This window comes from Panulirus ornatus, chromosome 36, assembly GCF_036320965.1.
Source record: "Panulirus ornatus isolate Po-2019 chromosome 36, ASM3632096v1, whole genome shotgun sequence".
Taxonomy (NCBI): Eukaryota; Metazoa; Arthropoda; class Malacostraca; order Decapoda; family Palinuridae; genus Panulirus; species Panulirus ornatus.
The window spans coordinates 10,156,279-10,262,183 of record NC_092259.1 but is presented as its reverse complement, the minus strand read 5'-3'; the positions used below and the strand labels follow the sequence as shown (position 1 = coordinate 10,262,183).

Genomic DNA, 105,905 nt, shown 5'->3' with positions numbered 1-105,905 from the left:
GCGGTTCTCGCCTTCTTGGCTACCCGAGTCACTCGCTTTCCGGTAGATTCGTCGCGTCCAACGAAATCCGGTAGCGGCTGTGAAGGCACTGTGGTGTATGACTTCCAATTGGACCAGCAACGCCCATCACGATCATCAATCCCTTACGTATCATGTGCTTCAATACCTTTTTTTCCCAGCTTTACAGAGCTCTGAAGGTCAGTATATGGAGCTAGCTCGTGAGTTTACTTATGTACGAAAAGACTCGAGGGATCCGGCCAAATATCACTCTCTCTATATATATACAAGTTGTCCACTCCCCCTCCTACGTCCAGACCCTGCCACCCCACACCATCAGTTATGGCCCTTCCAGAGGGACAAAAATATCAGCTTTCACATACTCCCCATGAAAAAAAAAAAAAAATTACACTCGTTTCTCAAGTTTGAAGACAACCCTAAACAAATTAGTTGTCCCGGATGAAATATATCGCCTCTAATTAACGACGACGGTTACTACAAGCCATTTTATATCTATCCTAAAGAACTATATGTTCCTTAAAAGCCTTCACTAATTAAGGCGGCACTGAGAATATTTTTCCAAGTTATATTTCTGAGCATCCTTAATAACGTCTCGCTCCTGTATGGCGCGGCGGCAAGGGGGGAGAGCGAGAGAGAGCCATAGGAGCTAATCTTCATGACATAATTAATAGAATAGTCGCCCTAATTGACCCGACTACGGTCAAATTAGATCCAAGCCGAGACGTAAGTAGCTGCAGCCAGAGCATCGCCATAATGTTCATATTGCTTCGTTTTCAGTCAAATATTTCGTCCTTTGGGATTTCTGATATTTTTTTCTTTCTCGTTCCTCTTGGCCAATTACACGTAGAATTGGCAGTCTTTTTTTTTATTTTCCTCTTAATCCTTTTCCAATCTATTAATAATGACTACCGAGGCTCATGTGAGCACGAAACAAAACGTATAAAACCATATTTTAGGGAAATATGTCGAGAAGAAAAATGTGGCAAATGCTCTCTCGTTCTCTCTATCTCGCTCTCTCTCTCCCTACGTGGTTCTCTTCTCTGGTCTCCAGGAACGAGTGCGGAATGACAATTTGGCCCAGACTCGCGCACAGGATATGAAAACGCTGATTGGCTGGTAATGAGATGAAGGAGGGATTTGATTGGTGGGTAATGACGTATTGAAAGCATCTGATTGGCGGGTAATTGATTTTGGTGACATGTGATTGGTCGGTAATTGAGTTTAGCGGAGGTGCATTATGGGATGATACTCGCCGGCGCGCGGGTGAGGGCGCGTCTTTATGGCGGGAACACCCGCCAAGCCCCACCTTACTTTCCTTCACAATAATTTACTCCATTACCGCCAAGGTTGCCGCAAGAGCGCCCCCCGCTCTTTGCAGCAAGTTGTTAATTCTTATTAGTAAGGCCTTAAGGACGCTCTGTTGCACTGGTAATGGCTATTTCATATAAATAATTCTCCCTCTTTCTCTATACATATATATTAGAAGTGTTTAGCAATTGAATCAGCGTATGTGCTACCGGACTCCGCCTGCCTGAGGTTACAACAAGAGAGGAAAAGTCACCATAGCATGTTCACAAGAAATCGAGTCTCACGAAAGAATGCTGCAACCACCATTTCCCTGCTACTGTAAGTAGCGCAACAGTTCCTGGAAAAGGGGGATCCTGGTGTTATTCCAGGACCCATTCACGAAAGATGGGAATATAAATACATCTCCCACTCCAGGCGTTACACCTATAAACTGTTTACCACTCTAACCCTTGAATCGAACCCTGGACCATCCGTGTGACAGCCAGGTAGCCAGCCTATAACCCACCAGGCCAAGATGAGCTTAATACAACATCCCTGTAAACCACTGGCTGATCCCTCACACATCCTTCACGAGGTGGAAATACTGCCGCTCAGTGACACTCAGGACAAGGAAGGAAGGAAGGATTTTCCATCGACGCCCACGGCACTACGGTAAGGTATATGTATACCATGTAATATACATGATATCAGACGTAAATACCTTCCATCAATCATGTGTATATTATACATGTGCGTGTGTGTATATATATATATATATATATATATATATATATATATATATATATATATATATATAGTGTACGTATGTCGACATATCTAACAGTGATTACTAAACTAACTGAAAATCTAAGCGTTTAATAAACACACGAGGCCAACCAAAGCAACGGTAAGCATCACGGTGTGATGGGGCGAGTGTGACGGTAATTGAATCCAGTATATATTGGGATCAACAGGGATAGTTCAATGTGGTTAGTGACTGCAGAGTTAATTAGATCCCCCACCCCTCACCCCCCCGAAACCTCATCTCGGCGAGGATGGAACTTTGGGGGGTTAAGGGTGAGGGGAGGCAGCGGATGAGGGAGAGACGCCTGAGTGTGAGCGAAGGACTGGATAAAAGGAGGGAGAGGTAAAGCGGAGGAGGGCAGCGCTAACATATTCTGCCTCTCGTCTTATCAACACGATTCACCCTCACATAGCGACACGTTTGTACGGAGGTCTCGCATGCATCGTCTGCTATCACAATAAGGTAACAGAATCCTTTACTCGACAATAAAAACATCAGAAGGTCTGGAGACAGGAAGCTATCGCGGCTTTTTACCTCAGTATCCCAGAAGCAGAAGGTAAGTCCTAATTATGTAGGGTGAATTGAATGAAGCTCTTGAAAAACTGGCGTGCACGTAAAGTTACCCACCTTACATGCCGGTACAGGAGGTTTCTCAGGGGGTACAGTAACGTCTGCAGCATCAAGGGGTGGGGTGTGGTTCTGAGGGTAAAGTGATTCTGGGGACGCTAAGGGGTAGTACGCCCTCTTTATCACCATGTGTAAAAACTGTCACGTCCATTAGGAGGGAAAATAATCCATGAATTAAGGTGAGGGTTATTTTAGACTGGTGGCTTGGGGGGGGGGGGGTCTAACCCCCTATGCTGCTTAGGGGTGGGGGTAGTTCGGGTGGTTCCTGAAGAGCAAACTAATCAAGGGGTTGTTGAGGGTGAACTTTGAACCTGTCATTCATTACCACAAACGTGCAACCCCTCAATAGCACAATGGGTCAAAGAAACCTTCGTAACTAATACGCAATCTCCCCAGTTCTCTGAAAACAATGTATCAATCGGTAACAATGAACTCAAAGTCCGTTTAACAGCTTCCTACGCGTTACAAGGAGCCTAACCCGTTACTAGGAACCTGTCATCCTTTACCGTCACCACGGGCGCAGCTGCCACCCGTCACTACGAACCAGTCTCGCGCCGTCGAAGCAGGCGTCACCAGACACTGTGAAGGATTTTAACGCCGCTTAAGACTTCCTAATTCATCAAACGACGAGGATTACAGACGGTCTTCGGGGAGCCGCCGCCGGTTTAAAAATGTAATTGGACGGCGAAGCAACTCAACGTTGGTAACTAAGCGACGGATTCTCTTGGCGGGAAGACTGTACGGGGGAGCAGGTGCTGAGGAGACTAGCGCGCGAACCGTTCTCTCTCCCCTCTCCTCTCCATGCCTCCTCACTTCTGTTTATATTTTTCATTGGCACTAATCTCAATGACCCTAGATGGTAAGAAAAATCTTAAAATGCCACACCGTACGTTTAGAACGGGGAAGTTTCGAGCCAGTCCGACCCTTGAACAGGATGGTGCAATCAATAAACCAAGTTCCTCATAAACTTTTAGAGTTCATTGTAATCTTCCAAGCTCCTTATAATCATCCACGTGCCTTATTTACTTTTATAATCATAATTCAAAATTTTCTGCTACGTTTAACTTTCAGCACCTTCCTTAAGTTGCTCTCAAGCTCTCTATACTATAAGTTGAACTTAAGTTCCAGATCTAGTCTGGTTGTCAGCAAAGTTCAAGACACTCTTCAGGTCTGTAGTATCTTCTACGCTCGTGAAGTTCCATTCTCTCTGGGTGACAGGAAGTTCCTAAGGACAGTGATAAGTTCCTCTGAAGCCTCTTTGGTGAGCAATAAGTTCCTCAACACATTTAGCAAGTTCGTTGTTAACAAGTTCCATTGTCTTTGCTTGACAGCAGGTTTCCTTTAAAGCTGTTAAGTTCCTTAAAAGTTTCATGCCAATATTTAAGACACTGTAAGTTCCTTGACATCATCTTTGGTTGTGAGTTCCTTAAGATTCTGTGAGCCTCAACAGATCCTCTTACATCTTCAATAAGATTTCCCGAAGTTGCATCAAGTTCCTCTGAGGTCCTTTTAGGTTATCGTATGTCTAGTGTTCCTTCAGTTACTAACAGAAACAACTCGCGTCCTTTAACAGGCTCCAAGTCCCTTGCGATCCTCGGAGATCTACAACAGTTTAGGTTCTTACATATGTATCCTTTGGAATCTCCGCATCACTCACGTTCCTTACAGATCCTTTTGGGTCTACATCATTTTTTTTTTGTTTCTTAAGTTACTCTTCAATTCTCGTACCTGTTCCTTGAAGCCTTCCGCAGCATGATGGCCGTGAGTACATATGAAGCCTGGATGTTTCCATTCACACAAAACATCACAATAACAAATTAATTTTCTTCTTACTAAAACCAAGTAAACAATAATTAAAAACATGATATTCGAAGAATCAAACATCGATCTCTGAACTAATATGATGATAGCAATACTTCTCAGGCTCACATTCTTTAAGAACAGATGCTTACTACCTTTTAAAAGTACTGTAAGCACCTGCAGCCTATTTAGAAACCCAGAGCACCAACATGAGACACAAAGCGAGCCACAATACGAACTTTCTAGACCCGAGCTCTAAGTCAAACACATTTCCTATTCGTCTACTCCATCAAAACTCATTCAAACCGAAACCCTACAAATTTAGGTTCAGAAGAAAAACAAGTTTTAGAACGCACTTCATTCTGAGCTTTAAGTCCTGACAAACAGGCCTGAGCGCACGTCATACCAACAAGCAACGGCTGCATAAATATTAGCGAGCCGGGGACTCAGCTCACTGCGGGACCGGCGGCCAATCCGATCAGCAGCCTTGTTAGGAAGTTAGGAGGTATTGCGACCCTTGTCTAAGACCCAATTATATTCGACAATGCCGGGTGACCTCGCTGTGTACGTGTACATATACGTACATGTGTGCGTGTCCAAGGAAGGAGAGAGTGTCACAAACACACACACACACACACACACACAATATATATATATATATATATATATATATATATATATATATATATATATATATATATATATATATATGAAGGGTAATCACACTTCAGAAGCAGTTCACATAATTTCGTTCACTGAAACTTTACACGTTTCAAAGAGGAAAATGTCTTCATCAGGCGAAAACAATTACAAAAGTTTTAAAGTTCCAACACAAGTACACACAGGCTTGTACAACCTCTTTATCACCATATCAGTGTAAAAACTGTCACGTCCATTAGGTGGGAAAATAATCCATGAATTAAGGTGATGTACTGTTTGTCCAAGCAGCAGGTTAAGGTACTGCACGGGAGCGGAGAATTAGATTTTTGGAGTCTTTATGTGAAGCTGCATCTAGATGTTGAAGAGATGCGTGGTGTTAGAAACACACATGTACACGTGTGGCCTGTATTTTTGGCCGAGTACTGTAGGTTCTTATGGGCGTAAGTTTGGTGGGATGAAGTTCAAGTTTAGGTTGAGAAGGGGGGTGGAGTTTCATTGGTCATTTGTTTATAAATATATTTGGCAAAGGTGACATGTGCTGCGGGTGGGAGTATCTGACGAGGTGACAGGAGTGTAAGCTGGAGAGCTTTTCAAGTATATGTGAAGGTTGGAGGGGGGGATGAAAGTGATTTTAGTGTCAGGTGCTTGTGCTGATACATAGAACTAGCTGTCAAGCACACTGGAGTGGGATTGTATTGGATGTATTTGTCTCGTTACGGCGAGGAATGCTTGTAGCGACTGTTCTACTTTGAGTAATTCGCACTTTTTCAAGCTTGCTTTTGATAAAAGTTGGAGATCAAGCTAGTAATATACACATGTATATTCTCCAGTACGGGAGAATGTTTTATGCCTATGGACTAAAAGGGGAGGGAGCGAGGGTGGAAATCCTCCCCTCTCGTTTTTTTCTTTTTTTAATTTCCCAAAAGAAGGAAGAGAGAAGGGGACAGTGAGGATATGCTCTCATAGCTTCAGTCCTCTGTTTTAAACGCTACCTCGCTAACGTGAGATGGCGAATAGTATGATATACATATATATATATATATATATATATATATATATATATATATATATATATATATACACATGGAACCATGGAAGCGGAAGTGGATCATAGGGTGGAAGAGCGGGCGAAAATCCTGGGAGCCTTGAAGAATGTGTGGAAGTCGAGAACATTATCTCGGAAAGCAAAAATGGGTATGTTTGAAGGAATAGTGGTTCCAACAATGTTGTATGGTTGCGAGGCGTGGGCTATGGATAGAGATGTGCGCAGGAGGATGGATGTGCTGGAAATGAGATGTTTGAGGACAATGTGTGGTGTGAGGTGGTTTGATCGAGTAAGTAACGTAAGTGTAAGAGAGATGTGTGGAAATAAAAAGAGCGTGGTTGAGAGAGCAGAAGAGGGTGTTTTGAAATGGTTTGGGCACATGGAGAGAATGAGGGAGGAAAGATTGACCAAAAGGATATATGTGTCGGAGGTGGAGGGGACGAGGAGAAGTGGGAGACCAAATTGGAGGTGGAAAGATGGAGTGAAAAAGATTTTGTGTGATCGGGGCCTGAACATGCAGGAGGGTGAAAGGAGGGCAAGGAATTGAGTGAATTGGAGCGATGTGGTATACCGGGGTTGACGTGCTGTCAGTGGATTGAATCAAGGCATGTGAAGCGTCTGGGGTAAACCATGGAAAGCTGTGTAGGTATGTATATTTGCGTGTGTGGACGTACGTATATACATGTGTATGGGGGTGGGTTGGGCCATTTCTTTCGTCTGTTTCCTTGCGCTACCTCGCAAACGCGGGGACAGCGGCAAAAAAAAAAAAAAAAAAAAAAAAAAAAAAAAAAAAAAGTCTCATGGTGAGGTGCCTGAAGATTGGCGGAATGCTTGCATAGTGCCATTGTACAAAGGCAAAGGGGATAAAAGTGAGTGCTCAAATTACAGAGGTATAAGTTTGTTAAGGTAATTAGGTACAGTAGGGTTGAGGGTCAAGTCAATTGGGAGGTAAGTTTGAGTGAAGAAAAACTGGAGGAAGTAAAGTGTTTTAGATATCTGTGAGTGGATCTGGCAGCGGATGGAACCATGGAAGCGGAAGTGGATCATAGGGTGGGGGAGGGGGCGAAAATCCTGGGTGCCTTGAAGAATGTGTGGAAGTCGAGAACATTATCTCGGAAAGCAAAAATGGGTATGTTTGAAGGAATAGTGGTTCCAACAATGATGTATGGTTGTGAGGCGTGGGCTATGGATAGAGTTGTGCGCAGGAGGATGGATGTGCTGGAAATGAGATGTTTGAGGACAATGTGTGGTGTGAGGTGGTTTGATCGAGTAAGTAACGTAAGGGTAAGAGAGATGTGTGGAAATAAAAAGAGCATGGTTGAGAGAGCAGAAGAGGGTGTTTTGAAATGGTTTTGGCACATGGAGAGAATGAGTGAGGAAAGATTGACCAAGAGGATATATGTGTCGGAGGTGGAGGGAACGAGGAGAAGTGGGAGACAAAACTGGAGGTGGAAAGATGGAGTGAAAAAGATTTTGTGTGATCGGGGCCTGAACATGCAGGAGGGTGAAAGGAGGGCAAGGAATAGAGTGAATTGGATCGATGTGGTATACCGGGGTTGACGTGCTGTCAGTGGATTGAATCAGGGCATGTGAAGCGTCTGGGGTAAACCATGAAAAGCTGTGTAGGTATGTATATTTGCGTGTGTGGACGTGTATGTATATACAAGTGTATGTGGGTGGGTTGGGCCATTCTTTTGTCCGTTTCCTTGTGCTACCTCGCTAACGTGGGAGACAGCGACAAAGTAAAATAAATAAATAAATAAATAAAAAATATATATATATCCTGCTTAGCTCAACAAATAACCTGGATCCCTGAGTGGAGATGCTCATAAACCAACTGTATTCCTTCAACACCCCCAGCCTACACGAACAGCTCATCAGACTTCTAACACAGCACCTCAAGGTGCTAACCTCATCAGACGTTAACTTTTGCCACACAATGACCACTTAGAGCATACCACTTGAACTCTCTTCTAACCATATACCCATTATGAAAACATTTCAACTAACCCATCCAACTTGCACAGACACTTAAATAACTTACACAAATGATAAAGAAACAGATTGGCCAACATTCATACATGCACTGAATCCAAACTTCATCCTAAATAATTTCCCATTCCCATATTATGCCATCTCACATTTCAACACCATAAACCAAGACAGCAAGAAGCACATACCACAAGAACAGAAGAAGCAATATAACCCAAACTTCTCCCCACGCGCAAAAATATGTGCTTGCACAAAATCACTCACCATCAATATAAACCATAGCACAATTTCAAATTCAAAACATCATCACTAAAACTTCTCAACACTATGAACCAAAAAACCAACAGGAAACTACTCTAGCAAACAATCTATCCTCAGCTACATTAAAAAATCTCTAGTGTTGAATAATTCATTATTCATACACACTCGTAGATAACTATATTTGATGATATATACTAGGTTGTTTTTAAATCTTACCAACACATCTTGTAAGATTTAGTGGAGAAGGCCAAATCCTATTTCCATCAACACATCTTGTACGACTTAGTGCATAAGGCCAAATCCTATTTCCACCAACACATCTAATAAGATTTGGTAGAGAAGGCCAAATCCTATTTCCGAAATTAAGATTTCCTCAAAAAGACACTGAATAGAATCAGTTACTTGTACCAAATATAGATTAGTTTACTGTTTGATGAGTTACAAAACTAGATATCAAATCTAAACGTCTAACAGAAAGAGGCAGAAGCACGTGAAATGGTGTACCGGCTTTGTTCTTAAAGACCAAGCAAATCACTTAACATATCATTTGGTAGTTTATCCACATCAAATATATCCCTTTAACTACCGTAGTAGTTCTACTGCATCTGGTATTGTTGGCTAACAAGCCATCAACTAAAATAACTATTGAAATTCCTCATCACATTTTCACTTAACCCACATTTAGCCAATAACTGTGACATTAGATCAAAAATACAATTCTTCAATAAACAGCTTTGCATGAGCATCCTATTAAAACACAAAGCCATGGAAATATCACACTTATACAAAGAATATCTTATCAACAAATATCCATCAGCATAATACTTAGTCCCTCTGCAGTAGAACTACATTTGTAATTGCCAGATTAATAATGTCTATATTCAATCTTAAATCCTCCTTTAAAAGAAATACATCATCAACATCCTACCAATACATTCAATTACATTTCATAACCATACAGATCAACATATCATGATAAGTACACATCATGAATCACATGTTAAGCACTTTCTGCAATTCTATCTCTCCTTTTTATCTTATTATTACTTTCAGCCACAGTTTTTCATATATTTGCTTTGATACTGAGAAATGCTCACAAGACTTGAGTAATCAAATGCACATCATCCCGCTGTGGATAACTAGATTTATAGGATAGTTTATATGTACATTATGCTACAAGTATGCTACGATCCCGCTGTGGATAACTATATTTATAGGATAGTTTATATGTACATTATGCTACAAGTATGCTATGATCATTCTACACAAAAAATTTAGTATAGTGCTAATGCTCTACACAAATATAACTATCTTGAGGCCTTATATACACTGAATTAAACTGACTATCAAAAGCTGCATCATCTTGTATTTGTAAATATGGCTGGTAAATGTAACTAATTTTGGGATATATAATGTGGAACTGAAAGATCCTTCTAGAGTCCACTGACTCAAAAAGAACCAGGCCAATGTACTGTATAACTTGTAGGTAGACAAACTTTTAATATGAATTTGATGGGGAGAAAGTATGATACTACTACTACAACTACTAATACTACTTTGGAAACATTAGAGGATTATAAATATGCAAGCTAATCCTATGTCATCAATTAAAAATTCCTAATACTTTTAGATACTAGTATAGGTAGAATCTGGCATGATAAACAACTATTGTACACATAATACAATTAACTCTCTGGGGAGTATTTTGAACTGTAATTAAGTATATCCCTGAAGAGTTCTATAAGATGGGTTAGCCTGTTTTTTGAAAGAAAAGCAGCCAAGTAGAGTCCTAACATTTATGTTATTGGACTTGGTGGATGTATGAAAAACTGTCACTTACATAACTTTATCAGTACGAGAGGATATCATGTGAAGATAATCTACCCACACAGAGGACAAACCTTATAATACTGGCCTCGGTAAAAAGTGTAACAGGATCGTATCATAAGAAATGGGCCTTGGTAAAAAGTGTAGCTGCACTGTATCATAATAAAATTTGTCTAAAATGATATTCTGGAAAGTATAACTGAGGTTGAAAGATTACTCCATAAATATTCCAATCTACTGTAAAAAAAAAAAGTAAATATAAATCACAGAAATATTGTAAATGATAATTCTCTCATTCATTTTTAGATTAATACTACTTGTATTATTACCATTCATCCAATCCGAGTTACAATCTTAGTTAAAAACAAACATGGAATATCAATTAAGTCTGTACTGACGAAAATGTATAGTTCCCATATATGGCTCAGGTTGATGTCTTTCTCTCATATACATGTAGGTTACTGGCACTCATTTCATACAAAATACTTCCCTCAATCTCTCACATAACACCTACCTATACTCTACATAATTAACAAGACTCTTCATCCTGAGTATAATTAATAAAACTCTTCAAATCAAATACTTTCTTTAGCACTGGGGATGAATGATTAAGAAAACTATCCATGTATCTCCTACTTGCCATAAGAGTAGTAAGAATAGCAGGAGTAAGGAGAGGGAAACCCATACATAGATGAATTATCACCTTTTAGAACCCGGAACAGAAGAAAGACCTTAATGTGGAATTTCTCAAAAAATCAGGCTGGGCTATCAAACTGTGTAGAGGTGACCAGAATAAGAAGGGAGATATAGGAGCTATGTTCAAGGAGAAAAATCTAAATGTTTTGGCTTCGAGTGAGCATAAACTGAAAATAATCAGAGTAGAATGGCTTGGAAATGTTCATGAGGTAAAGTTTGGGGTTTGAGGGAGGGTAAGAATGAAAGTGGGAGTGTTACTTTAGATGAAGGAGATGTTGGACTGTGTTTAGGAGTGTAAAGAAATGAGTTTATGACTGAAGTGGATTAAAATGTGAAAGAAAAAAATTAATATGAGCTGCACAGCTGTAAGTGCTCATGGACTTGATAAAGAAAGAAGTAGAGAAGAAAAGGTAGCTTTAAGCACGCTCATCAGTGACTGCTGCAGCAATTTTGATGAGAGAGATCATATCTTGATGTTAGAAGACCTGAGATAGTGATGTGGCAGTTGCTTGCTAAATTGGGGTGCACGTGGTACCCAATATAATAGAAATGTGGAAAAGCTTTTTGAGCCATGTGCCAAAAGGATTGGTGATGAAATAATTGGTCTAAAAAAAAAAAAAAAAAAATGCAGCATAAGCATACAAGGGTGAGTGGGGTTTGGGGACCAAAAGAATTACTGGATTATGGTGTTCAGGTGCTTAGCATAGCAGAAGGTGGGATGTTATATCATTTCTTAGTGGAGGCTAGTGTGACAGTTTGTAGTGGATTTACGAAAAGGGAAAATGACAACTTTGCGAAAGAAGTGGTGAAAAAGAGTGAGTATGTAAAAGATGTTTGTTGCAGAGATACTATGAAAAATTGAGTGAAGAACAGCACAGGGTGAGAGTATTTGAAACAAGAGTAGTGAGGGATGATATAGATACATTTGATAGCAAAGTCTAATACATGGTGCTACCACTTACAAATAAAGTCCCTTGACACCTAAATAAATATATATAAGTTGTTAGAAGCAGTGAAAAGTTTTTATCGAGGATGTAAGGCATGTGTACGTGTAGGAAGAGAGGAAAGTGACTGGTTCTCAGTAAATGTTGGTTTACTTATACTGTTCCAGCTCACGACACAAATAAGTAAATAACATGGTCCAGTGAAACAAGTTGATTATCAAATCCAGCTTATATTTCAAGTCTAGTCCTTACAAATTGTCAACTTGATCATCAGAAGCACCTGACGCATTCATGATGGATTCATGCTGAGCTGTATCTTCTTCATCATCATCCTCATCATCTTCGTCCACCTCCATTTCAAACAATCTAACGCGTCTCCGATTCTCTGACAATAAAAGTGCCACTTTACGAGATCCAGATACAGCCAAAGCAGAGAGCGGGCCACCCTCGAGACGACGATATCCACTGGCATCAACTAGAACACCAGCATCTCGAGGGGTAATGCCACCCTCAGCTAAACGGCGTCCTCCAAACACTGCTGAGGGCCTTAATTCTCCACATGCTGCTAACATCCAAAACTGTATAAAGAATGAAGTTTTTGGGTCAGCAGGATCTTGCGCCAACACAGATAATGTGTCCTCTGTGTAAAACTGTGCCCCAATCAACTGTAGTAAAGGTGATGGTGGGCCAGGCTGCTCCAAGGAACATCCTTGTGTTCCTTCTAATCGTGAAAACACAAAGGGCGCTGCTTCCACATGATGAGCTGGACCTGGTGATGTACCAATCTGTGCAAGGCGTTCAGCATTCGTTGGCCAACGTGCTAGATAAAGAATTGATTGTTTAGGACCTGGAAGTAGAACAGTATACATAGCACTGTCACGTGGGCAGCTGATTTGGCTCACACTAACTGGACCAGTTGGTGCTACAGCCATAAACGGAACCCAAGCAACAATGTTTATTGCTCCACTTATAACTTTTGCTGGTTGCCCAGCCATGTCATCCAAAACACAGGCAAGACTTCTGTGCTCTTGCAAGAGAGAACGTTCATGATGGTGTGGGAAAATAAGAGAGTGCTCAGCAAGTGAAGGATGCTCAGCAAGAAAGAGTGCCCAAGGGTTACGGTCAGACTCGGGTGGACAAGAAAGTGGCGCATCTTTCAGATACTGACCCACACGTTCTAATCGAAATCTTGTGCGCTTCTCACCATCAGGTCCTGTTTCTGTGTCTTCAAGACTATCATGGAGAAACTCAGTAATGTAAGTAAGATCTTGTTGAGTCATGCGGCTCATCTCATCTGGTACATTTTCACCACGAACACGCTGCACAACCACATAAAGCCAGCGAAGAAATGCTTTAAAGGTGCTCATAGCACCGTCAATTACTTGTTGTAATTCTACAGCCTTAAGTACAAATGCTCCAGCCTCCCTCACAGCATTTGTTACAACATCTTCCTCAACGCCTAACATTCCAAAACGATCATGATGTCGGGCTAACCCAACAAGTGCACTTAGCTGGTATACAAGTGCCTGTCCTACAGCTTGTACATTACGTAAAACTAATTTTTGAATATTAGAATAACTAAGTTCTATGGAATGACCTAATTTCTTCAGCCCTTTTTCAGTAAGCTGGTTTGAGAGAAACACATCAAACTCTGGTGAAGACAAGCCAAACACCAGGAGATCAAGGAAGTCAGCAGATACACCACCTTCAGGGACAGTGCTAGCATATGTAGCTAGTTTAAGATCTAACTCAAGTAAAATGCTTTCCCATGCTTCAGCTAATAAAGTGAGTGTGTGTGAGGCATAAGTCATGAGTCCATATATCTGACCATAACGATAAGCAAGAGCACGGAGTTCTTGATGGCGACACGACAAGATCATTGTCTCTACTGTTACATGCACAACTTCTTTTTCTCCTCCAAGGTCTCGTTCCAGCAAACAACTCAGCAGGTGAAGATCATGAGAAGGTGTGGCATCTAGAACTTGCTCAGCACCGGGTACGGACTCTCCTAAATTGACTGTAGCACAATGAAAGAGCCCAAATGCATAAATGTACACAGCAGCTGCAGATGTAGCAACTGTAAGAAGGGTTAGTGAAGCCTGATCCCGAAGAAGGCGTCCTTCATGCCAACCTTCCTCACGTTCCTCTCCACTGCTTCCTGTATACGCTTTGGAGAGTGAGGGAAGTGGAGGAAGATAAGTCTCTGATGAATCCTAAAAACAAAAGCAAGAAAGTCACACAATATTGAAAAAAATCACTTACATATCTGCACTATTCCTTTAAATTGCAGTTTCAGTAAAATCCCTGAATGAAACCTTAAGTTGTCTCAGATGGTGTCATTACTATATCAGACATTACTGATATCTTATCTCTAATTTACATTCCTTGTTCTATCCTTTAAAACACACTTTTTACTTATTTCATACTTTTCTTTAAATACTTTAAGCCAGCACTTTTCTACCCGTACATCAGCCAATCTTACTGAAAGTAGTCATTCCAACAAATCCTATGAAACACCATTTGTTTATCATTCCAATTCAAGCATTTTCTCTTTTCTAACCTTTTATTCTTTAACAACCATTTCAACTATTACTCTTTGTTATACCTTTTCCTGACCAACATGGAGAAAGCCTTTGAAGAGCCTCCTTATAGGCTGTCACTGCTTAACTTTCCACACTTAATAAAATATCCCTTTGCTTACCTAATCTGGATGAATCAGTGCTAGACTTTCCAAAAAGTTACTGAGCTTTAAGTTCTATGACACTCGGTTACCGCTGCATCAAAAAGTCATGATACTAAGTCCCATCCTTAATCAAACTATAGTTGACCCAAAAGTCATACTTTTTTATTACATATCAAAACAATACTATATACAACATTCTCATACACTTTTCTTAAAATGTCACTTTTAAAAACTTTAGAACATTCTATGCACTAACAACATGAAGTACAATGAATTCTTTATCCTTCATTAAAACAAAGAAACACTTTGCACACCATATAACAACTATAAGATTCTAATTTCTTTCTATAGCCTAACAGCATCCTTGACATCACAGACAATCCAGTAGACTCTTATGCAAAGCAACTAACACTTGTGTGATACAGCTCTTTCAAAATATGAGACACCATCAGACAGGTCAGTGTTCTATTTTGCAATTTCAGACTAACTAGGAATTTCAGCAGAGGTTAACTTTCCCTTTATCATATGCTAATTTCTTTTTAATTTTCATTTGTCATATGCCCATTTGTCATAAAGTGCTATGGATTCTTTTTAAATGTGTGCAATAAACTTTCCCCATGAATTATAGCTTCCTATGAATATGGATGACCTAGTCTGTGCATCATCTAGATCTGAGAAAACCTTCCAGTTGGAGTCAGAGTTTGTTGAGGTTAAGAACGTACCAACTTATGCTTATTCTCATACATCCTAGCATAAAACTGGAAACCTACAAGCTTGTGCAATGTGGGAGTCCCAACAGTTAACAAGCACACACATACAGTCTGTCCTTCACCTTCCTTATGGCTTTCCTTATACCCACAGCTACCTTCCCATAGTATATCTATTTATCATCATTCACTCAACTCCAATTAACATGGGATCAACCAAGCACATGCAGCATCTCAGGTCACTCACAAACATATCAAATCCATTTCATGTGCTTCCATGTTCACAGAAAACTTACATTTTCATTTGGCAAGCTAAGCTTATTTTCAATTAAAATTAAAGCCTACATTCACACAAAGAAATATGAAGCACGGGGATTAAAAAAAAAGTCTGCAAACTTCGCATGGGTATAATAAGTTGGACAATATGTGGCAGCCTAGGAAACAATACTGCAGCAAATATGCAAGCAAAAGGTAAATCATCATTGGGAAGGATGGTCAGGGAAGGAATTTAACAGTCTTTTTTAAACAACTTTTTACCTTAACTGAAAGTTTTCCATGTAAAATCATGCCAAACTATATCTAAGGAAACTGAATAGGAATAGCATCCCCATTAAAAATCAATAGTTCACAACCACATTGATAAAGTGGCAAGTTACGAGCAGACCACAGCCAGCAAGATACAAGGCAAGAAAGCGTGCAGCAAGGCAAACATAACTACTTCAATCATATTGTGAAAACTCTGAGCTACTGTGTTTCCTTCAATACCTACAGTCTGGAAACTCTATGCCCTGTCAAGTTAAAGGTACACTGTATTACTATTTAGAGTATCTTTTGTTAAAACTTAAGATTATGACCTTAAGTTATAACACACTCAAAGTTAAGACTACGAGTAATTACATGCATTACTGCCTTTAGCATCAACAGTTTCATGCTACAGTGTACAAACCTCAAATACTGTTTCCTTTTTGGGGGTCTCCTCAGGAACATGGAGAGCCCAATTGAGAGCTGTAATACTACCATTTACACTGAGCTTGTGAACAGGGCTGCTGTCTTCTATGTCCACTAAAACCACTTCACCTATTAATATGAAAATTTAAAAAAAATTTAGTTTATAGAATGTATCATAATTATTAACTTGAGATGCAACACAATATTCATCTGAGGCAATTAGTTTTAAAGATTCCCTCCTACCAAGCACTCAACAATCATAAACCAGACCCACAACACATTAGATTAGTCTAGTAACTCCATCCCAAGGGAGCGTTACATTCAGCAGTAGGCCACAACCCATATGAGTTCTTAGAATTCTTTCTCCAATGGACAACGAACTAACAATATAGGTGGATTAGTGAGCAAAAGTTACATCTTGGCATAACTAACAATCAACTTTTTGCACTAAGAAGCATGAAAATATTGCACGTCAAAGCTGGGAAGAGAAAGGTAATGTGTGTAACTATTACCACTGTATTTCTGCTTGGAGATGGAATCCAACTATAGTATCATACAAAATCAAGTATAAACTACCCTAGGAATGTTATTAGGGGTCTATCTTCCATACAAACTTGGGTGGACATGCAGCAATGCAGCTGGTGTTGTCTTTAAGGATCAATGCGGTGACTAAGATAAAAACAATACTTGTAGTAAACAGGAAAACTTATGCAAAAGTACAAATGCCAAATCTCTAAAGGGGAGTTAGAATCTTCAAATGTAAGGCAGACTACCAAATGACCCTGCTCTATGAATATGGTGAAAGAAAAGACTCATCACTGGGAGAGACTACAAGGCCTCTGCTTCTCACATGATAATAAGTACCCACAGTAAACTTATTAACAACAGTACCAAATAGTCTCAAACTATTCTATAAGTCCACCCCCTTCTATCTCACCAACATTATTAATCTGACAACATTCTCAATAAACATTTTCTTATCCTTCTGAATACTCTCAAGATAAACAAATTACATCCCTCTGAACAGTCTCCAGAATAGCACTACCAAAGTAATAAATTTTACTTTCACCTCAATGCCTATGCCAAACCACTTCCTAAAAAATATCATCATAGCTTATATTCTATAATGCACAGGAAACAAACCTGAAGAGTATCCAACTGCCAGAACTTTACTGTCAGGTCGCCATGCTAGCCCTGTGACCTTTACACTTTCTCCTGGTGAGCTAATTACCCATACACGTTGCCAAGATAGTCGATGCATTGCAACTTGACCTGGAGAAATTATGTTTTATTAACACATTTTCTTTACCCATAAGTAAATAGAAATGGTGAACAGCTTGTGAGCTTTGTGCTGAAGGACGGGTTTAAAAAAGGGACATACTTATATAAGTATACTTGGGTAAATAAGAAAGATGGCAAGAGGTTAATACTGGATAACATACTAATTGACAGGCATGCAAATGAGAGACTCTTGGAAGTGACTGTGTTGAGAGACAGCTGGAGGGATGTCTGATCATTGCCTAGTGGAGGCAAAGGTGGTCTTATAGAAGTTTTTATTAAAGATGAAATGATGAAATGATATGAGTGAAAAGAGGGTGATGAAATTAAGTGAGCCTGGAAGAGATGTGTGTGAAGAAACACCAAAAGACTGGATGCAGAATGATAAAAGGTGTGCGTAAACAAAGAAAATGGAGTGGATGAGGAAAATATCATCACATATCTTAACATTGTGAATGTACTATGTTTTAATCATATGTATACACACCCAAGCCTATGCCTGGTTGGGTGGTAAACAGAGAAAGTAAAAATAACGGAATGGTCTGAAATAAAGTTTGGCACGTTTGCAACTGCAGTTGGAAGGTGATGGAGGATCCAGGCAATATGGATGTGATGAGAAACATGAAAGCCTCATTCCACCATTTCTCAAAATAAACAATAGAAAGCATGAAGGGCAACACATGCAGCATACATGAAGGTATTATCAATAAAACCAGAGTGAGAGTGAAAGCCTGAGTAATATGGTACATAGTAAGGCAAAATGAACGGACTGGTCAGATATTTGCAAAAATCCTGAAATGTGAAAGGTGTACAACTATCCCAAGTACATTAAGAAACACAGGAAAAAATGGTGAAAGACCAGGATTACATTTGATTAAATATATAAGCAAATACATGATACGGTGGCTGTCACACCATAATCATCTATACAATAATTGAGACTGTACTTCTACATTGTAAAAATTGAGAAAGAAGGGGATCCACTATAGCAAATAGCACATAGAGGAAATTACTGCTCTAGACAACCTTTATTCTTTTTTTATACAATATCTGTTATCCAAAAATTACCTTGAACATTTGCTATGGCAACTAAATCCATCTTTGGTGACCACACGCACTTTGTAATTTCTGTTGCAACATGCCTCTCCTCTACTTGCTTTATAATACACGTTGCACCCATACTGCTTAAACAAGAGGTTTCTTTCTCAAAGTCCTAGATTAAACTTTGCTTTCAACAAAGTGAATTTCAAACTTTGTTGATACTTCGACTTTTCACATATCACAAGACCTCCATCTTCAAGGTTTAATTTGTGAATCTGAAAAAAAAAAAAAAGAATCATGAAGTCTACAATACAAAAACACATACATACCACGTTATTTTGGTATAGATTGAAAATATGTTGATCAACAAAATGTTCCATTTCCCTCAAGGTAATATCTACTAGTAAGGGTATCTGCATCAAATATAAAGAATGATATAAATTATTGAAGTATAGATCAAGTATACAGCCACTTAGATTGATGAGGAAAGGGTTAAAAATAAATACAACAGATAAATCATGTAAATTACTGCATTTTTCTTACTCATACTACACTCTGAATTAATGGTTTGCCTGCCTATAATTTCCATGTTAAAACTTCCTTCTCCCTTATGTTCTTCTGTCATACATTGACTGCATAATCATATAATAAAAAAACAAATAAAGAAATGAAATACACTGAAATAAAAGCAAGAATTAAGTATTTTTTAACAGTGACCAACAAGACATGGGGAATGCCCCAGTCGTGACCTCAAGTGAAGAGAAAATAAAGGATGAGAAAAAGAACGCAAAATACAATCAGACCTCCTCGATGTTCTTAGACCTGACTCAAAGGTGTTCATGCTTCAGGAACAGAGAAATATAAAAGAGAATTTTACGTTTTAGGAATAAGTCATTCATTATATAAAAGTTAACACTTCTATGACAGGCCTATATATATATATATATATATATATATATATATATATATATATATATAAAAGAAGAGGGAAGCAATTGCCAGAATCATGCCATGGGTGCAAGCCTTGGTGATAAGGAGATTGCTGTAAGTGAAACAGAGTTCTTAATAACTTTAAGGATTCCAGACATGATTTTCTGCAATACTGATAAGTTGCTTCAACAATAACCATGCACATGTACCATAATTATGTGTGGTAGGATAATGCAGTCTTTAATTTTACACTATGAGCCACATTATAGAGAATTGCAAGTCTTCATGACCATGCAGTTTAATGGCGCCACGTAAGTCACTGTGTACTTTGTGGAGAATACAGTGAGGCTGGAGAAGTATGATTTGATGTTAGGACTTTGAAGATCAAGGAAAATATAGGGTTACTTACTGTAAAAGCTGATGAAACATTTTCAAAAATCAAAACCTTTGAAACCCTTACCTAACTCCCCCTAGCAAATATCAATTCATTATGCAATTATCATATATTATTAATCATGTGTACACCATTACTGTATGCATTCATGTGCAAACAAACATGTCCTATCACAAAAGAAACTTCTAAAGATTATTTCATACCATGTACTATGACACAACAAATAATAATGTTGGTGCATTACAACTGTATTACTGAAAATGATGGAGAATTTCCATTGCGTGGGGACTTACGGTGAGGTTTTCATATATTCTATTCAAATCTAGAAATGTTTCACCTGCTAAAATACTGACACTAACTCCATCACTATTTAATCTATCATCGCATGATAAGAAGTATACTCATTGTCAAGCTTTCCCATTTTCACTTTACAGTATAGTACCATGTGAAAATTAGTCAATTATATCCTCTTACAAGACATGACTGAAGTGGTGCCCTTAAACTATATATCAACCTCAACCCCTACACAGTTTAACTTCTAGACACATGAAGACATAACATGTTTAGTACAAATTAGAGTGAACAGCAGAATGTTACTTTTGTTGCCACAAAAACTGAAAATACTTCTCATAGCCTGCAATATGAAGCACAGGAGCAGCCCTATAAATGACCTCCTTAGGGACACTTTAATGATCAAACAGGAAATTACAAAATACCTTAAAAGCTTATCAACCAACAGGGGACGAAATGGTACACTTCCTTAACAAGAACAACGGAGCATTATCGTTCTTAACACAGCGAATCTTAAGTTTGGTTTGGCTGAAATTGTATTTCCGATGGTTTTTTATCTCGTTTGAACCACTGACCTTCATTTTTATAACAACACCAACATACCTTTCAATGATCAGTCACATTCACTCACCTCATGCAGATTATTTCATGATACGACTTACATTCTTGCACTTGGAATCTTAAATAAACCTCTCCAACATGTTGGTTGACAAACCTGACAATAACATGCTGTGCCAAACGTCCGATTCCTCTCATGCCAGACTATGGCACCAATTTTAATTTTCAATACCAATCATGAGTTACTTTATACATTTTCAAAAGCCGTTACGTTGATGTTATATTCTTTGCAGTACTCTCTTGCCTAGTAACATTATATAACATTCATCTTTATGGTATATATATATATAATAAAAGCTCGTACATTCGGAAGCATTTAAAGATGCTAAATGTACAACAATCATTTGATTGTCAATTGTGGTCAATCCTTTCCAGTAATATAGCACTTCATTTGAAACTTCACGACAACATAGCAACGTGAACCTTCCTTTATGCAAACGTATGGCCTTAATTCATACATACATACATACACACACACACATATATATATATATATATATATATATATATATATATATATATATATATATATATTTTTTTTTTTATACTTTGTCGCTGTCTCCCGCGTTTGCGAGGTAGCGCAAGGAAACAGACGAAAGAAATGGCCCAACCCCCCCCATACACATGTATATACATACGTCCACACACGCAAATATACATACCTACACAGCTTTCCATGGTTTACCCCAGACGCTTCACATGCCTTGATTCAATCCACTGACAGCACGTCAACCCCGGTATACCACATCGCTCCAATTCACTCTATTCCTTGCCCTCCTTTCACCCTCCTGCATGTTCAGGCCCCGATCACACAAAATCTTTTTCACTCCATCTTTCCACCTCCAATTTGGTCTCCCTCTTCTCCTTGCTCCCTCCACCTCCGACACATATATCCTCTTGGTCAATCTTTCCTCACTCATCCTCTCCATGTGCCCAAACCACTTCAAAACACCCTCTTCTGCTCTCTCAACCACGCTCTTTTTATTTCCACACATCTCTCTTACCCTTACGTTACTCACTCGATCAAACCACCTCACACCACATTGTCCTCAAACATCTATATATGGTTTACCCCAGACGCTTCACATGCCCTGGTTCAATCCATTGACAGCATGTCCACCCCGGTATACCACATCGTTCCAATTCACTCTATTCCTTGCACGCCTTTCACCCTTCTGCATGTTTAGGCCCTGATCACTCAAAATCTTTTTCACTCCATCTTTCCACCTCCAATTTGGTCTCCCACGTCTCCTCGTTCCTTCCACCTCTGACACATATATCCTCTTGGTCAATCTTTCCTCACTCATTCTCTCCATGTGACCAAACCATTTCAAAACACCCTCTTCTGCTCTCTCAACCACACTCTTTTTATTACCACACATCTCTCTTACCCTATTATTACTTACTCGATAAAACCCCCTCACACCACATACTGTCCTCAAACATCTCATTTCCAGCACATCCACCCTCCTGCACACAACTCTATCCATAGCCCACGCCTCACAACCATACAACATTGTTGGAACCACTACTCCTTCAAACATACCCATTTTTGCTTTCCGAGATAATGTTCTCGACTTCCACACATTCTTCAAGGCTCCCAGAATTTTCACCGCTTCCATGGTTCCATCTGCTGCCAAATCCACTCCCAGATATCTAAAACACTTCACTTCCTCCAGTTTTTCTCCATTCAAACTTACCTCCCAATTGACTTGACCCTCAACCCTACTGTACCTAATAACCTTGCTCTTATTCACATTCACTCTCAACTTTCTTCTTTCACACACTTTACCAAACTCAGTCACCAGCTTCTGCAGTTTCTCACCTAAATCAGAATTTGAAAAAGGTAAAATAAGATCATCCAAGGCATCCACCAAATATTCTAATTGGTCATCAACTGGAACTTTTGTGACCAAGGATGACACATCAAAACTTACAACTTAGAAATCAAAACTGAACTGGACATTAAAGAGCTTGTTAAAATCTACATTGTCCATGATATTACACTTTGATACATTACCAACTAGTGGCCTTAATAAAGAAAACTAACCACTGTGATAATCTATACATGACTTAGCTCACTGAACTCACTATAGGTCTTGCTGGAAAATTTGGCTTACATGTTTTGATAAATCTGTTCATATGTGGCAATGAAGGGTACATTACTTTTCAACAAAAAATTCAGTTGTTTATTACATGGAGAATTATCAGCGCCTACGGGATTTCTACTAAGTTTAAAGTATGTTGTATCATCACATAAAAGTTCATTAATTTTTGACAAATAATAAATTTTGACCATAATCAAAATGTAATAGCCTTCTTTGCTTTAGTTTAGTTATATGTACTCCTCCCATTCAGTGATAATTCTATGCAAGTCCCCAACTTGCTTAAAACCTTTGATGTGAATATAACCTTCAGCAATAACAATACTATTCTGAGGGTTGTGTACAAAGAACAACTTGTAAAAGCTGTAATTTGTTCTATACTAGGCACACTGGTAAGTCTCTGTTAGACATCAATTAAGCAACACAAATATAGTATAAGAACAGGACAAGAAACAAATGCTTTGTTTGATCAGGTTAACAATTAAGAACACTACTGATTGGAGTTGTGCTAATTCAATTATAAATTGTAACTCTTGACCACAAGAAATATCACTAAATTTTCTCTTACTAAATACACAAAGAATCGTAACATGAATTTCAGTGAAGGTCTATACAGATAGGGAAATACTTTGTGAAAAACAAAATCTTATACAGTTCCCTGACTTGTCCAAACAATAAAATTTCTAGCACAAGCATGGTGCCAGACCTGAGGACCAAACACTGGAAGCACTTGTGTACCAATGGCGTTTAAGGTCTGCCTCACCAGTATATATATATACTGACTGTTCTAAGTCTTCTATCTCATTATTATATCTTCCCTGATGATGCGATTATACATGAAAGTGTATGCGCAATTATACATGAAAGTGTATGCTCAATTATACATGACAGTGCATGTGGGACTTCTCTTAATTTAGTTTCCTCGTGGTTATCAGCATACACACATGTACATACTTCCTAGTGCTACGCCGCTGACGCAGGAAATAACAATCAGGTAAAAAAAAGTATATATACTTTATTGCCATTTCATGCATTAGCAAGATAGCATTAGGAAAAGACAACAAAAGACCAATTCCACTCGCATCCATTTTCTAGCTTGTCAAATGCAATGCATCAAAACAAAGCCACTGCTCACTATCCACAATCATGCCCCCCTGACCATTCCATGGTTTACCCTAGATGCTGCATATGCTCTGGTTCAGTCCACTGACAGCATGTTCAACCCTGTATACCACAATGTTCCAATTCACTCTACACCATGCAAGTCTTTCACCCTCCTGCATCTTCAGGTCCCGATCACCCAAAATCTTTTCACTCTCAGTACAGTATCATCAGTCAACAACTGACTCACTTCCCAGACCCTTTCATCCCAAACAAACTGCATACTTGCCCCTCTCTCCAAAACTCCTGCATTTACCTCACTAACCACCCCACCCGTAAACAAATTAAACAATCATGGGGACATCACACACCCCTGCCACAGACTGACCTTCACTGAGAACCAATCACTCTCCTCTCTCTCTACTCGTACAAATGCCTTACATCTTTGATAAAAGAAATTTCACTGCTTCTAGCAGCTTACCTTCCACACCATATACTCTTAAGACCTTCCAAAAATAATCTCTACCAATCCTATCAAATGCCTTCTCCAGATCCATAAATGCTACATACAAATCCGTTTTTCTAAATATTTCTCACACACATTCTTCAAAGCAAACACCTGATCCACACATCCTCTACCACTTCTGAGACCACACTGCTCCTCCCCAATCTGATGCTCTGGATATGCCTTCACCCTCTCAATCAATACCCTCCCATACAATTTTTCACTTTTATCCCCTTTGCCTTTGTCTAATTTGTGAAAGGAGAGAACATTATCTCGGACAGCAAAAATGGGTATGTTATATGGTTGAAAGACATGGGCTACAGATATGGTTGTATGGAGGAGGGTGGATGTGCTGGAAATGAAATGTTTGAGGACAATATGTGGAGTGAGGTGGTTGGATCAAGTAAGTAATGTAAGGGTATGAGATATGTGTGGAAACAATAAGAGTATGGTTGAGAGAGCAGAAAAGGGTGTGATGAAGTGGTTTGGACATATGGAGAGAATGAGTGAGGAAAGATAGACAAAGAGGATATATGTGTCAGGGGTGGAGGGAACAAGGAGAAGCAGGAGACCAAATTGGAGGTAGAAGGATGGAGTGAAAAAATTTTGAGCGATCAGGGCCTGAACATACAGGAGGGTGAGAGGCGTGCAAGGAATAAGAGTGAACTGGAACAATGTTGTACACCAGGGTCAACGTGCTGTTAATGGACTGAACCAGGGCATGTGAAGCTTCTGGGGTAAACCATGGAAAGGTATGTGGGGCCTGGATGTGGGTAGGGAGCTATGGTTCTGGTGCATTACACATGACAGCTAGAGATTGAATGTGAACAAATCCTGGCACGACCTTGAAGCAGGGGATAGTGATGCTGTTTTCCTGTGAGGTGGGGTAGCGACAGGAATGGGTGAAGGTAAGAAGTATGAATGTTCATGTGTATGCATGTAATGTCTGTGTATGTATATCTGTGTACTACATGTTGATATGTATATGTATGTGTATGTGCATATGTGGGCATTTATGTGCACATATGTGTATATGAGTGGATGGGCCATTCTTCATCTGTTTCCTTGCACTACCTCGCTGATAAGGGAAACAGTGACTAAGTACATATATAAAGAAATTACATATATATATTATACATAACTACTACACAATTTGTGCAAAGTATAATACATTTAAAAACTGAAAATGTGGAGGCTTAAATACCTCATCCCACCATGGAGTACATGTGGATAGATCTCCAGTAACCTAATGGGAATTCTTGATATGTACATTATCATCTTTGTAATATTTGTTGATCTTTCTTTGTTTCAAAGCTAAAGACCTGTTCCACTTGCGCCAAAGACTGCCTGCATGTTAAGTCTGGACTCGCAACTGAAGTTGCCTACATGCTGCATCTAGATGCACATCTGAGGTTGCCAGCACGTTGAGTTTGAACTTTCACATGAGATTGATTGCATGTTGAGTCTGGACTTACATCTGAGGTTGCCTAAATGTTGAGTCTTGACTCACACCTGAGGTTGCCTGTATGTTGGTGTCTTGACTCAAATCTGAGGTTGCCTGCATGTTGGTGTCTTGACTCAAACCTGAGGTTCCTTGCATGCTGAGTGTGAAGTGCCAGAACTAGTTTATATCTTTCTGACAATGCCATTATTTCTTAGTGTATCTTATCATTTGATCATCTAATGATGTCAAATAATTAATATGTATATCTATATCCATATTTTAAAAGCATATCACTATATTGCCTTTTTCATAACAACAAAAACTGTATCACTAAAAGACTTAATATCAGAAAAATTATGACAATTGTGGGAGGGTCTTACACTCGTTTCCCTATTTCTCAAACTCTTCCGATTGTGCCATGTCTCCAGTCTCATGTAAACACACGAATCACCCCAAGCCATGAGGTTATTTTTTTTTTTTTTTTTAGTTATGTGAGGGAGTGTTTACACTTGTGGGGCCCCATACCTCTTAATGAATCTCGTGCTTGTGTGTGTTTTAGCATGAGCAGCACATTTAAACAGTGCCCCCCAGCTGGTTAATATCCTAATGGGATTACTACATTTCTTAAGCCATGAGGTTACCTGTAAGGCAAAATCAGCTGTTCTGAGTAGCTCCAGAGGCAACCCATCCACTTGTGATATTGTTTGACCTTTCTGATATATGAAATACAGAATGTTAACCTGTGGCATCAGGTGTATCATACAAAGAAATTAAGAGCAAAGACTTACAACAACAATGGCTTTACAGTGACATGCCAAGAACTTAAATATAGTTTCACAGACCATCTAGTTGTTACCAGATATCAATATGGGAACTATACTGACAAGCTTGGTGAGTGTCGGTGACCTGTCTCATCAGTGAGAACAAACTTCAACTTCTAGTTGCCACCTCACGAGGATGCCATCAGTGTAAAGAGGCAAAGTTGCAGGTAAGATGGATGAAGTCCACTTCTCCTTTCTTTGCTCTCTTTATCTCTCTCACTTGGAAGCCTTTAGGCCTAAAGAGGTAAGGATGTGGAGACATTTAACCTTCTACGATATGGGAAAGATATCTGTACTTGTATGACGGTGAGTGGCTACTGATGTGCAGGTGTATAGCTGTGCCTGACATTGGTTCACTGCCACATTGTCAACCACATAAGATTCCTTGCTCCTTCCTTTGAATACATGAGGAAAATACAACTGATCATAAAACGAGATGCATCGCAGATTTTGACATATACATGGCTTTGCCTCCACAGAAAATGACAAATTTCACCCATCACCTGCAGTATCACAGTCTTATTTTCTAAATGAGCATGATCACACTGATAGCTCCTGGCACGTTCCTCCTTCACACGCTACTTATAGTAACACAGAGCTTCCTTACACTGAGTCACATTTCCAAATAATCCTACCTTGATTTTGGATTGACTTACACTGATGATGGTAACTGTAGATGAACGACATACCACAAGTGTAGGAAGACCCAAACACGGATTACACAAAAACTTCAAACTGAACAGAGATCTATCCTAAACAGGCCTTCTTCAGGAAAACTTTCATAAGGATCATGTCAATATTCAGTTGTCAAAGTGCTTGTAAGAGAAATGTCATCACCCTATCTGACACAGCTTTTCCTTAAAATTCTTAAACAATTATCCCTTGTTCAGTGTTGATTTTTGTTTACAAAGGTCCTATCTTGTTTCTATCATCAGAGTTCCATTACAAATGTTGTTACAAAAGCCCTCTTCTCTATACAAACAAACATGTACGTAAATGTGACCATAAGTACATTGAGAACTTAGTTGAACTAGTCTGTTTCTGTGTGAAACGTCTATTTGGACTAAGCTATTGTTACTCAAAGTAAGAATGCCTCCTCTTGAGGAAGTAGATATATCTGGAAATCATACAGATTAATAACTATTGTACTGTGTCATTCTTAGAGTTTCATTTAATAAACAGAAATTCAAAGGTCTTTCTAAAAATCCACTAGCAGGGTCAAGTTGTGATTGAAGAGCAAATGTCCCTTTGAGAGTCCACTTATTCACAGGGTCAAGCTGCTGTATTACACCAAAAGTTCCTCCAGGATTTCAATGATTCAGGAAGTCAAGCTGCTGAACCACACCAAACATTCCTTGTGAAAAGCCACTGATTCATATAACCAAGATGTTTGTACAAAAACATTTCTATATATCCTTGATGGTCTGTAAAACATCATCGCTTTTATGATCATCATCATGTGGTGGGTTGTCAATGATGGCATTTGGGTTAGGTTTCTGGGTCAACTGAAACCAAAGAAGCCTCTTGCTTTCCCCTGAAGCCAGTGAAGGTGGGGCAGAAAGGCAGGTACCGCATCCACTTCACTCTGCAAGGTAACCAAACAACATGAATGATTTTCTCAGTCTTTACATGTGGTCACCAACAACTACTTAAGGTGACTACATATGCTTATTGAAAGGCCTTTCATTCTTTTATAGTACAATTTACCCAATATACATGATCAGTATTCAGTCCCTGCTGTTCCTATTACTGTACTGTATTGTTATTTCGTAAAAGGTGAGTCTACTAGGAGACTGCTGTACCCACCTGCTGATGATGCCCATGCCACAAGGGAACTCATAGCAGTTCGAAGCATGGTATGGAAATACTGGCTGTTCAAACTGTTTGTTCCACTTCAGAAGTCCACGTTCCTCAGGCGAGCCTGTGGATCACATCCAAACTGGCTAAGGGTTCCTGTAATACCTACTGCAGTGGAAGGAAGCCTAATGTGATATGCAATAATGTGTGTTTTTATTGTGAGCATGATGATATCTAGAATACGCTGCAACATTTTCTATCTAGTTAAGATCATAAGCATTTGTAATTTCTCAACCTTCTTGAAGTTAAAGATAAAACATTATAATGCAACACAGATGTCTGCATTAAATGAGTGGGACTTTCTGCAATCCTATTTAATGACAACATTTGGTGGTGTACTGAGGGTGATTCTCACATGTCCTTACTAACAGCAGAGGAGATGGGAGAGGACTTATGGCAGGACTGACCTGGGATGGTGTTGTCCAAGAAGAAACCAAGGATGCCGCCCACAAACATAGGTATCTGCAGGAGCACTGTCAGCACCTGATCCACCATGGGTGCCCCTGTCTGGATGATGCCAGGGTTGCTTTCTATCCACTGGGAAAATGTTCATACCACACTGGTGGTCAACTTTCAAAGAAACAATCTTGTTTACAATAAAATGCTATACATGTGATCAACTTTCAAAGAAATAATCTTGTCTATAACAGAAACTAAGAATCAACAAGCTTTTGATGTGTTAATATTAAATACCTTTTTGTTCATGTCGGAAAGTCCCAGTTCATCTGATTTCTATGAACATAATCTCTTATTTAATCAACTGTTAAAATTTTGTCAAACCATCAGTGTCAGTACTATATGGAAAACTTTACTGAAGTCCCTTTATTTGAAGTTTTGATACGTATGAAGTGAAAAATATCATACTTTAAGAAAATATAAAAGAAAAATCAGATTTTCTTACTTTTGGAAGCGTGAGTCCACAGAAGAGTGAGTTCCCAAGAACAAAGAGGTTCCTAGAGGAGGAAAGATCGACATACTGAAGGGGAGACAGACCAACGGCAGTGATCATTGAGAACATAATGATGAACACCCCAGCCACCACAGGCTCAGGGATGGTCACAAACAATGCCCCAAACTTGCCGAATACCCCTGACAGGATGAGGATGATGGCACTGTACTGCACAACCCGTCGACTGCCCACCTGCCACGTGCAAGGCAAGAGTCAGCATGTGGGGCCTCCGGGAAAAATCAATCTCATCAAATGTTTTTCACAAGAAGTGTAATGAAATAAATGTCATACTAGCCTGACACGAAGCCAAGCGTAAGGTCAATCAGTTCTCATGTGCACTTATTGCCAGTGTTCAGCCACAAGACCAAGACATAACAAGATAAGTACACACTTTATGCACTGAAGACCTTTATCAAATGTGTTGTCACATTAGGAAAATTGCATAATTAAGTAAATGAAACCCTCCAGTAACAGTGTCATGAGCCTGACTTATATTCATGAACTTGGCCCAGTCAACAGTAAGATGGAAATAACCTCTACAAACCCTACACAATCTTTGTGTTTCAATACAGGGCTTTAAACAATAGTCTCATATGTCCAACATGCATAAAATGTACATGATACCAGTGGGCACATAGGGAAGAGATCAGCACCTTAGTGACACCGATGACCCCGATATTCTGTGAGCAGGAGGTGGTACCGTTGCCAGTGCCCAGAAGGCCGGCCATCATGCACACTAAACCTTCGATCCCCACGCCCCTATTGATGGCACTCACAGGTGGTGGCGGCGCCCCTGGGGAACATGACATACATGTAATACATACTAAATTCTTAAGTCACACCCTCGATAGCATATCCCCTGAGAAGTCAGTAAAGTACCTTGGTAACAAGATAACCTCATTCTGTAAATATTCAACATGATATTCACATTAACAGTATTGTGCCGACAAGATGTCTTTATGTATATGATAAAAGTTATCAAACTGAGAAGAACTGGACTGCCCCCGAGATATCAATATGTGCGTCAAAGGAGAACAGGAAGAAGAGGACATATGATATCTGGTAGCAGAGACCCCCATCTAATATCTTAGCACAGACCTAATACAACCCACCTGATATCTTAGCACAGACATAGTAGTCGCCGATGCTCTCGATAATGGAAGCCACAGCACCCCCGAGCATGCCCACAACCCCGGCCACTGGCACTGTCGGTCTCCCCCACTGACCTGTGGAGCAGTGCTGACTACAGTCACACACACAAACTGCCTAAGGAGAGAGATCCATTATCTCTACCTAAGGTGAGGTGATGCTTCCGGCAGGGTTATAGCAGAATACTGAAAAAATGAACTTACTTTCAAAACTATATCATAAGTTATTTCTGACCAATTAATGACAAATTCATGGGTCTAAAACTCACCACATAGGATTTCAGTTTCTCACAAGAACAGGTAAGTCAGATGCTTTAGTTACTTATGAAAACATGGTTTCATTGAGGACAGGTTTTAACAGTCTATATTAACATCTCCAGAGCAGAAGGGACACCACCTACCAGGATACGGCAACATGAACCATGGTGCCTTCTGTAGTAGGTCTCCGGCAGCATCGGTGCGTGCTGGCGAAGCATTAGGGAGGACGTCGTACGATGTCAGGATGGCACATAGGGACCACGAAACAAAGACAGCTGTCAGTACCTGGTGTATACAACATATATAAGCCAAAAGGGGGAAAATGGAAACAGCAACAGATCACTGGGCTACTTCAAGGTTCTTTCAAGACAAGAGAACCTTGGGTAAAGTAGAAAAATAGAAATGAGTCTTTTGATAATTTTCCAAATCGCTTTAAATCAACTACAGACCCTTCAGTGAGTCTATTATAAGTGCAGGAATATGGACAATACTCATAGGCAACTTTTGGGAAGAGTCCCCCAAGCTTTAGTGGTTATTCTGAGACCAGAAGACATTTATCTATATAATGACCAATACCCTAACACTGTTCACAGACTGTAGGTAAACTACAAGCTACAGTTTGCCGATAGCTCTCGTGCTACCACAATCATCATCATCTCAAGGATCGTCATTGGAAGTATAACAATTTGATGAAGACATGGGTGATGTATTACAGATCCTTTACCAGAAAACGAGAGGAGAGGGTGGTATGCAGCAGCAGGAACTCTGGCAACTTTAACTTCTTTCTCAGGACAGTAGGACCCTGGAGCAGAAAGGTAAGACCTTTGCACAAGGTATTTCAACTCCTGAACAAGACGGTGCGACCACTTAATCAGGATGGTATGACTCCGTGAACTGGACGTTACGACACCTTGAATGGGGTGGCATGATCCCGTAAGCACGATGGTGCGACTCCTTGAACAAAAAGTTACAACGCTCGGGTATGATATGGTCTGACATTTGACCTAACCCTTCAGGTTAAAACCAAAGGGCAAACCATTACAACCTAGACGCACCATTGAGCTTGAAGGTTGTGCCTCATGTTCCAGGTTTTTATTTATGTTTATTTATTATACTTTGTCGCTGTCTCCTGCGTTAGCGAGGTAGCGCAAGGAAACAGACAAAATAATGGCCCAACCCACCCACATACATGTATATACATACACGTCCACACACGAATATATAAATACCTATACATTCAATGTATACATATATATAAATACACAGACATATACCTATATACACATGTACTTAATTCATACTTGCTGCCTTTATTAACACCTGTCGCCACCCCGCTACACAAGAAATGACAACCCCCTCCCACTGCATGCGCGCGAGGTAGCACTAGGAAACGACAACAAAGGCCACATTCGTTCACACTCAGTCTCTAGCTGTCATGTATAATGCACCGAAACCACAGCTCCCTTTCCACATCCAGGCCCCACAAAACTTTCTGTGGTTTACCCAAGACGCTTCACATGCCCTGGTTCAATCCAATGACAGCACGTTGTCCCTAGTATACCACATCGCTCCAATTCACTCTATTCCTTGCACGCCTTTCACCCTCCTGCATGTTCAGGCCCCGATCACTCAAAATCTTTTTCACTTCATCTTTCCACCTCCATTTTGGTCTCCCACTTCTCCTCGTTCCTTCCACCTCTGACACATATATCCTCTTGGTCAATCTTTCCTCACTCATTCTCTCCATGTGACCAAACCATTTCAAAACACCCTCTTCTGCTCTCTCAACCACACTCTTTTTATCACCACACATATCTCTTACCCTTTCATTACTTACTCGATCAATCCACTTCACACCACATACTGTCCTCAAACATCTCATTTCCAGCACATCCACCCTCCTACGCACAACTCTATTTATAGCCCACGCCTCGCAACCATATAACATTGTTGGAACCACTATTCCTTAAAGCATACCCATATTTGCTTTCCAAGATAACGTTCTCGACTTCCACACATTTTTCAACGCTCCCAGAACTTTCGCCCCCTCCCCCACCCTATGATTCACTTCCGCTTCCATGGTTCCATCCGCTGCCAAATCCACTCCCAGATATCTAAAACACTTCACTTCCTCCAGTTTTTCTCCATTCAAGCTTACCTCCCAATTAACTTGCCCCTCAACCCTACTGTACCTAATAACCTTGCTCTTATTCACATTTACTCTCAGCTTTCTTCTTTCACACACTTACCAAACTCAGTCACCAGCTTCTGCAGTTTCTCACCCGAATCAGCCACCAAGACCCCGATCGTTCAAATTCTTTTTCACTCCATCCTTCCACCTCCAATTTGGTCTCCTGCTTCTCCTTCTTCTCTTAACACATATCCTCTTGGTCAATGTTCCTCACTCATTCTCTCCATATGTCCAAACAATTTCAACACACCCTCTTCTGCTCTCTCAGCCATACTCTTTTAATTTTCACACATCTCTCTTACCCTTTCATTACTGACTCAATCAAACCATCTTACACCACATATTTTCCTTAAGTATTTCATTTCCAACACATTCACCATCCTCCATACAACCCTATCTATAGTCTATGCCTTGCAACCATATAACATACCCATTTTGGCTCTCCGAGATAACATTCTCTCCTTCCACACATTCTTCATTGCTCCCAAAACCTTTGCCCCCTCCCCAACCTGTAACCCATTTCCACTTCCATGGTTCCATCTGCTGTAAAGTCCACTCTTAGATATCTAAAACACTTCACTTTCTTCAATTTTTCTCCATTCAAACTTACATCCCAAGTAACTTGTCCCTCAACCCTGCTGAACATAATAACCTTGCTCTTATTCACATTTACTCTCAACTTTCTCCCTTCACACACTTTTCCAAACTCACTCACCAACCTCTGCTGTTTCTCACATGAATCAGCCACTAGAGCTGTATCATCAGCGAGCAACAACTGACTTATTTGCCAGGCCCCTCTCATCCACAACAGACTGCATACTTGCCTCTGTTTACAAAACTATTGTATTAATCTCCCTAACTACTCCATCCAAAACAAATCAAACAACCATGGGGACATCACACACCTCTGCCGCAAACCAACATTCACAGGGTACCATTACTCTCCTCTCTTCTACTCCTACACATGCCTTACATTTTGGTAAAAACTTTTCACTGCTTCTAGCAACTTATCTCCCACACCATATGCTCTTAAAACCTTCCACAAAGCATCTCTCAACCCTATCATATGCCTTCTCCAGATCTATAAATGCTACATACAAATCCATCTGTTTTTCTAAGTATTTCTGACATACAATCTCCAAAGCAAAGACTCTGATCCAAACATCCTCTACCACTTCTGAAACCACACTGCTCTTCCCTAATCTGATGCTCTGTACATGCCTTCACCCTCTCAATCATATTTACTTATAATTATTCTCCTATATGTTTAGAAAGCACTTAGAGGATCATATGTTTAGGTAGTACTTATAGGATCATTTTGTACGGACTTTATGGTAAAAAATAAAAAAGGGTTGCAGGCCAAATGACTTACCTCATAGGTCGCTCGCCGTTAATCCAACAAAATTAATAAATCAATCTATCGAGTCATCTAAAGTCTCCAAATCTTGCATTGTCACGAGCAGCCCATATTTTGCATTGTCACGAGCCACCGTGCTCACATCTGCCTATAAGGAAAGTTTTGCGTAGTCCTCGAAGGCTTTGAGACCGACATTAAGCCTTGAGACGAGTCCAAAGCTATGGCGCGACAACAAGCCTCGAGAAGAGTCTTAAACTGTGACGTGTCAGATGCAGCTAAGTCGGCGGTATTCTCTCAGTAATCTGGTTATGAGGGTAGCGCTGGCCCTGACTGACAGCCGAAGGTTGGGAGGAGGCGGTCTCTCCTGTGAACCAACCTCGACTCTGCTGAGGCATGTGTCACAATCCTCCTCACTCGCAACCTTTCATCTCATAATATTAAAATCAGTAAAAATCCTCTATGTGACACTATTCAAGTTTATGTGATTTCCATCGACAAATGCCTTGATACCTTCAAGTTCTTTAGATCATTAATTATTTGGCCAGTGTTCCTCAAGCAAATTCATTGTTCAAAACGTGACCTGACATCGTCATGTATCATTATCGACGAAGTAATTCACAAACTTCTGCTTAACATGTGATTTCGCACCTTTCTACCGGATAATGATTTTAACCTGTTAGTGAAAAATCATTCGCTTTTTCTTTTTTACATATACTTGCCTCTTCCTAACGTGGTGACGTAAAAGGTGAAAAAATGTTATGGAGGTTGTAAATCTGTTTGTCTTTTATGTACGAATAACAAAGATTTTGGTAGACGAAAAGCATCTGTGTGGTACATGTGTGTTCGCCACTCTCTTCCGTAAATACAGCCTGATTCATACAATATTTCCAATACTTTTAAGTGTAAGAGCCTCTCTCTCAACCTCAGAGGAAGATGGCTCCACACGAAACGCGACCAGAGAACTTTCAGCAGACAATAAGCCAAGCCGTAAAGGGAAGATACTTCATGTAAAGTTACGCCATTTCTTAAAACACCGTCAGTGGTCTGGGAAGGTGTCCTCATCTGCTGACCCGACTTTCATTAATAAGGGAGGTTGGACTGGGGTTAAGATTAAAAATGGCTGTACATAATAAGACGGCAAGGACCTACCGGGAAATACTTGAAGAACTGCGACCTTGCCATCTTGATCCCTCGGCCCTTCGTGTAGACTGGCACGGGTAGGAATGTGTTCCCCAAGTACTGTGAGAATACCACCATCAAAACCATCGTCCTGCAGGATACCAAAAGCAACAATTACTGTTCATTCTCCCACCATAACAAGTCATGAAGTGTTCACACCTCCCGAACCCAGGGAACGTTATCTAAACCATCACCGACATACGGCCGTATTCCTCATCAATCACTGTTGTACACGATTAAACTACCAACTCTCTGTTGTAGTAAAAATTACCATCTAACATTCACTCTGAAAACTCTATTGGTAAAATCTAAACTTTTAAGCTGAACTGGAAGCCATACGAAAACTCCTAAGTCAATGGCATTTGTGAAAGGAGTAAAACTGACTCTGAGAAAAGGGAAATGAAAATCACTCGCTCCAGCAGTCGTCCACTGTAGGAGACCCCCAACAGCCCATGGCCGCCTTACTACTTCCCTACACGTGGTGTGTCGAGTGTGATGGTGTGTGTACTCACAGTATGGAGATGCCCCAGTGCTGGGAGGCTTGATGAGCCGCCACGTCGAAGAGCGAGAGGCCGACCAAAGTGACTGTCGGCACGATAGCCAGGGGCGTGATCCACTTCAACATGAGACCCACCATACCTGCACCACACCAATCACATCACTTAACACTCGTAAACCAGTTCATATCTTTTTATTCAAACTATGTAAATCTACATATATATATATATATATATATATATATATATATATATATATACCAACACTACGATGCGCCGTCAACCATGGCGAATTATGTCACGAATTATTAATTATTTCAGGCACTGGTTCCTCTCACCTCGTACTCAACTGACGGCAATAATGTCTCTGTTTACTGACCACGTTTTGTAACTTTTTCAAATCTAAGCCTAGGTGACTTTGTAAATATTCTAGTTATCAGAAGCTATTCAAAAATCCTTCTGGATCTTAATTCTAGGACCACACCTGTGAAACCCAGAAGGACCTGGAAGATGGAGGCGACGGCGATGGAACCCTGGACATCCCTGAGACGCCCCTGCCACAGGTCCTGCTGCTCAGCCGCCGTCAGGTTGGCTATAGGAAGTGCGCTGCATGGTTCATGTACCGCCGTCAGGAGGGCAATGGTTGGTACCACGTAGGCAAAGTCCCCTCCCTGGATGATCGGTAACCTAGAAAGCATAATTTGTTGTTTACAAATCTTTGTCCACTTCCCTCTCAGTATGGTCGATAAAACGACTGTGGATCATGGGATGGAAGACTTAAAAAAACTAATGAAGCTGTTTCTGAACAAATGGTGAACAAGTTTGCTAACCATACCATTGCCTGACAAGAATTATGGGAAATTTGTAGAACTACGGCTCTTGAGAATCATCTGGTGGCAATGACAGACCAGTCGTAGGTGAACAAGGCAAACAAGGCAAGTCTAGCTTAAAGAAAAACTAAAAGGTGTTTTAAGAAAAACATTCTGAATTCATTAAAACACGAAGTGGTTCGTAACAGTCAACACTGACGGCATTATATACACTAGGGTAGAAATCAGCATGAGAGCCAGGTAACATAAAAGATGGTCATATAAAACATAGGTCTAAAAGGTCTACCCACCTCACTAAGGTTAAACGTAATTATGCTAGAGAAGCAAAAATGGTTTCAAAAACTCTTACGACTTACTGAAGAGCTCTCTCGATAGAAACTGTTTTGTAATCATAATAATTCAAGATAATCTGGTAGAGAAACAATACCAAAGACTTTACTGAGGGAGAAAAAGTGTTAATTGCAGTGTGAAGTGTTAACACGCCATTATGGGATAGCTGCATGGCTCAGACTGAAATATATAAAATACGACGTTAGATGATCTGATGGAGCATATGGTCGTAGCCCAGGATTCCTCGAAGTGGGAAAGTGGACATTAATCTTCAGTGACACCTGCAGGTTTACAGCCTTGTCACAACAGAGGTACAGTCATTCATAAAAGTTCTTGGAGGTTCGTCTGAGTGTGTGTGTGGGCCTGTTAGTTCCCAACCCCTTTCCAGACGGCGAGTCTGTATATCGAGGCCATGTCCTAAGTGAACAAACAATTCCGACAGTTTCACCGTATATGATCGTGTGTGTGATCTCTAGTGTCCAGAGACATGTCAGCCAGAAAGGGCTGGAGATGGAATTCACCCACACGCACGGAACCCCCCCCCCCAGCGAACTTTTATGAGTGACTGTGTAAGGTAATGAACCACACGGGTCATAAGGTAAAACGGGAACATCTACTGAAATCATCGCCTTTAAAAACCAAGAGGAAAATGAAAATAATGATACACTTATAAAATGACACTTTGGACTGGCAAGGACAGTGTGTAAGTGCCTAGCCTGATCAATGCAACAGACTGAGACGGAAGTTCCAATCTTAGGAAGTGTGTGCGGGGCTGTGGAAACTTGTGACGTTACCTCACGCCGACGGTAGTCTGGATGAGGGTGGCGATACCGGAGTGGAAGAAGACAGTGGAGACGAGAGCACCTCGGGCTGGGTCGTCCTCCGATATACAGAGGTAGGAGGCCACCAGAATGGGTATGGCTACAGTTCCCCCCGCCATTGCCAGGTAGTGCTGCAGAAGGAGTGCCTCACGTTAATTTCTCTTCAATGTCTATGTGTGTGTGTATCTGGCGGGTCATTAGCGTTCAAAACACCCAATAAGTGTTATTAACTATAAGGTCATTAATGGTAAACTACTTAAAAATCTACTTCCATTTTTATGTACATCTAGTTGAGCCATTAGCTTCGATTACTTATTTTTTCCTTTTAAATTTGCGGACAACTCAAAGGCAAATAACGTTTAAATATTCATTTTGTCTAATCTGTAAAGATGACAAGATCATGAGCATTCAAAAAACTTATTATTTACTTTGTCTTGTTATATCCTAGCAAATGGTTTACCTCCTTCTCCATTATGGAACATGAGGTTCCCTTATACTTAAACCTTCGCCTGGGTTTCCCCTCCTGTATAGCATCACTTACCTGGAAGCCGAAGATGATGGAGAGGTACCAGGGCGGGACGTCCTCCACGCTGAAGATAAGGTCCTCCACGCTATCATCCCTGCGTAGGTCGGCTTTTTTCCTCTCCCTGCAACACAAACAACAGAACATGATTCACACACTCCATACAGTATACTGCAATCCAAATTCATCCCTCATTATGTAAATACATCAATAATACACACACACACACACACACACACACACATATATATATATATATATATATATATATATATATATATATATATATATATATATCCCTGGGGATAGGGGATTAAGAATACTTCCCACGTATTCCCTGCGTGTCGTAGAAGGCGACTAAAAGGGGAGGGAGCGGGGGGCTGGAAATCCTCCCCTCTCGTTTTTTTTTTTAATTTTCCAAAAGAAGGAACAGAGGGGGCCAGGTGAGGATATTCCAAAAAAGGCCCAGTCCTCTGTTCCTAACGCTACCTCGCTAACGCGGGAAATGGCGAAGTTTAAAAAAAAAAAAAAAAAAAAAAAAAAAAAATATATATATATATATATATATATATATATATATATATATATATATATATATATATATATATATATATATATATATATATATTGTTACGAGATGTAAGTCTCCCAACCGAGACGACACTGGTCTCGAGGGTGAAGCGTTAAGTCAAGTCTTTCACGTTCGAGAGCTAACCGAGCTTGTTCAGCCTGGAACCTAGCTTGTTCAGTCAGCTCCTTTTGTACCTGCACTTGTGCTTGTTGTGCTTGTGCATTGATCTTAGCTATCTCTAGCTGAATTCGCCAGTATTCGGGATCAACATTAACATCACTAGGGATATGGGGAGGGATCGAGGCTTCGGCCGACGTCACTGATGGAGCGGTACTGTCGACACTAATTTCAACATCAGGCGCAGCATCTACTATCTGGTCACTGGCAAAATGATTTATGACTAAGGTCTCCAACTGTACTTTACTAGCTTTCCGGTCATAATTCAATTTTAACATATTTGCAATAATCTTCAACTCATGCTTTGTTAAAGACTTGATGTCCTCGTGAGAGGGCTCAGATCGACAGAACTGGTCAACGTCAGCGTTGCTGGTCAACGGCATGATTAACGAAAAGGAAAGAGATTCCGCTAAGGCAAGAAATATCCTGGCAGGGTCGCCAATTCATATGTTACGAACTCAATACTTATTAAGGTCGCCAGTAACATATGTTACAAATACTACTGATCCTTGTCTTGCAAGGACGTTACAGATTTGTCAAGTTGCACAACTCAGGATAACACAATAATAAAGTTATGGGATTGAATTAAAGACCAGCATTACATTAAATCTACTTATAATGAAAGAATTCGAGTGTACAAAGATAGGCACATAAATCAAGCATGAATCATTACGTAAACACTGAAAGTGAGTTTAACATTGAACATGAGATAACATTCCAGATAAGATTTCAAGCCAGGAGGTCTCTTTCTTGTGACACTTAGTTACGCTTGACGTGACACAATGAACTTCATCGTTACACTTATCTAAACCTGATGTAACACAGTAAACACTTAGCTAAATCTGATGTAACACAGTAAACACTTATAGCACAACACGGGTAACGGGCTTATAGCACAGCACGGCTTACAGGCTTACAGCTTACAGGTTTACAGCAGGGGACACCACCCACCTCGCTGGGCTACAGAGAGAGGAATCGAATCTCAGCGGGTGTAGTGGGTACAAGAAGACAAGCGTTCACCCTTGCTGCTATAAACCTTACATTTCGATTGGCTATAGAAATGTAGGAGCAATTATTATTGGTTGGAGGGTCCCAGAGTCTCGGCGTAGTTACACTCTCGTAAAATGCTGGGTGGACAGAAACTCCGAGCCAGCCTCAAGCATCACTCCTCGCCCTGATAAGAAATAGATAACAACACACACGTGTTCCTAACAATATATATATATATATATATATATATATATATATATATATATATATATATATATATATATATATATATATATATATATTCCTATGAGTCCACGGGGAAAATGAAACATGATAAGTACCCAAGTGCACTTTCGTGTAATAATCACATCATCTATGTAATATACACATATCTGATGTAAACAAATTACAACTATACCCCGTTAATCGAATTATGGACTGTCTGTGTGGCAGCCAGGCAGCGTAACCGCAAGCAACAATCTGCTCAAAATATCGCCTTAAACAACTCGCTGACTCATGGATCTTGCTGATGTGTCACGTATCCTTCACGAAGTGGAAATACAGCCGCTCACGCTCTGGACAAGATCTGTGAATCAGCGAGTAGTTATGGAGGAAATACTGATTTAAGTTCATCGTCGATGCAGGTTAGGCTACCTGGCTGCCTTGCAGATGGTCCGGAGTTCGAATCTCGGGTTACTAACCCTTACCAGATAGAGTGGTCGCTTAAACGAATTTGATGCATGCAGGTTCCCAAGCAGGTCTAGGGTCCAAAAACTGACAGAACCTTAGGAATATGAACCACCCAGCAGGAGTCACGAGGACGTCTCCATCCAGCTGGGGGTCATGAAGTGACGTCACATGACTAAGCAGGAGCCAGTAAGTATAACGTCGGGAGGCAGTAGCCAGACTTACATGTTGGGCTGGATGTATAGCAGTCACACTTACATGTTGGGCTGGATGTAGAGGGGGCTGGACGGGCGCGGTTCGTCGCTGCTGGTGGCCACCGCCATGGCTTCTGCTGCAGTAGGAAATATACGTTACTACTGGATATACACTAATGCTTATACCAGGTATAAACATAATATTGGTCCCGGCTAAACAAATAATATTGGTACCATGTATACATACATTTTTATGCTGGGTTTACATTTAACGACAACGAAAACGGTAACAAGTTGAAATAAACAAGTGTGGATAATCATTCCCCACACACAACATCAATCATCCAGCCAATCTTTCATGAAAAAGTGAAACTGAGTATTCACACGCATATACACACACTGTGATGTGTGTGCATACATAAATACATACTGCTTCTAAGGGGACTGCATTTTTTTCAGTTGTTAAGGCCAGACCACCTCGCTTAACCTTGGTCTCTCTGTATCCGTGTAACTATCAGTGAGGCAAGGGACCAATAGTTTATTATAACAAAAGAATAGCTGTCGCGTGTCAGAAATGACTACATTAATCTGTAATTATAACCGTTTGAAATACAATCTATCTATTCGAGTCTGCATCACCTATTCATGGGAGGTATGACGTTAATTGTTTTGTAATGCTGAAAGATACACGTCTCCAAGTAACGTAGGAAATACAGTTCCATAAATTGCAAGTGTGGAGCTAAATCACCAAAGTCCTGGAAGTTTGGAAGGAAGAATAATCTAAGCCTATGTGTTACTTATGAACTACTTCAATGGCATATGAGAAATTATGTAACAAATGTAATCAATCATTACTTAGATGCTGTACTAGCACGGTTAGCTTTTACTGTTCTCTTCCCTTCCAACTAAACCTTGTTCCACATAGCCTCAGTAACAACTGGCTAACCATTTCTGTCTTCCTCCCATATATCTACAACCTTTTTCCTCCAGTCAATTGATACATGTCACCATGTCACCGCGATTAACGTCTTACACGCGAAAATGTTTTCGTTCAGCATCTGATTATCAGACTTGTTTTTCTTATCTTCTGTAGTAAACTAGATAATTGTCAAAGCGCTATACCATTATCTTACGTACACTGCAATACTATTGTCATTCATGCTTGTATATCTACCCCTGTCGCGTATCCAATATCTATGAAATAAATGCTGCATATAGTAATTTTTTCATGCAACTCACTAAAGCCTTTCACTTAATAAAGTGTAAAGTAATACTTAGGTAGTGCGCTATGTTCTGTAATGACAATATATTCCAAGTGTATATAATTCCCAGACTACTTACGCCACCACAGATATCAGACACGAAACACTGGTTTAAGTGTACATTGGTTTGGCTTCTTACTGATGGGTGGAACCACAATCTGTGGTGGAAGGTAGAGGAGGAGTGCGACCAATTCTATAGCCTGACTGCAGTAAGAGATAGGGCAACACGTCTATAAAACTCCCTCGTACACAAATAAAATCAAACACATACACACACACACACACTTGATCGCCGTTTCCCGCGTTAGCGCCAGGAACAGGCGAAGGTAGAATATGCTCACATCCATTCTGCAGCTATCATGTGTAATGCACTGAAACCACAGAGCCCCTATCCACAACCAGGCTCTACAGACCTTTCCAGTATTCATCCCGAACGCTTCACGTGCTCTGGTTTAAAACCACATCTAAAATCATATTATCATCTTGGTTACACCCACAAACACATTTAGACATCCAAACCTGAGCCTTCTAGAAGGACCGAAACTCACTGTTTGGCTCCTTCAGTCCCTCTTTTTAGAAAATGAAACAAAACGGGGGGGGGGGGGGGGGGTCTCCAGCCTCCCGCTCCCGTTCCCTGTAGTTGTCGTCTACGACAAGCAGGGAATATGGAGGTAGTATTCTGTCTCCCCTACCACGGGACATAAGCAGAATACAGCTGGCTCCTCACGCACAATGGGAAAGCATGTTGCAAATATTATGAAGTTTCACTATTTTACCGCCAAGTCGTTTTGCATAACTTAAAGGAAATCTTAGAAAAATCAAGAAAAAAGTGAACGGTCAAAGATGACGAATCACTCAGAATCAGACCCGGGAGTGTCTCAGTAAAGTATACTTACATCGACTTCTCAAGAAATGAAAACAGTTTAGCTGTGGGCAAACAAAAGATACGGTAGACAATAAAACAAATAATTCATATAAAAGTTAACAAATGAGGTGGAAGTGATAAAAAAAGTCGATGTGTGAGGTAAGGAATAACAGCGAGAATAGAGGACAGAGAAGACGTCTGGTCAGCAATGACGTCCAATCTTACGCCACTTCAAGGGAACACGAGAAGGGTCTCGGGTACGGCACTTATTCGCCTAATATTCAATACACCAACAAAAGAAATAAGAGCTGTCTCTCACCAGGGTGAGGGCCACGGCGTCCCACAACACCCACGGCCATACCGGAGAGCTGAATGCGAGATTCCATTTGACTTCGCTTCAAGACCACGAACATAATTTATACCGGTTCCCGTCCCGGTTCCCCAAGAATTCAAAAGTGAAAAATAACAATAACTTAATCAATGTAAATTGATATCAATGAAAAAAGTAAACTAATGAAGTAGACTAGTTGTTACAGTATATATACATGCTACATACTTGTGGTTTCACATACAACTTAGCATCTTTGCACCATATCATGATATTGTTAATGAAATTCACCAAGCAACCAATTTTCTCTCACTAACAAGAGCCCTGTAGGGATCTTGTTTGCGTATTTTCGTCCCTTTCATTCCATCATCGTATTTTCAAGAAATATTATATATATATATATATATATATATATATATATATATATATATATATATATATATATATATATATATGTGTGTGTGTGTGTGTGTGTAACAGGCGGAAGCGCTATCGCTAAGATATGATCGTCCCTAATAGGGAAATGACTATTCGAATACTATGTACTCTAATGCCCTTCGTCTCACGTTGGTGAGCAACCGGGTCTATACCGGTCATTTCCCATCAGGCTCTCACAGCCAGCATATAGCATTTTATCGAACCTAACTGCACAACGAGGAGGTTTATAAATACGAACAAAGTGTATATGAACACGCACCTTCATAGAACAAACAAACCTCCAACAGCCAGGATCGAACCCGGGACCCCTGCGCAACAGGTGGGAGCGATACCGATAAGCTATGATCGCCCCTAATTTCCCTATTAGGGGCGATCATAGCCTGGCTGTTGGAGGTTTGTATGATATATATATATATATATATATATATATATATATATATATATATATATATATATATATATATATATATATATACATATATATATATATATATATGTGTGTGTGTGTTTCAAATCAATGATTCGACTCTCGTTACTCAATGCGACGGCAAATGGTACATCTTGATACAAGTTTATTAGTGAATAAGTTTCCAAGACTGAAGCCTCAATGAGGTAGAGCCAAAGAAAATAGAACATAATGGACCTACCGCGTCTTGCTCACCCATACACATAGTATATAGACTTCATAAAATAAAGACAAGCTGGAAGTCACGGTCCAGTTTTAAGTGAAAAATTTTATATGAACGCTGACATTACAATGCAACCTATGCAACCTATGAGCATAATAGTTCTAGAAGTTTCCTTGGGGGTGGGAGCTTACGGAACCCCTCATCCCCGTAAAACCAACCGTACTTTTTTCCCTGACTTCTTAAATGACACTGGTGTCCGTATCCTCTCGCTAGATCTGATTTACTCCTGCTAGACGGGCAGAACAGGCGTTCAGGTCACTACATTTCCATGCACAATACTCCTGGGAAAACATCTCCATTAACTATATAACTGACCGGTTAATAACTGATCTCTATCCATCATCCTCTAAAATCAAATGGTTTCACACACCATCCTACAACGTCTCATAAAAGATTTATGTATGCTTCAACACGGCTTCTCCACTTTTAAGGATATCCTTGGCTACGGGAATGTAAATACACCTCGACAGCGTGGGTCATGTTAGTATTTTTATGAGTGCTCCAGATATGGAGCCCATTTTTTATACAGGCTTTAATAGAGAAGGAAAAGAATAATCTAAATTTTCGGAATCAATAATCTGAATAAACCGTTTTGAAAAAATCATATCATTCCTATGAAAAGTGCGAGAAAAAACATGGTGGGTTGGTGTATCATATATGTTCGTATATATAGTCAAGGCCAGTAGCTCAGCTTTCATCAGATTAAGAGCAGCAACACTGATGTGGAAGCTGCAAGATGGTTCCGGCCGCCACCTCAACTCAGGAGAGTGGAGCGTATCCCGTCCCAGGGTGGCTGCTCTCTGCAACCCTCTGACCCGGAGGGTGTAAGATGGCTCCGGGCGCAACTTTAACATTGATAAGTCAGATATGCAGTGCTTCCTTAGGTGGCTGCTGTTCACGCGGAGGTTCCGGGAACTACATGTAACCGTATGTTTAGTAAATACATATACACTGAACATATGGGATTTAGTACAACGTTCTGGTTCTAACGACTTACCTTGAGATGGTGTAAATGTTTAGATGATAAAATATATTCATCCGTGGGTAAATTATTCGTATATCCATTACATTTCCTATTGATATTGTGTATAAGTTCTGTTTTCAGCAATTATGATTTATTACAGTATTAGTCGTCTAATCACTTGATTTCAAGGACGATCAGTTCAATGTGTAAATGTTTAAATATATATAAAATATATCCATCCGTGGGTAAATTATCTGTATATCCATTACATTTCCTATCAATATTATGTGTGAAAGTTCTGTCTTCAGCAGATTATGATTTGTTACAATATTACTGTCAAATCTTATCACTTGATTTCAAGGACGATCAGGAGTTCAATGCGGCAACACGATCAGCCCCAAGTCGGCATTCCTAGTGGTCATGTGGTTTGGGAACGTTACCGGACTCTGCCTGCTTGTAATTACACCGCGAAAGAAACCTCATAAATGCTAAGCTGGAACAACGTCAGTTGACGAGAGTAAGTTCATTTTCGTCGAAGTACTTCTCGCTCCAAAGGAGTCCATTCTCTTCCCGTTACTGATTGAATCGGTCTTGAAGCTGCAGGAGCCCCTGAAGAACCCACGAGTTATATGATCATATCATGTGGTTCTGGAGGACACGATCCTTCGTGACGTGTGGCGGGACCCCACGACCATCACACGCCACCCCGACACCGGCTCTGTAGGTGTTGTCACAGACTATAATCTAGGGTAAATCTTTAGATGTGGTTTAAATAATCTAAGGCAACTCGATAAATGGGTATATGGCTTCGGTTGGCGTGTATGTGTGTGTTTGTGTTATATAAGGCACACATAGGAAGGACATGATATACACAAGGTTATGAGACGGAGCGGTGCGAATGTAAAACTCTCCACATACCTTAAATATAGTAATCACACACACACACACGTGTATAAATTCTATCGTACCAGTCGAAGTTTCCCACGTTAGCGACGTAGCATCAGCCAGACTAGTGTCTGCCGTAGTAAACGACTAAACGACAAGGGGCGGGAGCAGGTGGCTAGTAATCCTCCCTTCCAGTTTTACTTTTAAAATGAATGACCAGAGTAAGGAGCCAATTTAAGAATTTCCCCTACAGGGTTCTATCATCTGTTCTTGACGCAATCTTGCTCACGTGGGTAAATGGCATGTATTAAAATTTACATGCATAAATTATATATATATATATATATATATATATATATATATATATATATATATATATATATATATATATTACAAAGAACATTTACAGCTACACAATTTTCTTCCTGTGAGGCCTAGTCCCGTGAACATTTTTAAAGGGTATCAGACAAGGTTATAAGGAGACTGGCGAAGCTGGAGACTTTAGTGTTGCAAGAAATGGTAAACATCCGAGGAATCTCTACTGAATCGTCTAAAATATATGTATAAATGGTTGATGTTGATTCCTGATCAACCTCGTTTCGAAAATAATTGGAAATTCCTGGAAGCAGAGTGACAGTGTTAATCAACAAACAAAACCCTCGGTAAGCGATCCGTGCTAGCCCCGCCATCTTGGCAAAACCCCGTCCTAGGTACTCAAGGTAGGTGTGTAGTAGAGCATCTTACATGACTCTGTCTATCTTCATAAAATAAACCCGACCGTTATGACTGGCTCCACTCCTGCACTCTGAGTTACTAAACTTGCTCACAATGGTCAAGCACATCTTTCTACTCGCAAACACTGAACTTGCAGACTTACCTATCCAACCACTTACCAGTCATCTCGCGTCTTGGTATACCAAGCTCCAGTTCTTTCGGGGTCCTTTTGTCCATTGAGCTTTCCTTTCCTCCAGAAGCTGGGTAAGCACCATCTTAACTGAAGCGAAGCTGGAAATTTCGTTCTTTTGTGACGAGTCATCACAATTTCAACCACTTTCGGAGGGCTATGCCAAACTTCAATCTTCCCGAGCGGCACCGGGAGAAAAGATGCGTGAAACTAACATCTTCCTGAGCAGCAGACGTAATATGGCGCCAAACCATAAAGAATAAGTTTTTATCTCAGGCTAGTACACGACGTCGTGTAGTAAATGATAAGATAGGAGTCAATGAAAAGGCAAAATATTCCGGCATGCAAACTGAGATATATGTAATAAAAGAAATATATGTAATAAGAGATTATTGGATGATATTTGAATTTGGCGGGCAGATGGTAATCTTGAAACAACGCATGCGCAGAAGTTGCTAGAACTTTGAGCGGCAAAGTTTCTGTGAAAATGTGACTCAGTCCCGACCTCCGAAGAATTATTGCTGTATTTTAATCAGGTATGTAACTGAGTTACCGGAAAAGGGTGGATCTTATGTGTAAAGAAGTATAGATAACTGGGATAACAGCTGCAGGTATAGAATAAGAGGATATTGCTTCATTACCGGGATCTTTGAGGCTGGCGTCCAGGGGTGGAGAGGAAACTGAAGGAAAGCATTGCCAGGAGTTTAGAGGAACATTAATCTATTCTTTGACCTTGCTACTTCAAGTACTAGTCGCTGTAAGGCTCAGCTGTCTATGATAGTGTAACATAAGAGTTTTTGTTTGAGAAATCTTTTGTATGTAACTGAAAATTTTGGCACTGGAAACCTTCGAGGCAAATAACAGTACCCTGGGTGTGCAGGTGCCACATATTAGTAGGTGGAAAATTAGGCAGTTATTCACTACTAACAGTTGCCTAACAAGTTACACCAAAGAATTGTCAATCGATGCATAGTGTTGTATCTGGTACTCTTAATCTTAAAATTGTAAAAAGAAAATAATTCCTCTTATGCTAACAGCAGTACTGTATACCATTGCTTAATTTTTGTACAAAAGAAAATAATCCTCTATTGAGCTAGTAATAGTACTGTATGCCATTGCTTAATTTTTGTGACCACTGTCTGATTGGGATAGTGACTGTGGCCATGAGAGTGAGATGTGGTGAGTGAATACATCAACAGAGTTTACTACTATGTGTATGTTACTAGTTTGAGTAATAAATCAAATTAACAGTATTCCCTTACATGAATTTGGTAGAATTTAATTTTTTCTGTTAGCGGGGTGGGTAATACGAGGAAGGCTCTGCTGTCCGTTTAGGGGCCACAGGTTTCATCTCTAGGCTCCTCTCTTTAGGTTTCCCTCATTTACCTTGCTACTCATATCTAACTTCCTCTTTGGCCGATCTATCCCCGTGGTTATTGATGGATCAGCCTGTAACCCTTTCTCCACCAACAGCAGTGTCCTTGAAGGTTTGTCCTGTTTCCTACACTTTCCTGTTTTGTTAACGATTTTTCTACAAATAAACCAAATGCACTTGTACGCTGATGACTCAACACTGCATCCCTCTACATCCTTTGATTCTCATCTTTCTTCTTACTCGATCTGCATATCGTTTTATCAACTTTCTCAATAAATTCAGACTTGGACAGGATATCTCCGTGGGTTAGACGAAATCTAGTTAAGTTTAATGCCTCCAAAACCCAGTTTCTGCCCATCTCTATATCGAAAGTTCCTCATCTCTCCTCTCTCCTTCGACGTCTCAATAATTCCAACTCTTAAATCAGTTAACATATTTGGTGTTACTGTAACAACATCCACTCTTTCTTGGGAACCCATTATGGAAACAGCAAAGTCTGTCGCTAAGGAAGTGGGAGTCCTGTTTAGATGTGGAAATTTCTTTCTTCTGAACATTTATTGTTTATATAAACGATTGATGGTGATCTGTCCTTGAATGGAGTCACTGCTCTCATGGGGTGACTCTAGCTCTCCATCCTTACTTGACTTGAACGCGGTCCGACATATCAGCTCCGGCTAATTTCATAACTTTTCCCACTTCCTCCACGCCGCGGTGTTGGATCACTTTTCCCGTTCTATAGGAATTACTTTGGTTTTTCCTCCCGAGAGCCGGCTGCTTGTGTGCCCACATCATTAGTTAGACCATGCAGTACTGGATAGGCTGCTGCTTTATATGATTACTGAGCGACCATTGGCAACTCAAGTGTGGGCCGTTTTGATGACCCTACATCTCAAGCGAAAGAACTCTATAATCTATCATGCCTTTCCCAGTGAGTATAATCTGGCACATCTTCAAAGGTTTTTCACTTCCTCCAAAATTCATATTTACTTTCATATGTCTTTCATTAACTTCTGTATTTCAATTAAGGCGTGGCTTTGATGAGGACTTTGATCAGTGACTGGTGCCTCCATTGTTAGAAAATAAATGTCACGTATTTCTGAGGTAACGTAAACGTCTCTCTTTTCCCAAGCTGAAACCAGAACACAATACAAGGGCGGAGTAAGTACAAGTCGGTACTTACGGGCTTCAGATGTTCTCAGGAGTGCGGCTTCCATCACACTGGCAGCTGTCACGAGTGCGCCCTGACATCAGCTTGCCACGTTGCCAACTCCGCCAGTCACAAATCTCGCACTCATTCCGCCGCTCACGAACGTCACTCCGGGAATTGTAATCAAGGGTCACCCGCCTCTTTCCGCGAGTCATGATCAAGGGACACAAGCCTATCCGTCATCATGATCAAGGGACACCAGCCTCTCCAGGCATGATCAAGGGACATCAGGCTATCAGCCAGTCATGATCAAGGGACGCCAGTCTCTCCACCAGTCATGATCAAGCTAGCCAGCTCGTTCTATAACTAGCAAGGCCGTCTTCTGGTATCTATATTTGTCCAGTGATCCTCTACTACTATCTCAGCTCTTGTTATCATAACCCTCTAAACTCATTCTTCACTCAATTTTCACAGCTGTTTAACACTTTACTTAACAAAGCGGCTAACACGAGGTGCACAGTTAGGATTGTAGTCACCCAATTCGCCATACACTTGGTTATAATCACCCAATCATCAGACACATAAGGTTGTAGCCACCAAACCAGAGTACATGTATGGTTGTAATCACTAATTCAGGGCAACTTCAACGTAATTACAGGGGTTGTGCACCCAACCCGTTAGATCCAGAGGTTATAACGACCTCACTCCTGACAGATACTTAGGTTATGACAACCTCATTCATTATATAGATTAATATAACCATCCCTGGCAGTTATATAGGGGTTGTGACAACATTACTCCACAGTTAGATCCAGAGTTTATATCAACCTAATCCCTGACATACTTAGGTTATGACAGCCTCATTCCTTACATAGATTAATATAACCTCATCCCTTACAATTATATAGAGGTTGTGACAACCTTATTCCACAGAAACGTTAGGTTGTGATTACTCAAAACATGACTAACAGCAGCAGCAACGATAACAGCAATAGAAGCAGCACCGAAATCATCAGTCTCTCTCTCTCTCTCTCTCTCTCTCTCTCTCTCTCTCTCTCTCTCTCTCTCTCTCTCTCTCTCTCTCTCTCTCTCTCTCTCTGATGTTAGGCGATATTCTTGCCATGGGACCTTGGCTGGATGTACCTCTCATGTTACTGTGGTGGAGAGTCATCCACAGCTTGGCTGGTCTGTGTTACACGTGACGCTTGTTCCTCGTTAGGTGCTGCTGGCTAGTTGGGTAGTCTACCTCGGAGGCATATGGTAGTGTGGTGGAACGCCATCAGCTGTATTTAGTTTTAAACTAAGTATGGGTGAATGCCTGGATTACTTATGAAAGAATGTCTCACGAGAAGCCTGAGAACACACTCAACGACAGAGTGGTCTTTATTGCTCTTAATTTCTTGCCAGTAAACCGTTGAATGTCCTTGGAGTTGGTAGAGACTATTATCGGTCAGCATTCACCAGGAAACCTAGCACTTAGAGGAGAGTAGATCATGGCCAGGTTGGTTTCAACTCAGCGACCTAATCTTTATTGTATCTATATGGGAATGATACGTATGTAATTGTGATGACCACGATAAGCAAGTCAGTGCACATCGCTAGAATTTCTAGAATATCTTGTATACATGGATTTATATGCAATTTAGGCCACCATAGGGTACATATAATTCAATTTTTGATACATTTATTAGCAGTTTTTTTTTAGTTATCTTTGTCATCCCATAGAACTATGTTCTATTCAAGTAACTGGAACCATGAATATGCCGGATGTACATTTTTTTTGTAAATAATGTACAGCCCAATTCGTTTACTGGTTTGAACCTAATCATGTGAACATAATTTTCTTATACCAAAATGGTCACAGATCTAACCAGGGTTTGGGAGATTATTAGTGATTTGGTCTCCCATATAGACTCCGGGAAATGATGTTTTTCTAGGCTGGTTCCAAGGTCACGTTACCTTTGTGTAGATTAAGACATTTTTCAATATACAGTTTTAAAGTATTGGCTATTTAGTTCACTTGATTGAAAAATGATACAGAAACCAGCAAGGAATTTCGTTGGTGTTAAAGACAAACCGTGATGACCAGAGTCGTTCCGCTGTATTCATTGGTCGTACCGTCGTGCTTTAAGGTCAATTGTGCTCAAGGGTTAATAGCTGTAAGTGAAAATAGTAAATTTATGCAAAAATAGGCTGTCATTATTTTAAGATGAGTAACTATATCGTCAAAAAATGATATAAAGTTATCAAGGTTAGACAAGCGTATTATTAATTGATAATTGCTCCCATCTTCAACGTTAGGCAGATGACCCGCTCTTGTCATTGATCCTCCGCAGCAGCTTTAATGCCATCCTACCACCTTTGTCTATAGTTGATAGTATTCTGTGACTCAAATCATCTCTCAGGATTAGTAGGTTATTCATGAATGATGTTGAGTCTAAAACCTTTTCTTCTGAGTGTAAGTAAATCATGAAGGGCAGTCTGCCTAATATCCTGATATATATTCATGCATTTGATATGCAAATTGTATTTTTTTAATGATCGTTTCGAGAGGCGATTGGGACTAGTAGTGTATATATATATATATATATATATATATATATATATATATATATATATATATATATATATATATATATGTATATATATATATATATATATATATATATATATAATATATATATATATATATATGTGTATATATATATTTTTTTTTCTCATGCTATTCACTATTTCCTGCGTCAGCGAGGTAGCGTTAAGAACAGAGGACTGAGCCTTTGAGGGAATATCCTCACATGGACCCCTTCTATGTTCCTTCTTTTGGAAAATTAAAAACGAGAGGGGAGGATTTTCAGCACCCCCGCTCCCTCCCCTTTTAGTCGCCTTCTAAGACACGCAGGGAATACGTGGGAAGTATTCTTTCTCCCCTATACCCGGGGATATATATATATATACACACACACAAGAAGAAAATATAACTAAGTTGATATACAACGATGAGACGTAACTAGGACGCCATTTGGTTGTATATCAACTGACTTGCGTTTCTTTCTTTCGTGGCGCTACCCCGCCCCACAGGAAACAGCGTCGCTACCCCATGCTTTAGCGAGGTAGCGCCGGGAAAACAAACAAAAAAAGAGCACATTCGTTCACACTCAGTGTCTAGCTGTCGTGTGCGATGCACCGAAACCACGGCTCCCTGTCCACGTCCAGGCCCCACAGATCTTTCCCTAGAAGTAGTGGCATACTTCTAGGTTAGTTCACTATAAAGAACTAAGTTGTACATTTGCTCTAATTTGTGCACTCAACATCTTTGAAGGGTCCTTTTTTTTTTTTTTTTCTACTACTGAAACATGACGGTACGACCTGATGGTTTGGGCCAGTAGGGTGTTATAGCTTTCAGTCTACTCTTGCAATTGAAGTTAAAGGTACCTAACCTAGTGTAAAATATATTGATAGGTATATATTTTTTTACTTTAAGAAAGCTGCAAACGAACTTAAAGAATCTTCTTCATCAGCTGAAGACGTCATGTTTATTTAAGTCGTAATTCAGTTTTTCTTTGATTTTGAAATGCCAGCAGAAAATTGAACTTTTTGTGCCATGTCATTCCATTGTTGCCAGAGGTGAAGACTTTTCATTTGCTTAAACACTTAAGTAACCTTGGCTCACTATTGGGTGCACAAGGACCCGTTGCCAGACATATGTAATATGTGGTCCTTCTTTCGTAGCGCTATGTCGCATCAGCTCGGGAGGCGGCTCCGTACGTATCAGAATTTATCAGGTGTTGGTAATGAGTGGCAACGCTGTACTCTAGGTTGGTATAATAATGTGAGCGGAGTGATGCAGGTGAACCTTTGTAGACTCGAGAGGGTTGCCCCGAATCCTGGATGGAGAATAATCATCGGCTAGGCGTCAGACGCCGAGTCCACGTGTCACACTCCCTCGTCCGGTAAGTGATGCATGATACACGTCGCAGTTGGCAGCGAGTCCTTGACCAGCTTTAGTTAAACATTGTCGCCACAAGTGTTTTCATGTTGCTGCTTTTTGTAACATATTCTTTCAGTCCTTAGCTGCCTTACAACATTTCTTATGCTGTATCTTGAGATGAATATTTTTCTCTTTAGATGGAATGATCACCGCCATTTCCCGCATTAGCGAGGTAGCGTCATGGAATGATCACCGCCATTTCCCGCATTAGCGAGGTAGCGTCAAGATTAGAGAATTGAGCCTTTAGAGGAAAAATTCCTCGCCTGGCCCCCTACTCAGTTCCTTCTTTTGGAAAAGTAAAAACTGGAGGGGAGGATTTTCAGTCCCCCTCTCCCACCCCTTTTATAGTACTGATGATTTTTGAGATTCGTGCAGATAAGTTTTGCTAATATATATATATATATATATATATATATATAAAGTGATGGATCTGTTGCTTGGAAAAAAATGCAGTCGTGCTTGGAAAGTAACCAGGGCTTGGATATATAAGCCAATATTACCAAGTCTTCACCTCCGGCAGCAGTGTAATAACGACTTGGTACTAAAAGTCCAATTTTCTGCTAGCGTTTCAGAATCAAAGAAAAACATTCTTTTCCAGTATAACATATAGGCCATTTTCTGTTGATAGATCGTGTTTCAGTAATGTTTAGATAATTTTTGTAAGTTATCAGTGATGGTATAGATATCACTTTGTCAAGTTTGATGTTAGAAGCATCGTCTTGGTAGAATCCAACATTTCCTTTAACCTAGTTAGTAGTATCGTCTTGGTAGAATCCAACATTTTCTGTAACCTAGGATGATATTTGTTATTGGTGTAATTAATTGATTAAATGGTTGGTATGGTGATGCTTGTGCTGCGGACTGTGTAATGTTGCGTGTGCTGCAATGTGTGTACAGGTGGTGTAACGTCGTGGTAATGTGGTGGCCGATAGTAGGGGCGGCCGGCGTCGTTCTGCTGAGCCGTATGGCAGCGGGAGCAGCAGCGCCTAAGGCCGCGCGCCCACCCTCGGTAGTTTTGGAGGGCGTTGTCGACCTGGTAGCTCGGCAGTACCTGGCTGGGTGTAGCCTGGTCCTGGCCACAACCCAGCCACACAGCGCTGTCTTCACCCACATCCTCAGGTGAATGGGTCCACCTGTATAGTTCACTATTTTTTTGTGTGTAGTATCAGTACCATTGATTCGTCTACACCGTTTTTGAATGATATAATTTATGGAGCTTAGATAAATCACTGGAACCTGTTAAAACCTATTTAGTCCTGTGTACCCTTGTGTGCATAAATGAATGTGTACAAAGGTACCTGTGTGTGTGTGTGTGTGTGTGTGTGTGTGTGTCTGAATATAGGTGTGCACACAGGTGCCCTGTATGATCTGCCATAATGATTTATATAATTATGAATGGTCGTTTGAATGTGTTGCATAAACTGCGTGCCAATCCTTCCTGCAGGCAGGTGTGGCGCGGTGGTCAGGCTAGCCTGGTGCTGAACTGGGAGGGTGCGCCCCTTCCACCATCGGTGCTGCACCACCTCACCCACGGAGACTCCACCCTCACCTGCCGCGCCATCATCCTCCACCTCTCCACCAACGTTTCCACTACCACCGTCAACAGAGAGGCGGCCAGGAACATTATGTGGTAAGAGTCCTGCTCAGTTGACATACAAACTCCGTTTCACTCACTTTAACCTGTATGTATGAATATAGTGAGAAAATTGACCATAGTGGAAAAAAAAAATTTGGCGCCAACGAGTGGTCCGTCTGTAAGGGCTGTTTAGTAATCGTCTGGGTCAGTGCGAGGCCAAACCTTGCCGCGTATACCAATATTGATGAGCCATGTAGGCAAACCTTTCCCTGGTAAATTGAAATTGAAGGAGAGAAAGGTCGGTAGATCACGGATTGTCGATTCCGTCAGGCTGCTAGAGGAGGTGCATCTGGTTCCTGAGACCCGTGTGGTGATGATAGGTCATCAGGTGCTTGCACGACACGCCCTCCAGCACCCACGCCTCCGAGATACCCTATACGCCATCTATCTCGCCACCCTCGACTCCGGAACGCTTGGTCAGTTAGGTGAGTCGGCAGGCAGCCCGAGACCTCGTGTTGCCACCGTTACCAGTGAGATTTTGTTTTTCGTAATGTTAGGGATGATGAATTTCCCATTAAAAACGATGAAGTTTGTAGGTAGTGATGGTGTTGATATATCCCAAGTTATCAGTAACCAATGAATTATATGTAGTGGTCCTTTGCCAGTGGTAACGGTGATAATTTTGTTTTACCATGTGTGTACGCCATGTGTCCGGGTTGAGTGGAGTTCTTCCGACAGAATATTGAGACGTCTGACTTGAAATGAAACATTTCCCAATAAACTATTATTTCTCATGATTGTTTCATTAAGTATGAGTTGCGCGGTAAGTATGAGGTACGTACATTTACCCTGAATATTCAGAGTATGAATTTCTAATTTGTGGCGATGAGTTTTACTTTTTGAATGAGTTTTGCGTTTCTAGTCTGTGTAATGCTAATAATTTTTTGTTGGTCGGTAGTTGCTATGAATTTCTGCGTGAGGGTGAGCAGAATACAGGCTGTTTACACTCATGATTAATTACAAATACTTTGTACTGTCTTATGCTGTACTAAAAGTGTTTATGAATATACTTTAGCGTACTGAAGGTGTTACTAATGAATTGTTGAAAGTATCATTAATTTATTACGTTTTAGGTGTTTCTATAAATTTCGTTATATTGTACTTGTTGCTGATGAATGACTTTATTGAAGATGCTTCTAATTGACTACTATTTTATACTGGAGGTTTTGCTTATTTCATTTTATTGAAAGTGTTTCTCACTGTGTCCAAGCATCTTTGATGCCATCCTCATGATAACATTTAGAATACTGTGAACACCCCAAGTGCCTGGCACATGTGTTCATCTGGCTCCTCTTTCACACATACTTTCCAACTGTTCATCTCCCTCAAAGTCCTTACTCCTCAGACTCTACTTTGACTCTCCCTGTCCCCGAAGCACTTGTGTATTATCTCAAGTGTATCTCGTCGCCACACTCACTTTCAAGTACTAAGAACAATAATGTAACCCATCAATACCTTGTTATGTATATTTTTTGGTCTAAAGCATTTGGCTACTCCATGGTTAATTAAATGGAATGTTGTCGTCAGGACAGACATGTGAATTTGGAACTACATCTCTTATCATATGTTGATTCTGTTATGGATTGTGATATGCTTATGAAGTTTTATATTCTCTATCATTATATGTTGATTCTGTTATGGATTATGATATGTTTATGAAGTTTTTTATTCTCTCTATCATTATATGTTGATTCTGTTATGTATTATGATATGTTTATGAAGTTTTATCTTCTCTCTATCATTATATGTTGATTCTGTTATGGATTATGATATGTTTATGAAGTTTTATATTCTCTTTATCATTATATGTTGATTCTGTGATGGATTATGATATGTTAATGAAGTTTCATATTGTCTATCATTATATGATCTGTTATGGATTACATGTTTATGAAGTTTGATATTCTTTGTAGTTTGTTAGTTCTCTTGTAAAGTTTGGTAATTTGCTTATAAAGTGGTAGCTCGTAGATCTCTGAAACAAGTTGCCAAATAGTTTCTTGATAATTGAATGAGCATTTGATTATGTTCTCTAATATGTATACTATGGAGGTTAACCCTCTCTCACGAAGCTCTTATATCCCGTTCCTCTGCCTTGCCTTCTGTTCATCTACGTTTGTTTAACTCTGCTGTTGCTTGTTGAGTGCCCTTACGTAATACCTTGCCACCACCATAGTACGTGGGAATGGTAGATAGAGTAAATGTACAATATTTCTCTCACTAACTCGATGTCTCTCTACCGTTGGGTTGGTGTTGTGCAGGCAGTGGGGTGGGCATGTACCGCCGCTGTCTCTACTGTAACATGGGCAACCCAGACGTCGTCCTCCTGAAGCGTTGGCTCCACCTACCACCCACCGTCATCGCCAACATCACCATCTTCCCTGGTAAGTGGAGACAGGATACCTACCTACCTATTAGTACGTACGACGAGAGTTTGCCACGAGGCGAAGCTACGCTCAGAGAAAGGGGTTGACAAAGAGTTTGTGCGTATTTTACTATTTGTGTCTTACAGGGAAGGGACTTTTACACTCGTGTTGTCCCGTTTCTTAATTTCGTATTTGTGCACCATATCTTTACTTTATATGCACACGTACATATACACTCTAGCATACGCCTGGTACTTATTCATCGACCAGCCCTGAAGGGAAGGATGAACAGCTGGGTTGGCTATGTGCCATATAGAGCCCTCACCGCTGTATCGTTGGAGGAAAAGTTGGTTTTATTTTTATTCGTATGCGGTCCCACTTTCAGCGGTGGCCTTGTGCGCGCGTGTAAAGATTCGCCAGGTTTAGCTTAACATGGACTTTTGTGAATGACAGGGCTCAGGTCGGCACGTGTGTGTTGTAGTGCGGTGGGAATTTTTCCGGGTATGTACATTGTGTAATGTATGTGTCGAACTTTGATGTCTGGAAATAAAAAGAGCGTGGTTGAGAGAGCAGAAGAGGGTGTTTTGAAGTGGTTTGGGCACATGGAGAGAGTGAGTGAGGAGAGATTGACCAAGAGGATATATGTGTCGGAGGTAGAGGGAACGAGGAGAAGAGGGAGACCAAATTGGAGGTGGAAAGATGGAGTGAAAAAGATTTTGTGTGATCGGGGCCTGAACATGCAGGAGGGTGAAAGGAGGGCAAGGAATAGAGTGAATTGGAGCGATGTGGTATACCGGGGTTGACGTGCTGTCAGTGGATTGAATCAAGGCATGTGAAGCGTCTGGGGTAAACCATGGAAAGCTGTGTAGGTATGTATATTTGCGTGTGTGGACGTATGTATATACATGTGTATGGGGGGGGGGGGGGGTTGGGCCATTTCTTTCGTCTGTTTCCTTGCGCTACCTCGCAAACGCGGGAGACAGCGACAAAGTATAATAAAAAAAAATAAATAAAATATATATATCCATATATATATATATATATATATATATATATATATATATATATATATATATATATTGAATAATGTACTGTATTGTAATAATTAACTTGCCTGATGGGTGGGAAATTTAGTATTTTCTTCAATATATGATTTATGTTGTTCAGTTGCACGTTAGTTCATTTTAGGGACATTGCCATCAGCATAATCTTTACCCCTTGAGCACGTCGGTATGATCCTTGACCACGAGAATACGGCCCATTTATCTAACACTGAAGGGTCAGGTCAAAAAAGGTTAGGCCATCGTACCACGGATCACACTTGTGCTTGATGGTGTGGCCTCTCTGTCTCTCAGAGAAGTTCGAGGACATGCAAGGACACGTGCTGAGGATCGTGGCCAAGGACCTGTTCCCGTACGTGTCTTACGAGAGAGAGACGGACGCCCCCGGTACAATGGTCACGCCCAGGGATTCCCTAGACGTACGCATGCTCGGCACGGTGGCCCGCAGCCTCAACTTCACGTAGGTGGTCTCTTGACAGAGGTAGTGTACACACACACACACACATACACACACACACACACACACACACACTGTAACTCAGGTTGAGTGATACGGTCTCTAAGAGGACTTTGCGTCTTTGTATACGCCCTTTTATTACACTGATGACGTTCAGCAGTAAATCTAATCAAATTTTGTCATTTGTACCCCCCCCCCCCCCACACACACACACGTTTTTCCAACATGTGAACATGACTTGGAGAAGATCTTATGTTAAGTGTGAGCAGACCTTCTTTAGCAGCCAGGTACGTGATTCCCTGACGTTGTTTCTTAACCAGGTACGTGGTCCGTGCGCCGGCAGACGGCCAGTGGGGCGGTCGGGTGCGGAACGGCAGCGGGTGGACGGGCATGGTTGGGGAGCTGGGTCGAGGGGAGGCAGACTTCTCCCTGCGACTGTTCTGGTCAGGCCGCGAGGAAGCAGGCCATAGACTTCACCCGCGCCTACATCTTCGAGCCGTTCGTCATATTCACCCGCAAACCCGGTCCCTCGCCGCAGCACCTGGCACCCGTCAGGCCATTCTCAGGTACCGTCTGGTGTCTCCAGGTAAAGGTAAAAAAGATGGTGAAATTATTGAAGTCTGAGCCTGAAATGTCTTGGAGTAAGAATATTAATGCTGATTATATAGTTACAGTCACCTTGAGTAATTCTTTGATATTTATCCATCTCAATAGGTGAGGTCTGGGTAGCTCTGGTGCTGGTGACCACAGGGGCGGGCAGTTTGCTGTGGGCGGTACAGAGGGCGTGGTCCCGGTTTTCTGGAGAGCGTGGCGTGGACCTGTCCTCAGCTCTGCTAAACACGTGGGGAATGTTGCTGCAGGACCCGTTGACAACACTCCCAGACAATATCACCGCCCAGGTACCTCATATTTATGTATTACAGTTGCTTTACACAGCACAAAGTATATGTATATCTTCAGTACCTAAACTGCTGACTGGTCTAAACATTAAAGGCTAATTTACTGTAAAGAGAAGTGTGCACGGAGTTAGGAATGCTGGGAGACGACCTGTTACCTGAGTGACTTGACGTGAGTCTGGCTCTTGTCTACCTTGTGTTGGGTGGGTTATAAAACTGTGGTTAATTCTGATCCCATGAGCACGACAGTACGGCCTTTGAGCACGACTGTCATCCCCTGTGTGTGATGGCGTAATCCTTTGACATGACATTTTAGGGACAGGTCAAAGGCCTCTTTGTATTAGTAAAAACTTTTGTCTCTCGCTCCAGCTGTCTGGCACCAACTCAGCCTTGAATGTAACTGACACGGGTGTGTGTATGTTGATGGTGATAGTCATGGTGGTTGCAGGTGGTGGTGGGAATGTGGTGGGTGTTCTGCGTAGTGGTGGTGGCCATGTACCGCTGCTCCTTGATCGCACACCTCACCGCCCCGGTCAGCCCTCCTCCCATCGATACCCTGGACCAGCTTTGGGCCATAGACGGCGCCACCTGGGGACTAGAGGGCTATGGCGTTGGCTGGAACTGGTTCAAGTACAACACCAACCCGAAAGTGCAACAGATGTTCAGCACCATGCGGGTGGGTACTAGGAGGTACAACAGATGTTCAACACCATACAGGTAGGTACTACGAGGTTCAGATGTTCAGCACCATACAGGACTTACTACAGGTGTTCAGCACCATACGGTGGGTACTGCCTTCCTCGGGAGGGGTCATTTAATTATACACGTGTCTTATGATGATAAGTTTTTCAGTATCATCTCATTTCCCGTGATGCTGAGGTAGAAGTTCACTTCATTCCTCGTCAACTATCCTCCCTCGTCGTAATCTTTATCATATTTTGTTAATATCAGTCAGAGTTATGATGAACTAAGTTGTAAATTGTAATAGATTTTGTCCTTGTGCGATGGGTTGGCGGCAGGTGACAGGTCGAGAGGAGCAGGTGACCCGGGTGCTATCAGGTCCTCACGCCCTCTTCACCTGGAAGCATCATATGAAGACCTACTTGGCCCTACACCACACCGACGCCCGTGGCTACACCCCAGTTCACATCAGCCGCCAGGAACTTATCTCCGGCCAGAGTGGCTGGGGTGTCAGGTGAGACATCAGGGTCTAGTTGAGGAAGAGCAGGGGGTAGTTGATGGGCAGGAAGAGAAGGGACAGTTGATGGGTAGGAGGAACAGAGAGTAGTTGATGGGCAGGAGTATGGGGTAGTTTTTGCTGAGGAGGCTAGGGAAAGAAAGACGATGTGTGTTGGTGTCATAAAGTTCAAGAATTGGCGCCTTACAAGTGCAGAACCACCTCTCTCTACAGTACAAATGATATACTACAGATAGATGTAATTAGATATCTTTGTTTTGTGGTTTCGGTCTGTTAACCGGATATATACTGGGTGTTTGTGCATATCGTTTTGTGCACATGCGCCTTCAGGCTTGTGAGAGGGAGCAAAGGTGTTTAAGACTGTTGGAGGCGAATGCCAGAACATGATTGAGATGGTACGGTAGTAACAGCATCCATCATTGCATGACTAAACATTGTGATCCTCATTCAGAGTTCCCTTCTGCAGGAGAGGTGCGCCCTTCCTCAAGCCCTTGGACAGGCTTATCGGCCGCTTGGCAGAGACTGGGCTTATCGTCCACTGGCTGAACGACATCACTGATGCCTCTCTCAGCAAGACCCGGCTGGAGCTAGGGACACAAGCTGCAGGAGACCGACCCAGTCCTCAGGTGACATGATCCCTAAGTTTACCCTTCTGTCACTGTCTTTCTGTAGCTCATACTCAAAATTGACTCATATTGCTCAAAACTGCGTGTGTACGTTTCCCTATACTTAGTTTATCACAGTGAAATAAGACTCTGTGGTTAGATCCCAGTCAGTGTATATCAGCGCAGGAAGAGGTAGGTCAGTAGGTTTTAAAAAGTTGCAAAATGAGAATCTAAAAGAAAAGCAAACTTCTGTGGATGAAGAAAAGTACATACATTTAGACTCGTTCTGTATCGCTTCCTGTAACTTCATATTGTTATATACTTATTTACATAAGGTGCTGTCACGCCACTCTTTCCAGTGCCTCACGTCATCTGCATCTCCCGTTATTCTAGAACCTCTCGTCATCTGCACCTCCCGTTGTTCTAGGACCTCTCGTTAACTGCGCCTCCCATTGTTCTAGGACCTCCCGTCTTAGTACCTCTAGTTACCCACACCTCCCGTTTGTTTTAGTACCTCTCGTTTACTCACCTCCCGATGTTTTAGTCCTCGTTTACCGACACCTCATGTTGTTCCAGTACCCCCCCCCCCCCCCCCTCCCTTTCCTTATAATTCCCGACGTTTAATTACCTCACACCTCCAGTTAGTTGCTCGTGATACCTGACCGGCTGGTCCCCGGCAGGGCGAGGACGAGGACGAGGACCTGGTGCTGAGCCTGGGTCACCTGCAGGGCGCCTTTTACCTCCTGCTGCTGGGCTGCTGCATCGCCATACTCACTATCCTAGTCGAGCGGTGTGTCGCCGCCGCCAAGACGCCCACACCCTTTGCAGGTCGCCCTTGATACGCCCATTGATCACGTCACTTGCCCACGGCTGCTGTAGGACATGCCGAACTTGGGACTCGAACCCACAAATAGACATTTAGACAACGTATCCGTTCTGGGACACAGTGTTTCACTGTTTAAGTGATAAATAGCAGTCGCATGTTTACCAAATGGCTTCGTAGCTTCGTCTCTTCGATGTTTATCAACTGACTATTTCTTTGTGTCTCCCCTGATGATGTGGTTATTACACGAAAGTGCACTTGGGAACTTACCGTATTTCATTTTCCCCGTGGACTCGTAGAAACATGATACCAAGTATACTTGTCACTTAACTCTCCTTATATGTCAATTCTCGGGACTGCCATTGCCTCAGAAGCCACCCATTCTCTTGCACATTAATACTAGCAATAAAACAGAAAGTTTTTGTGTTTTAGATCGATATTTTTAATTTTATTGGACACTATCACCATGATATAAGTGTGTGACAGCAAATATCTGTACATGGAGGAGAGAAATCGAAGAGATTCGAAGAGCCAGAGAAGTGATAGAACTAGCAGTTATAATGAACTTGAAAAGGGTAAAGGGTCAGTGATAATGTGGAGGCAAGCGAAAATTCAAAGAATTTGGAAAACGGGATGGTATACGTTGGAAGAGGAGAGGATGAATCGAGAAAAATGGAGAGTAAAGGAGCGGGAATTGATTTGAATAACTGACTAGTAAAGGTGGGAAGAGTTATGGAATAGGAGAGAGAATGGGAAAACCGTCATGATGTTGTTCTAGATATTTATAAATTTACGAAAACTAAAAGGCAAAATCAAGGAAAATTATACAAATATTGCACACAAAAACGTAAACATTGAAAACAACTCAAGTTCTTAGATATCAAACAGTGAGTATATCTTAAACACTGGCACAGTGTCTCGAATTGTTTTCACAATTCCATTTCTTTACTTCCATGACTTGAGTAGTTGGTTTATTCCGATGGCAGTGTTAACAACTGGACTAGTAGGAGTTTCTGAACAAATAGATCACGATACGACATTTAAATGATTCATTCGTTCCTTTATATGGAGCAATTTGTTCTTTCCTAAGCCGGTTAATGAACAACTGATTCATTCATGTTGATAGTTGATATACAACTTGTCTGTTCCGAGGATAGTGAGTAGCTGGTTCTTTCTATGATAGTTAATGAGCAATTGGTTCGTTTTTATGAGTGAACTAGTTCATTCCTATGATTGCTGATAAGCAACTGATTTCTTCCTAGGACAGTGAGCATCTGGAACATTCCTTTGACATCGTATATTCCTAGGACATTGAACATCTGGAATATTCCTTTGACATCGTATGTTCCTAAGACTGAGCATGTGGAACATTCCTTTGACTTGGGATTTGTTCCTAGAACAGTAAACATGTGTAATGTTACTATGACAGTGGGTTGTTCTTAAAACTGAGCATCTGGAACATTCCTGTGACAGTTAACAGCCTCCTTTTTCCTGACAATGTACTAGTTATTGTGTACAAAGATTTAGGACCCCATACGCAAAGGGTAGATATGTAAGTTTAACATTACTGAACAAAGAGATATCTTTAGATGATAATGTGGGGAAAAGTACGAGTCTCATAAACATTTCATGGTGCTCAGCAGTATGAAGTAAGATAACCTGCATTTTCTCAATAATTCAAAAAATGTAACGTGCATTGTAACGTAGTTGTATGATTATTAATGAGCGTTTTTAGAAATCAAATATGAAAGTTTTCTGATATATTTGGAGCATCATTATTCTCTTCGCTGCCCGCAGTAGTGTAAAAGCAGATATATACAGACGTTAAATTTAACTAGATTCATACCAGAACGCCATCTACATAAAGACAGTGGAACTATTTTTAAATATCTCTCTGGCAACTATTTATAAAATTGTCAAAAATTACACTCACAGTGCCGTAAAGATTCGCAGTCTAGTATCGCAACCAACTTACCAAACCAAAACTAAAACATGCCGAGTTGTGAAATTCATCATCTTATGTTACCAACCCAACGCAAATACATTTGTAGACGTGTAAGATTCAGGGAGGTTAGTAGAATTATAGACAGGTAAGGACTTGGATGATAGTTTGTCGTGTGTATTTTTATCTGTATAACAAGGAACCTTGAACGCAGTGTGGCTCATAATATATTTAAGATTCACCTTTGGCCGTGACAATATTTGGTATTTTCAAAACCACTGAAACCCATTATTTTACTTTCTAGTTGTGCGACACTATGGGAAACATTTCTAGTCCTCTGTAGGTACGGATATATATGCTAGTGTAAGTCATTCAGCATTTTTAGTTTCAGAAATATATATTTTATTCAGTTGGAAAGACCACATATGAAGTAGGCTTCATTGCACTTAATATTTTGTGTAGTTGGTACTTAGGAAAAATAACGCCATACCGAAATCCAAGTAATTCATTGACTTAATATTTTATGTACTTGTTATATAGGAAAAATGACAATTCATACCGAAATCCAAGTAGTTCATTGCTGGTAAAGTTTCGGTAATATGAAAGTTTACGGACACCACCTTTGTAGATTGTCGAGACATTAACCGAAGTGTATAGAGGCGTTTAGTTATTGATATGAATTCACTGTGTGAAAACATGGACGATTTTCCCCCCATGTTAATGAATGTTTTGAATTTCATTCTTTCATCAATATGAAATTTTTTTTGAGTATGGCGAGACGACCTATGAGCACAACCTTCCAGTCTTTGGTGATGACGGTCAGGTGTGTGATTGCGCCAACTTGCTCAACGGTCTTACTGACATGCATAAGAAGTCAACGTCATTTGACAGCTGGATCGACAGCTGGACATTTTCTTTTTAATGTTAAGGTGATTTTGGCTAGCTTGTGCTTGTATATCTAGTTACTGAGTAACTGGGAACTGTGAGATGGATAGCTGGAATTTCGGATTTTCTCTTGCCGGGGAAGTATTAGAAGAAACTTAATTTACTTAGTTTGAAATATTCAAGAGTGCTTGTGTACTTTTAGGTGAGATGATTTGAGACTGATGGGTTGACTGTATGCAGTGAGAAGGATGAAAGCATTAACATAGAATAAAGGATAATTTAAATCCAGTTTAGCTCAACTGCAGTGGACATTAAGTGATTTTGTTCTGCAGTGCTAGTGTAGTATTTAAAGAGTACAATGATAGTTGCAGAACATAATTGAGCATAATATTATATTGAATAATTATATTGATAAGACAACATCTGTGAAGATGAAATAGCTTTTCCAGGGAAAACATATAGTTAATTGGTGTATAAGTAGGTAAAGTGCTTTGAGAAATAGACCGAACCCGTGAAAACCTCACATAACATCTTGACCAGTCGATCTATTGATTTTATTGTCTTAGATTAAGACTATGTATTTAGGACCTGCAGATGAATTGATAAGAAAAACAGGAAATCTGGGGACAGTTTATTGTATTCTGCATATATATTTCATCTACAGTGATACATCAAGGGAAAATTTATAGTCTTGAAGGTTCATTTACAGTATTTCATGTCTTTCACAGGGCTTAAAATTCATGGCACAAATAAGCCATTCTTCAAATGGGCACAGTCTCTCTCAGCCTCATTACAAACACCAAATCATTCACTTGAAATTATGGAATGATTAATTATTTTTCAGCCAGATACAATACAGGTTTTTGAATCCTCATTGCAAGCCATGGATCATCCTGGACACTGCTGACATGATTTTTTTTAGGTAGAACCAATACACATATGTAAAGGGAGCATTACATTTAGGTAAAGGGCCAGTGAAGCCAAGGATAAATGATAAGAGAGGGACAAGTGGAAAGGACATGCCTTGAAGAAATGATTGCAACGACTTGCTGAAGGTACATAACTAGCATAAATGACTGTTGACCCCAGACCGATGCCTTCGACCTTAGGCAGATGACTTTGGCTGTGGTTTAATGGAAGGAATATGACTTAGGAAATGACTGGAAGTAGAATAGTAGGAAGGATTTGGAGTAGCAGAAAATGGTAGTGGCCCTGAACTTGTAGGAGGAACGTGAGAAGTAGAAAAGCATTGTGCTGTGATCATATACAAGGGACATAAGTCACAGAAAATTACTGGATGTTTGCTGCTACAAAGGACATGACTAGGCAGAGTATGACGGGGAATGTGGATTGGAGGGATGGACCTGGATCACCAGATGATTGTAGCTGTAAACTGGTGAAAGTTACATTGTCTTAGAAAATGATGTTTTTTGGACTGCCATTGGGAGAAACACTGATCAGAAAATTACTATGGATGAGAATGTTGGAGAGGGCTACAGACCATTACAGGACAGCTTTGGTTATGGGCTCTGTGAAGGATACTTGTCTAGCAAAAGATGATTGTAGCTGTGGACTTAGGAGTAGGGGAGTGGACCAGCAAACGACTGGTTTTGGATTGTTGAGAGAAGTAGGCACCAGCAGATGACTGTGGGAGGTGTGTGGACCATGAAAAGGTACCACGTCCATATTTCACACAGATGGCACAGCAAAATTGAAAGAAAGCGAGCAAATATGCAGATCTTGCATTTTGTATTGTTTTGTTTAACATCCCTTTGGCATGTATGAAAAAGGGAGATGATAATCAGTAACTGCAATATGAGTGGCAAAGAAAGGAAGTGTAATAACTAACAATAAACTTGTAAATTCGAGTTTGAACACTGTCATACTAATGACATTTCATCACAATACATGGAGTATTGCTTTTCCCTGCTTACAGCAAATGATGACAAGCTAAACTAAACCTACTGATAATATATTTGACCTTATTTCCATTTCACTTGATAATACCATGCAGAAGGTTACATATTGTAGATATGTGAAACATAGAATACCATACACCTGTCTACAAATTTATATTTATGATCATTATGTGAGCCATATTTTACAATTTATGCAGATAATTTTGTTTTTTCATTATATGAAAGTAGGTCTGACAGAAATCAGTCATGAATTATTTTATATGTAAGCAGAATGATTTATATAAGATATAATGCATATAAAGTGGGAGAATTACTGATTTTGATTTTAAAGGAGATCAGAACCACTCGCCTGAAGGGTTAAATGTATGTGTGGAACTGCTGACATTAAGAGTAGATGCACAACGCCACACAGGAGTTAATGAACACCACTTAAATAGGAGATGATAAATGCTTGAACCACACATGTGATGAGAAAACTGAGGATTTAAGCACTTGTAGGAGATGAAAAATTTGATAAAACCATTGCTGTGGAGAGTACGTGGATAGGGTGGAACCACTCATGTGAAGATGATATGGAGTAGATAGAACCACTCAGTTGAAGATCATATGAAGTTGGTGGAACTACTAACATTAAGAGTACATAGAGAAGATGTAAGCACTCATGAGTATATAAAGTACAGAGAACCATTCTGACAAAGATTATATTGATTACATGGACCAACTCCCATGAGGAAGATATTGAGTGGGTGGAGTCACTCACCGGTACCAGATTATTTTATTGAGCCACCTACATCAAGAGCAGATAAAGAACAGTTCATGTATGGAAATTGACCCAATGGGTTTACTCAAGTAATGAGTGGAGGATGAATTTAGCAAAAAGTAGATGAATAACGTAAAGTGGGTGGAAATACATGGCTTACTTGTTCAAGGCATGAGAAATAAGGAGAACTGTTCTGACAAATAGTAAAGGAATAGAGAGGGCCATTCTGGATTCTATTATAGGAAGAGAATGTTGAGAATCACTTGCACTAAGAGTAAAGGGTTGAAGGGGACCACTACCGTTTTGTAAACATTTAACTTCCAGATGGAACATTGAGACCACAGACTTAGGGCAAAGAGTATGAGCAGTTTTTTGTGATACAGCTGAGGAATGAAGGCTTTGATTAAGAATTGAGAAAAGGGACTACTGTTGAGGGTGGAGGGTAAAAGTGTTGTCAAGGGCTGAAGAAAAGTGGTCTGGATGATAATGCAGTGGAATACCCAAGAAAACCCAGCGAGATGTCCACATACCATATATCAGAAACTTTACAGTATGAGGAATGCTTGGCAAACTACAGCTCTGGTTAAACTCTACTGTGCATTTATAAGTCAGAATATATAGAAACAATTTTGAAATATTATTACAAGATCACTACACAGCATTTTCATGCATAAATTTTGGAGAACAGAAAATTAACTTTAGCAGAAATGATTCTTAGCAAATGATACCAAAACCAGTTTTCAACATGTGATATGTAGTGTTGCATTTCTTATGATTGTCATGAGAGCAGCAGTGTTTAATAGTAGTGTGGTAGTATAGGATTTTAGGTATCATAAGTTAGTAGTAGATTGTGTGGGATAATTTCTGAGACATTGTTACTGGTTCTTCATTTGTCACTATCCCTGAGGCCATGGACTACTAATAGTTTGTGTGGAACCATCCCCAGGATGACACATAATTGATATCTAGTTTAGAATCATTTCCAGTACCGGAGATTGTTATTGTAGAATTTTCACAGGTACCAGATGATACTGTTAGTTTGAGTGAGTGGTCATTAATGTAACCAGAGGTCATTTGTGGTTAGAGTGTGACTATTCATGGTGCTAGAGGTCATGAGTGGTTACAGTGAGACCATCTTGGGCACCAGAAGCCATTAGTTGTTAGGTAGGGCCATTCCTGTTACCAGAGGTCACTAGTGGATAGGGTGGGCTTATCACTTATGCCAGATGTCATTATTGGTTAGAATAGGACTATCCTTAGTGTACTAGGTCATACATGATTATAGTGTGTAGCCATCTTTGGTACCAGATGTCACTATAATGCTGAATTATCCTCATTACTACTATTCACTGGTTATTGGTTGGTACAACATGATCTCTGCCATGTTGTAAGAGTCTTTAGCATCTGGACTATTGCTCATCCTGACACCACTAAGGATAGCATTTGTAAGGCCTTGCATATTTGCCTGCTACTGCTGGGTCCTACACTGTAACAGCATTCCTATAGGATACAGCAAGTGTAAGACAGCAAAATGCCAGTACCGAGGCTGTTTGCTACCATCTCACTGATTGGTGCATCATTTGTTGCTCTATAAAGTATCACTTAACACTCATTTGTTGCTCCATAAGGCATCACTTAGCCCTCATATATTGTTCTTTCAGGCTTTAGTGATTGGTCGTCAAGGGTCAAGTCTTTTGAAGCTGTGGTCAAGATGCTGGTAAGACTTTTCTGACACTGATTATAAGGATTAAGTCTTTAATGGAGTACTGAAATAACTAACCAGTACTAGGATTGCTATAAGGATTGACTAGCTTGAGGATTGCAGTGAGAATTGGCTAGCTTCAGGATTGCTGTGAGGTTTTGCCAGCTTGGATGCTACAAGTTCGGTCAATATATCTGATGATGGCTGCAACTGAGTAAAGGGAGGAGCACAGCTCAGACATTTAGATTTATCAGTCTGTTTTTTTTGTGTAAGGATTGATTGGCCTTAGGATTATTGAGAGGCTTGTTTACTCAAGGGACTTTAGGAAAATCTCTCGGTTAATTATGATGAAGATTGGCCATCTGGATTAGTGTGGGATTAATCCACTCTTGGCTTTTGTAATGCCTGCCTAAGCACTCTCACTACCTCAAGGATTAATATTGAATGACCACCAGTGGGATTAATAATGACTGACCAGCTGGGAGTAGCATGGATCAACCATGTTAGTGATAAAAAGTTACTAACCCCCCCCTATGAATTTTGATGACCATTGGTCCCAAGGGATTAGTAATGACTGATAAAGTTGAAGATTATAACTCTTGGTACCAACTCACCCATTTAGGTCTTACTAGTGATCAACCAATCTTATCATTAATATTTACCAATTGCAATGAAGATAAGTAATGTTCATCCTGGCTGGAGATTAGTTATAACTGACAAGCCTGAAGGTTAGTATTGCTCATCCAGTCTGTGGATTAGTGATGATCAATAGTGTTGCTTAGTGGTGGTCAGCTGGCCTGTGAATTTGTAATGATTGGTTAGCCTGAATGATATTGATGATCAATTAATCCAGTGAATAGCATGGATTCATCAGCTTGAAGATTAGTAATGATTTGCATGTCTAGAACTAATGACTGTTTGTTGCCTAATTCTTGGAAGCAAATCACGGGATGGTCAGCATTAGGTATGCTAATATCGCTTGCCACCACATCATACCTTACAATCACTCCTCCTTTGTTGCTGCATAATAGCACAAACAGCAGATTTAAGAAATGACACTAAGTACAAACATTCATTTGCTTTTCATTCATGGAAACATAGCTTTAAAACTGCTGAAGCAGGGGGTAGCTATGCTGTTTCCTGTGGGGTGGGGTAGTGCCAGAATGGATGAAGGCAAGCAAGTATGAATATGTATATGTGATCCTTTCCAATATATATATATATATATATATATATATATATATATATATATATATATATATATATATATATATATATGTCATTGTATGTTGATGTATGTATATGTGTATATGTATGTATAGGTGCGGATATGGGCGTTTAAGTATATATATGTGTATGTGAGTGGATGGGCAAGCAAGTATGAATATGTACATGTGATCCTTTCCAGTGTGATTATATGTATATGTCAGTGTATGTTGATGTATGTATATGTGTATATATATGTATAGGTGTGGGTATGGGCGGTTAAGTATATGTATGTGTATGTGAATGGATAGGCTATACTTCGTCTGTTTCCTGGCACTACCTTGCTGATGCGGGAAACAGCATTTAAGTATACTGATAATATTATATTTATACACTCATTTATTTATTTATTACTTGTATATTTTGAACTAATTAATCTGTGTGTGGATCGATTAACTTGTACACATATAAGCGCAGTACCAGCAGAGTGGGCTTTGAAGATAAGTGGTAACATGATGTAAGCTTTTGAGAATAGTTATGTACCTTCTCATAGCCAAGTCATCAGTGATATGGTCATATGGGACTGTAGGAGATCCATGTACTAGTTTGTAGCTTGATTCTGGTGATAACTGATGTTTAGAGGCTGAATGTACCTGATTTTTTCAAATTGATTTGGAAATGGAATTCTGAAAATAGATTGATAGATATGATTCAGCTGGTGAGAAATATACTTACTAGCATATAGCCCAGTACTTGTGAGGTTCTGAGAGATCTGTTTACCAACTTACAGCTTAACTCCAGCCCCTTTAGTTCGACCTAAGGCTAAACATTTCATCCTTTTTCTGTTGTTGGTTGGTCTTTTCCCTGCCTTTAGATTTGGATGCAAAGAGCTTTGCTTTGGATCTAAGCATTATGGGATAAATATATGCATATATGTATATGTGATGGAGGATGGATGGTCCAGAGTAGGCGATTGTGGTGTTGGTCAGCTTGAAGATGGTGGCTCACTTACTGGTCTTGTACCTGTAACACATAACTCATAAGCCAGTGACTATCACATCTAATCAGCTAAAACACTTATTCAAGGTACACACCTTGAAAAAGTGTGTAAGAGAGGCAAATGTTAAGACCAGTGAAGTAATAGCAAGAGGAAAGAAATTGTCTTATGAATTTACATGTTATGTAGTTTTCTACAGTTTGTTGTGTTGAATTGGGATGTACTGGGTAATCATTGATAAATAGCATAAACGAAATGAGGATATAATGCTGAGAAAAGTATTCCATCTTTTCACCGATGTATAGAGAAAGCTGTGTAGAGGACTCCCATGAAATAGTCTTTATACTTATGTTCTTATCCTGTTTTTCTCCTAATGTTTGCTGATGTAATGAAGTTTCATGGTGCAGAGTATTCACCTATTTGATATTACTTCATTTTTGTTTTAACAGTTTTGATAATAGAGGGCTGAAGATTCTCATCTGCAGTCTATTTCCAGAAAGCCACATCACTGGAAGTCAAAGCTTGTCAGCTTTTTATCATCATATTTCAACAAATACTGAATTATTGTGTACATTCTTTATACCAGGAGCACTTCCTTAAGTGCAGTAAATGAATTTATTCAAGAGTGCTTCTGTGTTAATGTTTTATATAGGACTGCATTTCTTAGGGATTGAATAAGGGTATATTAATTGCAAAATATTTGAATATAGCAAATATTTTCTGAATTTACAAACCTTAAATAACAAAAAAGTTAAGTTACTCTGAAATTTCAAATGTTGTAAGAAGAGAAAAGGGTGATTTGTGACAACCTGTGATTTTTTAAATGTTCCCATTTTCATGATGTCACCAATAAATTTTTTTTTTTGGAAGATGAAACATAGAACAACTAGAGACATTGTTTGTGTATAGTGGCTGTGGGTCAGATTTTGGACCACAGTCTGCTTTTTTGGATCACAGATTGGTGTTTTCATAGTCACGGGATTAGAATCAACAAATGGTACCAAGGATTTTATCATTTTGTTTAGTGCAGATCTTGGATTGCACATCAAAGATCAAAATCTCTACATTCATAGACTTCATAGTTGACACTACCCGGCTTGTCTCTTGATATTGTTCCAAAACGAGTGAATGAAAAAAAATATTTATGAGGGTTTTTTGAGCAGTAGATGCCATATTCTGTTAACATGGGTGTGGCATAAACATGCATATTTAATGATGGTCTTTTCCTTGTGCTACCTCGCTAACACGGGAGATGGCGGTTAAGTATGATAAATGAATGAATAATACCTTTTCATCATGATTTGGGAGGGAGTTGCCCATATCTTGTGCATATCATAAAAGTTGACCAATAGGAGCTTGAGTAGTGATTAGAAGCCCTTCCCTCTTGTATTATCACTTACTGAAAGTACAGTAGGAACAGAAAGAGCCAAATGATCATTTTTTTTGATGGCTCAGTTGTTTGTTCTTCCTGTTACTTTACCAAGGAAGGAAAGATGAGCAGGCATTGAAATTTTTTTCTTTACTTTGCTAATGTCTTTGGATGCAGTGATAGTGCTGTACTACCCAAAATACAAAAGCACCTGTCTGCAGGATGGTTTAGAGAACAGTGCTACTGTTTGCAGTTTTTTTTTTTTATTCCACCCCTCTTGTACTCTCTTTCACAGTTTTTTTTACTGCATTATGATGTTAGATGTTAAAGCTTCAAATGCATTGAATATTTCGTGTAGCGCTGCTGTTGAAATTCAACAGTTGCTTTTGGTTATTCCGGGTATTTGTTTAGCATAAAACTCTATACCTGCCTGGTCCATCTACTGACATTCACATCATTTTGATCTTGCTCCTGCAGTTACTTTGCTAAGGATAAAGTACACTGCAGGAGCCCAAGAGAATGGACACAACTCATAGTTGTAGCATGTTCATCATTCAGAAAATATTCTCAGTACAGAAAGCAATTTCATATCAAAATTCAGAGGGTAAGTCTCACATGCCTGCTCTGTATATCAACCCTTTTTGTATGATAGTGATGGCCAGTGTATGATTTTTCTTTTTTTGTCTTCAGAGCTATCCAATTTCTTTGTTTTTCGTTAGTTTTCTCTATCTTGTTTGAGAAAGGGATTTAGGTGTTGATATTTTGCTGATTTTGTCTCCATTAAGCCTCTCATTAGGAGAGCTGGGGTAAACTCTGTGATGGTTACTGTCAGATTTGCCCTCAAGAACATAGACAAATAATTATTCTGGCAATATATACAGCATTTGTTAAATGGAAACCAAAAGCTGGTAAAGTCTAACTGTGAATAAGGAGAATAATACTTGAAGTTAGGGAGCCAGGGTTCAAGGAATAATTAGAGCCTGTTACTTCACGTTTTGGATTCAATGATGTGAATATTAAAAAATTCTTTGAAACTGGTTAGAACTATATAACCAGAGAATACGACAGAGACTAAGCAATATAGGAGTCAGCACAGGTGTGAGATGATACTTTTATTGCTGAATAGTGGTGGACAGACTTAACAAGTTAAGCAAAGAGATGGTGAAGGGAGTGACCAATGAAACAATAGAAATAGATATGGTAGAAATGAGAAGTTAACTTATGAGACTTACGAAACCAATTATAAGCAGTACACAAAAGTGCTCAAATTTCTTTCATAATTGAGAAAGTTAGGAGATAAAGCCCAAGTGCTGAACAAGCACATACACATACATACCTGAGGGGAGACATCAGTGAAGACAGTGTCTTGGACGCCTGGGTAGCGCATGCTTGAGACCCGACATGTGTATCGAACAGGACCATGCTGGTTTACATATCGGATAACCAGGTCCCCATTGGCAAGCACCTGCACAAGGGTGTGCTGTTAATGATCATTACATTCCTGTTGATGGCATTATTAGTTTGGTTTTGCCCAACAGCTGTATGGAAGCAGATTGTTAGTGGTCAGTACATCATTATTCTGGGTCATAAGCTCAGCTCCAAATCTAGGGCATACTGTTACTGGTGATGATATTGCTGGAAATGGATAAGTAGCACAACACTAGACCACACTTCCACCAGGGCAAGAAATGGGACCCCACAATTGTAGAACACTATCCCTTTGTTATACAAATAATTGATTAGCACTTACCCCATTGTGTACAGATAATGGTCATTTTATCAGTTGTATTAGATTATTAGATTATCACTGACTTTCTTTAATGCCAGTTTATGATTTTAACACTGGTCACAGCATTCAGAGTTGTCTTCTTGATGGCTAGTTCTGTCACTGAGCAGTCCCATCGTAGCTGGAACCTGAGCATGTTAATGAAGATGGAAATGTAGCAGAGCAAGTAGTCTTTGTGGTAAAGAATAGTCTCCATGATTCAAGAATAAGCTCAGCGATTAGTCATGTGGCATTGAGGACACTTGCCTGAATGAGAATATGCATTTGCCTGCGAGGATAGTCACATATCAGTGAAGATGATCACCTAACAATGGGATTAATCTCTTGGCATTGCAGGTAGTTGGCCAGCAGTGAGGACTCCCATTCAAGAGAACAAATACACTTGATCCCCTGCTTATGACCTATGCAACTTATGACCATCCATGCTTACAGCCAAGAAAAAAATTAGATAGAAAAATGTAAATGAAATATAACTTAAAAAGTCTTTAAAAAAAGAGAAAAAGAAACTACAGAATCATATAATAAAGCTGGTTCGTAAAAAAAAGTTAATCATGATAGAAATTGAGTAGGATGAAAGAATGCTGTACAGGTATATGAATTCTACATGCTATGCTGACATGCGTCTGACTTGCATCTATTTTGAGGTCCTACTGGTCATCCAGAACGGAACTCAGACGTATGTCAGGGAGGGGTGTAGGTATTTCGCAGTTAGGATAATAACCTGGTAGTTGGAATGGTTGTGGGAGATCTGAGTATTGTTGACGTGCCAGGAGTGAAGAGTGGAAAGCCCTTGGAAACGGCAAGGGAGAGTAAGTGTACCTCCCACCTCCACCAGGGCTGCAGAAGAGTGCTGGTAGATGCGTGGAAGGTAGGATATGCAGTCATCATAATAGCAGCTCCTGGCCTGCTGTCCCATCTCTGTCTCAACACAAATGCACATAAAGAAACAGTATAAATACATGAAAGAAAAGAAAAAATGATATGTATACATTCTTTACTTCACATCTGATTGCTGCCCCTAGCGTCAGCAAGATAGTGCCAGGAAACAAATGAAGAAAGGTCACATTCACTGACATCCATACTCAAACTGTTGTGCAAAGCACTGAAACCACAGCTCCCTATCCATTTCCAGGCCCTGGATATTTCGCATACCTTGGTTCAGTCCATTGACAGCACATAGACCCCAGTATGCCAAATGATTCCAGTTCACTCATATTCCATGCACATATTTCACACCATGGTGGATAAGGAGGAAAAAAGGAAAGGGGGGTTCTACTATGGTCCCTGTTAGATCTCTCTCAAGGAAACCTTTATTTTCAGCTGGTGATGTTACCCTGTCAGCTGATTCTACTGTCCCTTCTGAACGTTTTATCCCATCAGTTGATACTACTACTTCACTAGCTGATGCCACTGCCTTATTACCTGATGCTACTTCACCACCATGTAATGTTGCTTCCCAGTAGCTGTTTCTTCGAGCAGCAGCTGATGCTACCCCATCTGAAAATGCTTCTACCCCATCAGTTGATGCTTCTACCCCCATCAAACGATATCACGATCCCATAATTTGATGTTACTACCCCATCTCCTGTTGCTGCTACACCATCTGATTGTTACTACACCTGATGATGAAAGTACCCCATTTGATGACATTACTATCTTGTATGTTGATGCCCATCTACCAGGCTAGGTGTCTGCTGCAGTTGCTATCCTTGTGGAAGAAGTACTGCAGGGAAGGTAATCATGCTAAGATCTAACTCCTCTGCTCACAGTTGATACACTACTCAATAAACCCATCAGATGATCTCACTGCCTAATAAACTGATGCTTCTACTTCACCTCACTGCCTGGTAGTGCCACTTTCCCCATCAACTAGTGTTACTTTCCTATTATTTTGTACCATTGCCTCCTTCATTGGTGCTGTTTTTCCATCTGCCGGTTCTGCTGTCTTCTTCATCTGTCTGCTGATGTTACTGCCCCTTTGACTGGTATTACTGCACCACTTATTTAGCTTGTGCAACTGATCCATGCACTAGTGCTGCTACCCTGCTTTAGCTGGAGCTACTGTTCCTTTCATCTTTTTTTTTTCTCCCTCCCTTTCCAGTGGTGCTTCATTTCACAAGGCACTTATGCTACCTCATCAGCCATTTGCATTACTCACCTGTGAGGAAGACAGTGAAGTTCCGGAAGTAAACATTGTTGCTTGGGGTCCTCACCTCCAAGCTATACTCAGCCTGTTGAGAACGAACTCAGTTGTGGTCATCATAAGAAGTTTTAAGTTAGCAGCTGTACAGGAGCTTCCACAAAATATATTTTCCTCTTCACAAGAGTATTTTTACTGAAAATGTTAAAATAGCCTAGGTGACTTAGTGAATATTCATACAGTGCCATGTTAGGTACCTGAATGAAAAGTAGCATTACTTTTGTTTCAGGTACCTTCCTTTACTTTTTTCCCTGGATAATGATGTTTCTCATCTCTTGGAGAAGATTGGACATAATCCTCAGATTACTGCTCCCCTCATGACAACACTATGTTTTATCAGAAAACTTGATTCAGATAACTAATTAGGGAATTTTGAATGCTTATGTAAATGAATGAAACTTTCTCGTGGGACTCGGTCAGAACCTTAATAAGTGAAAGAAATTCTTAGTGCCACCTTAGAACTCCTTAAGCTCTCAGATAACTTTTTATCAGAAATATGCAAGTTTTTAGTGATAGCTTTATATTCTTTCTCACTCTTCATCATGAATATGATTTTTAGCATGCAGTTAAGGATGAATCTCATAACTAACTGATGATTAAGAAGCAAATATGAATGGTCACACATTTACCAATGTCTTTCTTGTGTAGTAGTTGATCACATTGGTGATTTTGCTTGATTTTTTTTTTTTTTTTTAATAGTTGTTGATGAATCAGTCTCTCCCCTTTTCTCCATCAGCAGCAATGTCCCTCAGGATTCTGTCGTGCCCCCTACACTTTTTCTGCTTTCTTTTTCAATGATTTCCTCTTCACATGTAATTCAATGCACTCGTACACTGACGACTCAGCACTGTATTCATCCACATCCTTCAGTTCTGCTCCTTCTCCCACACAATCTGTTTCTTATCCTGACATAGCCTCCTCAGTAAACTCAGACTTGGACAGGATATCTCAGTGGGGTAAACAAAATCTTGGTTAGTTTAATGCCTCCAAGACCCCATTTCTACCCATCTCTGTCGAAAATTCCTCACAACTCTCATCTCCCCTTTGATGGTTTTCTAATTCCACCTCTTGACTCACTGAACATGGCATTACTGTAACATACTCTTTCTTGGAAATCTTACATTACAGAATTAGTGAAGTCTGCCTCTAAGGAACTGGGTGTCCTGTTTAGATGTCAAAACTGCTCTTAACAGTTGCTCTGTTTATAGGGATTGATTTATCCTTGTATGGAGTACTGGTCTCACATTTGGGGTGGTTCTAGCTCTGCATCCTTACTTGACAGAGCTGAGTCGAAAGCAATCCACCTTATAAACTGTCCCAGGCAAACTTCCAAACTTGACTCCCTTGCTCTACACTGTAATGTTGGTTCACTTTCCCTCTTTTATAGGTATTACTGTGGTTTTTGCTCCCAAGAGCTTTTTCACATTATTAGAAATTCGTAAATATTTTCCCTTGTCTTTTCTTTCTCTGTTTCATAATTCTCTCTATACATTTCATTTAGGGCCCTTCCTTGATGTGGACTTTTGTCTGTGACTGGAGCCTTCAACAAAAAAACATGCACCTATCAGCAGAACTACAAATAGTTGCTTCACAGCAGATAAAGGGTTTTCATTGTTTCCAAGGGATACTCTTATAATTTCTGTAAAATGATTTTTGGTTTCATTACATTTTAATTCTTATTTCAGATTCAGCCAGTAATTAAACCAGATACTAAAGAGAATTTGATCTGTTGAACATGTTGCTGCTAGACACTTGGGCCTCACAAGCACCACAGATTATCATTGGCCAGTTTTGTGTCTTTCTTATGTTAAAGCTGTGCCATCCTCTAAGTTTCATTTGTACTGCAAAACTCTGATTTCAAAAGAATACTCAATATGGGAACAGTACACCATGGAATATGGTTAGCATAGATTGTACCTAAGTTAGAGAATGTGTAAGATGGTTGCACTTACTGCATCAGAGTCATCTGCACAGTCGATATAGACGACAGAGGAGCTCAGTAGGCGGGCAGAACTGTCACTAACTGGAGAAACCAATGAGGCCTCGTCAAATCCCACCATGTTTGTCTCCTCCTCCATAGCCTCCAGAAGTAGTTCATTGCTCATCTCTTGAGGAGCACCCTGCTAGATGTAAGACTGGAATACTATACTTCTGTCTTACACATAAGGCTGGATTCGAGACTAGTAAGACATGAAACTTTTCAACCAGGGCACAAGACAAGACTTAACAAAGACTGCTTCCTCTGTCAGTTGTTACATCTTCCCTGGATTACTAGACAGTTAGGTGTAAGAATAGTTATTAGTTTATGAAACATGACACATGATTGATAGTTTTTTAGACAAAACAGGTGACTACTTTTGTGTAAAACTTAAGACTGAATTACCAGGTTAGTGTTGTTAGGCACAACATGATTAATAGTTTTTCTTGAATCTCAATTAGAAGTGTTAGGTTATTAGACAAGAAACTAACTGACCAATGAGTTAGACAAGGCTAAACAACAAGTCATAAGGTAGAAGACCAAATTAGATGCTTTTAAGACAAAGTTGTCTTACATAATTTTGAGAGAATGACTTACGAAGTTGTTAGACTTGGCAGCTTACTGGTAGCATGTATGGGAATGAGATTGGACTGCACATTTCTAAGACATAGTAGTGGACTGGAGTTAATAAGACAAGACTGAATAACCAGCTTTTAGAACTTGATGGACTAGTTTTAATGCAAACGACTTAACAAAGAGAGTTAAACCCCACAGAGCAATTCAGTTGTACTGTATATGACTAGACTCCTTTACTGTTAAATAGAAAACTAGTCATCTAATTGGATGAGAAGTTGATTTGATAATCAGTTATACAGAAGACTTCAAGACTGAGAGACTGGCCAACTAGTTTGATCCATATTTGTCTGTCTGCTGTAAGACTGGTCCATGATTAGAGAGTGTGACTTGACCTCTGGTTTGTAAGGCAATACTGGATTTTAAGACTTGTCACATAGTCTTTGATGTATTATGTTAACCTAATGCTTTAAGGTATGTGGATTGCTTTTGCAAGACCAGAAAGACACTGCTGTTGGTAACTTTAGCATATTAGATCAACAGATCAAGAAGGCACACAAACCGGACGCTGCAGTTGCTGTTGACCCTTGAACCAGGTAAGCTGGGTGCCAGAGGGTACAATGACTTCACATTGCAGGAGGGCATCCTGACCCCTTCTAATCCCAGCCAGACGAGGGGAGCACTCTGCTTGCCAGATTATCTCTGTATCCACACCCTCTGTCTGTGTCGTGCCTAAGGTGAGGAAGTTGTGATATGAGTAGGATGGTGGTTATAGGTTTTGGGATTGATAGTGATAGGTAATGGGAGGTGGTGGTTGTTTGTGATATATGTGGGAGGACGGTGGAAGATGGTGATCAGTGCTGGTAAGAATGGAAGTTCACTACCATTAGGTGCTGAAAGGTGTAGGAGGGTAATGGTAAAGATAGCTTACACTAAATTTTGATGGCTAACTAACTGCTAATGCTTGATTCATAGTTGATGCACATTGTTGAGATTTGTTGCTGCCCTTTGATCAAGCCCTATATAGGAATGCTTTAACAGGGTTGGCATGAAGTTATTCTTCATACTTTTAAAGTCCATTACACGGGCCAGGGTCTAGTTTATACCTGTTGATGTTGATTTAGTCATAAGCATGAGAGCAGAAGTTAGGTTGTTGCCTTTAGGGCCTGAGGACCCATAAGGGAGTAAGAAAATGAAGGGATATTAGTGAAGGGAGGTCATGATGGAGAGAGCAGGAATGGGTTAGGTTGTTGTATGGGGGGAGAATGTTTTATAGACTAAGTCATGAGAGGAAAAGCAGAGGTGGTTGGGTAGTCATTGTTAGGGCAGGGGAACCAGGTCAGGTCAGTAGAAAAGCATTATGACCAAGTATAAGTACTTACGTTTAACTTTCCTTTCGTGCTGGTGATTCTGGGGTCCAGACAGCAGGAAAGAAACCGGAGTATCATGAGATCTTTTGTTTTCCTGTTGCCAATATCTCTCTTTTACATGTGACAAACCTAGATATGCCAGTTTTTTGATGAAAGAGATGAAATGAATCTCACCTTTGCCCATAGGGATTGTTAATTCCTACTTGGGCACTAACAGGCTACTGATACTTAAATTTAAACTTGTTCCTTGGCTGTGGCTATGCATTATAACTCATTCTAAGTATTTAGTGGAAGCAGTTGTCGAGTGTTGAATGAGACAGCAAAGTGTGTGGTTGACATTATTTTGGAGGCAAGTTTTGTTTTGAATGTGATGATAAGGTAAGTCATCAGTGGTTCTTTGATGGAAACAAGTACTGTACTGTCATGGGGGCAAATGTCAAGTATTGAGTGTTCAAGGATTGAGTACTAATGAGTTAATGCCAAAAGGCAGGGCTAGAATGTAGTACTCAATATAGGATCATCTGGGATTTATTAAAAATGAGTCGTTTGTGTTAATGCTAAGTGTTGTGTTTGAGATGGACAGACTTTACATTTACAGACTGAATGCCATTAGTCCATCAGTGGGTGCGGCAGAGAGAAAAGACAGCAACATGAGCTGAGAGAGCGAGGCAAGGAGGGAGGGACGCTTACCTGGAATAGAGCTGGGTGTAGGTTCAGAAGGAAGGGGGAGCGGGCTTGCACTCCAAATTCCTGTGGCTGCATCAGGATGATTATGGTCGAGAAGAGCAAACATAGTCGCAACATCTTGGGTCTGATGAACAAACAAATGGACCATCACAACTCAGTCAGCATACAGCAGACCATCATCACACAGTCAGCAATCAACAGATCACTAACAACACAGCCAGCTAATATAAGGCAGTCAATATGATATTGTAAGATGCTGTTGCACATACAATTAACCCCCAAACCAAATGAGCTTGGCTGGGAGAGGCCTGTTGGATGCTCACAGGATACTCAGTTCTTCTAAAGGTACAGTACATCATTGTATACTTCCATAATCTAATTGGAGATTTCAGAGCTTTACTTTTAACTGTTATATTTTTTGATAAACTTTTATGCTATCTCATTGTGATGGAGTTAGAGTTTAAGCTGGTCAGAACTTTCCACTTCTTTGAAGAAAATTAGTCTATTGCTTTGATCATAGGTTTAGTTGTCTCTCTCTCCATCCAGAAACCAGAGGTATAGATCTGGCAGTACCTGAATGTATGAGACCATTTTATGGGGCTGCTGCACCTCCATAAAAAGGGTTCCTGGGGCAGGAGGAAAGAAGCAAGTTTTACTGAATGCCAGTAGAATTATCAAATGATGTTGCATATTTGATGTTGATAACAACATGTAGTGTATGGAAATTACTCACAAAAATACTGTGAGTATTTGGTTAAAGCAAAGTAATCAGAAAATTGAGTATGATAAACTGTATAACTTACCTTGTGGTGGGGTGACAGGGAGAGATGGTGGTGCTTCAGCTTCAGTGCTTGCACGAGTTATGATGCTAGCCCCAACACTTCGCCTTATATCTGTCAGTCTCTGCCCACATGGCCAATTTCCTGTAATCAGGCTAAAGAAACATAGTTTTTGATTATACACATCTAAACTAGCATAATGATGCATGAAGTGTTTGAAAATCAGCAAGCAATTTTTCTCAAGCAAACACGTCATTGCAAAATTATGTGGGGCATCAATAACTTATATGCACAGTAGTTATGTATATATATATATATATATATATATATATATATATATATATATATATATATATATATATATATTTCTTTTTCTTTTCTTTCAAACTATTTATTATTGTTATTATTATTATTATTATTATTATTATTATTATTATTGTTGTTGTTGTTGTTGTTGTTTTTATACTTAATCGCTGTTTCCCACATCAGCGAGGTAGTGCAAGGAAACTGATGAAGAATGGCCCAACCACTCATACACATATATATACATAAATGCCCATACATGCACATATACATATCATTGTGTACATATTCATACACAGACATACATACATATACATGTACATATTCTTACTTGCTGCCTTCATCCAAGCCTGTCGCCACCCTGCCACACAGGAAACAGCAGCACACACACACACACACACACACACACACACACACCCAAGTGAGGTAGCGAGAGGAAAAGACGAAAAGGCCATATTCGCTCTCACTCAGTCTCTATCTGTCATGTGTAATGCACCCAAACCACAGCTCACTTTCCACATCCAGGCCCCACAAAACTTTCCATGGTTTACCCTAGAAGCTTCACATGCCCTGGTTCAGTCCTTGCATGCCTCACACCCTCCTGTTTGTTCAGGCCCTGATCACTCAAAAATATTTTCATTCCATCCTTCCACCTCCAGTTTGGTCTCCTGCTTCTCCTTGTTCCCTTCACCTCTGAGACATATATCCTCTTTGACAATCTTTCCTCACTCATTCCCTCCATATGTCAAAACCATTTCTACAGACCATCTTCAGCTCTCTCAACCACACTTTTTATTTCTTACCCTTTCATTACTTACTCACTCAAACCACCTCACACCACATATTGTCCTCAAACATTTCATTTCCAACACATCCACCCTCCTTCGTACAACCCTATCTATAGTCCATGCCTTGCAACCATATAATATTGTTGGAATTACTATTCCTTCAAACATACCAATTTTTGCACTCTGAGATAACGTTCTCTCTTTCCACGCATTCTTCATCACTCTCAGAACCTTTACCCACCCTTTGATTCACTTTTGCTTCCATGGTTCCATTCGCTGCTAAGTCCACTCCCAAATATCTAAAACACTTCACCTCCTTCAATTATTCTCCATTCATATGTATTTTATAGTATTTATTATTATACTTGATTGATGTTTCCCACATTAGTGAGATAGCACTAGGAAATAGATGAAAGACCCATCCACTCACATGCACACATATATACATACATGGACATACATGTACATATACGGCACATATCATCCTATACATTTATTATTTTTATTGTACTTAATCGCTGTCTCCCTTGTTAGTGAGGTAGTGCAAGGAAACAGACAAGGAATGGCCCAACCCACCCGCATACACATGTATATATATAAACATCCACACATGTACATATACATACATATACATTTCAATGTAAACCTACATATACATACACAGACATATACATACATACACATGTACATATTCATACTTGCTGCCTTCATCCATTCCTGTTGCCACCGTGCCACACATGAAATGGCATCCTCCCCGTGAGGTAGCACTAGGAAGAGACATAAAAGGCCTTACTCATTCACACTCAGTCTCTAGCTGTCATGTATAATGCATATGGATATGTACATACATATATACAAAAACGCACATCCATATTCATACTTGCTCGCTGTCATCCATTTCTGGCGCCACCCCACCCCACAGGAAACAGCATCACCATCCCCCAGCGTCAGTGAGGGAGTGCCAGGAAACAGATGGAAAAAGGCCACATCTGCATACACTCAGTCTCTGGCTGTCATGTGTAATGCACTGAAACCACAGGTTTCTATCCACATCCAGGCCGCACAGGCCTTTCTACATGTTTCAGTCCATTGACAGCACATTGACCCTAGTATACCACATCGTTCCAATCTCTCTCTCTCTCTCCCTCTCCCCCTCTCCCCCTCTCCCTCTCTCTCTCTCTCTCTCTCTCTCTCTCTCTCTCTCTCTCTCTCTCTCAAGTTTGGAAAAGTGTGTTAAAGGAGGAGAAAGTGGAGAGTAAATGTGAATAAGAGCAGGTGGTGAGGGATATGTTAATTGGGATTCAAGTTTTAATGGAGAAAAATTGGAGGAAGTGAAGTGTTATGGATATCTGGGAGTGGACTTAGCATCGAATGGAAGCAGAAGTGAGACACAGGGTGGGGAAGGGGGCAAAGGGTCTAGGAGCAATGAAGAATGTGTGGAAAGAGAGGACGTTATCTTGGAGAGCAAAATTTGGTATGTTTGTGAGACATGGGCTGTAGATAGGGTTGTACAGGGGAGGGTGGATGTGTTGAAAATGAAATGTTTAAGGCCAGTATGTGGTATGAGGTGGTTTGATCTAGTAAGTAATAAAAGGGTAAGAGAGATGTGTGGAAATAAAAAGAGTGTGGTTGAGAGAGCAGAAGAGGTTGTGTTGAAATGGTATGGACATATGGAGAGAATGAGTGAGGAAAGGTTGACATTGAGGATATATGTGTCAGGGTGGGGGGAACAAGAAGTGGAGGTGGAAGGACAGAGTATAAAAGATTTTGAGTGATCGGTGCCTGAACATACAGGAGGGTGGGAGGCATGCAAGGAATAGAGTGAATTAGAACGATGTGGTACATTTTATTATACTTAACACCGTTTCCTGCATCAGCAAGGTAGCACCAGGAAACAGACAAAGAATGGCCCATCCACTCATATACACATATATATACATAATCGTATGAGTCCACAGGGAAAATGAAATGCGATAAGTTTCCAAGTGCACTTTCGTGTAATAATCACATCATCGGGGAGACACAAGAGAGAAATATAACAGTCAGTTGATATACAACGAAGAGACGTAGCTAGTACGCCATTTGGTAAACGTGATTGTCCAAGACAGACAACGAGCATATCATGAACTTATTATGTGGACAAGAAGGTGAATTGTTTACAAATTTTATCAACAATAAAGTTATCCGATTTGTATATACCTTCAGTAATATTAAGATTATGATTCTTTGTGTATTTGATTGAAGATTCAATGATATTTCTCATGGTACTGGAGATAAAGTTAGTAACTGAGATGGCATTACTCCAATCAATACAGTGATCATAGTTTTTAATGTGATTAAACAAGGCATTTGATTCTTGTCCCATTCTTATACTATATTTATGTTGCTTAAGTCTAACAGAAAGATCCTTACCAGTCTGCCCAACATAAAACTTAAAACAATTTCTACATGGCACTTTATAGATGCACCCAGGAGAATTTTCTGGTGAGTTCCTAATCAAGATATTCTTTATAGTGTTGTTATTGCTGAAGGCAGCATTTACATTAAAGGATTTAAGCAACATGGGAAGTGAAGTAAAATTATTAAAAGGGAGAACTAAAAGATTCTTGGTGTCAATGGGAGATTTGGACTCAACTCTAAAATAAAATGATTTCTTTGCTAACTTAAGGGATTTATCAATGAAAGATCTAGAGTACTTTAACTTAGATCTAATAGAATATATCTTCTCAAAACTCTAAAATAAAATGATTTCTTTGCTAACTTAAGGGATTTATCAATGAAAGATCTAGAGTACTTTAACTTAGATCTAACAGAATATATCTTCTCAAACTCATCATCAATATGTTCTGGACTGCAAATACATAATGCCCTAAAGAACATAGATTGGAATGATGATAATTTGACTCTGTCATGTTGAGATGAGTAATAATGGTTATATGAGCATACATAAATGCCCATACATGCTCATATACATACATATACATATTAGCATGTACATATATACACATGTACATATTCATACTTGCTTGCCTTCATCCATCCCTGGTGCTACCCCACCCCACAGGAAACAGCATTGCTACCCCCTGCTTCATACGTACATACATATATATGCCTCGCCCTAGCCAAGTACCTCTTGGGGAGGATGGACAGCAGGGTTGACTTTAGACTGACTGCCACAATGATTTGCCTTCCACTTTCTCAGCATAGATGCATACTTTACATCATAACACTTTCGAACAGTAGTCCCAGCCAGTGGATGTGCTGCATGAGTGTCATAAGGATAGAAGGGGTTCATGGGACAGAAAGATGCTTTCTGAGTTTTGTGTTTGTTTTGTATAGCCTCTCAGTATATTGTATTTTGTTGAATTATATACCTCCTTTCTAACCCTGTTATTCCTTTTCCAATTATTGGTACCCACCAGCAGATGCTCTCATCATACATTCCACAGAAAGTTTTATTTATAGTGCTCTGTCTGTAAACAAAATAATTCTATTTTGTAAAATCTGCTTCCAAAGATATTGTTTAGTGCCATATACAGTGGTTACCTCCCATGTATATTTTGTTTTTGTTTTAGTTTTCTTTCTGCTTGTTATTCCCTTAATAACCACAAAATAGAATTCAACATTTTCAGTAATTTTCCTTGGGTATTTTTTTTTTTTTCAGACTACAGTACCGTAAGTGAAAATGAGGTCAAACGTTGATAGTGTATCAGCTCTTTCAAATCTTTTGTGTTTTCTAATGTGTTGCTGGAAGAACTTTTGAATGCACGTTTAGATTATGAGTTTCCAAAGTTGTCTCTCCCCGATAAATCCATCTACCCTTAATCAAATTCATTCTTGAAATCATTATGAATTTTTCAACACTTAGATGGGCTTGTCTTCAACCTGTACAAGAACCATCCTTATTATGCTTTCAATATTTTCACTGAGTATATGTTGTGAATTGTTGGTTCATTTTGGAAAGTGTAGGCTTTGAAAGTGTAATGTATTTATTTATTTATTTATTTTTGTTTTTCAACAAAACAAAAATAAGTGTGTGAAAGAAGAAAGTTAAGAGTAAATGTGAATGAGAGCAAGGTTATTAGGTACAGTAGGGTTGAGGGTCAAGTCAATTGGGAGGTAAGTTTGAATGGAGAAAAACTGGAGGAAGTAAAGTGTTTTAGATATCTGGGAGTGGATCTGACAGCAGATGGAACCATGGAAGCGGAAGTGAATCATAGGGTGGGGGAGGGGGTGAAAATCCTGGGAGTCTTGAAGAATGTTTGGAAGTCGAGAACATTATCTCCGAAAGCAAAAATGGCTATGTTTGAAGGAATAGTGGTTCCAACCATGTTGTATGCTTGCGAGGCGTGGGCTATGGATAGAGTTGTGTGCAGGAGGGTGGATGTGCTGGAAATGAGATGTTTGAGGACAATATGTGGTGTGAGGTGGTTTGATCAAGTAAGTAATGTAAGGGTAAGAGAGATGTGTGGAAATAAAGAGAGCGTGGTTGAGAGAGCAGAAGAGGGTGTTTTGAAATGGTTTGGGCACATGGAGAGAATGAGTGTGGAAAGATTGACCAAGAGGATATATGTGTCGGAGGTGGAGGGAACGAGGAGAAGTGGGAGACCAAATTGGAGGTGGAAAGATGGAGTGAAAAGGATTTGAGTGATCGGGGCCTGAATATGCAGGAGGGTGAAAGGCGGGCAAGGAATAGAGTGAATTGGATCGATGTGGTATACCGGGGCCGACGTGCTGTCAATGGATTGAATCAGGGCATGTGAAGCGTCTGGGGTAAACCATGGAAAGTTGTGTGGGGCCAGGATGTGGAAAGGGAGCTGTGGTTTCGGGCATTATTACATGACAGCTAGAGACTGAGTGTGAACGAATGGGGCCTTTGTTGTCTTTTCCTAGCGCTACCTTGCACACATGAGGGGGGAGGGGGATGTTATTCCATGTGTGGCGAGGTGGCGATGGGAATAAATAAAGACAGACAGTATGAATTATGTACATGTGTATATATGTATATGTCTGTGTGTGTATATATATGTGTACATTGAGATGTATAGGTATGTATATTTGTGTGTGTGGACGTGTATGTATATACATGCGTATGAGAGTGGGTTGGGCCATTATTTTCGTCTGTTTCCTTGCACTACCTCGCAAACGCGGGACACAGCGACAAAGCAAAATAATAAAAGAAATAAATTTTATTTTTGTTTTTCACTTTATGTATTGTAAAGTCTATCATCCATCATCAGTTCTTGAAACTTTTTCTTGTTTCCATTTAAGGAAGACCAAGCCCTCTCCTTTCTTCTTTTATCTTTTTCTCCTTGCTCTTTTTTATCTTATGATTAAGAATTAGATTTGATTTGTTTTTCTGGTTGAGCACTATCTAACAATCTCCATATCTCTGATGCCTTCTCTCACCTGGAACTCCCTTATAGGGATGGCCACGGCAATAAATTCTGCATAACTTGTGAACTCTGGTGCTGCATCTTAGCCTATTTGCCTCACCCTTAACAGGCCACTGGCAGAGGGCAGCTCTAGCACACTGTTTGCCAAGGCTTCTACCTTGGATACTTCCACCTAAAGCTCCTGCCTAAGAGTCTTACATATGTCCACCTAATGTGTCTACCTAATGCTCATGCCTAAAGGTTCCCACCTTCTACTTCTATCTGTTTCTTCTATCATTTTGCCAAAAGGTGGGCTTGCACATCTCAACATATCCATTTTTTCCTGGCAGAACTATTATTATTTGTAGTAGTAGTAGTTATTATTATTATCATTATCATCATTAGTTATTATTATTGTTATTGTTGTTGTTGTTGTTGTTATTATTATTATTATTATTTTTTTTTTTTTTTTTTTTTTTTTTTTTTATACTTTGTCGCTGTCTCCCGCGTTTGCGAGGTAGCGCAAGGAAACAGACGAAAGAAATGGCCCAACCCCCCCCCATACACATGTATATACATACGTCCACACACGCAAATATACATACCTACACAGCTTTCCATGGTTTACCCCAGACGCTTCACATGCCTTGATTCAATCCACTGACAGCACGTCAACCCCGGTATACCACATCGCTCCAATTCACTCTATTCCTTGCCCTCCTTTCACCCTCCTGCATGTTCAGGCCCCGATCACACAAAATCGTTTTCACTCCATCTTTCCACCTCCAATTTGGTCTCCCTCTTCTCCTTGCTCCCTCCACCTCCGACACATATATCCTCTTGGTCAATCTTTCCTCACTCATCCTCTCCATGTGCCCAAACCACTTCAAAACACCCTCCTCTGCTCTCTCAACCACGCTCTTTTTATTTCCACACATCTCTCTTACCCTTACATTACTCACTCGATCAAACCACCTCACACCACACATTGTCCTCAAACATCTCATTTCCAGCACATCCATCCTCCTGCGCACAACTCTATCCATAGCCCACGCCTCGCAACCATACAACATTGTTGGAACCACTATTCCTTCAAACATACCCATTTTTGCTTTCCGAGATAATGATCTCGACTTCCACACATTCTTCAAGGCCCCCAGAATTTTCGCCCCCTCCCCCACCCTATGATCCACTTCCGCTTCCATGGTTCCATCCGCTGCCAGATCCACTCCCAGATATCTAAAACACTTCACTTCCTTGTTCGCCATTTCCAGTGTCAGGGAGATAGTGCCAAGATACAGACAAAGAATGGCCCATCCACTCACGTACACCTACATATATGCATAAATGCCCATACACGCACATATACATATCAGCATATACATGCACAGACATATACATATATACACATGTACATATTTATACTTGCTTGCCTTCATCTATTCCTGGCACTACCCCATCCCTGAGGAAACATCATTGCTACCGCCTGCTTCAGCAAGGTAGCACCAGGAAAATAGACAAAAAAGGCCACATTCATTCACACTCAGTATCCAGCTGTCATGTGTAATGTGCTGTAACCATACACTTGGTTGTCGTTTCCCATGTCAGTGAGGTAGCACCAGGAAACAGACGAATAAGGACCCATCCACTCATATACACACATATATACATACAGGCACACATACATATCACCATATATAGATATACATAAATGTGCACATATCACTATATATAGATATACATGTGTATATATCACCATGTATAGATATACATGTGCATACATATACATGTATATACACATGTACATATTCATATTTGCTTGCCTTCATTCATTCATTCATTCACTTATATGTCTAATTGATAATATCTTGTCATTATTTGATATGTTGCATGAGATTGAAACTATGCAATTGATATCTGAAGGTATTTTGGTTAGAATACAAAGGAAATTTGCATACAGTTTATTATAATCTTCATGTACATATTTTTTCATCTGCAGTAATACATCAAGAGGGAAATCATTTTGCAGGTTCATATACATATCTCTTTCTTATATTTTACAACAACCAAAACCATTGAAAGAGTAAACCACCAGTCTTGAACTACATACAGCTTCTCAGATCTTTACCACATGCCTTGTATTTCCTTCAAAAAGTTCATAGAAAGAGTAAACTAATCTTCTACCACTAATAGGCTATTAGATCCTCATTACAAGCCATGGATCTTCCTAGAAACTACTGACATGGTTTTTGACACAGTACACACACAAGTGTGGTCAGTGATACTAAGAGCAGGTGATAAAAAACAATTCTAAGGTTGTTGACAAGTACAAGGAATATGATTAGAAGAATACAGCTGCAATTATGTGATTATTGATTTTTGGAAGAGACATGACCAAAAGAAACAAATGTGATCATGGACCAATGGCTTGGACATGAACAGAAAGGTGACTGTTTCTGTGGTGTGAGGAAAAGATGTGACTCAAGGAAAATAACTGTGGTTGTTGGCAAGCAGAAAGGATTTGGACTAACAGAAAATAACTAGCCATAAACTTTGGGAGAAGTAGAAAATGACTGTGGCTGTGGCTTGATACAAGGGACATGGTTTGCAGAAGATGGCTATAGATGTAAACTGGTGGAAGGTACTTGGTTTTACAGAAGATTAAGGAATAGGTGGTTATGAATTAGGTGGGGGAGGGACCTGGATCAACAGAACATGATTGTGGTTGTGATCTGGTCTGATACACTAGACAAACAAAAGATGACTTTGGCTGTAATTTGGATTGGAGGACATGGACCAGTACAAGAAAGTGTATTAGTGAACTGGTTGAAAGACATTTAACTAATGGAAGATGACTGTGATTATGGTTGGTTGGAGGAACATGGACTATCTGTAGACAACTTTGGGTGTATAATCTTAGGAGAGATATGTACTGACAGAATATGACTTTGACTGTGGACTGGTTAGAACATCTTAGACCACCAGAGGATGACAGTAGCTATGGACTGGCTAGTGAGGTTTGGATCACAAGAAGATGGAAGTGGCTGTGGACTAGCTAGAAGAGCTAGGACCACCAGAAGATGAAGTGGCTGTGAATTGGTTCCAACCAATTGGACCACCAGAAAATGACTGGTTGTTGATTAGCTAGATGGGCTTGAACCACACAGCATGACAAAGGATATGGATTGGTTAAAGAGGCTTGGACCACCTGAAGATGACAATGGCTGTGGACTAGCTAGAGGTGCTTGGACCACCAGATGATAACAATGCCTTTGGAATTATTTTCGGGGCTTGGACCGCCAGATGTCAGGGGCTGTAAATTGATGAAAGGAATGTAGACCAGCAGAAGGTGACTTTGGCTGTGAAATGCTGGGAGGGATGTGGACCAGGAAAAGGTATCATGAATATTTCACACTAATATTACAAGAGTTAAAAAAAAACGATCATGTAATTCTTACAATTAGTAATACACCATTTGATATCTCTGTAATAATGATGAGAAAGGGATATGGCAATCAATGACTACAGGAGAAACATCATAAAGATGTTTCTTGATGATTTTTGGAACATCACACTTGTTTCATGTATGAAATGGTCATAAAGAGAATCAAACTTACATAAACAATGACTCATATCATATTTCTAATTTAGTTAACAGAAACTTGCACAATAAGGTCAGATATAAATAGATATGTAATTAAAGATAGAACATTATGTGCTAATATACAATTTATCTATTAGTTTTGCAGGTCTAACATTAACACAGAATTGTATTTTTTTTTCATCTCATATAAGCCATGGAATGACAGAAATCAGTCATATGTTAGTTAAAGACTTATGAACAGATCTAGCTATTTAGGATTGCACTTTCGTATGATGCACACAAAGTAAAAGTGTCTTTCTATGTGTACGACTTAACTGGAGTAGAATTGCTCACCTTAAAGCGTTGAATGAAAATGTGGAGCCATTCACTTTGTTTATAACTTCAGTGGAAGAATGTAACTAATCACCTGAAGTTTTGAATGAATATGTGGAACCACACAAGAGTAGATGCAGAGAACCACTCTTATAGGGTTTATGAACTGATGAAATTACATGAAAGAGAAGTTAAATAGATGGGGGAAAAGTAGCCAAATGTTCCTTGTAGCAAAAGCAGAGGATGGTTGGAATCACTGTCGCTAAGAGCATGTGGAACAAATGAAACCACTCACATGAAAGGATTTGTGACGGGTGGAATAACTCACATGGAGTAAGTGATTATACAGAGCTACTTGCATGAAGAATGTAAGAAGAGGAAGATTCACTCCTTTGGACAGTGAATCACTGTGTATGCATGGGTAAAAAAAAATTGGAGGATCAGCTCAAACAAAGAATACTGGAATAGCAGTTAGTTGATGGAAAGAAATGGAAGGATTGCTTAGCCAGTAATAAAAAGGATGGGTGGAAACTTACACCGACAGGTTCAGGGATGGGGAGAACCATTCTAATTAATTGCAAAGAATATGAAAAACCAGCTTTGATAGAGGTAAAAGGAATGGGGAAAGTTATTTACATATATAATAAAGTAATTGGGGAAACCAATCTTGGTAATAATAAAGGTATGGGGAAAATGATTAACATAGTAAAGGAATGAAGAAAGCCACTATAGTAAACAGTGCTCAAATTGAAAGTTGAGGACCAAGAATAGAGACAAAAAATGAAGGATTTTGAAAGATTTGGGATGAGAGAGAGGAATGGGAGGTGTTAAAAAGGGATTAAGGGAGATGAGTATTTGAAAATGAAAGCAAAAGCTGGGGTCAAGGTTTAAGGACAGTTGACCAAGACAGCGACACAACGGAGTTCCTGAGAAAGCCCATTGGGGGAGATGCTAGACACCAAATATTGGAAACTCTACACTTGAGAGAATGTTGTGAATGTTGGGCTGACTATGTCTTTACTCACATTCTAGTTTGTATTTGTTTCCAAAGGCAGAGTGATAATTGCTGAAAGGATTTCGATATGATACAGCAAAACTGATATTTCAGTACAGTACACTGCTCTCCAAACCACCCAGAACAAAGATTAGAAGTATTACAATGGTCCATAGTAACCTCTTCAGTGATGCATGTCTTATGATTGTTCTGAGAGTAACAGTGGATGAAGAGTGCTGTGTTAGCATGGGATAATTTAAAGCATCACAAGTCACTGATAGTTATTATATGACAATCCTAGGACCCTTGTCTTACTGGTACTAATGATTAGCTTAGGATGATTCCTAGGATGAGGTGCCATTGGTATTTAGTTTAAAATATCTTGCCTGTGCTAGAGATCTAGAGTGAATGAGTTGCTGCATCACTGCTACACATTGGAAATTAGGGAGTAACAAGTCATGGTTCATTAGGTCACTAGTGGTTGGAGTGGGTTCATCTAAGGTACCTGACATCATCAGTAGTTAGCTCTGAATCATCCTTGGTATGAGGGCTCTTGAAATTAGCACAGTGTGATCTCTATCATGCTATTAGGGCCTATAGCATCCTTTGCATCTGTGCACATACTGACTATGTTGCTTAAACCTCACACACAACAGCGGCTGGTAGATCCTTAAGCATTTCCGAGTAACACAAAAAATGCAGAGCAACACAATACCATTACTGAGATGATTCACTACATCACTGATTGGTGCATCATTTGTTGCTGTCTGGTGCATCATTTAGCATAGCTTTGTTGCTCTACAAGGCTTTCATCAGTAGCTGGTCATAGGTTGAGTGGTTGATGGGTCAGGAAGTGTATTTAGTCACTCACTGTGAGGATATTGTCCTTGATGGAGTTATGTAATGACTGACAAGCTCCAGTATTAACCTGAGGGATGACAAGCTTCGGTATTGACCTGATGACTGACAAGCCCAAGTAGTATTATGAGTTTTAATCATCTTCAGAATTAATGTGAGGATCAATTAGCATAGGAATTACAGATTGAGCCAGTGTTGATGATGACTAAAAACTGGCTGACAGGAGAATTATAGCTTATACATTACTGAATACATTATATAACAGTTTGGGTATTTCTGTGAAGATTATCCAGCCTTAGGATTTTTATGAGTTGGATGTAACATTACCTCAGGATCCCTTTTCCAGGGGCTCCTGCAGCTTCAAAGCTGTGCTACATCATTAACAGGGACAGGATGTACCACTTTGAACCAAAATGTTTTTTGACAAGACTTTGTTCTCATAAATTGATAATGCAGCTTCATTGTAGGTGACTCTTCACTTTTAACATAATGTCAGGTAGGTGAAGTCCAACTACGCACTCACAGACGTACACACATACTTTATTCATTTATTTATAATTATCCCAGCCAAGCCCCACAGACCATGTGCTTTCTTTTGATTACTTCATATATCCTTATTCAGCCCATTGATAGCTCATTGCTCTTAGTGTGCTACATTGCTCCAGTTGCTCAATCCCATGCATGATCTGGTCTTGATCACCCAAAGCATCTTTCATTTCATTAATTCAACCCTTGTTTGGTAACCCACTTCACCTTGTTCCCTCCACTTATGACTTGTACACTTTATACTGTCTTTATCAGCCTTTCCTTACTTATCCTCTCCATGGTCTCCTACCCACTCTTCATATTTCTTGTACATACTCTTCTTATTACCACACCTCTTGTTTACCATATCATTTATTATTCAGTCAACTCTCCTTGCACCAAATGTTGTCATCAAACATTTCATTTCAGTCATATCCACCCTTTTTGAAACTTGATAATTGTATAAAAGGCCCATACCCTAGGTACAATTTTGCAGTCCTAGGACTCCTTTAAAGGGGTTCTTGCAACTTGAAGGCTGTGCAATAATCAATAATGATTTGTAATAAACAGTACTGATGCTAATAATGATGATGATAATAAGAACAGAAAATAATAAGTGCAGTAATAAAACATTGAAATGATATTCATAATAATCAACATTTTTTACTCTACTATTTGAATATTTTACTAGAAACAGGTGGCAAAATTGTATCTGAAGTAAAAATGGTTAGTGTTTTCAGTAATGTCATGTTAGTTATGTCAAACACTGGGATATACATTACCGGTAGAGTGAACTGAAGGCAAATCGTAATGATGTAAGCCATAAATTGTATTTGACCAGCTTGTAGCTGGATCAGTGGTGACTTGAGGTTGTGAGAGATGTATGTACCAGCTTGAAACTTGATACTTGTTTTGAGAGTTTCTGATAGATCTAAGTACAATTTGTAGCATAATACTGTACTTGTGATAAGAGGTTTTGAGAGGTCTATGTTCCATCTTGTAGCTTATCGCTGTTCTTGGGATGAGAGGATCCGAGACATCCATATTCCATGTACTATCCATATAATGTACTTGTGATGAAAGTTTCTGATAGTTCTGTGATCCATCTTGTAGCTAATACTGTTCTGTTCTTGGGATGAGGTTCTGAAAGATCCATGTTCCATCTTCTAGCTTAATTTTGGATTTGTGTTAAGGAGTCCTGAGAGATCATTGCACCATCTTGTGGCTTAATACTCTACTTTTGATGAGCAGTTCTGAGAGATCTGAGTACCAACTTGTAGCCTGATACATGTAACGAGGTTCTGAGGATATCCATGAATTGACATGAAGACTAATACTGGTGGTGAAACTAATGAGAATATCCAGGCACCACAGTATTTCCAAGTTCTGACCCTGGTACTTCAACTGGCTCTCTCACTGATTTTAGGATTAGAATGGAAAGAGTTTCTTTTGAAATTAAACAGTTTTGACCATATATGTGCATACATGTGTGATGAAGAGTGGATGAACCAATGTGGGCATTCGTGGTGTTGGTTATCTTTGTGATTGCTCATTTACTGGTCCTGTACCTGAAATATATAACTCATCAGCTACTGATCTTCATATTTGTCTCACAGAAACACTTTGTTTAGCTACTGATGTAACATCTTATGTAAGTAAAATTATGTTTATGATTAGCATACATAATATGGTTCTATTGTTTATGATGAATTGGGATGTCCTGAGAAAATGATGAAGTTTCTAGTAAAGAGCTAGAAAGTGATGTTGAAGAAAGTTTTATATATGTATACTGTTATACAAAGAAAGTTATCAAGTAGCTTCCCATAACCTAAATCTTTGTATTATGTTTTTCCAAATGGGAGAGGAGTATTTGGTAATGGCAGTTTGCTGATTGTATTTCACAGTGTATTTATGTTGTTACGTCCACAGTGTATTTATGCTGTTCATGATCAAAATTTTGATTAGTTTAAAGACAAGATTTTCATAGAAGATACCTATAATATATAATTAACCCACATGAGATTTCGCACCACCAGTTTTGTCTCATGGCCTAAAGAAGGTTGTAGAGTTGCTTGAAGTTAGTAATGATTGACAAAAATTTTACCTGAAGCAAAAGAAGCCAAGATACAGAGTGAAGATAGCAGCCCAACACTTATCCACATAAAGACAGGACAACTCAGGAGACATTTATAACACTTTTTTTCAGTTCTTTAGATTTATTGAGCTTTATATTGAGCAAGTCTTTAAAACTGAGTGAAATTATGCAGTTATATAGAATTCATGAAAAATTGTTGGAACATACAGTTAGAAGAGACTGTAGGAAGCTATAAGCCAAATTAGTCAGGTCAGATTTGAGATAGTACTATAACAGTATAGTAGTGAACAGACATATCAAGCTAAGTGAAGAGATGTTGCAGGTGGTGACCATTAAGAACACAGAAAGAATGTATAATAGAAATGAGAAGTTAATGTATGGGACCACAATTTTGAAGCATAGGTAAACATTTACACTCCCACATACACACCTGAGGAGAGACATCAGTGAAGATAGCATCCTGGAAGGCTGGGTACCTTGTGCTGGAGACCCGACACATGTACCGGACAGGACCATGCTGGTTTACTCGTCGGATCACTAAGTCTCCATTAGCTAGCACCTGTAGTAGAGCACACTGTTAATGAAAATCACTCAAACTGGATCATTAGCTCTGCCCTTGCACCAAAATTCTCTGTTTACTGTCCTCTGCCCCAGCACCAGAGCACTTGCTTGATTGTCAGCAACTCATCACTTGCTCTAGGCATGCTGTTCTCTGTCATTTTATTGCTGCTCATGCTTCACTGATACAGCCTTAGTCAGCACCTGCACTCTAGTACATTAGTAATGGTTATTACTAATAAGATCAGTGGGTAAGGGTTGTTTATCTCTAGACTAGGCATCATAATCATCACCACATCATTACCTTTCTTGATATGCCTTAGTGCTCCTAGCCAGTTCTTGCATTAGGATACCTTTAATTGCCAGTTCGTTATTGTTAACAAGTCACTAGCCACTTCTGGCCAGCAGCTACACCAGGGTGTGCCGATGATGGCCATTTCATTACTTTCTTTTTTTTTTCTTTTAAACTATTCGCCATTTCCCGCATTAGCGAGGTAGCATTAAGAACAGAGGACTGGGCCTTTGAGGGAATACCCTCACCTGGCCCAATTATCTGTTTCTTCTTTTGGAAAATTAAAAAAAAAAACTCATATATTCTTAATAGGCACACAAGTACACACCATTACTGGTCATTTTAATACTGTTAGCATGTTATTAGATCACTACTAGTTTCTTCTGATGCTAAATCACGATGGTTACATAATGTAGCATTAAGAATTCTCTTCTAAAGACTAGTGGTATTACCTAGCAGATTTGTCAAATAGCCTTGACAAAAGTCCCTTTGCAGCTGGAACCTGAACATGTCGTGAAGATAGTTACCCAACACTAAACTTAATCACTGCATGTGACTTCGAAGATACTCACCTTCTGTATCAGGAGAGATAATCACCTGGTATAAGGGAAGTGAACCTATTGCTAAGAACATTCTCTTGGGATTATAAATCCTTGACCAGCAGTGATGATGCCTATCTGATAGTGCAGACACTATAGTTATTTGGCAGTAGGGATAATCACCTGGTGGTTTGTGTCTGTGTGAGAGATCTGGGTGTTGTTGACATGCCAGGAGTGGAGGGTGTAAAACCCTTGGGCACGGCAAGGGAGGGTTAGGGCACCGCCCACCTCTGCCAGAGCTGCGGATGAGTGCTGATAGATGCGTGGAAGGTAGGGTATGTGGTCTTCAAAACGGCAGCTCCTTGCCAGCTGTCCCATATCTACAATGTAAGAAACACGTAATGCCCAGGAAATTATTATTGATCTTTGAATTTGATTGCTCCTGAATCTGTGCTTGTATTACATGCAAAATTTTTATTTATTTAAAGTAGAATTAGTTTTTTTAGAATGTCATGAAAGCCTTTAGTAGCAGATGTTAGTGTATGAACAATACAGTGAGTCACAAGACTAGCACAGATATCTCAGTAAGTAAGAAGAAGGCCCTCGTCCATGTCCCTATGAGACCTTTCTTTTGGAAAAGTTTGACAATCATCTGATGGTACTACCCCTTCTCCTTTTGCTACTCCATCTGATAATGAATTTACCCTGTTTAATGGTATTACTGTCCTATCAGCTGTTTGTACTACCCGATCACCTTTTGCAGCTACTTTACCCCACTGTATTGTCAGATAGTCCTACTGCACCAACTCATTTAACCTTCACTCAGCATGTGCCACTGCCCCCTTTATGGATGCTTCTGTCACATTAGCTGGAGCTGCTGCCCACTCCTCTGTATTCTGGTGCTAGTAACCTATTTTGTTACCGCTCAGTCAGCCAGTGTCACTGCCCCATAGATTGATGTTGCTGCTCCATTTCAATCATTATTACAACCCTTGCACTTTGGTGCAGCAACATCCTGTCCATTGATGTTGCCATCCTAGAAAATGTAATGGCTACATACTCAGCCTTTACCACTACTTACCTGTGAGGAAGACAGTGAAGTTCCGGAAGTAAACATTGTTGCTTGGGGTCCTGACCTCCAAGCTGTACTCAGCCTGTTGAGAACATACTCATTTGTGGTCATACTAGGAAGCATGAAGGTGGGATTGCATAGACAAATTACACTGCAACTACCACCGAATGTATTCTAAAGCTCACAACAGTGTTTTCACTGACAACTGTTAGAAAAGTCAAGGAGACATATAATCAGTGTTCATACAGAACCATGTTAGGCAGCTAAATGGAAACTAGTGTTATATTTATTGCAGATACCTTTATTTGCCTCTCAGGATAATGATTTTTTATTTCTTGCAGAAGATTGAACATATTCCACAACTTACTGTTCCTCCATGGCAACAATGCATGGTTTATCTCTGGAAATTCAAGCAAAAAGCTTGATTCAGGTACCAGTGGAGGATTTTTGAAAATTTTTCATGTGAATAAAGTTTCTATTGGGACTCGTTGAAGACCAGGATAACAGAATGGATCTCTTTTAGAACAGGTAACTTTCTTTTAGAAAAGCAAATTTGTAAGTGATAGCTCTTCATTCTCTCTATCATTTTGAATGTTATCTTTAATATATGCAAGCAGGGTTAAGCAGCTTGGCCATGTTATGACTGAGAAGCAATAGCATGATCTTGCAGCCACAAATAAACCTATTTATTGTTGATCTTGGTGGCAGTTTTGGTTCTTTATATTAAATGTTTAATAAGTCCATTGGTTTTTATGATTATGCACTTACCAACTGAACTACAAACAGCAACAACGATATAATTGAAGTGTTTCTATAGTTTGATGAAGATACTTTCTTAAGTTATATTTTAAGCAGTTCTTAGTTTCATCACCATGTTATGTGATTTTCTGATTCATCCCGTAGATAAATCAAGTATCAGAGAAAATTTGACGTCTTGGACACATCTGTGTAACTCAAGATAGGCCTTGCTAGTATGATTAGATATGATAATGTTTAGCCTCACAAGCACAACAGGTTATTGATAGCCATTGTTGTGTTACTTATATTAGAGCTATGGCATTATGTTTTCTTTTGATATGATACACTGATTACAGAAGAAGCCATAACATGGGAACAGCAGAACAAAATTAAATACAGTTGGCATGGTGTGTGCCCAAGGTGATTAAACTTACTGCATCTTGGTCATCTGCACAGTCAATGTAGACAGTGGAGGATATTAGTAGACGGGCAGAGGAACTGTCACTCACAGGAGACACTAGTGAGGTCTCCTCAAATCCCACCATGTTTGTCTCCTCCTCCATGGCCTCCAGAAGTATGTTATTGCTTAGCTCATGGGAAACACCCTGTTAGAAATAAGACTGGAACACTTCAGTCTCGCCCAGAAGACTATGAATGCCTAGGGTGCAGGAAAGGACTTTGCTATTATTGCCTCTGGTGGTTGTCATGACATTTATGGACTCCTAGAATGTTAGGCATAAGTGTGTGTTAATAGAGTATAAGACAAAACCCTGGAGTAATAGTTTGTTGGACATGATTGTTGACTTCTAGTGTGCAAAATATAAGACTAGAATACCAGTGTTAGGCATAACCATGACTGTTAGTGTTTTCAAAATTGAACTTCTTGAGTTTCACCTAGAAGAAAGAACGTGAGGTTCTTAACCTAGAATTCTGACTGACCAGTGTACAGGGTAATACTAAACAACTTCAATTAGAAGTCATGAGAGTAAACCAGTTGTTTTTAAAACAATATTGTTTTTCAGGATTTTAAGACAGTGAGTTTCTCATAGAATGACAGCTGGTTGTTAGCATGTATGGAAATGAGACAGGACTTCACAAGACTTAGACAATACAGTGGACGCAAGAAGTTTGTGCATAGTGGACAACCAGCTTTGAAGATTTATCAAAATATTTCTGAGGTAAATACTAATGCTAAACATGTTGTGTCAGACACCACTCTACTGTTCAGCTTTTTATACTGTATGACTGGACCTCTTGACTGTAAAATGTCAGACTTAGTGGTCATTCATTCATATTACTAAACTCCTAGAATATACAGAATAAGGCTGGCCAACTAGTTTGTTGGACATGTTAGATTATCCTGTAATATCCTGTCTTCTGTAAGACTGAACTGATGGTGTAAGAGCATGACTGGATCGCTGGCTTTTAAGGCATCAGTGGAATGTAAATCCCCACACTTCTATAATGTATCAAATTGATCTATTGATTAAGGTACTATTAATTACTGTACTGCAAGACAATAGAGATCGGTGCTTCTAGGCATTATGGCATGTTAGATCATCAGATGAGGAAACACTAACCGGACGCTGCAAACGATGTTGACCCTTGAACCAAGTTAGCTGGGTGCCGGAGGGGGCAATGACTTTACATTGCAGGAGGGTGTCCTGACCTCTTCTGACCCCGGCTAGGTGAGGGGAGCATTCTGTCTGCCAGGTTATTTCTGTCTCCACACTTTCTGTCTGCATAGTGCCTGTAGGTGGTGAAAAGTGTGGGAATGTGGTTGTTGATATTGAGGTTGCTGGTAGGTTCTGATATATGAGAGAGGATGATGGTAGATGCTGATCAGTAATGGTAGGTACTGGTAGGAGGTGGGAGGTACTGATAAGATTGGGAAGGTGGTTGTGTGTGGTGATCAGTATTGGTAGGAGGTCATACAAACTGATAGGTGTGGGAAGGTGGTTTTAGGGGTGATTAGTAATAGTTGGATTGAAAGGCTGGTAGCCAGTACCAGTAGTTGGTTATAGGTGTGGGAAGCTGTTGATGAATAATACGTGTATTTGGTTTTAATTAAATTACTCTTAATGTTGGAGTCTTTAGTTGATACACATAGTTACCATCTGTTGAAGTTTGTTATTGCTTGTTGAAGGAAGGTGCAGGGTGTGGGTAAGTTATTGTGAGGAGAAGTGGACCAGACCAGTTAGTGTAATAGTAGGGGAACAGTCTAACTTTACTTACGTTTAACCATCCTTTCATGCTGGTGGTTCAAGGATCCATGCAGCAGGGAAAAAACCAGATATTCTCTTAAAACTATTCATCATGTTACTAGAACTTTTTTCTTTTTTTTCATAACTGTCAACTTCAGAATAGTAAGAGTTGAATGAAATAGATGGATTTATTAATTTCAATAAATGAGTGAGTAACAAACAAGATGAGTAGGTAAATGAACCGAGGAGTTTGATATGATTAGATGAGTTCATCAGATTAAGAGATGAGTAAAGCAAGGATAATTGGCAATTTATGTGAGGGAAAAAGAGTGAGACTGGCTGCATACCTATGATTGCCTACAACCAGGTTTTGCCAAAAAGTCAAGGCTAGCACATAGTACACACTGCAAATAATTATACATATTTATGATGGGATTTTGCCCAAAGGCTGGATTATATATATGTATATATATATATATATATTATCCCTGGGGATAGGGGAGAAAGAATACTTCCCACGTATTCCCTGCGTGTCGTAGAAGGCGACTAAAAGGGAAGGGAGCGGGGGGCTGGAAATCCTCCCCTCTCAATTTTTTTTTCTTTTTTATTTTCCAAAAGAAGGAACAGAGAAGGGGGCCTGGTGAGGATATTCCCTAAAAGGCCCAGTCCTCTGTTCTTAACGCTACCTCGCTAATGCGGGAAATGGCAAATAGTATGAAAAAGATATATATATATATATATATATATATATATATATATATATATATATCGAGGATGTAAGGCATGTGTACGTGTAGGAAGAGAGGAAAGTGATTGGTTCTCAGTGAATGTAGGTTTGCGGCAGGGGTGTGTGATGTCTCCATGGTTGTTTAATTTGTTTATGGATGGGGTTGTTAGGGAGGTGAATGCAAGAGTTTTGGAAAGAGGGGCAAGTATGAAGTCTGTTGGGGATGAGAGAGCTTGGGAAGTGAGTCAGTTGTTGTTCGCTGATGATACAGAGCTGGTGGCTGATTCATGTGAGAAACTGCAGAAGCTGGTGACTGAGTTTGGTAAAGTGTGTGAAAGAAGAAAGTTAAGAGTAAATGTGAATAAGAGCAAGGTTATTAGGTACAGTAGGGTTGAGGGTCAAGTCAATTAGGAGGTGAGTTTGAATGGAGAAAAACTGGAGGAAGTGAAGTGTTTTAGATATCTGGGAGTGGATCTGGCAGCGGATGGAACCATGGAAGCAGAAGTGGATCATAGGGTGGGGGAGGGGGCAAAAATTCTGGGAGCCTTGAAGAATGTGTGGAAGTCGAGAACATTATCTCGGAAAGCAAAAATGGATATGTTTGAAGGAATAGTGGTTCCAACAATGTTGTATGGTTGCGAGGCGTGGGCTATGGATAGAGTTGTGCGCAGGAGGATGGATGTGCTGGAAATGAGATGTTTGAGGACAATGTGTGGTGTGAGGTGGTTTGATCGAGTAAGTAACGTAAGGGTAAGAGAGATGTGTGGAAATAAAAAGAGCGTGGTTGAGAGAGCAGAAGAGGGTGTTTTGAAATGGTTTGGGCACATGGAGAGAATGAGTGAGGAAAGATTGACCAAGAGGATATATGTGTCGGAGGTGGAGGGAACGAGGAGAAGAGGGAGACCAAATTGGAGGTGGAAAGATGGAGTGAAAAAGATTTTGTGTGATCGGGGCCTGAACATGCAGGAGGGTGAAAAGAGGGCAAGGAATAGAGTGAATTGGAGCGATGTGGTATACCGGGGTTGACGTGCTGTCAGTGGATTGAATCAGGGCATGTGAAGCGTCTGGGGTAAACCAAGGAAAACTGTGTAGGTATGTATATTTGCGTGTGCGGACGTATGTATATACATGTGTATGGGGGTGGGTTGGGCCATTTCTTTCGTCTGTTTCCTTGCGCTACCTCGCAAACGCGGGAGACAGCAGCAAAAAAAAAAAAATATATATATATATATATATATATATATATATATATATATATATATATATATATATATATTTATTTTTATATTATTTATTTTGCTTTGTCGCTGTCTCCCGCGTTTGCGAGGTAGCGCAAGGAAACAGACGAAAGAAATGGCCCAACCCACCCCCATACACATGTATATACATACACGTCCCCACACGCAAATATGCATACCCATACACCTCAATGTACACATATATATACACACACAGACATATACATATATACACATGCACACAATTCACACTGTCTGC

At 40.0% G+C, this 105,905-nt stretch overlaps 5 protein-coding genes across 12 annotated transcripts in view; 1 reads left to right on the top strand and 4 right to left on the bottom strand.

Annotated features, from left to right (window-relative positions):
• Positions 1-12,176: 12,176 nt before the first annotated feature.
• APC4 (anaphase-promoting complex subunit 4) lies at positions 12,177-21,088 on the bottom strand. 5 transcript variants are annotated; one of them, XM_071683362.1, is made up of 5 exons: positions 20,950-21,088; positions 18,647-18,894; positions 17,444-17,572; positions 16,299-16,429; positions 12,177-14,175 (listed from the first exon to the last, which is right to left on the bottom strand). In XM_071683362.1, exons 2-5 carry the CDS (start codon positions 18,756-18,758, stop codon positions 12,211-12,213), a joined length of 2,337 nt encoding a protein of 778 aa, XP_071539463.1. In that variant the 5' UTR covers positions 18,759-18,894; positions 20,950-21,088; the 3' UTR covers positions 12,177-12,210. The 5 variants fall into 5 exon arrangements, with proteins under 5 accessions (XP_071539463.1, XP_071539461.1, XP_071539462.1 ...); XM_071683360.1 differs by having other exon boundaries at positions 20,866-21,020; XM_071683361.1 differs by having other exon boundaries at positions 20,897-20,962.
• Positions 21,089-23,454: 2,366 nt separating this feature from the next.
• Positions 23,455-50,352, bottom strand: LOC139760331 (solute carrier family 23 member 1-like). Of its 4 annotated transcripts, none has more exons than XM_071683350.1 (14): positions 50,278-50,352; positions 41,452-41,524; positions 38,787-38,892; positions 38,219-38,376; positions 36,749-36,951; positions 36,280-36,406; positions 35,738-35,858; positions 31,184-31,325; positions 30,747-30,860; positions 30,288-30,427; positions 29,587-29,826; positions 29,093-29,222; positions 28,635-28,749; positions 23,455-28,413 (listed from the first exon to the last, which is right to left on the bottom strand). In XM_071683350.1, exons 1-14 carry the CDS (start codon positions 50,309-50,311, stop codon positions 28,317-28,319), a joined length of 1,800 nt encoding a protein of 599 aa, XP_071539451.1. In that variant the 5' UTR covers positions 50,312-50,352; the 3' UTR covers positions 23,455-28,316. The 4 variants fall into 4 exon arrangements, with proteins under 4 accessions (XP_071539451.1, XP_071539450.1, XP_071539452.1 ...); XM_071683349.1 differs by lacking the exon at positions 50,278-50,352 and adding an exon at positions 47,712-47,892; XM_071683351.1 differs by lacking the exons at positions 41,452-41,524; positions 50,278-50,352 and adding an exon at positions 40,558-40,656.
• On the top strand, positions 48,200-63,555 carry LOC139760330 (glutamate receptor-like). Its single transcript, XM_071683348.1, is given in 13 exon segments — positions 48,200-48,258; positions 55,130-55,351; positions 55,677-55,862; positions 56,139-56,293; positions 58,127-58,249; positions 59,587-59,752; positions 60,070-60,196; positions 60,198-60,315; positions 60,464-60,648; positions 61,094-61,321; positions 61,665-61,840; positions 62,310-62,469; positions 63,129-63,555. Coding segments are annotated over 12 exon segments (1,986 nt in total). The 5' UTR covers positions 48,200-48,258; positions 55,130-55,148; the 3' UTR covers positions 63,288-63,555.
• An 8,182-nt stretch (positions 63,556-71,737) lies between these two features.
• On the bottom strand, positions 71,738-81,340 carry LOC139760333 (uncharacterized). Its single transcript, XM_071683354.1, has 6 exons — positions 81,151-81,340; positions 79,990-80,160; positions 77,996-78,068; positions 76,559-76,755; positions 75,388-75,516; positions 71,738-72,708 (listed from the first exon to the last, which is right to left on the bottom strand). The coding sequence occupies exons 2-6, from the start codon at positions 80,140-80,142 to the stop codon at positions 72,694-72,696; spliced, it is 567 nt and encodes a 188-aa protein (XP_071539455.1). The 5' UTR covers positions 80,143-80,160; positions 81,151-81,340; the 3' UTR covers positions 71,738-72,693.
• A 14,807-nt stretch (positions 81,341-96,147) lies between these two features.
• LOC139760332 (uncharacterized) overlaps positions 96,148-105,905 on the bottom strand; it is a 12,053-nt gene continuing 2,295 nt past the window's right edge. Inside the window, exons 3-9 of the mRNA XM_071683353.1 lie at positions 103,713-103,731; positions 103,058-103,227; positions 101,912-102,082; positions 100,749-100,821; positions 99,851-100,047; positions 98,709-98,837; positions 96,148-97,751 (exon numbers count right to left, since the gene is read on the bottom strand). Coding sequence (XP_071539454.1) covers positions 97,737-97,751; positions 98,709-98,837; positions 99,851-100,047; positions 100,749-100,821; positions 101,912-102,082; positions 103,058-103,227; positions 103,713-103,731 — 774 coding nt within the window. The 3' untranslated portion in view covers positions 96,148-97,736. The remainder of the gene's footprint in view (positions 97,752-98,708; positions 98,838-99,850; positions 100,048-100,748; positions 100,822-101,911; positions 102,083-103,057; positions 103,228-103,712; positions 103,732-105,905) is intronic.

Coding starts and splice junctions, on each gene's coding strand:
- APC4 (XM_071683362.1), bottom strand. CDS start 18,758: ATGGGTGCAACGTGTATTATAAAGCAAGTAGAGGAGAGGCATGTTGCA. Junction 17,573..18,646: donor TGCCATAGCAAATGTTCAAG/GTAATTTTTGGA, acceptor TAATTTCTCCAG/GTCAAGTTGCAATGCATCGA. Junction 14,176..16,298: donor AAAAGGAAACAGTATTTGAG/GTTTGTACACTG, acceptor TTTTGTTTTTAG/GATTCATCAGAGACTTATCT.
- LOC139760331 (XM_071683349.1), bottom strand. CDS start 47,769: ATGGACAAAAGGACCCCGAAAGAACTGGAGCTTGGTATACCAAGACGC. Junction 30,861..31,183: donor GTTCATGTTGCCGTATCCTG/GTAGGTGGTGTC, acceptor ACTGCTCCACAG/GTCAGTGGGGGAGACCGACA. Junction 29,827..30,287: donor GGGTCATCGGTGTCACTAAG/GTGCTGATCTCT, acceptor TGCACGTGGCAG/GTGGGCAGTCGACGGGTTGT.
- LOC139760333 (XM_071683354.1), bottom strand. CDS start 80,142: ATGAGCAATGAACTACTTCTGGAGGCTATGGAGGAGGAGACAAACATG. Junction 78,069..79,989: donor GTGCAGATGACTCTGATGCA/GTAAGTGCAACC, acceptor CGTTCTCAACAG/GCTGAGTATAGCTTGGAGGT. Junction 76,756..77,995: donor CTTCACTGTCTTCCTCACAG/GTGAGTAATGCA, acceptor GTGTTGAGACAG/AGATGGGACAGCAGGCCAGG.